This window comes from Drosophila elegans, unplaced genomic scaffold (assembly GCF_018152505.1).
Source record: "Drosophila elegans isolate 14027-0461.03 unplaced genomic scaffold, ASM1815250v1 contig_814, whole genome shotgun sequence".
Taxonomy (NCBI): Eukaryota; Metazoa; Arthropoda; class Insecta; order Diptera; family Drosophilidae; genus Drosophila; species Drosophila elegans.
The window spans coordinates 20,685,471-20,817,772 of NW_024546167.1; the positions used below are offsets into that span (position 1 = coordinate 20,685,471).

The following is a 132,302-nucleotide window of genomic DNA, read 5'->3' on the forward strand; positions in this document are numbered from 1 at the left end:
TTATATCACAATTTTACAAATTTGCTGAGGTCCTCATGTGCCCATATGACAGTCCGGATGTGCACAGAAAAATAAAATGATTTTGTTTACATTTTTAAGACTGTTGTAAAAACGATATCTTCAAAAATACATGATAATATGGTCAAACCAAAACACATAAATAGGATAAAATATCAAGATAGTAAGAAAATTGAATTCACATTAATATGACATGAATAAATAAAATATATATTTGATCGGCGAATCTCAAACTAAAATCGATGCTTTTTTTAGCTGTGTGCACTGAGCGAAAAGCGGGCGACCGCACCAAGAGGAAGTATCTGTTAACCGCGGCGCTGGCAGATAGGCCTTAGTCAGTCGCACTAATCAAACTTTATCTGAGCAAGTTTATGCTTGACTTTGTCTTACCCCCAGCCACCCACTTTCACTCGCTCCGTCTTATTTTCCCGGCTCCTAAAGCCGTAGTCAAACACAAAACACACACAAAATTTTGGCCATGTAATCAAACACATGCGGAAAAGGACCAGAACCAGAACCAGGACCAGGACGAAAACGGAAACGAGGATGCTCCACTCTTATGTAAGAGCGTTTGTGTGTGTGTGTGTGTGTGTGCACTGTACACAAAAACACACAGATATACACAAAACTGGCGCGCTTGCATGTATTTGTTTTAAGATGAGTTAGAAATATTCGTGCTTGGTTTGTTTTATGGCACCATAAATGCTTGTTTCATTGCAAAGTCGCACATTTATTTCCTTTTGGCGTTTTGCGGTTACAGTTTGCGCCAGGCGCATCTTTTCCTTACAGGCCCACCTCACTCCACCCCAAACATTCATGCGCACATTAAAGTCAGAGCGGATTGCTTTAAAGCCGCGTATGCAAGAAATCGAATAACCTTACTTTATGCCCGATACGAGTCGGTATATTGAAGTTTATGTGCCGAGGAGCCGGAGGATGGGAAAGTCAACGCGTTGTGATAATAAACGCAAATGACTGCTACGGGAATTCGGGAACAAGCGACGCCTTTGCCCCTGGACAGAAAACGGAAACAGAACAGGGAGTTGGCAGGAGCAACAAAAGCAAGGGTGTCCTGACGCAGAAGCGAGAAAAAAAAATACGGCACCGCAATGGTAGCCTCAAGTTAAATACAGTCAAAAAAGAGTATCTCTGTTGGATTGTGTCATTTAAAATATCCCAATAAATTAATTATTTCCGAATTATACATTTCGAAATGCCACATATTACTGTCATTCAAAAACTTTCTTAAATACTTTGCAAAAAACATATATTGGTCCTTCGATATCCGTCCTAAGAAAAAAAGGTTTTTAAAGCTATATCTTCTGAAACTGGCTTTTGTTCTGAGCAGTGTAAGTCGCATTCTCGTATTTGGAGCGCGCGGTAAAATGATTTTGAAATTACAAAACAAGAAGAAAGCGAAGGAGAAACCCGAGCCGAGGCTCATTACGCATGCCAGCGTTTTGGGAATACGGCAAGTTCAAAACACGGACACGGACAACTCTCGCACAAGATGATGCCGCCGAGGGTCGTGGGTTGAGGGTCGAGAGGAGGGCGACAAAGCAGGAAGCAGCAGCACCGCAAAAGGACAAGGGCTCCGAGGAGGGCTTCTTGAGAGGCGTTCCCTGTCCGTCCCAGTCGTTTGGCCGTAATGAGCTAAAAATAAGTTGCCTAGACCACGGCAGAAGCTCCGGACTAAGACTAAAAACCCGGACCACCGACGACACCGATGTGATGTGAGCTGCCTGCTGATGTCTGTGCATGGTTTATGCATTAGCAGCAGCAGCAAAGTAAACCTCAATCAAGCGCGAGGGAAGAAAGGACAGGGGGAGCACTAGCACTCGTTGGGCGCCATTAACGTCTTCAACTTCCTGTTAGTGAATATTTCAATTATTAATGCTGCCGCTCGCAGCCACCCACCTTTAGCACCAAGAGCACACACATAAAAATGTAAAGCAGCGTCGACTACCTGAGTCCTGTGCCCTATAGTATGTCCTTTATCCTTCTGCGTCTTCGCCTTTTCTGGCTGCCTAGAAACTTTAAGCTGATGACTATGGGGGCGTTTCGAGGCGACCGAGAGCACTGATGACGTCGTTACAGTTGTCGTTGGGATTCCCCCCTTTCCCTTTGCCCTATTCACCAGTCTCCGTCTAAGCTTTGTGTGTTGATGGCACATTGTGCATTTTTCATAATACGCCTGCAATCGTAAGTGGGAAATGTCGCCGTCGCCCGTGCCCATTAATGCAGCAGGGTCTGAATGGGCAACACAGGAAAGGGAGCGTCTTCGGTGCGTCCGTGGACCACACAAAAGTGGCTTAGCGCAAAGCTGGAAGAATGCGCGCTTTCCGTAGACCCAGCTGAACACTCCACCTTCGTTTCTCCACTATTTCTGACTCCCGGGCTCTGTGTGCTCAGAGCTTTGCGGTCTGAGCGCTTTGTTAACTTATCCGTCGGGATTGAAAACAAGCTGGGCTTCTGGTTATAGCTGAATGACTCACTGAATGACTCACTGACTGACTACAGGACGGACTGGTCTGACTGACTACAGGACGGACTGGTCTGACTGACTGACTAGCTGACAGATAGACAACGTAGCAATCCGCAGCCGGCTGGCATCTTGACTGCCGTTGACATTTGAGGCATGGCCACTGGGAGGAAGAGTGCTACACTAAAAGGAAATATAGACAACTAAGTTCAAGAGGCTTGATTTGTTAAAGCGGTTTTATAAGTACCCAAAAGAAGAGATTTAGATGGTATGTCCTGCCAGCTTAAGCTTTATGTTTTGTTTTAATAGGTGTTAAGCTATTTATCACTACATTTTATGACACCTGAAGCCCCAATTTTTTTTCTCAATGTAACTGAGCAATTTCTTAGGATCGAAGAACTGGGAAACGCCTGGGGATGCAGCTCTTTGAGTTATGCAGATGGGCAGAGACCGAGCCGCCGGTTGAGAATTAAGGGGAGTGCGGCGGCCAAGGAGATTGATGCCCTTTCTCTAAGGATGGACCATTGAAAGTCCCGCAGACGGCAGAAAAGGCAGTCCAGGCAGACCACGTGCTCGGCATCCAGCCGTGGCCTCATCAGTCATTGATACGCCTTCGTAATCGTTGTCATTGCCGCAATCTACGCCCAGTTCGGCAGCTCCGGTCGATTCCGGTCGACTTTGGCATATCCCCGGACTTCATTACGGCGCAGTGTGCACGGCGAATTCATTTACATTGGTCCTCAGGTTAATTTTGACAAATGGCTTCGATCTCCCTAATGTATTGGAGTAATTTAGCAAAATTAATGCCCTAATTAATCAGACGGCGTCTTCGTTGCCATACTAAAACCCATAGCAAACCCATCCAATTCCCCGCCCAAAGACAATCTGTCCGTTATCTCGGCCTTATCGATGTGTATTGGCTGCCTGTCTATTTAGCAATCAGTTGCGCAGCTTGTCTATGTCTTACCGGTACCGGGGGTACTGCGGTACTGGGATTGGGATTGGGAATGGGAATGGGAAAGGGGGTCGTATAATGAGGCTTAGTTTGTAGCTTAACTCGGGTGCATGAGGAGGAGCAAGGAACACGGGACAAGGAACACGGGACTACGTGAGAAGCGTGAAAGGAAGTGTGCGGCCGGAGTGAGCACAATACGCCAATCAGTGTGGCAAATAAATTGGTATAGTTCGAGCCACCGTCCTCCTGATGAGCAACGTATGCTCGTTTGTTTGTGTGTTTGGCCTGATCTAATACGCAAAGTTTCTGATTTAATGCCACCACCGTTGGCGGACAGCTGGATTTGGATTACAGGCCGTAATTTGAGAAACCCCAGCTTCGCGGCTTAGAGTCCCGAATGCCAAATGAGGTTGAAGCAACACTAAGGAACCCCAAACAATAAGTTGAAATAAATACAAAGAATTAAAAATATTGGGAATGTAATATTAAGTTCAGGAAATAGTGCCTGGAATATATGTATATCTGGTAGCCCTAGATAAGCCAATATATGTTATCTTTAAGGCTTCATGCACGGAGTTGTGAAATTTAATAATACTGTAGAATGTCTAAGGATCTAAGCAATGTGCAATTAATTATATTTTGACATTTGAAATTTAATCTGGAATTTGGGGAAATATGTCTTGTACCGGAAACCGGATTCATTGCCTAAACATTAGATTGAATTCAAACAGCGATAGGCCCGGTGTTTTATTGCATAATTATGCCATTAATGTTGGAATCATAACAGACAGACAGACAGCGAGGGGCTGTGTGGCTTCCTCTTCGGGGAGAAAGAAAAAACTCAATTGGTAACAAAGATATTTAGCAATTTCCGGGAGCACCCCTGCTCCGTTCATGTTGATAAATTCGCCTGAAAATAATTTAATTTTGTAATTTTGCCGTTATGACGACGACAACGACGACGACGACGACAACAACGAGCTGAAAGACTTTGCCTCCTCAGCCGCGTAATTTTTCCACTTTCGCTATCGACTTTTCCGATGTCGCGCCGTCGTCGTCGCTGAGAGTTGTCAGCTCGCCAAAACGCAAATTGGCATAAATGTTTGCAGCATTGACAAAACGGTTTTGGCATAAACACGAAGCCCTATCGGTATCCTTGATCTAAATTGTGCACAACCGCAAGCGATCAATAAGGACCTGGACTTGGATGAGTGTATTACACAGGTCTAGGCGCCGTCGACGAGGTCAAGGATGAGTTGGCTTCGTCGTGGGTCGCGCGTCGTGAGAATTTGCATGAACAACAGAACTGGAAGGCCGAAGCCTCTTAGCTTTGGCGCCGATAAAGTTCCGCCTCTGGGCCACTGGCATCTCTTTGTGACACAACCACAAAAAAAAAACTGTATTATGAAATTAACAACTTGTAAAAGCAATTTTAAAAAGCATTTGTGATTATAATTGCCGTTGTCTCCCACTTTTAGCTGCAACTGCACATTCGGGGTGACAAGATAGCAGTAGAGTGCTCTCCGTGGTCGTGCACGTTTTCTGCCGAGCTGGCATATTCTTTTAATTTCGCAATTAAATATTTAATGAGCTGCGCCGGGCGACAGCAGACTCAGCAATGCGGCATTGGTCTCATTAGGAGCAGAGAGTTGAGAGGGGGCAGCTGCACAGATACGAATAATTGTGGCCGGTGACGAGGCATTTGTGCATTTCGGGTCTAGTCTAATTGCCTGCATTTAGCATTTAAGCCAACTTAGACAAAGTTCCTCTCGACTGTGCAGACGCAGGCACAATTCATTGCTTCATTGCAGCAGATCTGATCCGTATCGAAGATTCACCTCGAATTTAATTTGAGATGTGACTATTGCAGAGCAGCTCTCTCATCCGATATGCTAATGAGTAGACTGGAGTTCAACGGCAAGTGCAAGGTGATTACCCGGGCTCTGTATCGATTGTACACAGTAAAAAAAGGATATAATCTTTAATTTATCTGTATAATAGCATACAAGAATTCCTTTTATTTTCGCATGGCTTATTTAACCTCCAGAATAGTCTTAAAAATGAAAATAATTATTATTCATGTTTCATTAACATGTACAACTTAAAATCATCGATTTAACACAGTTACAAAAAACTATATCATATTGTTCCTATCTTTCTTAAAAGTGAATAATATCATACAAAAATTCGTTTTTTTTTAACCTCCTGAAAATCCTTATAAACTGAGGGGATTTAACATATACAATTTAATATTTAAATACATTTTCTTTCTGTGTATTGAGGAGAGATTCGTGGAACTTTGAACTTAGGCCTGGTCAGGCTCCTAATTGTTCCCCTGTGCATATGGAATGTTACTGCGAATTCAGTTGCCATCGTTTTATGTGCACTTCACATGCAATTGCAAAATTAATTGCATACTCCTCTGCTGACTTTAAGGCTCTGTTCGTGCCGGATCCTGACCGCAGAACTCGGCTTTAATCGTTGTATGACCACGCCCCCCACGACGCCACAACGCCCACCACGCCCATCACGCCCACCACCGACATTCGCGTTTGGCGAACGGCAACTGGCGACTGGCGACAGCCAGTGCTATGTGCAATGGTCTTGCAAATCGAATGTCAATTTTCGACTCATTTCACGGAACACTTGAATTGGTTTGCAGAAACCGCCGAGCAGCAGGAGCAATAGCAATAGCAAAGGCAAAGGCGAGCGGAATTGGAAGTGGAAAGGGAAGTGGAAGTGGACCAACCAGCCAACCAACCAAACACTCGTGGAGGACTTGTGTTTGTGCTCTTTTCGTTTGGCTTAATCGTAAAACTTCTGTTTTCGATGGCATCGACGACAAGCCCAGTACACCAGGGTCCTTCGCAATGACCCGCACATCCAGTTTGGATTTCTCTGGCCTTATTATAGCTGCCTAGCTCAGATCGCTATATGTGCGAGTGTATGGTTATATAATGGCGAGGGCGGTTCCCAAATATCCAGTTAAAATTTAATAATCACTTAAATTGTTGTTATAACATTCAATTGTGACATGAAAATAGCCCCAGAAAGTAAGGGTCACATAATAAATGTGGTTATTTGCAAAAGAAATGGGAAAAAGTTTGAGATATTTATTAAATATTGGCAAGTATTTTATTTACGTTTTAAAGATATTAACCACTGTCTAATCACTGTTTACAGATTTTTTTTAAGTTTAGCAGGAAAGCTTAAAATTAGTTTTGGTTTTAAACACATAATTGATTTAGGCAAGTATATTGATATCATTACAAATTGATATTTTCTTTTTAATTTTTTATATATTTTTCGGAAATTTTGAAAATTTTGTACATTTATCAGGAATGATTCAAACCTATATCCTGGTACAATCAATTGACCTCTCCTCGCGTTTAACACGACTACGGATTCCGCAGTCCGCCGTAATTGTGCCGCGGTTCGTTTTGGTTTTCGGTGGTCCATCGTCCGCCGTCCGTCGTCCGCCGTTCGCAGTTCGCTTAATGCTTTCAAGTTTCAATATATCGTCAACGGGCGCCCACATACTTTAGCTGCAGATAGCGCAGTTCAAGGCTCGACGAATGGCCAGTGGTTAAGCCCCCTAATTGCGTGGCCCGTGACGCCAGAATCTCATCCTCGGTGCTCTCTGCTGTTCGGTGTGTGTGTCGAGTGTGTGTGTAAGTGTCCCAAAAGTGTGTCAGATGTGGAGGAATCGGGAAATCAAGGGGGCCGGCGTGTGTTGCAATTTCTGAATCGCTTAAGCTGTTGCTGTTTCTGCGGTCGATTTTCCATTAAATCGAATCGTCCTGGCACTCGTATTGGTTTTGCGGTCATATCACCGCCGTCCGGTGGTCATCTGCACTCCCCATCCAATTGAGAAAACCCCATGCTCATTCCCATTCCCATTCGCATTCCCATTGCCCCACATCATCGGCTGTTGTAATGGCCGTGGTCTTCAGCTATCGAGTGTTTTTCGGTAGTCAGGGAAATGGACTGACTGACCATATTCCGCTTGGGCATTCTGTCCCTCAGTTTTTCGAAAGATATCGAAGCACACAACAAAGTTGCAGGGTAATTCCGTTCGCTGTGCATATTTTCCTTTACGCATTTTGCATGGCGGTTCAATATAAGTGCCAAAGTTCAGAAATAATTCCGCGGAAATGGAAATGAAGTTATGCAACAATGTTTCCTCGTTCATGGCACATAAACTGTAGGAGGGTTGGAGGTTTGCCATAGTTGTATTATGATGTTTAGTGTTTAGTTTTTGTGCTAGACATCCGTCAGAAGGGGGATTACGAATAAGGCACCCATCCAACCGACCAACCCAACCCACTCTCAACCCGTTTTGGTGGCCTTGATGTTTTTGCGGCTGAAGGTTCGCCTCCGCCATGTCCTTTGTGCAGCGAAGTGCAAAACTTTTCAATGGGCAGCCGAGTGGAATTGACTGCACACGTAACCGAACCGAGCCGAAACGCAGGAAAAGTGCTCTTGGCGATGCCAGCAGCTTTTCCCATTCTCTCTCCCTATTTTCCCTACTCCACCATGCTGGCAAGACTTTTAACGAATTTCATTTAACAAACTGCGGCTCCCCGGACACATAAAAGGTGTCGCACCAGAAAAGGCGAAACAACGACCACAAATGCGCCAATTGTGTGTGTTATTTATGGCTTTAGGCGAGTGTGTGTGTGTAACTACAGAGAAAAAATGAAAAGGACCAAGTCAAAAGGATAAATCATTTCACAAATATGAGTGTGCCCTCAGAGTAAGTGAAAGACAAAAATTAAATAAAATATTTTTAAATATTAGTTAAAATATACACGATTTTCGCACAGTGATTCAGTTTCCGTAGAATGCTCGTTGATTATTTATGGGCCACCGAAAACGAGAACATTCATTAAATTTGTATACATTCAACGAGTATGAGGATGTTGGATATTTGTGCTGCGCTTGTGCTGGTAAATTGGTACATTCTATTTAGGTTCGGTCTTACCAAAGAATGGGTTATGAGCGTGCCCTGTTTTTCCCCCATCATCCGGTGTACATACTGGTATACTCATTAGCGCGCGTTGCCCGTTATCATCAATTTGCATTAAATAACGAAACGCTAAAAAAGTTTAACGACTAAACAAATTGCCAACTCCCCAGCACAGTGAAACAACAACAACAGAAGAAGCGTTTGGGGAGGGGATTTCCCCATTTGCCGTTGATTAACAGTTTGTGTGCTGTTGCTCCTCTTTGCCCTTTGCCCTCTGAACTCTCTCCTTTTCCTTTCCTTCCCTTCCCTTTCCCCCGCAAAAAGGATGTGCGTGGGTGGTGCCTCTTGATGTATTTATTTATGCGACACGCGAAATGATAGATTTCTGCCATCCACATATTTATCAAAATGAAAAGCAGAAAAGAAAGTAGAGAAACGAAAACAAAACTCAAGGGAACTGGCATATCCGAATTTGGAATGTCGCTGAAACACTGAGGAAAATGGGAGTAACTAATTTAAAAATACAAATAGTAATACTCAATCTTTAAAAACCATAACTATACTTTAAATAATAATTGTAAAGAAATGTATACACTTGTAGAAATGTAAAAAAGTATAAAAAAGAATGCAATTAATAATTATCCGGCTTGAAGGACTCTGGAAAATTAGGCTTATATGCATTAACAACGTCCAAAACAGAGCCTTAATATTAGTCTACTTACAAACAGTACACATGTCTTTGAAAACTTAAGTCGCTGTGCATTTTCTCATATTTGGTTTGACTGAGTTGGGGCAGACCATGTGGCACTTTGGTGGCACTGCAGGGCAGCGAGAGCAGACATTTTTTGTTTGCCTTTCAGAGCAATGTCGGGACGCGAGCTGAATGCCAAAAATGCGCTGATAAATTATATGACATGGCATCATGTGTCACACGTGGAGCGGGAGATGCTGGCAAGTAGGCAACGAATCGGGATTCGGGAATCGAGAATCGGGAGGACAAACACAAATAGACGTACTAGGTTTTTTTTTTTTTGGAGGAGACGAGAGGTGACTGTGACGTGCTGTCAGATTCAAGAAGTGGGAAATAATTTGAATAATCCCCATTGTTGGGGGAATTTGTCTAGCTTCGGATTCGGGTGCGGATCGCACCTGATTGCTGGCGGGGAATGCGCTGAAATATTTCATCTTTATGACTTTAATATCCTGTGTGGCTGCAAGCAGCTGCCAATATCCTGTCTGCACTTTGCTAAATTTCAAGGGATCAAAGTGGAGTTTCCCATCCCCCACCCAGATCAAACATATTAACTTAATATTTCGCTGCCCTCCCCGACGTTGCCAACAAAAGGGAGCGTTATATGAGCTTGTTTGTATGAGTATGAAATGACATTTTAATGCCACGTTATATTTTCATTGTTGTTGCTGTTTGTCACCGTCGTCTTTGTCGTTGCCGTTGTCGTTGTTGTTACCGTTGTTGTTATTGTTGTTGTTGTCGCCATCATCGTCCTGACGCTGCGCCCTCACGTCCTGTGACGCAAGGATTCAGTCGGCGGGCGAGCATGGAACGCTTTGTGGCAACATGTAAAATCCATTTATTTTGACATGAAGCACATAAATCTATATTTGATCCATTTCTTTCTCTCTCCATTTTTGTGGATGTGGGTGGAAGGTGTGAAGTCATTTCCTTGGCTATAGAAATTCCCATCTCGGCTTTGTCTGCTTTAAAAATATCAAATTTGACGTTTGTTGTAGAAAATGACATTTATGCTTTTCAATTTCACTTTGCGTACACCCGTCCCTAATTGAACTTAGCCGGGGATAAGTCCCTGAGTGCTTCGAATCGAACGGAATGGTTTGGAATGGAATCTAGTTCGGCTGCCATTGATGATGGGCTTCCGACTACTGACAGCTGCATACACAGTGCATCATTGTGGGTGAGCGTCTGGTATCGGTGGAGCCCATCCAGCATAATTGATTGCACACAGTGTTGCAGTTGCAGATACTGGTGCTACATCAGTAGTGCATCTAGCATTGCAACACTGCCGAGTGCCACGCCCTTTTGGGCTACGCCCCCGTGCCAAAAACAAGGGCTTATCATTAATACTCTTCAAATCGGTCAAGATCCGCTATTCGGTTTGTTACAAAGTAAAACCACTAGTATTTCAAACATTTTTTGATAATAATCCGGCTCGAGGGACCATAATAACTGTTTTATTAGATCTATGCAAATTTCTGTTTTATCTCCAGTTCTGGTATCATGCTGTCTCTAGTGGCTTTCAAAACAGATGTAATATCAGCAATAGAGCAACATATACGCGACTCTGCGAACTGTTAATTTGAATTATGTTGTTACGAGTGTTGCATTATTTGCCTCGCAAATGTCATTTCGAGGCTTGCCACGAGGGAGGACTCTAATTCTAGATGTGATCCTGATGCTGGGATGCTGTTTCTCCTTCTCTACTGTTGTTGCTTTAACAGAATGCTGTTTCTGCTTGGCCTGCTCTTCGATGATTAATTATATTGCTTTTGTTCTATTTTTGCTGCGTCTTTTGCAATCCAACTGAGTGTGTGCCACTATTTGTTATTGTACGCGTTTGTGTGGGCATATGGGTGTTACAACTTTGTAAGCCGAACAGCCCGCCCGCCCGTAACTCGTATAATTCATACGTATCTGCGTACTTATGTATGTTATATCCCTGTGCTCGCATTTACAATTTACATTGTTCACCAGCGCTGCATTCAAACAATGCGGTTTAACACTCCACACTCACACGTTTATTGCATTTGACATTGTTTCAAAAGTTAAGTTGGGCTGTGGCCACATCAGCTCACAACTTATATAAGTCTGGAACACCCGTGTGTGTGTGAGTAATGAAATCATAAATCTGGCACGGCAATTGTAATCATGTTCTCCACAACAAGCGGGGGTTAGCGTAAGCAGTTAAATAGTTGTTGCATCTGCCAAAGGCATCAGATCTTCCCAATAAATATTTTACACAGGCAAAAACATTAAAATCAATTCAGCAAAAGAACGAGTTTAATACGCCGTGATTTTTGCGGACTTTAAGCCACATTTGTTTACTACAACTGTTACGTTTAATTGTAAGAAAGAGATTTGTTTGACCCTTTATTAATATTTTGCAATTTAAGCATACAGAAGGCCTTGTGTAAACATTTTATATTTTGAGCAACACAAAAGTTGACATATCGTTTGGAGTCAAACTAAATTGTACAGTCCTTGAAAAATAATTTTAAAAACTAAAAAAAGACAATGCTTTCCGTAAGGCGAGTTAAGGCCAAAACCATTAGCAAAAATAAGAGAATGAAAGCGCCCAAAACGGATCCACAGCAGCAACGTTTTTTGAAGACCTGTTTTAAAAAAAAATCCTCTGTGCCACAAAATCAAAAAGTTTGGAGGCGAACTGTGGTGCAGACCAAACCTAAGCAAAAATCCAAGATTCCCAAGCTATTTCGCATGGATCGGGTGACGGGTCTACCGGTGGACTACGAAATGACCGTTCACCGAGTGATGCACTACGTGAATCCCCATTTGAGCAACCAACAAAGTGCCGAGGAAGTTCTAGAGGAGCTGCTGACCAAAATGTTTGCCAAGGGAATGATCCAGTGTTGCCAGGGTCATCAGCAGGTCAACCAACTTCATTCATTGCTCAAAAACGATTGCAGTTGCCAACAGATAAGCAAGATAGACAAAGACAGTCGGGAAGCAAACGAGAATTTAAGTAATTTTCATAGTGCTTGGTAAGCTTCATGATAAAGCTCTTAAAATAACACTTATTAATCGTATTTCCTCAGCAAACTAGGACCTCGCCGTATCTTAAGCCCCAACCTTGGTCCCACATACATGAGTAGGTTTAACTTCAACCAGTTGAGGATTAAAAGCTTCTAATTTGTCAATAATGTCAAAGCATGTAGTGTTTTGGTTACAGAAAATTGCATAAAGTGAATGGGTTAATAAATATTTTGAACTTTTACAAAGTTATTTTATAATTAATATTTCAGCTCAAACGAACTATGATTAAATGTAATATTAAAGCTTCGCTTGAGCGTCTGAGTAATCTAGTTATAAAGTTGAAGTTCTTAAATTGCACAGGCTGCTTAATGGGCAAATTTATTTGTGCTCCAGCGGTTTCTACCTCTTAATGAAGCACACTTAAATGACCTCAAAGGCAAACATAAGATTTCCGAGCTGAGCCTTAAATTAAATTTGAATCCTGCATTGGAGAACTGTATTCAAGTTTGTGTGTGTGCATGCTGCACACTTTGTGTAGAGACTCTCGTAAAAATAACAACTGGCCGTAAATAAATTCGTTCAAAGTGCAATGTCGAATGGTCAGCTGGGGTCATTCCAGCTCATATCTATGAATTTATTTGCGCTCGCAGTGCAAAAATGAAATGAGATTTATGGCTAGTCTGTGTGGGTGGATGTGGATGGTGGGCGGTAATCCGTCGGGGTCACCAACTATTGGCGGCAGTTCATCCGGTCAGCCAACCAACCGATGACCACAGTTTCAGCTCTGGCAATTATCGCCGCCGACAATGGCACTCGAATGCATTTAACAAATTGAATATAAATTCCTACGTAGCCCTTTTCCTTTGCACATTTTACCTTGGCAAACAACCAATCAGGGGCCAAATCTTTTAATTAAGAAGTTTGCTCGCTCGAGGCGTCTGCTACGTGAGCTTTTCTCCGACCTCTGGTATAATAAAATTCACGCTAATCTTAACTAATTTCGCGCGAACTCGATTGAACGTAAATAAAACCCAAATGAAAATTTCACAGCAAGACGCCTTCATCGTTTTTCCAGGTCTCTTTTCCTTGTTGCCTTTGGCTGAACGCGAATCAATGCGTTTGCGAATAATTCATAAAGGAGCAAAAAAAAAAATAATATCAGTCGAGCGTGCTAACAACTTGGCTGCCACGCCCACGCTCACGCCCACCTCCTGCTCCTCCGCCCACATTACACCTTCATTTCGAATATGAGTAAGTGGAAGGAGAGAATCTGTCGACTTTAGTTATTGATGAGGCTGCTGCTCCTGCTGCTGTGCGTGTGCCGGCAGCAAATGGCAATGGCGCTTTTGCGGCATTACGTATACGTAATATGCAATCAATTTTCGCACAAAGAAATCTGTTCGGTTGTATGCAGATTGCATAAAGGGTTTTTGAGCCTGCTGCTCGGACAGTAAAAGCTGCTTTCAATATGACACGGCATGAATGCTTCCTGTAGAGAAATAAAAATTGTTAAGCTTACGCGTATTCTTTTCCATTAAAAATATATTTATGTTGGGTTTTTCTGATTTTTTTCTCTTTTGTTATGATATGGTAAATATTAACAGATAAACTTTTAATGCACAATTCTTTAAAACACGTGGAAGATAAGAACACAGGAGAAGTGAAGATGGAACTCATCTCTTTGTAAATAATAAGAATATAAATAAAATATATAAAATATATTAAATGATACTAAAAATTGCCGTTACTGCATTCATTGCCTTAAGTTTTATCAGTATATAAACGACAATTAAGTGAACTATTTTGTGAGTTCTTTCCATATCAATATATAATTCTATAAATAACTTTAACATTAAAAAAAATGCAAACAAATCTGGGAAATACTATAAAGTTTACAGGGCGTTATCGCAATTTTACTGGTGCAATAACGCCAGCAGTTCTTCTTGAAACAGTGCTCTAGATGAAAAGGCTATCGATGGCGGGGAGTGGTGCCAAATGTGCGGTAGCCACGCCCATTAGTTATTCGCTGGAAATTATGCCAAAGTGTTTGGCCAACACTACCACCCACTTCACCTCCATTTTTCGCCCTTCGTCGCTACTCATTGCTCCTCATTGGGCGCGACAGCTAAAAAGCCAGCTGCGATGCATTGATGTCAATGATGGCGACAAGTGCACTCCGCTTCCTCATCCGCATCCGCGTTCGCGTCCGCACATCCGCATCCGCATTGTGCCGCTGTCAGTGGCGGTAGTCGATCGAGTGGTTTGACTGGAGGAGGAGTAGCTATTGGCCAGAGAGATTGGGGATTGGGGATTGGGGTTTGGGGACTGGGAACTGGGGCCACTTGAGCCAAGTTGACAGACAGCACACAACGAGCGCGCATTTAACATTGTCTGAACGAGTGCCATTGTGGAGCACTTTTGCCAGCGGAATGGAGTGGAGCAACCGGCACTGCCAATATATTTTTGCCACCCGGAACCAGGAAAGTCCCCTGCGTGCGGAAAGTCGGTTAAGCGCCTGGTAAATACGCCAAGTAGCCAACTCTAGACCTTCCATTCGCCATCCGCCATTTTCCATCCTCTGTGTGCACTAATTTGAAGGGGCAGCTACATTTCGAAGTGGCTGCCTCCTCTCTAGCATAATTTGATGCGTTTTTAAAGGCAATTGCACGCCGTTTTGCGCAATACATTTGCCGGAACATTGCCAGCTAGCAACTGTTGACCCGAGGAAATGTACTCTTCAATAGCTTTGGCTAAAGGCTTGGCCAAGTTGGCCAGAAGGCCATCATAATCGGGAGCAGAACCAAAGCAAAGACGACAGGGTAAATATTCGAGTGGATAATTATGATGACCCTTTGCCTACACTTGGTGAAAAATTGCCACATATTAATATGGACTACTGTAAAAAAAAACAGTCATTATTTAATGTTATTCAGTTGACTAGAAAAATCATATTTTAAAAATATATTACAAAACTATTTTTAACCCCAAGTAAGTGCACTGTCTTTAGAATCTATTAAAAACTATTCGTATCAATCTGCGGGTTTACCTACGCAGTTTCTTTACAACGTATTTTTAGCCCAAGGTAAATGCAACTTAATTTCAGATTCTTGGTTAGATTACTTTTTTTCAAGTGCAGACACTTCAGCTTTCGCTTTTTTTTTGCACTGGGGCGGCCAACTTAAAAATGTATAATTTAATTTTGCGGAAAATAATGTTGCGCGTGGCCGCTGAATATTCATGGCTAATTTATCAGCTGTCCTGTGACGCTTGCTCCGGCTCCTAATTAGCATTTACAAGAGCTAATTGGCATAAATACCCAAGGAGCTGGACAGCAAAAGCACCCTCCAGAGGTTGCTCCATTTGGCGCTGGAGTGTCAAAGTTTTTTCGTCCTCAGATGACCAGATGGATTGCTCAATCTCCCTGGGCCGCGTCGCTTTTCCATCCACTCAAAGTGTGTTTATTTTTGGGGCAAATGCGTGTCCACTTAAAGCTTAGCAGGAATGTCGAAAAGGAATTCTGTTTGCCCAGCGAATGAGTCCTGCTCATTGAGCAGGGCTTACATTCCCGTTCCAGTCCAATCCAGAATCATTCTTATCCCCCAGCGATACGCGCTATTTGTTGAAGTCTTTGCAAGGGGCGTGTTCTGACCCTTGAGAGCTGAAATCTTGTTGCACTGGCTTTTGAGTTTTATTTAAGTTGTTTCAAAGTTCATTTCTTTCCTTGCTTCTTCAAGGAATAAAGAATTGTTGTAACGAAGTAAAACAAACTACATATCTTATACACTTTTTGTGTACACATTAGTGATTAAATCAAATATAGAAAAGGAAAACCATTACTCAGCTAAGAAATTACATAACAAATGTACCCTCCAGAAATCCATCATGTTATAGGTGGCGTCATCTGCCGAACTAAAGAGTCACTAAGAGTTATTTCTTTCTTTTGCTCTCTCAAATATAAAAATGACGTCATAATTTAAAATTCACTTACTAATAACTTTAAAAGTATTGGTTAGATTTGGAAATTTTTTGGTGTATTGATAGGTATTGACCTAGTTTATAAATACCTCCTATTAACTGGACTCTACCTTTTATCTAATGCCTGATGTCTAATAGTCTTCTGTCCTGTTGCTCGACTTGTTTACCTTGATTTTTAAGACCTTTCTTGGGAATGGGAACTATGAACTGGACATGGAGCTGACTAGGAGGCGACAGTTGGTGAGTCCTCCTGGTTTGCCGGCTAAATAAACAAACTAGCTGACCCCCATCGCTTCAGTTAGCGACGACATTGTGTCCTGTTGCTCTCGAAATCCCACCATTCGCCTGATTGCTTTTGTTGCCCTGTTGCTGGCGTGCAACAATATTGAGATATCGTCTCAAGTGTAAATTGTTATTGACACTTTGCGTGGTGCTATGTTCAGCAGAAATATCATCACCACTCGTCCAGTTATTTCTCCATGGCTGGCTGTTGCTGTTGTTTACTTCCTGGCATTTGTTAGCTTTATGCATTTGATCAGCATCAGCGTGGAACAACAGAGCAGATGTCCATGGCTTCGTCTTGGTCTTTGCTGGAAATTTTAATTAAACTGCATAATTTATTTCCTTCTCTTTATGGGAGCATGCAGTTAATTAAAGACGAGACATAACTCTTTAAGCCTTTTGCCGTCGGTTGAATCAGAATGAATAGGGTGTCTTTGTCTCAATCTCAGAACCTTTATTCATGACGACCTTCATCAGTCAATTCTATATTCAAGAGACGGAAGACGAAAATGATTGAATGGAAAATCGTCTGCGGACGCTCTTCTTCCATTCACAAAAGCTGGAAAATTCGCAATAAAGTGAATCGTTTCTTTGAGCTCATTTCAATATTCTGTTTAAGCATTTTATAATATTATCATTGTGCCTTTTATATTAAATTCCGAGCATCGAATGACGACGCACGACCAGCAGATTCATTTTTTATGTGCCTTTCTTGGCACGACGACACTCCTCCGCCTTTCGGTTGAGGAGTATGTACCATATATGTTAATAAAGTGCGTAAACTCGACCAAAATATGTACATTGGAGGCTTGGGAAATATGCATGATTGTGTTACGCCCATAAAGCAAACACACGTACGGCCGGGGCCGGGAAATACTCGCATGCATGCGAAAAGCGACATAAACAAGGCCGAATGACAAGAAAATCGCATAAAACCCGTCCGTTAGTGCCCGCTGGCAGCCGTAAAGTGCAACGCAGTCGCAAAATAAAGAAATATGGAGTCAATAAAGACAAATTTTGCGCCTCCGATCCGATAAGAGAGCAGGCAAATTGCAATTTTCTTAAGATTCCAGAAGGAAGTCGTCGGCGGATGAATTAAAGCGATCCTTTTGTGGGAAATTTCCTACAAAAATAAACAATAATAATGTTTTATATGAGAATTTCAGAATGATGGAAACCACATTTAGCCTAAAGTAGTTAAATTTTTCCAGTGGTAACCAAATTTTAAAGCTAGTAACCCCGCGAATCCCTTCATTCGGCCACAAAAACCAACAGTCCCTCATTGTGAACTAAACCCTAAAACCTTTGCCAATCCAAAAACTTTCTATTAAGCATAATTTGTTTTCATTACACAAAAGTTGTGCTGGCAACTTTCGCTCCATTCCCGTGCCCAATAGAAAATTTAATTGGGTCTATGTAGAGGAGTAGAATGAAATTTATTTACATGGGGGGCAACATCAGCCAACATCAGCACAAAGGCTAAAATCATACAAAAATCAGAAGCCAAAAATCAAAAAATTGCCTTGGGCCCCGTTATTTGTTCTACTAGAGAGAGCGATGGTCTCAACAACCACAACAAACTTGCAATCAAAGTTAAATGTTAAACTTTTACAGGCCGAGGTCGAAACGAAAGTCATTTTCATTACTGTCGCGGCGATTACTCAGCGAGTGATTTGTGTTTGATCTCTGGACCACTTTTTGGGGGGGCGGCGTTGTTAAACAAATGATTTGGCATCGAGACGGGAGTGATGGGACAATGGTAACAGTTCATTTGCCTCGCCCGAGAGTCAACTTCTAGTGCTCTAATGAACGATATCCTGCCAGATATCCTGTCGGGTATCCATCTGGCAACTGGTTTTCGGCCCCAAAAGCGGGGCTAATATGCAAAGGCTCTTATCTGAAGTGTGACGTGGGCAGGCGACGCTCGAAGCTCCATGGTGTTGGTATCGGTATTGGTTGGTGATGGTTCGGTCCAGTCAAAACCAAACCCGCACAAAGCCGGAAAACGTGGCAATTGTGTGTCAGGTCCCAGCATCTCCAAAGCTCTGAAGTCCTACTCCTCTGCACTTAGAGAAAATTTGTTCTGAAATTTTTGTTTGCAAAAATGATTTCTCATCATTTATTTTCATTCGATTTGTTCCAAAGTTTGTATTTAGACGTTTTTTTTTCATATGTCAAAAAGTAAGTATAAAAATTAGTTTATTTTTGTTATTTATAAAAATTTTTGTTTGATTAAAATACTTATTTCGGGCTTAGAGTGAGAAGAAGTAATAAAACGTGTTAAAATATAATATAATTATTGTGATAAACAATGATAATAATTTATGTTTTAAAAACCATGTATCTTTAAGGTTGTTTGGTTTATTTTTATACTTTCTATTATAGTGCACATACATTTTTGAAGGGTTGTTCAAGTTTTTTTAATTGCAATTTTCAGCTGTGTATTTTGTATATTTTTTTTCGCCATGTAATTTTACCAAGGGCAAGTCGAAAATTGCCATTGTCTTCAATTCGTTGCTAGTGTCGTTGCCAAAATACAAATATTCATTTGTGTATAAGCTGCGAAGGTCGTTTTATGAGACCAGCCAAACCGCAACAAGCCACTCCATCGCTTCTTCGTTCCATTCCCATTCCCTTTCCCGAATTTAGCGAAGCGTGTAGTCCAATAGTCCTGTAGTCCTGTGGCCCAAAAACCCAGACTCAAACTCAGGACCCAGGCATTCATTTGGTTCGTTGTGCTCCATTCATTAGCTTGCTTTCCGTTTCCGCTTCATTCAATTCGCCCGATGCCTTCGCCAATGCCTTTTCCACTGACTTAATGCCGTCGACATCTACTCCGACATCGGCTTGGACCCGTAACCGTAGCCATAGCCGTAGCCGTGGTGGTCTATATCCTGCGTTAAATGTTGGCTGATGTTTATTTCTATGCGGCAATTTTCGGCTGACTCCTCGCAGTTTGCCCCTCGTTTCAGTTTCAGCTTCAGCGTTTTCCACTCCCTTCTGCTCCGCAATTCATTTTCAATTTATCTTGCCTAATATCGACATGCTTTTAGGTATATCGCCCTGCCAGGATGCTTGGCTTTGCCCCAAGAAATGAGGCAAAAGGAGTCCTGTGTTGTGTGTTGAGTGTTCGCCCCGCTTGATTTTGTGGCAGCACTCGTGTAGCTTAGCTGCCATTTCACTTCTTGGCTTATCGACTTTTATTCAAGCATTATTTCAGAATTAATAATTCAATTTCAAGTCGCTGAAAGTGGAGCAGTTTGCTAGGGGGGGGGAACAATTTGAAAACTTTTCAATTTGGGCGTTCCTTTGCTTCTGACCCGCATTTCGGCAGCAGCAGCAGAATCTCAAATTCCGATTGATTCATTTGTGTGTCAACTGCACTACACAACGACGACGACCATTTGCTTGTTCCCATTGTGGACGCTGTAAATCTTTTGTTGCACTGGCGTCGTCGCCATCGAAACCCCCACTTTTTGTATTAACAATTCGGGCGAAGTGCTCCTCCAGCCAGCTCAGCCGGCTCTGCCCACTTTCATCTATTTTAATAAAGTTAAAAGCCACCCGAAAATGGCTTGAGCTCTGCTACACAAATAAAAAAAAATAGTAAGTTTCGTTTTGACAAGTGAATAAAATTTAAAATATGTGCATTCTTTCATTCAATTTCCTATTTTTAGTTTTAATTTGCTGCTACCATTATTAAATTGTTTATTATGATTGTTTATTATTGTTTAATGGTTTAATATTATTTCATTGCATACTTTGGAGCACTCTTTTTTAATGTTTTAAATCTAGAGTTGTTTAAAATGTAAATACCAATTTGTATATTATTTTTAGTATACATTTAGTATTACATTTTCATACTATAATACTTTGTAGGCTGGAAAATAATGTTTTTTTATTTTCGCAAATTAAAAGTTTGTTGAAAATAGAGAAGCATGTATTAAATTATTTTCCAGCAGTGCAGTCTGTTAGTCTGCTGGTCTTCTCGGATGCTTGACACATTGCCAGACTCTCTCCATGCAGCGGAGGATTCAAAAATTTAAAACACTTTTTTGGTTATGTTTACCGGTTTAGTATATTAGAGAGTGCTCTGCTCTGCTCGGCAGAATCCTTGCCACAGGGTGAGGAACCCGGACGTAAGCAGAGAAAGCAAAAGGGAAAACAGCACATACTCATCCATAAACATGGAGTTTTCAGCTCCTGGTTTCACCCGCCTTCTGCCAAGTCAGCCAGTTGAGTTTTTCCAGTTGCACTTTTCACTGCTCCTAGTTCACACTGTTTCCTAAACCCATTCCATACCTTCGTCCCTTTCGTCCTGCTGGCAAGTGGAAAGTGCTTACATTTTTCTGGCAGCGGAAATGCATATTGCTTCCGGCCTTTTATTCATTTCCCCTTTGCATTTTTTGCGCATTTGCCTCTGCCTTTGCTCCTGCTTTAGGGCCAACTATTGCAAAAGCCTTGCTAGCGATCCTAGTTTTGTTTTTTTGGGGGGTTTTCGGGGGGCTTCAGGTTTTGGGAGCCCCGTCGAGGGGCTCTTTACAAATTTTTATGCTGCGGTCATGCCAAAATGCATTGTAAATGGAAGGAGCAAATGTATGCGTATGTGTATGTCGGTATGTCTGCCTTTCAGTGTAAATAAGTTTTGAGTTTGTCTCTCGCTGATGTCGACCGCACTCGGTCCTCCCTTTCACTCTCTCCTCTTTTTGGGGGCAGTGCGAAGAATCAGCGGCAAAAAAACTGCAGATTGTTATGGCTGTCAGGACACGGACGGAGCTATACCACACTCAACGAAATATTCTGTGAATTTTCTTAATTTATTAAACTAAGTGAAACTAAGGACCAATGTATTTTATGAAAAGGTGTCTAAAAGTATGCAACAATAAGTTTTTAACCCGGAATTCCGTTAGATATATTAAGGAATAAGCTTATATTTTTCATTGCATACTTTTAGACAACATTATAAAATTTTCTTTTAAGAAACTAATGATTTTTGAGAGTACTACCAAAAAAAAAACAATACTTAATTATTTTGTATTGTCTTAAATTCTTAAAATAAATTATTTATTGCGCAGGCTTTGATATTTAAACCTTTTATGTTTTCCTTTAAACTACTATGACAATGCTCACGTAAAGATACAAATGAGAAATTTCTTTCCAGTCAAACGCATAAGTTCAAACAAAAAAGGGAAATAATCCTGCCTAACTTCAAAGACATTCCAGTGCTTTTGGACGCCCGTTTTAAAATTCCAGCACTTACATTACCAACGCCATATCCAGTTCTTAAACAACATGACCCATACATTTCGTTTAATGGTGGTCTAATTTAAATTTTTCCAGTGCTACACGGTTTCAGTGCCAAATTTCACACACAGATACTGAGCGGTTTTCCTTTGCTGGTTTTTTTTTTTTCGTTTTGCCTCCTTTGCTTTTTTTTGCGACTCGATTTGCTCCTGACTGCTGATGATGTTTTTGTCGTTACGCTTTGTGTGGCGTCGTTGGCTGGAGCTGATGTGTTTCTGCGGGTCATGGGTCAGGGGTCAGCTCCTCAGCAGTCGAGAGCTGTGAGTACGAGAGGGTATCGCCACGAAGCGAGACTGCGAGAAAGCGAGACTGCAGGCCATCATTCGAGAGTGCTACACTAGAATTAATCTTTGTCAAACGGCGTGACTTTCGAGTCCAGATGAGAGCCCCCGCCGCACATGGCAATTGAGATACATTGACTGGTTCTGGTGCTGGTTCTAGTGCTGATGCTGGTCTGGCTTGCACAAATCGAAGAACCAATGCCAGGACCAGCTACGTGCACTATCTGTCGATCGAGTTGGACAGGCCTAAGCCGCCAATTCCGCATGCCTCTTACATGGCCGAAAAGCAACCCTTTTAGCCCGAGCCCATTCCAATCCCATTCTCCACTGGCAGTCAGTCAGCTCATATGCATAACGTTGCCTGAATTTTGCCCTTGCCGGGGAGGCCCAGCAAACAAATTTGCAACCAAAGTGCTTCGCTCCGTGCACATTGGCACATTTTTAATACACTCCAGTCCGGCAGGGTCTGCTTTTCTGCTTTTCTCCTTTCTGAGTGGGCGTGAGCTTGAAAATTATATACACAGGGAAAAATTTGGCACCGTAAAAGTTATAAAAAGTATTGGCTCTGAACTATTGAATTTATTTAATTGTAAATTAAACATTTTAAAGTCTAGAAAACATAAATTCCCAAGAAGCTCTTGATGTTTTCTTAAGTTTTGAGACTTTTTAATGAATATATTTTCAGTTATCATTCAGGGATTTCAATTGTGTCTATGCCAAAACTTTAAAGTGTGCTGCTCTCGGTAAGTAAGTCTAATCTCATTCCCCACACAGACTCGCCTTTGCCTTTTGGTAACACGTGTCTGGTAGTTTTCAAGTGCTTGCAGCTTGATTTGATGTAATTTATTGAAAATTTATACAAATTTGTGCTTGTCTTTGCACAATAGCCCTCGTGCCCGAGTCACAGACTCCCAGACTCCTTCCATCCTTCAGCCTCCATCTGAACTCGTTTGTACTCTGTTATTGGCAAAAACTCGAACAGAGACGAAGAGTCTTGTGCATGTGGGTCACGTAGCCATGTGACTTATACGAAATGCAAATGAAATAGTATATTCGGTGGTGGGTGTATGTGTATCACGGGTGTGCAAGTGGCAAACTGCCCACATTCGCCGAGCCCAGGCGCAAGCCCAAGCCCCAAAAAGAGTCCAAGTTGCCGTGTCCGTGGACACTTTGTGTGCCATGGCCATAGAATTCCAAATCCATGCCAGCAGCTGTAATAGAATTGCTTTTCTGCTCTCTTTCCCGGGATCTGGTGCTTTTTTCTCTGGCTTGCATAAGATAAATGTGCGAATTTGCGCCAAGTGAAAGTGTTTTTGATAAATGTGCGAGGGACTACTATATATGTATATACACAGCTCCAATCGTAAATCGTGGCATCGAAGCGCCTTTGATTATTTAACAACAAATACAGAAGCGGCGGCCTTTAAAGAACTCGAAGCGAGTGTTTTGCTGGCGATTTCTCAGCTTTCCATTGTCCATCCGCTGTTTGATATTTGTGCCATCCACACTTGTCCAGTTTAGTGTTCCATGGTCCTTCGTCCTGCGTCCTCCCACATTCGCCTGCTTTATGATTTCGTTTGATTGTTTGGTTGTTTGCGCTACTTTGTTGCTACTCTGCGTTGCCAGCTGACTGTCTGCAACTTTGCTGATTTCATTGCTTGATTTTCTCTCGTTTGTTCACTTCCAAGGGATCCATAAATTTTTTAAATCCTTTAAAATGTATATATTTTTTGAGAGTCATTTTTCAATTTTAAGCCACCATTTGTGTTCATAATATTGTATATTAGCATTTTGAGATTTGATTTCATTTTGAAAAATTGATTTAAATTTTTTCTTTTATTTTTCTTGTTTGGTTTTTTTTTTATGTTTACTTTTATACATTTTTTTCATTTATTTATATATATAAGAGTATATATTTTTTCCCGATAGCAACCAAATTCCGCTCTTAGTTTCCTGTGTTATTTTCCTTTTATTTTCCATTTCAATTTCGTTAAGTTTGGCGCTTCTGGTGTCTGTCTTGGCTTTTCCTTGGCAGATACGTGTGGGTTTACTCTCGGACTCCATAATAGAATTATTTGTATCAAATTGAGGCAACCGAAAAAAATGAAACGAAATGAAATGAAAGTGGAGCGGCAGCCGCTGAAAGAAGGCCAGTAAGACGGCATCACCGGCAGCAGTGGCAGCGGTAGCAACACCAACGCACTCTAACACAATTGGAAACTTGCACAAAGGCTATGCCCAAGAAAAAGCAACGCCCGGAATTGAATTAAAAGTTGCCTTTTTTTTTTTTGTCCATTCCTTCCTGGCTGGCTGGCTGTTCTGCCTGTTCTGGCTGTTCTGGCTTATCTGGGCCGCAAACATTGTGGGCTCCCCTTTTGGCTTTCATTGGCAAAAAGTGTTGAGCTGTGAAAGTTGGCGTTGGCTTGCTTTCGCAGGGCGAAAGTAATTCTGTAGATTTCCAGGCAACTGCTGGTGCTGCTGCTGCTGCCGCTGCAGTGACAAATGAACTCGGGTCGGGGTCACCAATCCAGAGCATATCTGGAGCATAACTATTCGATTTCGGCATGCGAATGCAATCAGCACCTGGCCGCATTCCCTCGCCGCTCCAGTGTTGCTGTCGTCGTTATGACACGAGCAGCTTTTGTGATCAATATGTTTTCGAGAGGGAGCTCCACCTGCCTCGCCTTGCAATTTGTTACCATCTGGGGGGAAGGATAGATAGCAACTGCTGACAGGAGTCCCTTTTGTCCCTCTGCTCCTACACTTTTTTCCCACACTTCGTATTCTTTTTTTTCCAGCAGCTGCTGACAAAGACGAATGGCAAGTGCGACGTTCGCGCAATCAGCGGCGGAATAATCAAAAATGAAAATAAGCATTGCATACTTCTGTGCGCTGCGCACCAGCAAAGCGGCAAAAAAAGGAGAAACGAGAAGGTAAATCGTGTCCAAGGAAAAAAAGGAGCTCCAACGCTGAAAATATTTGTTCAGGAATTTTGAATAAAGTACATATTTATTAACCTTTTTTGCTTTTAATATTTCGTGTGTTTTGTAAGCACATAATAAACCTTTTGTGAACATCTTTTTTAGTCAACTATTGCTGTTTTAATATCGATTTTTGTTTTGAGAACAAGCAAAAATTAATTGTAAATTCTGGTACACTGCCCAAAGCGCTTTGGGCTTTCTGTTAATTCACTTATTTCATTAGTTTATTAATTTAGAAGAGTACATTTTAATGAGTAATCTATTTTTTTCAGAATCGTTCATGAAATATTATTTTCTGCTACACTAAGGACACTATAAAAAATTGTAGATATTTAATACAAGAGAATTAAACTTAACTTAATAATAATTATAAATTTGTATATGTAGGGGACAATTTTTTGTAAAACACTAATAGTTATATTATATGCAGATCAGTATTAAATTTAAATATGTAATTATACTTTATGCACTTTAATTGCCATACATTTTTAGATCCAAATATATAGGGGTTGTTAATAGCGCCCTGTTTTCCGCTAAGCATCATGCTCAGCCATTCGCTTAAGTTTTCCCCCAACCCACAAGCATCCACAAATGACATTTTGCCCCCATTCGCAGCCGATTGATTTATTGAGAGATTAATGCCAACGATTTCCTTTACTGCTGGCGCGTTAGTTTTTTTGCACTTTGCCATATTGGGGCCATGAAAGCGCTGCCTGTCACTTCAATGTGCGGCTTTCTCGCAGTCCCAGTGAATCTGGAATCGCTGCTCCTTGGAAATCCTCGGTTTGCCGGCAGCGTACACATGAGTTATTGGCTCGATAGTGCAAACACTTGCAAATGCGGGTGAATGCGGGGGTTGGGGGCAAAAGCACATATACTATATATGCATTCCATGCTAAAACACGACTTTGTATTGCACTGAAACATTCATAAGTTTCAGCGAGCGAGCGCTACCTCCTAATCAGCTCCGCGAAACGTCTAACGAAGTTATGCAAATTTTAGCCAACTGTGTCGGCATGAATCTCAATTTTAGGGGCCCGCCTGCCAAAACTTGGGCATCAGCAGCACATCCTTTGATGTTTGCTCAATTAACATAGGCGAGAGAACCTCACAACCGCCGGGCCTGCAACACTTAAGCGGATTATGAATGCGACGGGCGAGGAGCAGCAGATCTGTTCTGCCAGCAGCCGTAAGTCGTGATTTTTTAATAGCTGAACTTCGGCAGCAACGCGAAAAGCGGAAAGCGAAATTTTGCTGCGAAACGTGACTGATTCGCTGAGGAAACTCTCCTAACAATGGCTCTAGCACAATGAGTCTATCTTGGCGGTGCAGCAAAACACAGCTCTATCTTAGAAGTGCAGAGAAAACAAATAAATGACTTTAAAAACGGGTAAGAATAAATTTATAATAAAAATTAAGCAATTAAATCAGGAAGATGCATTTAGACTTAATGCCAAAATAAACCTTGCTCAATTATAGTTCCTTTTAATAATATCGCTCACAAAATAATCAATAAGTAAAACTAAAAGCTTACAAATTGTATTAATTTTGATAGACATTTAAGCCATACCCTTTAAAGAAAATCTTTAACTAATTATTGATTTAAAACTTCGTTTTTTTGGATTCATTGTAATTCCTTTGAATCCAAAGTTTATATATGTTTATGCAATCTATTTTTCCCTGTGGGGTCTAGCACACATCAAAAACTTTTGCAGCTAGTGCTTTTCAAAAGTTTACCAGCTATAGCCACAAAAAGAGACTCTTCCCGCCTCCTGCAGAATAGTGGATTACGCATACATTGAAGTGGTGGGCGCACCGCATCTTGAGCCTTGCCACACCTAACCGCGCACTTGGAAATGCTTAATTTGCTGCCAAATATACATATTCGGCTGACGTGCTACGTTCCTGCCGCTATCTACCGCCTTCCACAGCTAACCAGAAATGAGCTTCGATGAGCCCAAATAGTTTCGTATTTCAGACGAATCTGACGCTGCTAAGTGCTTGTCGCTCCAGGTTCCGTTCCTCCTATTTCTATCGTCTCTGCTCCCCAAACCGCCGCAACTATGCCACGTAACTACATTAACGCTCCTGCCTACACAGTTAAAATCAATTTGATGGTTTTTCATATAATTTTGAAACAGAATCAAGCACACCAATTAAATATATTTAAAAAAAAATTAGATGAATAAAAGACATATACCCGTTAATAAGCTAACCAATTTTAAAATAAAAATGAGCCAAAAAAATTGTGTTTTTTGTGGCGCCATCTGCCGAGCAAAGCGGCTCACTTGAATTTATGAACTCCGCTTTCAAAATGTGCAATGACGTCATAATTAAAAATATTACAATAATTTCCAAAAACGTGGTTTGATTTGGACTATTTTTGTTGTGCAGATAGATATAGACCGAATCAACATATACTTCCCAATAAGTGGCCTCTAGAATGTTTTAGAGCGACATGACAGATTTGTGGTCGTTAGAGTGTTACAAAATTATTTTAAACATTAAATATATATAGAATTTCCTTGTTGTAGCAATAACAAACAAATAAGGTATACATTTTGTTTGCATATCTTATTGATATTCTCCACCCATCAAAATGTTACGAAAATGGTTGTTATCTATTTAGTATTTAAAGCTTTTTACCTGTGTATCTGCTCGTAGAGGGTGTTGCATTTCAGCGTTCCAGGCGCTAAATGCATTTCGGGTGCTTGAGTTCAAGTAGTGAGTGGAGTAGAGTGGGTGGTGTTGGCGGCCTATAGGTAATTTCCTACGCGGCGCCGCCAGCCAAAGCAAAGTTTAATTAATTTTCCTGCGGCTTTTGGCATCGGCGGCATAGTCGTCGTCGTCGACGACGATGGCTCTTAAGTGGTTCTCCTTCTCCTCCGCCAGATGCGGCCGCAGGTTTTATGTCTTTGTCAAAATACTTGGGGTGGGGGGTTCTCGTATTTTCCAATTTTCGCTGCTCTTTATTGCCTGCCTGGGGCCTTTGAGGGAATGGCAGTTTTAATTTAGTCAGGAGCATTGGCAGTTCATTATCTCCAAACAGTTACGTAAATTGACCGCGTTTGCCATACTATAGTTGCAGAAATACATTTACCACAAAATTACACAAATCAAATGCATAATTCTGCTCTAATGCCCGACCGATGAACCTGCACAAAAAGATCAAATGTAGTGACATCATTTGTTTTTAGATTTGCTCACCACAACGCAATCAATTGCATCCAGACATCGGGATTGGGATACGGGGCGAGTTGAGTAGACAGCCATTCAGCAAACCATCCATCCATCCATCCATTCCATTTGTCATGTAGAATCGACCACAATAAAGCATGTAAGTGGATTAAACTCAACCACTCATTAAATTACGAATGCGTTGCTTTGAAGTGGGGACCACAGCAACCGCAAAAACATCCTTTGACTGGGGACCCCGTATTGATATGTCCTAATAACATAAATTGTCAAACAGCTAAAAGATTAGAGCCAGGGAATTCACGCGATGTGATGGCCTTTTATTTGCTGGCACACCATTAGCAAGTCAAAGGCAAAAATATTCCATAAACTCAATGGATTTCCTGGCCATTAATGCGATTGTAGCACTGCCTGCCTGCCTGGAAAGAAAAAACCGCACCGTCAAGCAGCTTAAAGAACTGTCAGCTTTCCTCAAAGGCAATAACGCAGGAGAATCTGAAGAAGGAGCCACTGACGATGCGATTCAGTTATATAGTATGTGGCTTTTCGAGTCAAGTGAATGTGGCAAAGGGCCCGAGTCATCCTAGATGTCAATGGACATATCAGTTAACGGCGCACCGCAAGAAAGTATCGGGCAAAGAAAAAAAAATATATATATACCCACAAAGGCACATCGGACTGCCAGCTGCCACAAATGGGAAAAGTGGGTTTGTGATAGAAGCTTTTGCCCCCTAAAGTTAGAGCTGCACCACTACTGCCCAGCTTGGTATATTGATTTTCCTGTTTTTTTTTTTTTTTCGTTTTTTTCGTTTTGTTTGTATGGCTCCCTCGAGCGTGTTTACCTTAACTATTTGCGTTGACCTGTTGTGCTTGGACGCTCGTTATGAATACATTGTTTGCATATCGGAGACGGTGTATTGAGCAAGGGCCAACTGAGTTTCTCACTTCAATTAAAAGTGGAAAGCCATTTCCTAACACACTCCAGGGCTTTGGTTTTCACCAAACCAGGTGTATTAACTGAGAAAGTAAGACAATTAAAAATAACACGTTCAGAATTTACTTGAAAGTTGAGCGAAATTTTAACCCACTATAAAATGTTTTAGAAATAGTTAGGTGTTAATCTTTTCTAATCAAATCTTAAAGTTTCCTTTAAGTTTCCAATATATTTATGATACAATTTATATTATTAGACAAATCATTTTTATGCTTAAGCAGTATATCAAAAACATAGTTGTAAATACATTGTTTTAAATACATTATCTTTTCGAACAAATACCAATACATTGTGACTAGCATAGATATGTATAAGTTCAATAAACAAACATTTATTCTTGCGTTTTCATAAATATCCACAGCCAATTTGGTTTAGTTTTCTTCCTTGAAATCTATTTTTTTAACAATATTTTCCCAAAAAATAAGTGATTGACCGTTCTGTCCACATCGACATGAAATGCTGCATGCAAAGTGGCCAAACAAAAGGCGAGCAACATTAATTGTCAGCTGCCTTAATTGCCCGTTTTCGCTGCACCAAAATCCGCAGCAGTTGCAGCAGCATAATAAAAAGTATGTACGGCACACGAACGAACGAACGAACGAACCCATGGCTAAGTAGGAATCGCGCTGCAGATTGCTGGGTCAGGTCAGGTCAGGTTGGGGATCTGGGATGGATCTGGGATGGGGATAGTGCGATAGTCGGGTTAAGGCCGTCCGCTTGGCCAGAAGAGCAGGCCTCGGAGCTCTCTTCTATTCGGTGTACTGGTGCTGCAGCGGAGCTGACACGGTGACCTAAAGGCGACAACAGCCGCATGCGGAATGGAGCTTGGAGCAGGGGAGTGTAATACAGATAGAGAAACATAATATTATTTTAAATTTTAGTCTGGAATAAGGTCACAAAATAATGTAGCGCCATCAGATAGTTTTAGGGCAGTATATATTTCATCTGTCAATATCTATAGACACACCAAAAAATGTTTCATATCAAACTATTGGTTTAGAAGTTATTAAGAAAGTTTTAATCATGACGTCACTGCATATTCAATTATATACAACATCGTACAATTTATTATAATCTTATTATTTTAAAACCGTTTTTCTGTGTACTCACAGTAGCGACACAATGGAAGCCCACAAACAACACACTGATATTGTTTGCTTTGTGCCTTTGGCTGGTTGTGGGGAAAAGCCAGCAGTGCTAATAAACAATGGGCCTTGGCTCGGAAAAATGGGTCCACAAACAAGGACAAGGGGGAGGGGTCCGTGGGCAAACGCATCTGAGACTTCCTGGGCGCTGTCGCTACTAGATGTTTTTAGCTGTTTTACGCTTTTAGGGCAATTTGGGGACAACGTGGCGTATGCGTGTCGTGTCTACGATGCCTTTGCAGGTGTCAAGTGCCAAGTGTGTAGTTTACCGCAAAGTGCTGCCCTCTCTCTAGCTTCATACCATACATGTATGTATATGTATGCATGTTTTAGTTTTCATAACCCGGAGCGCTAAAAAATAACAACAAAGGACATTTTCCATTCGGAAGCCACTGCGGCAGCTATAATGGCCACCGCATAACAGGCACAAACACAGCCGAGACAGGGCCTTAAATTGTTCAATTCAAAGGCTTCTCCGGAGCATTTACGAGCGACAACAGGAGCACACAACTCAACACAACACAAGGAAAACGTAAACGAAAACGAATCCTGGGCTAGCACCAAAGGGAAACTCGTTAAATGCCATGGCTGCCTGGCTGCCTGCCTGCCTGCATATATTGTTTGTGGCAGCATGTAAAGATGGGCCTCCTTTCGCCGCCGCCGACTTCGACGGCGACTTCAAAAGGGAGTGAAAGTTTTTCTTTGTCATCTATTAAGGCATTTCCTACGAATGAATTATCCATGCTGAAAACCTTTACTCTCACTTCAAAGAAAGTTTTTGAAGCAAAAATATGTATACGTTTTTCTTTAAGAACGGATAGGAAGTATGCACTCCTTTAATGGAGACTGTAATTGTACAAACACTACAAAATTTAACAAATTTGTTCAAGAAATGAATCCCACTTAATTTAGTAACGAGTACAGAAACAAGATTAAGGTACCCTTCAAATAGACACACTATTTATTTTAAGCTTTATTGTCAACTCAATATTTTCAGTTGAAGTTTTTCTTATTATCTTTGAAACGCGGCTAACTGTTAAAATTTATAAGCTTTCATATTCGTTTTTTAGGGACATAAGTCTTAAATTTCCAGAAATAAAGCAGAGCGTGATGATTTTTTAATTCCACATTTTGTTTTGAAAGTTTTCTTATACTCAGGCAACTTTAAGCGAAAAAAAGGAAGTTTAGTTAAGTTCCCTTAATGAAACTTTAACATCGAGACTGTAATCTTGGCAAACATTTTCCCTATGGCTTGGATTTTCTGTACCCAAGCCAACAAATTAATTAGTTTTCAACACTCGAGTTACTTTAAATGGCAATTCGTATAATTAATTTCGCACACATTGGCACGAGAAGTGCAAAGCAAATCGAAATCAGCAGAGTGGTCGGAAGTGTTTTTGCTAGGCTAGGGCTGAAGTAAAAGGACCTGCTGTTGGCCAGGTCAGGGGTCACATTCAGAGAGAGTAAGAGAAAGAGATAGAGACACACATATCCAGATTTCGATCCATCGAGAGCCATTGAAAGAGCCAAAGGAAGCAATTTTCCTGCCGAATGCGTTTCCACAAAAGCGAAGATATTGCAGAATACACAAATACACAAATACGAGTGGGTGTGTGTGTGGGTGTGCATCATGCAGTGGTTATATTGTGGCTAGTCGACCAGGACAGGAATCCTCTTCTCAGCCACCCATCCTGTGTGCAATCACTCAAACGGCTAAGAAATCAACTGCCAAAGTCATAAATTTTCGGTTTGCAAGCTGCAAATTATTTCACCATCATCCTTTTGGCTCCTTCGCATTCTATCCCTTTTGCTGGCAAAAGTTAAATAATGCAAGGACTACAAGTACAGCATGTGTGTGTGTTTGTATGTGTGGGCGAGAGAGACTGAAGGCCAGTGAAAAATTGTGCAGAAATATTTAAACTGCAATTCCAAAGCGATTTGCTTTATGGCCCAAGCTCACTCGAGCATTGTTTCGTTGGCATCCAGGACTAGGACTAGCAGCTCCGGATGCGGATGCGGATGGGGGTACGAATTTGCTTCCGGCTGCGCGGAAAACTTAACTCGGATTTGATGTGGCCAAGCATCTGTTAATGCTGCATGATTTATACCCCATACCTCATTATATCCCACTAAATCATGGCTGGTAGGAAAAGCTTTGTAGAGTACGTCAATGTTGCTCCGAATTTTTGGCACCGAGAGAGAGAGAGTGTCCGGCGAGAAGGATGTGTGGTCAATGCACTGCCGTTTCCGGTGGTTCCGCCGCTTCCGCTCAGCGGTCGTAAATTTCAGCATGCATTGCAGTGCCGCTTTTGCATGTCCTCCATCCAGCAACCTTCCAGTTTATTATTTTATCGGAGGCGAGTCTTCTGCACTCCGTTGGAGCTGCCAATTGTCATCGCCAGACTTCCAAGTCCGCGCTCGCATTCTGGCCATCCTGATAGACCGACCTTCCTTTGCTTTGTCAGCCCTTGTATCCTTTCAGAAATGATTTGTTTGGCCGCCTGCAGTTGGCTTTCTTTTTTTTTTCCTTGGCCAAAGCGCGATAAATCAACACTTGCCGCAGACACACCCTCGTTCTGGGTGACCCCACCGACCGGCCTGAGCTTGCGGATTACTATGCATTAGTACGAAATTAGAACTATTATATTTATAGCGCAAATAGTCAGCACATCATTTCTACAGCGCCCAGGTAAAAGGCAAAAAGCAAAAGGGGTACAGAAAAAAATAAACCCGCAAAAACCTAAGCTCTTATGTACATCTGAAAAAAATGCATAGTTTCCTAAAATAATTATCTTAAAAAATATAAGATTAATTTAATCAAGAATTTACTTTAATTACTCGAAATTATGATCTTATGTTATTTTAGACACATTTACTTTTTATGACCTTACATTTTTAACATTAGCGATATTATAATAGGGATATTTACGTTTTTAACTAAATTTTCAACTCTTATAACTTTCTATTGGAATAGATATAGAGTTCAGACCTTAACACTTTTCTGTTTGAGAATCAACTACAAACAGTAATTAACTATAAGGATTATTAAGAATGTTGTATACCCAATAGTTTTAATAGTTTGGTTTCTTTGGAAATGTGTGTGTCTACCTACTAATTTAAAGTTTATTTAATGATACATCTTCTATGTTTTTCTCGTGGTGTATCCACCGAGCCATTAGACACGCCTAGCAGTCACTGTCTGGCGTTGGGCTGTAATAAAAACATAAAATGTTGCACATTATGCAAACAAACTCACATGCACAGTGGTCCGCACCCACACACACATTTTAGCTTTGGCGATGGCGCCGCATGTCTAACGGTTTCGTTCGCCATTTACAAACACACACATGCACACGCACACTTGCACACACGAAGGACGAAGGACGAGGACACGCACACAGATACGGATGGATACCTTGTGCTAAGCAAACTTTAGGCCCTGCAGCCTCGGAGCAAAGTGTGTGTATGAGTGTGTGTGTTGGTGTGTGTGTGTGTTCGGAGAACATTAAATTTATTTGAAATTATTATTATGCGCATTTACCTAACATTTGCATAACCGTCAACGGTTTACTGGAGGAGCTTAGGTCTCCTCCTCTGCCGGCCAATTTGCGAGTGAAATGTCGACGGGAAACTGGGAAACTGGCAAACTGGGGAAACTGGGCCAAAGCAAAAGCCAAACAGCTTATAATGTGATTGAAAAGTCCGCGCGGAGTGATCTGGTGCAAAATTATTTTGCCGATTTTAAAGAGCATTAATCACGCCGCAGGACCTGGAATGTTTTGTCAACTGTTTTATGGCAAACAATATTATGCATTCGCTTAATGCGCTAGTTTATGGCTTCAACTGACCGGCATAAATAAGCAGCGGTGAAAAAATGAAAAACAGAGGCCAGCCAGCCAGCCAGCAAAAAAAAAAACAAAAAGGATATATAAAAATAAAAACATGGCGCATAAATTAAAAGCACTGCCACATCGTGCACACAAAGCTGCACACACATCGGAAAATTGTTTTAAATAATTAAATGCTGGCTCGGCACTTATTTACGCCATTTACCAAACTGTGTGCACTAGGTGTGCATGGAAAACAAGCTCAATTGGCAGTGGATTTTAAACTTAAGGATGCCCTATAAACCTAAATATATATATATACCTATAACTAATTAATTCTTGAAAAATAATAATGAACATTCTTAAAGTATATTTGATATTTATCCATATTAAGGATGGATAAATCATGACCTAGAAACTTTTCTAGTTTAGGGTAATAGTTAGTTGCCCAATTCAAAGCCCAACTCTTTTGCAAATGTTTGCGACTGAATGCTAGCATAGAGATGTTTTTATGTACGCCTTCACACAATAAAATTATATAAATATTGCACACGGGCAATGTGGCTCGCTTTTAGTTTATTTTACTGTTCGTTCATTTTATTGTGATCCGTTGATATTTTGTGTGAGTTCTCCCCTTTTTAGACTTCGCCCAGTGTAAGTGGGTTGGAGAGGACAAAGGATTGTTGGCTGGTCACCGCTTTTTCCCTGCCCTCGAAATCCACAAAGATGTCGAACTTCAAGTCGAAGATGCTTTCCTCGCTGGGTTTCATGCTGAACATGCCCTTGATTGACTCGCCCGCTTTCACAAAAAGTGGAGTTTCCAGATAGAAAACAGTTTGATTCCAGTGAGTCCAAGGTGCACAAGGTGATGTACTAAAGCTGATCCCTTGTGGACTCCAGCTAAATCCCACATCGAAGTAGGCAGCCAGGGCATGAACCCAGCCATTTCGGATGACCTTCAGTTCGTAGAAGGACTGAAAGTTGGCGGCATTTCGGGGCACACTGTAAAGGTCCAGCGATTTGATCAGGCACACCTTGCTCATCACCTGATCGCCGGTTACGTGCTCCACGACAGCCTTGGATTCGCATCTTCGCCGGATGGCGGACAGGTCAAAGCCGTGCAAATCGTTCCAGAAACCGAGGTCCTGATCCCGCCCCTTGATGGCCGCCAAATAAAGCTGCGCCGAGTCCGGAAATATGTGACCACCGGCCACCAGCCACTTGTCCCGCGCAAATATCAGCGAGTTCAGCATATTTTCCGAGAAAAGGCAATAACTGTAGCAAAAAGGTCTAAGGTTATCGGTGGGTTTAAGTAAATTACCAGAAAGAATAATAACAATGAATTGGTGGCGGAAAAAAGAGAGTATTTGAATTTAAAGCATGAATTGTGTGCAGGTAGTAGAGGTTAATTAAGTCTAACAAAATAATTAAATTATAGAAATAAAATTTGACTATAAAAATTTGACCCAAAATTTTAAAACTAACAATCACTAATGAAATGCAAGCTGATAAAAAACGTAAGAAATTCAAATATTTTAAACTAAATACATAGTTTTAAAATATCCATAGCATACCCCATCCAGTCGCAAACAATGATGTCCACCTTGTGGATATCGGCAGGCAACTCTATGTCCTCCACTTTTCCCCGCATCACTGTTACAACATCGGCATATCCATTGTCATGGACAATCCGTTCGGCAAAGTCCGTAATACTGGCCGCATCCACAGCTAGGACCCTTTTAGCGCCCGCCTTGGCGGCAAACATCGAAAGGAGGCCCATTCCGCAACCCACCTCCAGAACAGTCTATTTTTTTTTTAGGGTTTAAGGATAACTTTAGTGAAAGAGCTTTTGTTTTTTGGTAATTCTACTCTACCCACCTTATTTTTGAAGGACTCGTTGCAAATGATAGCCTCACGATATGCCTTATTTCGGACAGAATCCTTCAAGAGCCACTCCTGCACTTCAAGGCGGCCATAAAGCGTGAAATAAAGAGCCTCCTGTTGGCGATGATTCTTGAGGCGTTTCAGCGTCAAATCAACAGTACGATCTCCACTGTCACACTCCCCATAATCCTTTTCTGCCTCGTACTCAAACATTTTTTTGGACGCACAAATTATACAAAATTATACTATACGGAAATCGCACAGGTAAATAGATATCTAAGATACGGGCTAAATGGCTTATTTTGCCAGAGCTGGTTTTTCATAATTAATTCCTTAAATTACCGCCCTTCTATCCCTCCGCACGTGCATTAACTAATTAAAAAGCTCATTAGCGTACATAAATCAGCGTTATGCAGACATAAATTTCATTATTACATCCAGCCAGCTCCGCTGACCCACTACTCTGAGGACAATGGACCATGATGAGCTGTGCTGGCTTGGGAGTGGCAAACAAGTTTGTGGAGGATGCTGATGCTGATGCCGAAGCCACCGGACAAGGGATATCATTCACTTCGTCTTAGGCATCTTCTTTATCCGTCGGACACTCAGAAAACAATGTCTTCGTCTAGTCGGGTTCGCAATTATGGCCACACTGCTTCCGGACATTCCCAATTCGATTGTGGGGATGGGAATGGAAATAGGAATTGTGGACCGAGAAAGTGAAAAGTGAAAGATACCCACCCCATGCCCCCCTTGCCTTATTTTTTTTTCGTTGTCCGCCTTCGGCAGTCAGAATTCTTGACTTAAGCAGGGCACAGCAGAGCGTGAAAACATCATAAAGATGAGAAATTATTATCTGCTTCATGTCTAGGGGAGCATTTAGCTGCTCTGTTAGCGGCCCTGAATGAAATATCACATCCTGCAGAGGAATAAAAATCAGCGTCGGTAAAAAATAAACACATAAGAGAAAGAAGTAAGCAGGAAGCATCCGGAGCTCGAGCAGGAAGACAAAAGTATATACATCCACATCCACACCCGCAGACGAACGATATAAGTCGCTCGCAGCGTCAAAAAGACAATGATGAGGCAGGATGCTACCGGAATGGGTTCACAGAAAGAAAAATGTTTTATATATTTCAAATTGTCCACCAAGTGTGTCAAATGTCAATCAAGGTACGGCCAAATCCAGGTCAATAAAACTATTAATGTTTATCCATGACCTACGCACCATCAATCAATTTAACTGACAATAAATAAAAAATTTATTAAAAAAAATGAACAAATTTAACTTGACATTAATTTAAAATATCATCACTATTGCCTTATTACAAATTTAATAAAATAAAAATAGCTAAAGACAGAAACTTTATTTTAACTATAATTTCGTAACTATTGTACTTTGATAAATAATGCCAGAAAAAGTAAATGTCTTTAAAAAATACCTTTTTGTTTAAAAGTTTTTAGGAAAACCCATTTGCTAAGGTTAATCTGGCCCCAGCCTTGACAGCATTCCTTTCTTAAGTTATTCAGCAATTAAAAATACATAAACATCGTAAGTATCTTAAATGATATCTAATCATTTTTTTAACAGTGTATCATGTCTCTTTCCTGAAGCCTAAATCGGTTGAGAAATATGGAAGCTGGCAGCAAGTACAGAAAATAAAGACAGCCTCTGGTCGGCATCAAAAGTGACGAAAAATTGTAAAAATAAAATATAATGGCAACGCAGGACTTCTCTGACTCGTCCTGGACTTGGGCGATAATTTTTTATTTGTATGCCAGCCCCGTAAGCCAAAAGTGAAGGGCACTACTTCCAACCAAAAAAAAAAAGGGTGATGGTGATGGAAAAGTGGGTTGAGCCACATAAACAGGAGATACAGGAGCAAATACAAATACAAACACAAACAGAAGCACAAACACTTTGCGGCCATCGCCGTCAAGCTGCGCGTTATCCTTTGTGTAATTTCTGGTTTAATGAGGCGGCATTGGGATGGACCCGCCCACCTCCTCGCCCTCCTCCTGCCATCCTGCAAGGCCATAGGTAAGCATTTTTACACTCATACATTTTTACGAGCCAAACATTAAGTTAAAATTTGTGTTAAATATTTTATTGTTTTTATGGCCGCATGAACACCTTGCAGCGACACGAGCCGGGCAAATTATGAGATTCAAGGGGAGCTAAAAGAGACAATATTTTCAGGATTTTCTGTCCCTGGCTACACAGAAAAATAAATTGTTAAGAAATGATACTCGTCTTGATGAAATTCCGTATTTATTTGTTCTTGATACTTGAATGCAAAAGAGAGAGCAACCAGTTACCGTTTAATTAAATCTATTTTACATTATTTAATGTTAAAAACGAAAGTAAAGGAAATTGCTGTTACAAAACTTCTAAATATATATACGATTTCAAATTGGGGTGAGAGTAGCTAAATATTTGTTTCACTTCTAATAATAATTTGTATTGAAGTCTGTTTTTTTGAACTTTGGATTTTACGCATGTTTGTTTGATTTTTACTTCTTATCAACGGAATAAGTTAGCTGTCTTATCTCTCATTGCCAGGAAGTTGGTAAATCATTCTAAGATTATTTTCTATTTTAGTAATAGTGCCGCGAACTTTTTATTTTACTTTGGCGAACTATGAGTTTATTTATTAATATTTTTAATTACGCAATTGCACCTGTAACAATCGAATCTGTAGGAGATAAAATAATACTTTAATTCTATATCTTTATTAGCCAATATTTTTCAATCTTAAGAAACAAGTGTTTTTTGTTTAGACAACGGTTAGACGTTCCGGTGACTCTCTAGAGACCCAGAACTCGACACGTGCGTTCATTAATAGTTGCCAACTGTCCACAGATTGTTTCACTTATACTCGATAATCTGCGCACTTCCTGCTGACCCTCTCAGTTCAAACAAATCCAGATTTCGCCCATTATGAAATTGGCAATTAGTTGACTGGGTTGTGACAGCTGCTGAGGGCATGGCTCAGGTAGAATCGACTTCGGGCCAACATATGGCAGCTCAACGCCCTCAACCCTTGAGCGAATCGCACTTGACAGCCGTGAAGCGTCGACTTGTAGACGAATAAAACACTCTGGAAGGCATTCACCTGACGACTGAAGTCACAAATTAGTGATTGCATTGGCTCTCTGGCATATCTGTATATATATATATAGACCTATTAACGGACCAAAGTGAATTATGATTACGGGATAGCATGCATGAGTTTATGGCATGCAGTAGTATAGTAGCCCCCGAGTATTTGGAGATTTATTGCAGCTAAAAATCAACGCTAATATAATGCATAAATCAGAGTGCTTAAGTGAACGTATATTAGGTATTTGCCAGTGCACTAGAAGGAAGTCCTCCAGTAAAGGTCCTGTGAACCAAGTGAAATTCAGCGAAAACGAAACATTTTGGCAAAGTCGTTGGGTGGCAAAAAGTGGGTGGTTTCGGGTGGATTTGGGTGGCAATACAGCGAGAGAGAAAGGTTAGCATATTGAGGGCGTCTCTCTGAAGTTTCTCTCTTAATCTCTTTTGCAGATAAGCGCAGGCGCTTTCATTTTCCACCTTCCAGTCGCGGAGTTTTCCTCTCTCGCACACACCGCCTGCAAAAAGGGAAATATTTGGCAGTCAAACACGGGGAAACTGGGTTTTCTCGGCCACCGCAGCAGATGTTGGCTAATTAAAGCATTACAAAACGTAGGTCAGGCTCGCAAGAACCGTGAGAACTTTATGACTGTCCACAAAGTGACGATGCAAATGGTACATCATGATGCATTCTTCCAAATGCAGGTAGAACCTCAACTCAGAGATCACAAATAATGGACCAAAGCATTCCCAGGCATAATTAAAAACCCATTTAAGAAGGGGGTTCGCTTTGGCTCGGTTTGCTCAAATTATCCAATTATCTGGCCCATGGCAGAGGTTACGGTTCTATGGCTACTCAAACAGAAATGTTTCGGGTGTTTGGCACTTAACACATTTCCACATGGCTTCAGTTTTGGCTTTTTAAGCTGGCCGCGCAGGCCCATTTCGCCCTTTTGCTGAGCGCCAAGCGAGTGTTGAGTTGGGAGTTTGCGGAGAAACTGGTTTTTGGGTCACAAGCGAAGGGCTCGACAGTGTCGAGAACAGGTAAACTCGAGATAATTATTCAATGAAGCCGAGGGAGGCCTACAGATAAAAAAAACTGTTTGTAAGCCAATTAGATTCATTAAAATTTACTTATAAACTAGAATTTTTACGGAACTTGCTATAGTACTTAAAATTCAATAAAATAGCTTTTATTCTGAACCAATTATAGGGGACACCTTAAAAATGTTGTGATGTTAGTATTTAAAAAAAATACATTTCACCAAATAAAGTTTTCAATATATTACTATATTTACTGCCAAAAATGGAAATTCCTAGGTGATGAGATAAATATTTTAAGCCGTAAATATGTTATATAAAATATATTGCATTTGTAAATTTAGTTTTGTTAAAATAAGTGCCAAAGGATTAATTTTTAAAGGTGTCATAAAATCACACATATTATTGTTAGTTATGTTTCTTAGTAAATGTTATTTTTTTTACTAAGCCGACTATAACGATTTAAGCAGTTTGTACTTAAATTAAAACTTGAAAATTTCAACTTCCGTGATAATTTATAAACATTAATATTTATTTTATTCAATATTAATCTTATTTAATAAATATTTTAAGTAACTATTTTTTTGTGCACTCCGCGCTGAGTTCTCGGGCTCTCAGTTCTCTGTGGTCCGGCGGAAAGCGATGTCAAAGGGTTAGAACAGGTTCGCTGGCAAATTCCCTCTCGGCCCAAAAACCGAAACCGAATCGGAAACCGAACCCGATTTGGCCAGCATCAGAGGAATATAAGAGAAATATGCTGCGCACATGCCCTCTCTTTCGCCCCGAAACAACTCTCTCTATCTCTCTCTCGCATTCACTCTCTCTCGCTGTTTCTGGTAAGAGTGCCTCTATTTTACTGACGCAGATTCAGTACTCAATTGTTGTTCTACCACGGCGTACGTGAACGCGGACGAAATCCGTAAACTCCATATAGGCAATCTAAAAAATCTCATTTCAAATCGCAGCGTTTAGTGGCTGTAAGTGCTGTCTCGCTCTCGCCTTTTTACCTCTGTGTGGGTGTGTTTGTGTTTGTGTGCTTAGGAAAATTGTACAAATTATGGATACGAAATTTAATGCAAAATCATAAGTGAAAACAAGAAAGAAAAACAAAAAACGGGCGGCAATCAAGCGGAACATCAAATCACCACCCAGAAAAAAAGGGGTGGTGATGGGAAAAACGCTCTCCCATTTGTGCGTGCGTTTGTGTGTGTGTATTTGTATACAAGTGGAAATGCGCTCGCGTTTTCGGCACTTTTCACGTTCCTTTTGGGCCAGAATCGAAAAACAGGACCACACCCGCGCGGGTGCAAAACTTGAAAATGGGGGAAAAAAAAATGCAGAAAAGCTAAAGAAAAACAGCGCTGCAAGAAAAATTCCAGTTTCCCAAAGGATCGCAAAAAGAGAGAGGCGGCAGGGATTTATAAGAGTGACTCTGAAAACTTGTACTGGCTGAAAATTCTCAAAGAAGGGGGGTTTTTTTGGGGCCAGGACAGTTGCGCAAGTGAGCAGTTCCCGTTATTGGGGACTTTTGGCCAACAAGATAACCGTTACGCATCAGCTGTTAACTTAAAAGGGAAAAAAAGAAGATAAGGTCAATATTAAATAAAACAGGCTCTAAGGAATCTGGAATATTGAACTTATATCAATTATTTTCAGTATTAATCCCTAAATTATTGCCATTAAATCTTAAAACTTCATGAAATCAATTAGAAACTGTCAAGTATGAAACTTTTATTTAAAATTAAGCACTTATTTCATTAAAATTAAGTGTCCTTTTCCTATAAACAATATATGATTAATAAGGTTTATCTTACTTTAGTTGAATACAAGCTTTACAAACTTTTCGACCTCAATGAGAAACTGCCAAATATTAAACCCCTTATTTTCCTGCTCAGCAGTTTTTCCCTGCCGCCTTGGAAAACTGGTTCTCTCTCTCTCTCTTTCTCTCTCTCTGTTTTTTGGCTCTGTGCAGCCGCCACGATTTTCCAGCGAGCCGTTCGACAGACCCGTCAGTCGGAGTTTTCAAAAAACGGCAATTGGTGTGGCGGTAACGGCAACGCACAGCTGTGAGTTTCAGTTTCGGACCTGTGATTTTTGTTGCCCGAACAAAGAAATGGGAAAACAGTAGGAGGATGCTAATATAAAGCACCTCGTCAAGTGACAATTATATAATGTATGGCAGAGAAACAAAGGCGTAACCTCCTTTTTTTGTGAACCAGCGTATATGACTCACGTGTTTCAGTGTGTGTGTGTGTTTGAGTGTGCCAGTGAATTCATAAAAGCCAAAGGACCTTCTCATTTTGTTGACCAGACGCGACAATTACCACATCAAAAGCGAAATACCCATACAATATTCCTATTTTTATGCCGTATTGATTTTATTTGTTGTGCATAAAAGCCGCGCCTGTGTGTTTATGTTCGGTCCTCATATCGCCATTCATTTTACGCCTTATGTCTTATGCTTTTTCCTTCGTTCTGTGCCTCATACCATTCAACATTCACCATTTCCCTCAATCAAATAGGAATAACATAAAAATCCTTTGTGCAGCCCCACGTAAAAAGTCAACGGTTTCAAAGTCCTCCGTCAAAAGGCATCCATACGCCCAGTGTACTCGAAAGAAAGTGTCATAAAGCATGCGATTATCCTGTAAACAAAGTGTAAAACGCGCCCGACTCCAATAAACGCCGAAAAAGAAAGGCAAACAACAAACAACTCCCGGATTTTACGACTTGAGCAATCAATTCCGCTGGTCACTCGGGGATTTGAGGACTCGCAGGACTCGCAGGATTTACAGGACTTGCAGGACTCTAGGATTCCCAAGTACACAACTATAGAATCGAATCCTGAGCACGTCGTATAATGATTGCGCAAGTGAGGTGAGTCACCCATCAAGGCAAACATCGATATTCTGAAATGGGCGGTCAGAAAGCACTCCTCGGGGAAAACTAAAACGTAACTAAAACATAGGCAGGCAGGCACACTACACAATATTCTAGGGAAAAGCCATCATAAACTGCACATACACCACACACACATCGAACAAAACAATCAAATACTCCATAGTCCGCAGGCTAGAATTTAATTAAAATTTATGAAATTTTCAATTACATTGGCAAGTGTAAATAAGTGCGAGTGCGGGCCCAATTCAATTACGAAGTATCTGAAAGGCCAGGAAAAACACTCTCTCTCTCGGCCGAAAAACAAACAACTAAAAACTGGGCCAGAAAGCACAGAAAACAAACGGCAAATGCCAGGCGGGAATTGAAGGGATCGGGATCGGTTTTTGGCGAGAGGGGATTCCGATTGCGATTGCAGTTTGCAGTTTTCAGTTTCCAGTGGTGGTGGAACAAGGCAGCTTGATTGGTTTTGTGGCTTGGTATCATCCACATCTTCCCCAGACTTTCAGACTTTCAGACATTCAGGCTTCAATGGCGACAGAATGGAGGGACAGATGGTCAGTGCGTTGCAAAATAACGAAGCAGCAAACATGTGTAACCGATGACGACCAAGACAAAGGCAAAGATAAGACCAGAAGGGTTATTAGTGGTTCGGGGGTATCAGGAAATTGCAATTCCCATACAGGGAACTGCGTTTTGCGCTTCACTTCATCCGCTTCTTGGCAATCATTTATTCGAATTTCCCCTTCGATTTTGCCCTTTTTTTTGTTGATGCTGATAAATGAAGTCGTTGTTGGGCTAACGCCATTGAAGAAAGGCCCCCATAAAATTTCGGGCCTCTGTGTCTGTCTTTTGGAGTCCCTGAAATGCCAGCAATCATCTTTGGATCGATTGCCCATTATATCGTAGTGCATGGCAGATATTTACATGTACGCAAAGGCTGGAAGTGGGTGCTTGCGTGACTGCCGACTAAGGTCATTCTGTAACCTATTCAAACGAGTTACGACCTCGCTTAGCGGCGATAACGATAACAATAACGATAACGACGATTACTATGCTCTCGCACGAATGCAGTCAAAAAACTGACGCGCAATAAGTGTAAACATAAACAAGAAATTGGGGCCAATAGCTTCGATGATCGAATGTACATATACTCTGTTGCTGAAGATTTCACCGTGCAAGCATATAAATATGTTTTTAAGTTTTTTTTTAAAAGTCAAAATGTTTTTAAAAATGGTAAGCCTTTTAAGTGGTCTTTAAAATTTATTAAACCTAATGCCAAAACTTTTACTAATTTGGATGGTTTAATTAATTAATTAATTTAAGAAAAGCACATCTGTAAATGCAAGAAAAATGTAATTTAAGGTATCAAAAACATTTTTTTATAGAGTTCAACATGCCACAAAACTTTCATTGTTTGTTTTAATATTTTCAACCTAATTAAACCAAAATTAATGTTAACTAATGCAAAGGTAACATTAACAATAACAAATGGAGAGTACCCTTCATTTTGGGTTCCAAAGTAAGGCACCCAATACAAAACAAAAGCAATGATGCGGGGAACGGAAGTTGTGGTCAGTCAGTCAGTGAGTCTGCTTATAGTTTTTTTTTTGTAGTTCAGTTCGCTGGAATTTCTTAGCTTCGGGGTCCGAGTCACAGAGATTATCCAACAAAATGTGAACCAACGTGAGGCGGCCTGAGAACTTTATCAGCGTCTTTTGTGTTTTGAGTATACACACTACACACAACACACAGCACACTCCACATAAAATTCTCTCGATCTCGGACAACTCCAGAGTTGGCGCCCAAAAAAACTGGCGCACATAATGAGACCGAGCGAAACTCGAGCCCAAAACACAAGTCCGAGATGAAGGCGTAGAAGTTTGGGTTTGGGACGGACGACGGGGAATTTGAGATCGGCTTACACTTGGAGTTGTACATACGGGTTATGTTATGTACATCATCGGACTTCAGTTGTATAAGAGAGGAGCTGACTCTGACTCTGACTCTGGCTTTGGCTTTGGCTCTGGCTCGAACTTGTTTTTCTTTTGCTGCGATAGATACACAGAATTTCCTGCAGCAGCCGTTTGTTTGGTTCCTGTATTGACGTCAGATGAAAACACGAAATGCAATTTGCAGTCGACGATCTTGGTGCAATGGCAGCACAACAGCAGACAGGTAGAAAAACACAGGAAAAAAGATTGGTGTGCCATAAAACATTGGAATTTTTTAAGCAGTATTATATCAATTTATATCAAACCAAGGAACTATACAAATTCATTGGACAGCAGAGGCATTTAAATCTTTTTTCCCAACTTTGGTAATAAATGTGTAGTTAATTTCGATTTTTAATTAATTTTTAATGGATAAAACATAAAAATCTACTAAAAGGTTGCCTTTTTTTACTGTGCAGGGAAACCAACTCTTAAACATTCCCACACATTACGCTCAGGTGAAATGGAGTTGGGCGGGATAGTGAGTGGTGGTTCATGGTGGAAGCACCACATGCAGGGCTTCGCCAGAAGGTGCACCACTCATCACACCTCTATGCACCACTCACCCACATCCTGGTGACGCTTTGTTCTTGCCTCTTGTTTTTGGTTTTGTTTTTGTTTGTGTTTTTCTGTAGGGTTTCTACACTTCATTGGCAGTGAAGCGTTAAAATTGACCCAGTTGCTGATTTATTTTTACAGCTCTTCGGGTTTGGGCAGTGCGAGGTGGAGTCGTGGGCACTTCTCCTGAAATTGGATGGCCCGGCAAAAATAATTCAAATTGAAAAGGAGGAAAAAACAGAAACGCAAAAACGTAAAAACAATGCGAATTTGCGTTTCCATTTAAATGCATGAAAAATACGTATTTCTGAATATTCGAGCAGAGCAGTCGGCACGATCTGAACTCCACATTGCATCGAATCGAATCGAATCGCTTTAAGGTCTTCAAGCTCCGTGCACGAATGCATTTTCAATTTGCTTGCTTAAAATTCCCGAGTCGAGATGGCTGAGAGGAACAACGAAATAGCAAGCTTGCAGTTAAAGTTGAAAATTGTTTGCATTTTTGCGCTTGCGATAAAAAAATAAGTACTACACTGGTGGTATATGGAAAGGCCCTCCTTTTCCCAAGCAAAAACTAGAGAAAAAAAACAAAGCGGAGACAACTTTTTGCCGTCCCTCTTTTTGTCTCGTTGTTACTTCTCTTTTAATAACTATGCGGGCTGCTTTTTGTTTTCTTACGTCCAAACTTCTGGCCTAGAAAAAGGGGGTTGTGGAATTGCCAAGCGGAAAGAAGCTAAAAGTTTAAGTGCAAAGCCGGAGAAATTAAAATATTTCCATACTGCAAGTGGGCAGGGGACTTAACTTAAAGTTTCACATTTGAATAAAATGTAACGAAATTGTGTGTGGGTCATAAAATGGTTAACCAATTCAAAGGCCTCCGAAAAGGCAGAACAAAACAGAACAGAGCAGAGCCCTAAACAATTTTCCCAGAAGTGCTGGGTGGTGTTCATTATTTCGTAGCGGCCATTTAAGTAATTTGCCACACTTGTCGCCGGCCATTAGGCCCCATTAAAGCGCAATCAGAAATCGTGTTTCCCCTCTGCCATTTTACCATTTCACTACCATCACCATACCACTCCTTGACCAGCACTCGAGTATCAACGAATGAACAACGAAAAAGTTGCCAAAGTGTTGCCAATGCACGAACCCTTTTTATTAGTTTTGAGATATCGACAAGCAGAGCAGCAGGAGGGCCCAGGCCCAGCTTTTAATAAGGACATTCAGGCCACAGCGGCAAATAGTTCAATGGACTCGTCAAATCGACCGTTTCGATGGTATTGGTGGGTATTTTTCGCCCGCGAATTTTTCCTTTTCGTGTTTGTGTTGGGCATAAGACGCAGCTTAGCCAGGAAAATCAATATCCTTTGTAAGGACCTGACTGCGCTGGCTGAAAAATGTTTGAGTTAAAAAAAAATAAGTGTCCACCCACTCGCTTTTTTACCGTGCACGGTGCAAAGAAATAGAATATATTATACAAATACCAAGGATTTATATTACCAAAGCCAGCAAGGCAGACAACCAAGGACGAATCATCTCCCATTTCTGAATTTATTTAAAGCATTTGTGAGTGCTTTTAGAACCACGTTTTCTTTTCAAGTGTTTATAAATTATTTGGATTTCAATTAAAAATATGAGTTGGTCTTAAAACATTTTATGGAAGCCACATTTAGGTTATATAATACCAAAGTAAAGTATTCGGCTCTTGATAGCATAGGTATATTTCAGTAACATGATTTAAAATTAATGCATCTATGACATTAAAACTAAATAATTTAAAACGACCTAGTACTGAATGAAAAATAAGCATAATAAAAGAATGGAACAGACATCCGAGTTATACAAGATATTTAAATTTTAATTTAATACATCCAATGTTTTGACATATTTAACAAAAGACTTATTCAAGTTTTATATTAACAAAGTAAAATAATCGACCGTTGATAGACTATTTTTTGTGGAAATACAGAAGATTGCTGAGATTGTTTAGATTTCAAATAACACGATTCTTAGATATTTTGTTCTTAAAAAAATACTTTATTAAACCTGCTCAAATAATTTAAAATAAATGTTTCCTTACAAAGTTAGTTAAATATTGTGAATGTTTTTAGGGGCTAATACCAGAGTACCAGAGTAAAGGTATAAGCTTAAAAATCTTAGTTTATTTTCTAGCTTATTATTTTTTGTTGACTCTTTTCGAGTTTAAGACCTCCTTAGTTGGCTCTCTGTAGAAAACAAACATCTGCATCTGGTCAGGCAAGGAGGTTCCTGGCGCCGTTGTTTACTTATTCAATTTGGCGCTGTTTGAACTGCGCTGATATGCCCATTATAAGGTGCCCTGCTTATGCTTCATTCGCTATCGAGTGTACGACCTGCTCCATGACGTATACGTAATTACGTTTGTCGCTCGTTGGCCTCGCCCCGTTGCGATTGCCACTTTAAAGCATGGAAATTTATTTATTGCATAATGGGAAAAGTTAAGCACTTCAGTCATGATTTGCCCCCTTGTCTCCCCATTCATCTCCATCTTGTGCTATTCAACTCGCAGCAGCATTTCATTTGATGCAGAGACCAAAAGACGTGCGTAAACAGGGTGGCCAGGATACTGGGATCCTGGGTGCCTGGGTGACTGGGTGCCTGGCATCCTGCTCCTTTAGCCAAGGAGCTGGGCGTCGAGTGCTAAACTTTTTTGCCCGAATCGCGTTTGGCTTTTTTCTCTCCCCCAAACTCGAAATCAACTTTATGCGAGGCAAAGGCAGCAAAGTTTATGGTCATGTCCGATGGTTGGGGGTCGGGAAAAAAGGGGGGGCTGCACCGATAAAAAAAAAGGTGCTAAAAGAAGTTTAAATAGTGAAAGCAAATAAATATCTATCTATAGTAATGCAAAAATTGATATTACAATTTTTACACTTTTGTGGGCAAAATAGATTTAAAATGGTTTGCTTTAAAAGCAGAATACAACAAATTTGAAATGGTTGTTGTTTTGCAGTGAAAGCCACAAATATTTAAATTGAATATTAATTACTCGAACTTACTACCTTTTTTGTATCAGTGATGCAAAAAGAGGAGTTTCGTGGGGTGGCCGTTCATTAGCGTTGCCATTACATTTATTTATTTTTCTTCATTCCGTTCTGTTTGGCTGTGCGCAGGATGTCTGATATACTGCTGGCATATCAGCAGCAAGGGGAAAACATCCTTCCTCCCCTTACAGTGAGTCCGAAAAGTCTAGAGCGGAGAGAAGCTGACTAAAGTCCTCTTTAGTTAGTGTGAGAGCTTTAGTTTCAACAAGTTTTTAAAAAGTTAAATGAGACAGACACAAACTTCACGTTATAGTGAAGAGGGATTCCAGCAGCTAGGACAGTAATCAGTAAGAAAATTCTATGGCACGCATGTCTGCAGCTATTAGAAGACAGCCCGCACATCTACACTCGAATTTGCGGTGGAAAAGTTCAAGATTTTTTCTCAAGCACTTTGGCAGCTGGATTTATGTGAATTCAGACAGACAGAAAGGAAAATGAATACAAAGCGAAGGGCAGAGGCAGAGGCAGACCAAACCGGGATGGAAAAGTTGGCTAAATTTTCACTTCCGCCTCCGCTTTTCCTTTGCGCCTCCTTTGATATTCCACTTGTCCATTCCATTCCATCCGCCGCCGCCGCCGACTGCATAAATAATAACACAAACTTTTATTATTAATTTTGCTTAATCGAAATGCCGCAATTAAGCATGAAGCATAAAAGTTTTCCCTCCCCATCCTCATTCTTTGTCCGCGGCCTCTCCCTTCTCCTTTTTGCATTGACGCGCAGCTGACCTCCCCCGTCCCCACTTTTTTAAGTTTTGCGGAATAATTTTGCACTTTTACTCCACCGAATATATTTTGCAAGAAAAAGTTGGACGGGCGCTGCTGCGTTTTCTTTGCCACAAAAACAGAGAGCGCGCAAAAGTTTTGTGCACTTTCAGAAATATTATTAAGAATTTAATTGCTTCAAAAAGCAAAGTTTTCTGAGCAGCGCCACGCCCGTTGAGGAAAATTTCTGAAAATTGTAAAACGAATAAAGCGATAATCATTGCGGCCAAGAAGAAATTGTCGAGTCATATGGCCAAATACAATGACCAATAATAAATAAGCCTCACACAAGTGAAACAATCCATTACGAAATTGTTATGGTCACAAAAGGCTGTTGCTGCTGCTGCTGCTGTGTGAATGAAAATTTGTTGCGTAATAGGTGACCGCCCGGTGCCTCCGATAAGAAAGTGAAAACTAAATGGGAGGCACAAATACAAATAAATTGTAAAAAGTATAAAGCGAACGATACACACAAAACCAATGCTCGTCGTCTCATTTCCTGCCCGTTTTCATCGCACAGAGCACACGTCTGCCGGAGTCGGGTGAAATTAAATTTCAAAGGCCCGGGACCATTAGACGGCCCATTACAGCTGCCCCCTCGCCTTTTTGTTCAGCTACTGTCTGTCTGTCCAGTCCAGTCCAGTCCAGTCGTGTCCTGCCCCCAGGAACCCAAGGAACCCATGAACCCAAACCCCAAAACCCGCCCACTTTTAGGGCTGGACACAGGAACCCGCAAACATCCTGTTGATGTCAGCAAATTTTATTTATTTGTGGTTCGTGTTGTATTACAGCATTTTAGAGCAATTAAAATTGTACAATGGCCAGGGCATTTTGCATGGAAGAGTCTGCCCAAAAAAAAGAAAAAAAAACGACTTGGCCACAGTCTATTTGGCCGCATTTTTTAGATCATTTAGCGGCCAAAAGTGCCTAATGATATATTGACTTTACCTGCCCACGCCTCCCGTTTATGTTTCAAACTTTAATGGCTGTTCTTGGTCTAATTGCCCGCGGCGGGAAGGTAAAACTCATTAGATTAAGTGATAGCATTTCTCTTTATGGCCCTATATCTCGCCGCGAATTAGCTGGCCATTGAAAAATGGCCAAGGATGCTGGTTGCCCAGAAAAAAAAAAAGAAAAAGTAAGTAGAAAAGTCCAAGTGGAAGTGGTTTTCCCCCATAATATCTCTAATTCAAATGGCCGAGAATTGTCAATGCAAAAGCTGCTAGGAAATTGCAACTGCTTACCATTGTTATGTCGTTTCTGGCCTACTTCTTCAGAGCCCCTTTTGGTTTTTCTGCTTCGCTAACAAGCTTACGGACGGATGGCCTACAGGCTCATTTCCCAAATGTAAGCCAAAAAGGGGGCCTCGTTCCATTTTATTAAAGTTTCAAGGCTTACTACGCGGCGTATGAGTGATACTAAAAACGAAGCAACAGCAATTCAACGGCAGAAGGACACATTCTAAACACTCGTCGGACTTTGGCACTTACACAGAGAATATTAATTCTGTAACTATTTCTAAAACAGTATTTAAAAATAAAACAACAAATGATGATTTTATAAAAAAAATCAATTGAAACGATTGTGAAAACGAGAAAACGTATCAGTAAAGATATGTACTTTATTGGGTTGCAAATGTTTATTTCTAGATCAAATCAGAGTCAGAGTTTTTGACCATTTTGGTAGTATAAATCATTGGTGATTGTATAAAATACAAAAATGTTAGATAAAAAAATGGAATTAGAACAATTACTTTAAGAATTTTTATTTATAAACCCAAATCATATATATATATGAAATTGGAATATAAATGTTCGTTTTAGTAAGTTGATATATATTTAATTGGTTGTCACAGTTTTTGTTACTTGTTTTTTTTCTCTGCAATAGTAAAAAACACGCATATGGAATGGGATTCTCTTTGCAGTTTTCACCGAACAATGTGCAAAAGTTGTAAAATTTGTTGTTTTGCGCCAAGGGGCGCACACCCAAGATACATACACAACACTCAGACTCAGGGGCGAAAAACGAAACGAAAAACTCGAGGGCCTGTCGAAATGTCTTGGGGTGTGGCAGCGACAAGTCCGTGAAGAAGTCCGGAGTCCAGAGTCCGGAGTCCTTAGTCCGGAGTAGGCACTCGCCTTTATTGGAGTGCAATGAGCTGTGGCCTGGGTCTCTCGTCGTCCTGTGTTCCCAAAGTTGTTGCGCACAACATGCTTAATTAGTTTCTGAAACCAAAAGGGGCCTGTGGTTCTGGGGGTTAGAGGTCATGCCGGCATATCCTGGCCATGTGTGAGCACACCAAGTGAAAATAATTTGCGGCTTCCAGTTTCGGTTGGCCAGCGAGGGTTTTTAATTAAAAGTGCCTGTGCTACCATCCGCCATCCGCAATCCGCCAGCCTCCATCGTCCCATCCATCATCAGCAAGCCCCAGAACGTAATGCAAATGAGCGCCAAGTAGCCGCCGCCGCTTCCATGGACGCAGGAAGATTCGCATTGGAGATGCGGTTGCTGTGTTTACGGCGGAGTCCAGAACCCTGAATCCCGAATCCTGTGCCGTGTGTTCAGCCAACCAAAAAGCACCAGCAAACGGCGGCGGAAGCGGATGCCATAAACTGCTGCCACCGCACGGGTCGAAAATAAAATGGCTGCCGTGCGGGAAGCGGCTTTCAGTGAGTCATACACTCAAAAAAAAAAACCGCAAAACTCTTAAGCATTCTATCTTTGAAACTGGGAAATATTGTGCAAAAATCAACATGTGAGTTACCACGTTATTCAGTTAAGAATCCAAGTAAATATATATTTTTTAATATTTTAAAATCGTTTTCATAGCTTTCGGATTAAGGCCAATTTTAAGTGCTACTAAAATAATTTCTTTTTGTGCATAGAAATGTGCAGCGGGCCCCATGACGAATGCTGGTCCACGGGAAAGGGCTCAAAGTGGAACACACACACATTTTAATGACAACGACGTGGCCGACAATTCAGTTATGGGTCTCATGGCACACCCAGCACAACTCACAAAAACGAAATTGGGCTAGAGGGGTGAACCAATCAACTGATTTAGTGCACAATGGGTGATGGGCTGTCCTCATGCTCATCCTGTTCGTCCTGGGGTATCAGCAAATGCAATTCGTTTGCTGATTTGTCATTGTTTGGTATGCCGGTATGCCGACTGGGCTGTCCCCACAGCTCAACTTGAGCTGATTTACAAATGAAATCATACGCCATGGCGGGCATTTCGGTAATGAAAATTCAGCCATAGGGGAAATCATTTTTCCGGCTTTTGTTCTATTTTGGTTGTGTTTGGTTGTGTGCCTCTGCCTGTGCCTCCGCCCATGCATCCTTTTTTGGCAAACAGGACGAGTGAGCAGGCACCGCACACTTAATGCGATTTTTGCTGCTTGCTTGTTGCCTGGGCTTTTAGTTTTGTTGTGGTTGGAAAGTAGAAGGATGAGGATGTGGATGTGGAGCCCAGTAGCGTTGTGGGATTCGAGTGCGCTCTATAAATAAATTTCGTTTTAATAAACTTGTCATAATGGCGCTGTGCGCTGGCAGCGCAAAAAGTTTTAATAACGCTCCACAAACCTTGACGTTATTAAAATTTTACATGTCATGCCAGAAAGGATTAAATTCAACGCACAAGCACAAGGGCTTCCTGTGCGTGTGTGAACTGTTCTCGTCTCTCAACTCTCCTTTCTCCACTTTCCACTTTCACCGGATGTATTAAGTTATGCATTAAAATGGCACTAATGACGTTTATACAGCTCTGTCAGCCACGAAAAACTTTCCACGCACACAACACATCCTGAGGGAAGCTTTCCTCGAGTTACTTAATTGCAGTGACAACATTGAATGACGAAAAAAGCAAAGGCTTTTCACCCCTTTTGCTTCGCTGGCATCCCTTCAGGAATGAAAATCGCTACAAAAATGCTTTGCCTGCAATTTAAAATGTCTGTGTGGGTGGCACTGCGGCTTTTTACGGCAGCTGCTTATGTTTACGTGGCCATGTAATGACAGAGAAAACGGAAAGTCGGGGACACAGAGTTTCATTTTGTACAAATTGAGCAAATTCCGTTTAAGGCATTCCAAATAATTTAATTAAAAACACATTTCTGGCTTTGTTCTCGCCAGAACGACAGAGAATGACAAGGTATTTCCTGCTCCTTCCCCTTACTCCACCTCTCACCTCTTTTCACTGCATACTTGTGGGTGTGTCATAAAAAACACGCTCGGATGCCATTTCAATTAACTGCAGCGGTCCCAAAAATTGGTCCCTCCGATCACGATCCCTAGATAAATTACCGTGTGGAAAACTATCAAACAATGGCATACAAAATACCCCATGTCTGTGCTCCTTTTTGCCTTGGCTTCGACATCCAACACGAGTTTTACATTAAAACGCAAAGTTTTATTGCCAAACACAGCCAGGAAAAGTTTGCTCTATTTGTATAGGAGCCTTGTAAGTTTCTGGGCCTCATTCTCTTTCGTCGCACCACCCCCACCACCACCCCATCTCAATCTGCTAAGTGGTGTCCTTATCAGTTGTAGCTACAACATATTAGCTGCTTAATTTCACGGACGTGTGTGTGTGCGCGCCCAAGCAGTGTTGAAATGGAAAACTTTTGTTTATTAATTTGTCAATGGTGGCGGTCCAAGATTGTGTCTTGTCGATAAGGCTTACCTGTCTGTCTACTAAAAAACTTTTCTGTTAATATGAAATAAGATTTTGGGGGTGTTGCCTTTGCCTTTGATTTTGGAGAAAGGTTATTTTTAGAAAACTTTTGAAGTTGGGAGTCTTTAATAGTAAAGAACTTTAAAAAGTCAAAGAATAAAGCAAAACAAAACTTCTTAAGAATTATAGTTAGTTCACACATTGTCATAAGTTTCTGTGTTAAACAATAAATAAATATCTGCTTTCAGAGTGGGGTGGATTGACCTAGAAGGTAAAGAAGGAAGGATTAAGCCATGAGTTGGGAATCTTAAATTGTCAAGATCTTTAAGAAGTCCAACAAGCAATAAAGCAAAACAAAAGCTCTTAAGAATCTTAGTTAATTCACACATTGTCATAAGCTTCTGGGTTAAAAAATAAATACAAATCTGCATTGGTATATGGCAGGGTTGACCCAGAAGAGATTTTCCAGCCACTAGGGAGGTGGGTGGTTGTGGAAAGATCTCTCTGTTGACACTTGACGTCTGACACTGACGGCTGTGATGGATGACGACTGAGGGACGTGACAGTTTCATCAAGTGCAGCCAGGTGGTGCGACTGCAAGGCGTTCATTGATGACAACATTTACCGCACCGCAACAATGCATTTTCAATCCCTCTGACAAGCTCTTATCTTTTTTTTTTCTTTTTTGAACCCTTTTCAGATGACGCCACTGCCGGTGAGAAGGATACGTTAGGGGCGGCGGTGAACTATGGGAACAGAGGCATGGGCGTGTGCGCGGACCTTGGGTCTCATCGATGGTGTCGGGCATTGAGCACCCATCACAACAACACCCAGAAATCGAAGGAGCAGCAGCAAATCCAGCAGAGACCCTCCAGGAGTCCTCCAGGATCAGGAGCTATTGACACCACAACGAAGACGATTCCCGCTAGTGATACGCTGACGGCCTCGCCAGCGAAAACGGCTGCTTTCACAGTGAAAACAACGAGGAGAAGACGCCGACGACGGGCAGGCAGCAGCTCCATCTGCGTTCCCATTTGTAGCAGCAGCAGCAGCCAAAGGTCAACGATACAGGTGCTCCACTTTCTGTTGGTCTCGTTGCTGGCAGCCCTTCTAGCGAAAAATGCCCAGGCGCACAACATTCCAGGTGAGTAGTGCAATAAGTTGCTTGATTAAATTGCCACGGCAAATTGCTCAAAAGCCTCTCGACTATTCGCGGCCAAAAAATTTTATTTGAAAACTTTGATAAACTGTGTTGCATTTCATTGTTATTCTTTTTTTGCCTAGCGAATCGGCTAAAAATATCCGCTGATTGCTGCTGAAAACAGTGAAAAGGGCGCATGTGTGGAACTTGATTTTTACGCGGTGCTCGGAAAAATTTAATGGCGCACAATAAGCGGCTTACGTGCGACCAAAGCTGATTACATTTGGCAATTAGTTGACAGTTGGGCGCAGCATCAGCACCGACCAATAAACCATTGGCCAGAAAAGAGAGAGTGGAGCTTTTATTTAGGCCTCTTGAATTTTTTATTCTATGCCCTCGGCGAGCACAAAAGTTGTCCCTAAAAAGAATGAATTTATTTGAATGTTTGATCAAAATCGTTGAAGTGGATGTTTCTGTATTTTAAGTTTTTATGACAGATTTAGATTTAAGCTTATAAAACTCATATTCCAATTTCAATGTGGCGTTTAATTCCCAAATTACTTTTAAAGATTTTGCAAAGATTTTTAAATGTTATTAATTCTAAATTCCGCCTATTGAAGAATCTCTCTTCAATTTCAGACTCCTGCTGAATTCAATGAGTTGATCTTCATTCAATTTTCCGTCCTAGTTCTTGACAAAGTGGCCACTGTCTTCGCTCAATGTACCGAGACGTTTTTCGTTCTGCGCCTGTCGAGTAAATTAATTCAATTTAATTTAGCCGAAAATTGGAAAAACCGCTTGAGATTCCTTTGCCGTGGCAGCGCCAATGGCCACTTTGCAGCACGGTCGAAAGGTCAACGTCAAGTTTAAGGCGTTGCAAGGGCGTTGCCCGGAATTGGGACGTTTTTTTTGGAGGGCTAGCCACAATAAATTCCTTGAAAGCGACTCAACTTGGCTTTAATCAATGCAAACAAAGTGCGAGTCGCTGAATAAGTCAAGCCAAAACTCGTGTCAAGTGCTTGGCGATGGGTGGTTAGTAACAAGGGGGTGGGGTGGTGTGCGGTGCGGTGCGGGGTTAAAACGTCTGCCTTTGGCTGAAGGACATTCTAAATGGAATAATGAAACCACTTTTGCATGTTAACGCCATCAAAAGGCGCGACAGAAGCGAAACACACGCGGGTACTTTGACATCCTGGCTTCCTGACTTCCTGCTACCCTCGAGTACTTTACTTGGCTCTCGGCGACATGTCTGCAACATTATCAAAGGGCAATAGACGAACAAGTGCCTTGACTGTGTACAGAGAGAAATTTTAATGGGTCGTTTAGTAGTCTTTAAGTTATTTTGAGCATATATGTTCACCTAGCACATATCACATATCCTACTGTACCTATCTACTGAGTTTTTAGCATACTTCACTTTTTAGCAAAGAACATATGTGTGTTATTACCCACAATTCATAGTTTCATAATAATTTAAATGGCTAGTTTAGTAAGCTGTAAGGTTGGGTTAGAATTTGTTTACCCTGCACATATAAGCTACTGTCCTTTCTACTCAGTTCGGTCACATGTTTACAAAGAATATATTGTTGTTCTTTAGACACATGAATTAAAGTCATAATTTCGAAATATTTAATCTCAGTGCTTGCTTCTCAGCATAACCACCATTCCCCAGCCCGTCTAAGTCGTTGTCGTCATTGTTTTTGTGTCGCTCCTGATGTTGTTTTCTGTATTTTTTCGGAAGCAGTAAGCGGAGGCTGAGTGGCGATGCAAATAGTCTGCCAAAGCTGGGCCGAGTTAACATAAATTTATGCAAATGCCAAAGTCAACAAGCGAAGAGTGCATAAAGCGAGCTGGTCGACTGGTGAATGAGTGAGTCAGTGGATGAGTGAGTGAGTGAGTGACTGACTGGTTGAGTGCCTAGTGGAGAGCGGGTAACAAAGACGTCATGTAGCTGGAGCCCAAGTCCTTGTCATGCTTTCTTTTTTCCTCTTTTCCTCTGCTCTAGAGAACTGGTGGGGAATTAATGCAAAACGCATTAAGATGATTTTTATCTGCCGGACAACGCCCCAATCAAGAGCGTTGTGCCCAGCCGAACACAATTGCCATCGGACATTGGTAGTTTGCTTAACCCTATTACCGACACAGATACAGTTGGATCTGGTACAAGATACAATGGAAGGCGAAGGGCGAAGGGCTGGCATGTGCAGGCAGGTCAGAAGTTGTTTGTTAACAAGTTTAGGGTCATCATGACAGGGCCAGAGTCCTATTTTGATTCCGACTCTCGGCAGTACCAGCTGCAGCAGCTTCATCGCCATCTTCAAGTGGCATCCACCCTTCCGTGCACACATGTGTTTGTAACAGGATATGCTCCCTTATTGGATTGCCCCCCAGTTTGCTGTTTGTTGTTGTCCTGCTGTTTCCGACAATTCATTTGCATTTCCGTTGCCGCTTGCCGAGCTTTGAGCTCTGCTTCAATTGCAAACGAAATTTTCAGCTTGGTTGACCATGTCAACGGCTTAGGAAAGCTCTCTCACTCCCGTACAATCGTAGCTGTTTTGGGGGCGTTGCATACGTTAATAATGCCCAGGCAGCCCTGCACTGCACAGCACAGAAACGAAGCGTCCGTCAAAGCCAGCCAACAAGGAGCCTAATCAGCGCCTGTCAAGTGCTCACCGCAGACCATCCTGCCATTCTGCACCTGCCTCCTGGCCACAGACAGGTGACAAACGCTAATGAAATGTCACGACTCGTTGTCAAGCAGGAACTTTCAGTTGGTAGAATGGAAGAAAGCAAGTTTTCGTCAACCAGAAAGCTCTCTCTGATTTCTCACTCTGTGTGTGCGTGTGGTCAATAACTTTTATTGAAGCGGTCAACACCTTGCAGAGAAGAAAATGAAAAATGTTTAGAACATTGACATTAATAAGAAAATCAAATGATCAAACGTTTGATTAAGTGTGTTAACTTACATAATTCAAACTGACCCTTTTCCTACTGTCCTTATATACGCAGTTTGGACCAATATGAAGTAGCCCTATGTTCAAAGGTTGAAAAGATTGCAATCGTATTGCCATAAATAGATAACCCTAATGATCAAAAGCTTAATAAAGTAAGCTAAGAATATAAATCATAATTTACCTAACACACGTTTCGAATTGACCCTTTGACCCTACTGTCCCTATCTACGCAGATCAAGTTAATTGCTTTTCTGCAAAGAACTTATACATATACACTTGTACTCTTTTTGCCATGGACTTTTTTAAACAGCATGTAATGTAAAAGTCAACTATTACAATTTTTCTCAGTGACTCATGAGTGCATTCCTCTGCATATGCTAGCCATAGTTTCAGAACCACACACACACACCGACTTTCAATGGGATAACTGATTTGAAAACCAAAATGGAAGCCGGGTCAGCTATTGGTCTCCTGGGAGAAGAGATGGAAGGGCAGCAAAAACATCAGTCAATGACCAGCACTTGACATGTGACCGACATAGCCATCAACAAATCCATTTAAAAGTAACCCCTGGCATGCTGGTTATCCCATTCCTTCCGCCATCAAGGACTGTCAGCGGAGAATGGCGAGTTGGAATGGGAATGGGAATGGCAGACACAGGACATTTGTCGGGCCACGTAAATCGTGCTGAATGTCACGTCTAAATAGAAAGCAATAACGAGAACGGAGCTGCGGCTGCGGAATTGGCCGTATTATGGGCGCATCACGTTGGGGAATCCTTGCTGCGGTGGGATTGCTCAGTCGCCGATCCTTTTGCACATGTGAAACACAAGTAATATGCCTGTATCCTATCCTGACTCTCCGTTTTCTCTTTTTTATGTTGCAGAAGACGCCGTGCACATCACGGCCATTCTCGGCGAGGGCGTCATCTTCAACTGCCATGTGGAGTTCCCCAACGACCATCCCGTGCCATATGTCCTGCAGTGGGACAAGAAGGTGAGCGAAACGGTACGATATCACAGTTAACATTTCTTCTCTAAACTCTCTTTTTTACATTGTTGTTCCGATACGCAAAAACAAAGCAAGAAAAAGTAAGAAACAGTCAGTCAGAACAGACAGACCCCACGCAGTAAACGAATAATTAACTACCAATTACCAACTACCGTACTCCTATATTCAGTGTTTTCTCAACTTATACGTACAAATCTACCATCCAAACAAAACTCGTATGAGCCTTGTCCCCTTGATCAGTTACTCAGCCTGAGTTTGTTTCATTTTTGAGTTTGTTTAAAGCGCTGCAGTAACCAAATTATATACAAGTTGATCCGATAACCGAACTAACCGAACTATTGCCATAATGCTCGTGTTGTTTGTTGATGTCCATGCGATATACAGATAAACTACATATAACTTAAAGCTTGATATTGAGATTAAGATTGATCGTACTCGTGTATGTGTTTATGTGTTTCCATATTGGTAATTTGAATTTGATTTTCCTTGGTTTTCATTGCCATTATTAAACCTATATATCCTCCGGCCTGAAATCGGTGGACTATCCCGCCAAAACTAAAACCTGACCTCTGACCTGCCCCCAAAAATCACCATCTAAACACATCATTTATAATAGGCAGGCTTTTGGCTTTTCAAGCGGCTGCGCTACTGATCAGTTTTATGGATCGGACTTTTTGCGCCTCCTTTAAGTTCGCCCACAAAACGCAGACAAAAAAACACACACAAAATACTTCAACACTTTGAATCGAATTATTTTTGCGGCATTTGAAATTACGAAAGATGAAATTAATCAAATTATTTGTCAATTGAAGGAACGGGCTTCACAGCACCCGGACCAAAGAGAGCGAAAGAGAAGAAAGCAGTCAAAAATTCACATTCCACCAATCAAAAAAAAAAAAAAACCGAAAAAAAAAATCGAAAATGAAATTCCATTTGCAAATCAAATCAAATCGAAATTCGTTCGCAATCGAAAGCATACACAAAAATCTGGCTTAGCTGCTCACTGCAAAACCAAATGAAAACGATTTCCACTTTCCTGTTATTATTCCTCAACCATGCAAATCCCAAACAATTAGCCACACAACCATTCATAGACGAGCAAAAATATTGAAAACAAATTAGTCACATTGCCAAGACTTTAGTTGCGAGTGTTTGGAAAACTCTTTCATGAAATTCTGCACCACCCAAAAATCCCCAAAACTCAGTGGCAGTCAGAGTTTGCAGAAATATGCTAATGTCTGGCAAAGTTGAGCCGCAGATAAACAGTGCAAAGATTCGTTTTGGAATTCCATGACGATAACTGCGCAAACTTTTCAACTCTGCAAATGCCACTCGGACAACCGATTGATGGCAGTGTGTGTGGCATATTTTTGGCATTTTCAACTACTGCCACTGCACATTTCCCCGTAGGATAAGCAAATTTTATTCCAATCGAATAAGCAAAAGGCGCAAATAAAACACCCATCACATAAATACTTTATATATAGAGCACCAGCCACCCACCCAACCAGTCACGTTTTTCTCTTCATTCATCTTTTTCATTTGGCGTTTTGTAATGTAATCCAATTATTTTGCCAACCTTTATTGCATGCTTAGTGTGTAGCACAAACTATTTTTACTCCACTTATTCTGCAGCAAAGTTTGATGAAGCCAACTAACGTGGGCAACCTCTCAGCACACCGACTTGAACTTATAGTAAAACCCCGACCTCAAACAGCTTACTTTCCATAATTTCGAGCGGAGGCGGCGACTAACTTTCTTTGGGGCTTCGTAGCTGCAGCTTGCTGGCAAAAACTAAGAATAACCGCAAGGATAATAAAGTGGAAAATGCCAACGAAGGCTGGATAATTTAATTTATGCGCTCGTATTTCTCTTACTCTCGTATATCTGCCGCTTTCCCTGTAATTACGTTCATTGCTGGCCCATAAAAGCGAAAGAATTTCATCCAGTATTTACTACATTAAAGATTGCCCGCCCTTTAAAAGGGAAAAGTCCCCCCAAAGGACGAAAAAAACGAGGGCGTGAGAGTCTGGCGTTGCCTTAGTTGCAATCTAAATTAATTGCTACTGAATAAATTAAGCGGAAAAATGTTTGCCAAGCCAACTTATGACGCTTCTGCGAGTGCGAATATTAATTTTGGCCCAGGCCAAGGGACCTCCGGCCCTGAATGTCTGCCCTTTTTGTGGCGTCCCTGTGTGCCCTGCCAACCCAAATTATTTCATACGTCAGCCGAGGAAATGATTAAAACGTCTATAAGTTTTAATAAGCGACACAGGCACAGGCACTGACACATACACAGACACTGGCACACAGAACCCATCTCCTAGTGCTCTCTCGTCTAATTAGGGAAATAAATCGATTAGCTCGGCCTGGGATAACATGGCGTATGAGCAATTTGCTTACCAATTATTTATGTATACGCAATTATGTCGCTATCTAACACCCACACACATTTCAGTTATATAGGGGACAAAATCTCTGTGCTCCCCAAGTGTTAATGCTTGGCCAGGTCCTGCTGTTGGTCATGCGAAAGAATTCGAATTCAAAATGCATTCGGTTCAATGCATACAACGGGGCCCACTCTTTCTCTGTGAATAAAATAAACAAAAGGCCAAAGCTGCACATGGATGTGTGAGGACGAGACTTTTGGGGGCGAGTGCAGGTTAACCCCAATTTTTGTTGCCTGCCTCGAAATATATATTTTCCATGCACATTTTTTATCTGCACAAGCTAGAATTTCAAATGTATCTCTTTGGCCCTCGTTGTTTTAGTTGCTGCCACACACATACACACACTGAGACAGATGATTTATTGTTGCCAGCGTGTCCCTGGCACACTACAAAAATACCATACAGTTGCGGTCAAAATAGGAGTAATTTTATAGATTGAGAAAATTTAAAAAACTGTTTTCATATTTTGAGGCAGCTAACAATATAAAATAAATGGAACAAGTATAGGAATTCGGACATAAATATGTATAAAATTTTAAAATATTTATAAAATAGATTGAAAAAATTAGTTTCCAAATAACTGGATACTAAAAATATTTTTATTCCAATAGAAACTGCAGATGAACGAGGACTTGTGGTTGTTTACTTAAATTAATATACAATATTTAGTGCAGTATAGTAAAAATGAATTTATTAAAGGAATTATGGGCAGTTTTTTTTTTTTTTTTTAAAACTAAAACAATATCACAGATGTTTTAATGCCAGTAAGCAACATAATAATTTAAGTGAAAAGTTGTCCTATACCTAAAAGGTATCTATTTGAGAACTTTACATTGTCTCCCTACTTTTATCTTGACCGCAACTGTATGAGTGGGGGGTATGATGGGATTCCCTCTTTTTCCGTTTCTCCACTTTTCCTCCGGCTGTTGATGAGCATGCAAAAAGGACGTGGAAGGGCGGGAATGGACCAAGTGGTGAGCCCAGGATCTGGGGAGTTCGTGTTGACAGTGAAAATGTGTGACCATGTCTGTATATACATATAGTTTGTGTATCTGCGAGAGCAGCGCTTGTTTGTTTGCTGGCATGTTTACCATGCGGCAGCGCAATTTCTCCACGTTAACGTGATGAGTTTTTGTTTTGACTGTTTGTAGATTTTACTTTTCACAGACAGAACGCAGTTATATTCCCCCGTCGCTATGTCGCAACTCAATTTATTTGCGACAGTTGTTAGTTGTTTGCGTTTTCTCAGCGGGTGGGAGTTGGAGTGGTGGTGGGAGTGGGAAGTCGTCGGAAAACTTTTGAGAATTTCCCGTTTAGCGTTAATCCCGTTTTGCACCTGCATGCCACAGCGTAGATTTAAGTGTTCAAAATGTAGCGATTGCATGATCCAAGCACACTGTTCTATGTACATATCCCTCAACAAAATCGCGACTCATAAACCGAATCATAACCCTAGGTTAGATACTGTCTGTACCTGTAAATGTACCTGTTCCAATGTTGAAGCGTACCAGAAACCAGACTCTCTCGTTTGTCGTATGTACAAATGCCATGGCACATTCCATGCATATAACGCATTCCAGACAGACCAAAAAAAAAATCAAAGAATCAACTCTGATCTCACTGGCAAGCTCAGACTAATGACTAATGACCCAATATCATCCTCCTTCTCAAGGGCTCCGATCTGCCCATATACATCTGGTATGAGAGCTATCCGGAGCACATCGAGGAGGGCTACAAAGGACGCGTTTCCCGCGTGTCGCAGGACTCTCCCTTCGGCTCCGCCTCGCTCAACCTGACCAACATCCGGGAATCGGACCAAGGATGGTACGAGTGCAAGGTCGTCTTCCTCAATCGGGACCCCAAGCAGCATAAGAACGGTACATGGTTCCACTTAGACGTACATGCACCGCCGCGCTTTAGTGTTACGCCAGAGGATATTATATACGTTAATTTAGGTGAGTACTATAAGTTTTGTTTACAAATTATATATCGAAACTAAAAGAGCGATATGATATATTGAATAAAAATATCCTGTTCATCAACAAAATATCGATACATTATCAAACAAAATTTCAACATTTGCATTACTAGATTACAGAACTGGATATGTTCCATGTATCATTAAAAAACAAACTTTTAAATATCGATATTACTATCGAACGACCCAAACACTGCCTATTTATTATTTATTTAGTTTATAATGGTAATGTTCAGATAAATCATAAAAAAATATGAAATATATATCGATATAACCTTATCGCTACGATACCTATGCATTAAGACTTTTTGTCATCGCTAACTTAAGTGCAGAAACCCATCCGTTTTGCTTTCTGACAAATAGCAGGGCCATAAATAAGCGCATATTCGGCTGGCCAACTTATTTGGGGGCTGTCATCTCACAAAATTAAGTGGAGTGCGACCCCCGCTCGCTTTTTGGCCCACTTTCGAGTGTGTCAAATGGCCGCCCATTTGTTGCAGCGCCCGAATGAGTTTGTCACCTTGAGAACTTATATTCCCAGGAGTCGTAAAAAGTCGTTCCACACCAGCACCAGCGCCAGCACCAGCCCCCCTTAAAACGAGTTATGGCCGTCCATTTGTCATCTTCCGATTCCAAAAGTGGAAGAGGTTCACGAAAATCGATAAGCTCTTTATGCTCTCACAATCGTATCAAATCAAATTTCCGTCGCTTAATCAATGTTAAAATGTTTACAAGTCCAAGTGGGCGGTGGCAAAACAAAAGGCGGTTGCCGGAAATGCGTTGAGCGAAAATGGCGCTGCAGCGCATAAATCAGACAAACTCAGCGGCCGAAGGAGAACAAAACCGTAGGAAACTGCAACAAAGGACCCTCTGCCATTGTCTGCCGCAAATGTGGGTGGTGCTGGTGGTGATGGTGGTGGTGTCAAAAGGAAGAAGGACTAGAGACAAAAGACAGCAGTCGAGCCGGAAGGACCCGCCTCTCTGAAACCAAAAAGCGTAACAATTGCCACCACTTACCTTATTAATTCCTCGCTCTCGTCGTTCTGTGGGTCGTTCTTTTACTCATTTTGTTCTTGCACCACATTTCCTTGCAGGTGATTCAATTATACTCAATTGCCAGGCCGATGGCACACCCACGCCGGAAATACTCTGGTACAAGGATGCCAATCCCGTCGATCCCTCGCCCACGGTGGGCATCTTCAACGACGGCACCGAGCTGCGGATCTCCACCATTCGGCACGAGGACATCGGAGAGTACACTTGCATTGCACGCAATGGTGAGGGACAAGTCTCCCATACGGCCCGTGTTATAATCGCGGGCGGCGCTGTAATCATGGTAAAAACCTAAATACAAATCACTTAATTTTCGAGATATACGCCGGGGTGTCTCAGAAATCTCTTCCAAAAACCAAAATTCCACAACAAAAAATTAAACATATTAGAGTCTGGAGTGTAGTATATTTTTTGTTGAATTTTAAAGTAGCCGCCCGAAAATCATCAGCGATTTCTGGGACACCCTTGAATAGTACACAAAAACCGATCAAAAAGTGGTGTTTAGGGGGGAAGGTCTGTCCTGGGAGTTCAAGTGGGTGGGTTCAAAAGCTTTGGTCTCGAAAAAATGCCGATCAGGTTGCTAATACGTAGTTTTATTTCTTACCCCTTCGTTAACTGCCCAAAAAATCCAAAATCCAACCCAAAAAAAAAAATAAAAATCATAGGATAAAGCGGCGCCCGACAAACACACACGCACCAAGTCCAAGTCGAATGCCGTGAATGAGAGGCTGACCATACGAGTAAGTCCCAACTGAAAATCGCTCCTTGAATTTTGCATTCGGCATCCTGGCATTCCGCATACTGCATAATCTGTTCAACGCTTTACCATTAACTAAGCCCAACAAGCTGGCTACCGACTCGCCCATTCACAGCAAACCCAATCACTCTGAATGCTCTGGGCTGGAGGATTTTGGAGAGCAGCCGACAAACGGCTTCAGAAATCACCAGACTAAACCATGTCCATATTCCGATTCCGGGGGACGCTGTCTGGCACCCCGAAAAACGAGGAAAAAAAAAAATGCCGTAACAAGCGTGAAACTTTTTGTGCCTCCATGGTGGCCTCCATCCGACCCGTATTTACATGACCCCCACTGCAAAACAGCTAAACAGAACAGAGCAGAACCAGCAGAAGGAGCAAAAGGAACACTCGGTACACTTGACATGGTCATTCGCCTAGTCTCAGGCAGAATCCCTCTATTTACAACCTGCATACAAGCATGCTCACATAGGTACCCCCCCCTCCCACTCACACCCAAGCACGCCCACTTTTCCGACCACCCAACAACCGTCCACTCTTCCGTCCATAATGGGAAACCTTCGTGCATGTGTGGGTGGAACATGGCCGTCGTCGTCGTCGTCTGTATAGCATACTTTTGTGCGCGCACGCTAATGCATTTGCATTTCGGTTATTTACAGTTAGCTGCAACTGCAAGAGAAAAAGGAAGGGGGGTGCACGGGTTCGACTAAGTCTGCACAGTGAGAAAAATATATACAGAATGGTTAGCAAATATATAAATATACAAAAGTGGAAAATGGAAACATAACTAAAGGTGGTAATATCTACATCAATCTGCCTAAGCCTTAAATTTATTTTTAGACGTTACGTTTATTTATTTATGTTAACGTACAACAATCGGTTGTCAAACCATAATTATTGATACTACTTAAAAGAATCTTGGCAAAGACTACTCGCATTTGACTTCTAAATTCAAGACAATCAAAGTAAATGTTTACGTATTCAATTTTTAAACAAAGTTGTCAGGTTATAATTGAACCCGTCACTGGCGTTCCTACATAATTCCAGTAAGAATCTTCAAAGCACTTACAAAAAAATTATTTCTCTGTACCTCACAAACAATTTTGGCTTTTTTAGTCTATATACAAGCTGGCTTAGGGTTTACCGGCCTACATGCACAATTGGCTAGGCGTCTTGAACTTTGACCTTTCGTTGGCTTTTCAGGCAAGCCAAGAAAATCATGCAAAAGCCAAAGTGGGAAATGCACATACCTCGTGTGCTTCAATTACTGCTCAACCATTTTGCAGCAATCTTCACATAAATATTGCAATAACATTTATCTGGCCACAGGCAAAGTGGACATTTTATAGATGACCCTAGGGACATCGAAGGCAGGCAGGCAGGCAGGCAGATCAAGCCAATTCAATTTACGAGCCCATTTTAGGGCACCAGCAGTCAACCCACATCAATTTTGGCCATAACTAAAACTAATTCAAATGAAACAGACTGCCAGCAAATTGCCCGAAAGCAAAGCGGCGGCAAATGTGCCCATTAAATAAACCAAACCAAACCCCACACAAAACAGGCGGGATGCACTCATGCAATTACGAGGATGAAGAGAAGGGGTTTCGTAATGTTTGGCTCCTGACAGTTGACTGACAAGTTGTCAATGGCAGCGAGAGCAGGGAATTTTGAGGGGAACACGGAGCACATTTCATAGCTGTGACAGCAGAAATGTTATTTCTCGGGAGCGAGTGCACACAAAGGATATCGATGACGGCGACAGCCAAAAATTAGCTGTCAAGCTCCAGGCTCCAAAAGGGACCGCCGACCAGGGGCTTGGTTGTTCCTTCCATGGCTCATGATTTGAATTAGTGAACAGTCAACAGTCCACAGTCAACCGTCATAAATTTGCAGTTCGTTACACACTTCGTTACATGCGCAACTTTTCTAAAGGTATTTTTTTTAATCCCTCTGTCTGAACACAGGTGCCACCGACCAACCAAACGAAGAACGAGGGCGAAAAAGTGATATTCTCCTGCGAGGCTAAGGCCATGCCCGGCAACGTCACGGTGCGCTGGTACCGCGAGGGATCGCCCGTCCGGGAGGTGGCCGCTCTGGAGACGCGCGTCACCATCCGCAAGGACGGCTCGCTCATCATCAATCCCATCAAGCCGGACGACTCGGGCCAGTACCTATGCGAGGTGACCAACGGCATCGGAGATCCTCAAAGCGCATCCGCTTACCTCAGCGTCGAATGTAAGTATTAAGCCCTCTCAGAATTAAGTAAAAAACAAGAAGGTTCGCTATAATCAAGTGCCCCGACTATTTGATACCCGTTACTCAGCTTACCAATTTTAAATTAAACAGTCAGGTTTTAGGTCACGCCATCTACCTACCTGAAGGGTCAGCACTTCAATTAAAGAACTCTCACTCCGTTTTTTTAAATATGACGTCATAATTAAAAATTTCCTAATAACTTCTAAAATTATAACTCGATTTGGACAATTTTTGGTGCATGGATAGATATTGAAATTATACACGTCAGTGTAGATTTTCCTCACGATCAAATCGGGTTTTAACATTATTTTTTATCCCACTTCCTTTACAGATCAAGCCAAGGTGACCTTCACGCCCACGGTGCAGTATCTGCCTTTCCGGCTGGCCGGTGTGGTCCAGTGCTACATCAAGTCGAGCCCCCAGCTGCAGTACGTGACCTGGACGAAGGACAAACGCCTGCTGGAGCCATACCAAATGAAAGACATCGTGGTGATGGCCAACGGATCCCTGCTGTTCACGCGAGTGAGCGAGGAGCATCAGGGTCAGTACTCCTGCACGCCGTATAACGTACTGGGCTCAGCTGGAGCCTCCGGGATAATGGACGTACTCGTGCGGAAGCCTCCAGCTTTCACGGTGGAACCGGAGACCCTGTATCAACGCAAAGTGGGCGACAGCGTGGAAATGCATTGCGATGCCATGGAGGCGGAGGGCACCGAACGGCCTTCTATCAAATGGCAACGGCAGGAGGGCGAACAGCTGACCGAATCGCAACGCAATCGTATAAAGATCTCCGGCGGCAATATCACCATTGAGAATTTGAGGAGAGAGGACTTCGGTTACTATCAGTGTGTGGTTTCCAACGAAGTGGCCACTCTGATGGCCGTCACGCAACTGGTGATCGAGGGCACACAGCCACATGCTCCCTACAATATCACAGGCAAGGCCACCGAATCATCAATCACTCTACAATGGCTGCCTGGATATAGCGGTGGATCGGAATACAAGCAGGACTATACAATTTGGTTTCGCGAAGCGGGCGTCAACGACTGGCAAACGATATCCGTAACGCCCTCAGGCAGCACACAGGTTACCATCAATGGTCTCGCTTCGGGAACTACCTATGAATTCCAGGTGGTGGGACGCAATGTCCTTGGGGACGGTATGATGAGCAAAGTGATGACCGTTCGCACACTGGGTAAGTCTTTTCGGTCCACAATTCCTCAAAAACTATCTTTCGTTCGCTTGCTCCTTCTTTATTTTTGGGTTCTTGCTGCAGTCGCTACCCAGCATATAGTCCTGCACATATAATCTCTCATGCAAAAAAAAAACCTCTGCACAACAAAACTGAATCTGGATTGGCTCTAACATAACGCTCTTGTTTTTCTCTCGTTTTCTTCTCTTTTTTCCTCACCGACCTCCATCGAAACAAAAAACCGCTACTCGATCTAACTTTCTCATTACTAATCATGCGCGCAATCAATGCAAACTGTCAAATGCCAAACCGCGACCACGAATTTTTCCTGGGAACCACGGAAAATTCGGGTTCAAATAGAAGACGCTCCGGCAGCGCCACGTAATGTCAAGGCTGCAACACAACCGCCCGACTCATTCTTTCAGCTAATGCCAGACGAAGCTGGTAAGAGAATAAAACTACAAAAAACCCAACCGTAAATCCCTAGTATGCGTAGTTGTAAATAAGAATCGGGAATATAGAACGTCGGCCAGCAAGCAAATTAAGCGCGAAATGCAGCCATCGGCTTACAAGGATCAAATCTCTTTTATTTTAAATAACAAAAGTTGTTGCGCCAGCATTCTTCGCCCTTTTATTACGTAACCTAAGACCGAGTAAAATAATCAATTAAGGGGTCTTGAATTATGAGTTTTTTTTAATCAATAACTAAAACGATATGCATGATTGTGTAGCTGCTACTTCCTTAAGAAATTTAAATGGAGTCGTAACTTAAACTTAGAATTTGAAAAATTTATTTTTATAAGGATTTAGACTTTAGTTTAGGCTTCTAGAAACCCTACATTTAAAGAGGATTGGCGGCTTTCTCAATTAAAACCAAAGTAGGAGGATGTATATATAACTAAAATGAAACCACAAGCACATTACAACCCCTGCTGGTTAGTTTCTTCAATCCCTTCCCTAGTTTGCATGAGGCTTGAATGTAACCTGAACCAAAAAAAAAAAACTGTAAATATCCACTTTTGTTGTTTTAAACATTTCACCAAGTTCTTGGAAAGTCTGAGCTCCAAGTGCTCAACCCATTTTCCAGGCAACCGCAGCCCAATATACCAATTTCCCTCCCCAATGAATTCAATATTCATTTTCGGCTTTCGGGGTCAGAGCATGAAAAAAGCAACAATTAAATATTCAAACCAATTAAACAGGGCTCGCTCCCCATTTATTGGCTGCCAAAGCACGCCCCGAATTCGCGCCATTTCCCACGGGGCATAATTTGCCACATGTGCTGGGGATTCTGGCCTGGATGCGAATATTACATTTCTGGCTCTCACGCACACACACACACTCAGAACGATGAATATCTGGGGCTGATCTCCGTTCGCGTGTGTGCGTAATTAAAACAGTTTGGCCCCACATTTAATTATTTAAATTAATTGAACTGTTTTTACAACTGCTGTTGGTTGTTCTTGTTTTTTGTCCGTCTCTTGCAGGTTGCGTGCGGTCGATATGACAACGCCCACGCCCACGACCAAAAATGCGAGCATAGGGTGGTGGCGTAATTTAAACAACCATATTACCAAATGCCGAGGCACATTTAACAGGCACACGCCCCCTTTAGAACCTTCCCCCGCCCCTCTTTTGCTCGGCTCCGTAGGTGCGGCAATTTGAATGCCTTTGTCGACGTTGCCGCCGCGTGTTTTTCCAACCGCTTTGCGATAATAGTTAATTTTATCCTTGCTCTCTCTCTCTCTCTCTCTCTCTGTCTCTTTTGCTCCTCCACTCGTTGTGTAGTTTTATCCCCCTCCCCCTTGTATATATGTGTACGTACTTCCCCTTCCCCTCCCTCCAACTCACACACACACACACGAATGAATGTTTTCCCCCATTTAGCGCATTTAATTTACTTGCATTAGTCTGTGTGTGTGCGTGTATCACAGTGCGTATACGTGTTGGCGCACGCGTAGGTTAAAAAATAAGGAAAAACGTTACAAAATATAAAAAAAAACAACAACAACAGTAAAAACAACGACGAAAACAACAAAAAAGGCGGTAACTCTGGCGGCAAATGTGCGCCGTGTTGTGTAATGCAACCCTGGATTTCGTGTACGTGTGTACCTTTTTTTGGCGCTTGTAACGTAACACCTACCAACAACAACAACAACAACAACAACAAACCATCCAATGCCACCGCCCATTAAACCACCCACAGACACCACCCACCACTGCCTCATTTCACTTTCAGCAGCCCAGCAACAACAACCACAAAAACTACAGCAACAAGAACAACAACAGTAACTAAAACAATAACAGCAGCTAAAGCAAAAACGCCTCGCAGAAAATTGTATTACCTTTGGCTCTTTTATTTTGCTGCTTTATTTTTCTTATAATATTTCCATCTTTTTTTTAAGTCCTGCATAAAACATCAACGGTAAACCATTTGCCACTGCCCCCACCACCCATCAACTCACTCCCCTCCACACGTGCGATTGTGCATCTGTGTGTGTATGTCCGTGCCGCATTTGTTTATGTCAAGCAATTTTCATACGCCATGTAGTCCCGCTGTTGCTGGCATTTGCTCACATTCACTACAGCACCACCCAACCGCCCAATCACCCAACTAAATGGGTGGTGCAGAGCGGTGCGTGCTGCTTTCCTCGCTGTTTTATCCATACGGCGCAGCGCTTAAAAATTAATAACAACAATGCGAGCAGCAGTCAGTGCGCTACTTCAACATTTGCAATATTTTTGCTCTGACATTCGGAAAAATATAACAATTAAAACTCGAAAGAGGGATACCCTGCAATACCCTATAGCAGGGTTTGATTTTTTTTTTTTTTGTGATGCTGATAAGACCAAGTCAAGCCACCAACAATTATATTAAGTTTTTTTAATGAGATTAGTTTTTCCAATTTAATCGGCATTGACATTCGTTACATTTTTTTTCTGTTAGTAAATGCACTTTGATAAGGCAGGTTAGACCACCCCTTGCCCTAAAGCTTTTAAAATATTTATATTCCTGCCTTGATAATCTTTAAAAGCTGTTTAGCTGTGAAAACTATAACGATACACGGAATTCAAATATATTGGTTATTATTTTCCGCAAGACATTACAAACTCTTATATTTAGTAAAATAAATACAAATTAGTACTTAAAAAATATTGAAGGCACTCGGACTTTAAATATGACTTAAAGAGTGGTAGAAAATAACCAAAAGACAGTTGATTCCTCAGTTCTAGCGCTGAATCCCTATATTATCACAACTTAACATATAAAGATTTCATACAACTAGAAAGCTATATTCAAACCTTCAAATTTCCGAGTCAAGACTATGATTGCTTAATCTTTCTGATCAATTTAGTATCCACCCACTTGGCATACCCACATCAGAAGGAGTAAAATCTAACCATGGAAAATGCATGTCAAGGCTGATTATAAGCGAAAGCCCACCACATGTGCACTTATGAATATTTAATGCATTTTACTGTCATAATTACAGCACGGGTTTTGTTGCCGTGCCGAGTGTTTTTCCCTTCTTGGGGCAGCAGAATTTGCATTCGATCAAGGTAAACTAATCGAGGACTCGATGCCCGATTGAGCTTGAGTTTCCCACTGAGAAAGCGGCTTTGACTTTTGCCAACTGTGACCTCTGTAGTTAGCACAACTTTCGGTACTTGGATTGCACTTTCTTTCTTTGAATTTTCCAACACGCACCACCACATTTCCCTCTGCACACTTTAGCTTTAATTATATACTCGATTTGATATGATTTGAATTTTGTGTTTCGTGTTTTCTGTGTTTCTGATTTATTTGCAGACCTCTTAGCCTATTTTGACATTTACTTTCACACCGACTCGCGTGGCAAGCTTGTTTATTCGCCGCCCAAATTGAGAGTCAAAGGTACTCGTATTAAACATCACTATAGTACAATTTCAGGTTGTTTAGTAAAGTTTGTTAGTAACTTATAACAATAAAGTAAAAAAGTAATTCTACTCTTCAGAATTTTTTTTCTTAGACAATTAATTTGAATTCTTTTTTTTTTTTGTGGAATAGAACTGAATACCAAAAAAACCGATTGTATTTTTTTTTTTGTGACATAAGCATAGATCTACACCCTTCTTTATTGAGTAGATTTTTAAACCATTTCTAAGCTACTGATTATTATAAGCAAGTGCAACAAATTGTCAAAGTGCCACATCATTTGGAATTTACTTAAGCAACGAAAATATGATCCCAAAACATGGATGGTGTTTTTGATGTCCCAGTCATAGACTCAAACCCTTTTTCATTGGGTAATTTGTGGTAATGTTTTCTAAACTATTTAGATTATAATGAATAAATTGAAGCATTTGCAACCTAACTGAACAACCTATTTGAGACCGACCTTGCATTATTTTTTCCCCATTTTTTCCGCTGACAAGTGGCGCTTAAGTAATGTCTCTGTCTTGTGAAACAGCTAGTAATTCCTGCAAGCAAACTGCAGATTTACTGCGGGTCACCCTGAACCCTACCCCTCCCGAAATCCCCACTGCTGCAGTCATAAATAACATTTAACCGTGCGACGGCCGACGCCTCGTTCCTTTTGTATCCCCCCAACCCCCAGGTCTACCCTTGACATTTTTACAGTCCGTCCGTCTGTGTCTACCCATCTCATTTAGGCCTTTTTCCCAGCCGCTTTTCCCGGGCCATTTTGCTTTTTATGTTTGTCACTTGTCTCGTTTATGTTATGTCAAATCTGCGCACATTTTTTATGCGGGACGAGAATTAAAGGGTTGCCGTTGCTACTGCTACCGCTACTGCGACCGCCACTGCTACTGCTACTGCTACTCTTGCTCATTTCTGCCCCATTCGCATAATCAACTTTTGATATATGCGACGAGTTTGCGTTTGCGTTTGCGCTTTCAAATCCCGCAAGGGCTCTTTAAAAGCATTTTTAATTAACATACATACATATATAATGAGCGTGGCATTTTTCGTTAGCGCCATCGTCATAATAAATGGCTTGCACTTATTGCCGCACGTGGGGAATCCCCCTAAAATATCCTCGCATTCGCACCGTCGCACTCATCTAAACTCCACACACACACACACTTCAGATACACACACAACATACCGTACACTTGCCAGCCATACACATCCCATATATCGTTTAATGCTGTTCAAAATTTCATAAGCGCCATTGGGAGCTACGAATTGGGCGCCATTTACATGACATATTGTGTATTTCTCCAAGCAGTTTTAATTTGCATTTGCATGTGCGACAAGCTGAATCCAAAATACAGAATACAGAATACCAAGCGGCCTGAAATCCCAAGGAGACCGGCAGTTAATTGCATCGAGCACGAGTTCTCCAATCAGGAGGTCCTGACAAGCGTACCGAGAATTCAGGTTATCTATGCCTATAATTCGTTTGCATACACTCAGGAGTATCCTTCTCCATCTCCTGTTTGTCAGTCTTCAGTCCTCAGTCCTGTCGTTTTTTTTTTTTTTTGTTTGTAGCACTCTTTCCATTTCCAAACAGCAACGGAAGTTGAGGGGGCCCACAAGAATTCAAATGCGAGATACGAAAATGGAAAGTTTTATGTGTGTATGCTAATTAAAATGTGTTTTTGTCAATCCTCTCACATCCAGTTCTCGTTGTCATGAATAAATGCATGGGTGCAAAAAAGGAAAAGGTTGCAAAGAGTTTGCAAAAAGCCAAATGGAATTTTCATAAAGCTTTTAAGCGTAGCGAAAAAATGAAATAAATAAATTCAACCTAAAACAATGAAGGGCGAAGCTCACACTGGGAAATAGAAATCATTAAACAAAAATTTTTGTTTTATTTGTTGTTTAACTGAATTGGTAAACAAATTCAAATTTAAAATAGGACCCATTTTGTTTTTAAGGATTTGAGAGAAGGTTAACGACAAAAGGTAATAAAAGGGCAGAGGAAAATCCTTCGCGCAAATAAACAAAGCATAAAATGAAATGCAAATAAATCAAAATAATGCAAACGATTTACCCATTATACACTGAACAAAAAATTGCTTCGAAATTGAAAAAAAAATAGTTAAAATCGGAAAGTTAATTCACTGATCCCATTACGGTGAATAAAACAGTGGCACTCTTGAAAAAGATTCAATGATTTATGAAATTTTAATAATGATTCATTGTTACCCATTGAAATTCTTGCTTCAATTGCTTTCAATGTATGTACATTTCGATGTCGGATTTCACCTTTGTGCGTCGTTGGCAATTGAAATTGGCTTGCTACGGGTTTAAATTGCTGACTGGAAAACAAGGCAGGACAAACAGTAACCAAGGCTGCAAAACGAAGATTCTTTTCACTAGGGTTGTGTAAGGATGGGGAAATATTGCGTTCAATAAAATATCGAAAATGTCGAAATATTAAAAATCTTGCTATATTTTTCTTAAATTTAATTTCTGTTAGAAAAGGTCTCTTAAAAAATCTTGAAAAGTGAAATGTAGCTTTCTAATACATCATATATATAAATATCGATAGTGATATCGAAAGACGTTTTAAAAATCGATACTTTATTTATTTTTGTAATAAATACAGTAACATAAGGACATTTAAAGAGTAAACTAATGATTTGTTTTTTCCTCGGTCTGAAAAGTAATAAATAGTAAATTATATAAAAATATCACATTTATTTAGTATCGATATTGACATCGAACAAAGTCTTAAGTATCGCTACGATATTTTGGCCAACCCTAAGATAAAAACCCTGTACTGTAGTTCAATTTTATGTGCATACTAATGATTCATTTTTTCTCTACCACCCTTTCTGGCACCGTTTAAAACAGGTCCCAAGCCCGGACCCCCCAGAAATGTGTCCGTGACAGAGGTGTCCAATGGATTCCTCATCACGTGGCAATCGCCGCTGGAGCGGGCGCACATCGTCAAGTTCTACACCATCAAGTACCGGACAGATGCGCAGTGGAAGACCCTCAACCGGGGACAAATCCGGCCGGAGGAGACGCAATATCTGGTGAAGAACCTGGTGGGCGGAAGGACCTACTACTTCCGGGTGCTGGCCAATTCGGAGAAGTCGTACGAGTCCAGCGACGAGGTGAAATTCCCGGTGCCGGCGCGTGTCAAGCACAAGGCGATTACCGCCGGCGTCGTTGGGGGCATCCTGTTTTTTATTGTTGCGATCATTTTATCGGTTTGTGCCGTAAAAATTTGCAATAAACGTAAACGACGAAAACAGGAAAAAGGTAACACTGAGGCAAAAGCTAACACACACACTTGAAATGGTTTTTGATGACAAAATCACAACAATTGATAACGCCACAAAATGCTAATGACAATGCTAACGATATAGATGTATCGATGATCCGTGCAATACTAATATCAAAATAACTCGTAACAGTAATAATCGATGACGATGTTCTTGTTGTTGGCGAACCCCAAAACCATTAACCCCTTTTTTAAAGACGCAAAACTAACTAACTACTCAAGCAGCCACTAATTTATTATAACATTTCGATATATTGACCTTCGGACGGCACAGGCCACCCAATTATCGATAACTTTTAACTGATTACCGATTACCATTACTTGCCGTGCTATTTATGAGTTTTGCTTGGGCCTTGCAAGCCTTTTCAGTTCTAGTTTTCCTCTTTTCCTGCCACTGGCAATGAAAATCTTCTTCCGTTTGCCATTCAGTTTCGATACATTGGTTTGTTCGACAACAACAGCACATTGAAATTTGCATTTGAAACCGTTTGCTTGCCCAAAGTAAAATATTTGACAAAATTTCTAAGCCGTCGAGGCGTTTGATATGAAATCCTCCATAAATTATGCCTGTCTGAGAGTATGATTTGTACGTTTTTGTTGTAGTTGTGCAAGTAAAATTGAGTTACAATTTGGCAAAAGTTGCTGCAAAATCTCTGTATATAAATATATTTACATACTAATTGGATTTCGGTTTGCTTTTATTTGGTTATCCTTCCTTTCGGTTTATGATTTCATTAGTTCTGAGTTCTTATTTTGAGAGTTTGTCCCTCCAGCTCGACCCCCAACCCCCCTGGTCCCACAATCCACATTTCCGTAGACAAAAAAAAAAGTGACTCCTCAAGATCTTAGTTAAAAATCGGCCAAATAAGACCTTATCAAATTTGTGTTTTGCATTCCATTAATTAAACTTCTGTTCGTATAATTGGGCGATTTTTTTTTTCAATCAACCTGGCTTGATAGCGCTTTGCAGCCTGTTTGTTTTTTTTTTTTGGAATTCAACGCATGAACATATTAATAGTTGTTGCCACTTTAGTTAAGCATTAAGCGAAGATGGAAAAAAGCAATTGATTAAGCTCTAATTACGCCTGTCCCCATCTCCCGGGGAAACTCCTTTCGAAAGCAGTATACAATAAAATACCCGGCTGAGGTTGAGCGGAAATTGAAAATGCCAGGGCCAGAGGACCATTATTCGATGCCTGCTGGCTTTAATGCAATCGAATCAAACCCGGACCGAACCCAGACCGAACAAAACCGACCTGAACCGTGTGCATATGGAACCTCTCCGTCTCTCTGCCTTTTGTTATGGTTTTTGCTTTAAACTGTATTTTAAGTGGATTAATTAATGTTGCGTTGTTTAAATCAATTATTTATGTTTTCTTTCCAAGACCCCCTACCCCCACACACTTACACAACACAGAAAAAAGAAAAAAAACAATGGAACAGGGTAATTGCGAATTTTAAAATCAATGCAGCCCATTAACTATGAAATACGCATATTCTATACAGAACACATTGTTCTATACATTTTCCTCAACAAGTCTTTTTTTGTTTTTTTTTTTTCATTGCTGTGGTTAGCACATTACGATAAATTAACGTAAAAAACCAGTAATGATATGAATGTGACAAGCTGATAGCGCTGATGATAAAAAATACCTTTATCTTCGAACCATTGACAAGCATGTTCTTGGCCAAATCGTCGTTGTTTCTGCCCAGGGCTGAGTTCATGACAGATAAAGGTATTTGCACCGCAGAGGATAAAGAACAGTAGATACGATAATCTATATACATGGCGAGTAATGACCATTTATATAGCACAATACTGGGCAGACGTTTTTTGTAAACAATTCACGCACAAAGATGGTAAAATAAGGCCCACAAACAATGTCGATAGAGCAGAAAACCAAAACCGAATCCGAAGTATAAAATGATCGCGTCGTACATTGATCGGTAATATCCAGTGCATCAAGCTGTCCATCGCCCTTGTCCGCCCAACTTCTGGGACTCCAAAGTGGTAGAATTTCTATCATATTTTGTGTCTCTATTGAAGTCCGAGTTGGGCAGTCAAAAGGTGAAGCGACCGAGCACGCAAGTAAAGCATATAGTAAGACCCCACTAATTAACTAAACAAAAACCCCAACATCGATGCAAGCAAGGGTAAGTTTTTGCAATCATTTTAAGTCGATGTCGTGTGCCACAGATCCTGAGTACTGACAACAAACTAAAGGTTATTTTCAGACGAGTTCCTACCACCACCCCAACAACCAACCAACCAACAAACCAACCAACCAAAAAACCAACCAACTAAACTACTAACCAACACTGACATCACCACAACCAACCACTCGTCTGTGTTTCATCGATTAAGCATCCGCATTCCACTAACAATCCGCAATCCGTCGGTTATAAGTTGTCAGATCGATCAGATTCTGCCCGCCGCAGCCGCACTTTCTCGAGTATCTCAAGAGCACCCCACACTTCACACACTTCACAGATTCCATAATTACCCAAAAAACATGAGCACATATCAAGGCGAAACAAAAAACCAAATACTTCTCAACACTTTTCGTTTTTGTTTCGTGAGAATCACTTGTTCTTCTGCCGGCAAAAGTTTTGTCGCACTATCTTTGGTTTTTCCGCTTTCCACCTCTCAGTTTTGCTTTTTGCATCCTCCACCCATAATACCCATATAATCAACAATATTTGGTTTTCGATTTGCATTAAACTTGAGTTCCATTCGTTCGCTCTCTTTTCCGTTGGCACAATTCGTATTCGTAACTTGACCATTCAAAAGCCATTTCACGTGTCATTGTTTTTTTCCAACCATTCGAAGCCAGATCCTAAATAAAATACTGCGAAGAGCACACGGCTGTGTATATATGCACCTCGGAGCGTTTGTGTATGTTGTATATATATCATACACACACCAAGTTTTCGCATATAGCCGTATATATGTGGGATTTGCAGTCGGTGAATTAGTTTGTCATCCGACAACGCATTAACCGTCAATCGCAGAGCTGGCCGGAGGGAGCATTAAGTTTCGATTTAGTTGGCATTGTTTAACTCCACGTTTCCCGTAGCCATCCGCCGTTCAATTATCCAAACTCTCGGCGAAATTAGCCTCCTGGCTTACTAATTGGCGACTCCCATCTTGCTCCACATGTAATTGCAACCCCAATCAACTGAAACTAACTAACAACATAGTTTAGTCGTAGTCAACTAACTGCTAACTGGTAAATGGCAACTGTTATCTGTTATCTGCTAACTGGCGACTGTTTAATGCTAACTGTCCTTTAGTAATAGCCTAGTTACAGCTAAAATTTAAACAATCTAAGCTTATTAGCGACAACAAAAGTGCGTAATCTGACGTTACTGGCATGCAAATTGGCATAGTCAACGTGTGTCCGGTTGCACAGCGAGAAAGTGTCCACAACTAAACTAGTTTTCAAAGCAATTACAAATTTAATGAAGTAAACACCTTTCTCACTGTGCTTGGGACCTCTGTTTTGCCACGCCCTAAAAAAAAAAAAAAACATCAACAAAGATCAAACTGCCGTATAATGCCAGTTTTTGTCCTTAATCTAAGCAGAATTTCGAAAGAGAGTAATCGCATTTATATACGTCTATATGTAGAGAGCACCGTAGTAGATATGCCATATATGCATATGCATAAACATATATCCGTGAACGTGTGTGTATATATAGAGTGTGTGTGCTTGGTAGCTATACGTACGGTGTACGGGTATTTTATTTACCGGATAGGACGGCTCACGCTGCACGCCAAATTAATTTTAGAAATTATACGTTTGCAGAGTTCAACATGGTAGCTTGCAGGATAACGGACGCTCGTAACATTGCCGCCAATAATCATCATTTGCACAATCGCAGTACGGGCTCAATTTCCTCTGGTCAAGTGCCTTTAAAAAAGTAAGTACGCTTTCTATAGGTTACTTGCTCTCTCCATCTAATCTGATACGAAATTCTAACCGCCAAACTGCAAAAAAACCTTGTAAATGTATTTATATCTGTAACGTTGTCATCTATCTGTCTACCCATTTCACTCTGATTGGCATCCGCCATATGCACGTTCCACACCGATCTACTATCGCTTCATAGCAATACTGAACATTACCGTGATTATGAAAGCGTTTTTATAGTTCCAGGTCCATCCTGTCATAATCAAAATCGTAAGCAAACTTTTCTCAAACTTTAACAAAAAGTTTTCTTTAGTTTGTTTGGCTTCAGTTAAGTGATTTTCTTAGTTTTGCTCCCCTTTTTCGTTTAGTTTTGTGTCCCTTTTGTATTTAAGGGATTTACTTAATTCTCTAAAACAATTGTTTGAGTTTTAAGTAAGAAAGTATTTTTTGTTTTAATTTATTTTCTAGTTGTGAACTAGGATTTACTTTGTTAGTTGCATATTCTAATTACTGACTACTTTGCTTTTATATGAACAGATTAGTTAAGTAGCTTTTAGTTAAGTGAATATCTTAACTACTCCTGTTTCTTTTGTTTGGCATTCCTTCTTTTGGTTTTTTAACAAATAAAGTAAGAACGTTTTTCTTTTTAAATTTGTTTCCTTTAAATTCCCAGTTCTGTATGATGTTTTCGTAGCTGCATATACTTAACTCAGCCTCGTTTCTTTCCACATTTAGGTACAAACAAACCCGAATATCAAGTCTAACAGCCATTCTCATTGCCATACTCCACTGGATCTGGCCGCCTGATCGCTGCACCAACTGCCACTCCATTTATAGTTCACCGAATCTCGAGGATGGCGATGAGGACGGCGCCGGACGAAGGCGTTCCGTAAGTCGCATTCAACGAAGTCTCGATGGGCGATTCGTATTGGATGTGGAGGGGGGAGTCTCGAAACTGGGTTACTCGCAGCAAACCATGGACTCGGCGGCCAATGTGGTGGACGTGGTGGATGGTGGTCTCTTCGAGCGTAGAAACAGCAATGTTTCCCAGAAATCCTCCAGCGATGATGGTGGATTCCTGTCGCGTCGTAACTTTATCACGGCTCGTGCTTCATGGCGTCGTCCCTTGGTGGCCTCCTCCAGTCAATTGAGTCTTCAGTCAGCGGCAGATTCGGCCAGGGGTTTTCTACAGGGTCTGCTAAAGATCGGAGGAAAGCAGCAGCAGCAGCAGCAGCAGATCCCACTCAATCAACAATCGTATTTCGATGAAGCTGTGAGTGGAGCCCGCTATCAGAATGTTTTGCGACCTTACACCAGCCAAAGCAGCAGTAATTTGTATGGCCATGCGGACCGGAGTAGACCGCTGCATATAAACACCATCAGTGGAAGTCTCAGTCAGCAGCAGCAGCAGCAGCTTTACACACCTTCGAGAATCTCCAGGATATTCTCCAGTTCACCGCAGCAATTGCATCCACATCATCAGCAACTCTTGCTCACCAGTGGCTCCTATCCCACACATTTCAGCGATCTGAGCACTGTGTATCCTCCAAATTCCGCTGAACGTTCGTCGTACAACCTGAGCAGTAGATATAGATACTACTCACAGGAGCTGCCTTCCCTGCGAACCATTCAAGAGGAAACTCGCCGACAGCAGCAGCAGCAACAGCAAAAGCCACACCCTCTGGAAGATCACTTTGTGCCACTCCAGCTGCCATCGCCTCCTTCTTGGCGGAGTTACTACCAATCGCAGGCCAGCTATCGGCCCAGAACTCGCTGGTATCCTCGTCATCATTCGCGTCTATTCAGCAATCGGCAGCAGCAGCATGAGATGCTTTCACCTTTGCCACAGCTGAATCTCAACTTGCGCAACTCCATGAATCCTGGAGGCTTAGAGGCCTCACCCGAATCGCGCTCCAGTTCGAGTGGTTTTGGTTCAAAGAATACCTCCAATCATCCGGGAAGTACCAGTGAATGGAGATTATTGCCGCCTTATAGAGCGCCACCATCGCCGCCCAAACATTCGGGTTATTTTGGTGGACAACAGGCGCAGGGACAAACGCCACATGGTTCGTATTCGTATAACAGGGCCACAACACCGCCTTATACGATGGCCCATTGGCTGGAGATGATCTCAAGACTGAATGCGGCCACGGATAGTAATTTGCCCAAATCCTCGTGTCCCGTGGATGTGGGCAGTGTGGATGGACACTATGAATTCGATCCGGCCACGCCCACTCCCAGTGCATCCAGCATGCTGCGCGAAGATCTCAATTTGCATATAGATACGCATCATCATCATCCTTTTCATCATCATACGCTGGGTCCTTTAAGTGGCAGTCTGCTGCACAGCCACGCCCCTTACGGAGGCGGAGGAGGAGGCGGGAGTAGAAAGCCAAGATCTCTACCAATTCACCTGCCTCGTTACGATAATGTTGAGGTTAGACTTCAAGCCATGAAAGAGGAATTCTATGCCTACCGTAAACGACAAGCAATGCATCAAATGGAGAGCGTTTGCTGAGCCAATGAAGCATTTAATTGAGCCACAGCCGCACCTACGCCCACGACCACGCCGAAAAATAGGCCCGATTTTAGAGATACCCCGAACAAAGTTGGACAGCAGCGAATTTCGAGGCAATCAGACGCTATGACGATATGATATTGGATCAGGCCCCCACAATTCAGAGATGAACTTTAAAAGTTTGGCCCCCTGCAAACTCACAAACTCAAAAACAAACAAAAAAAAAAACAAAAAATTATAAGAAAAACACTAAGAAGCCAGAAACAATTAGTAGGTTTAATCGAGAAGAAAGCTGTGTAAATATATATGGGGATCCCCCAGAAGTTTAAGTATAATATTTAACAACTATAGCAATTATAGCAACATATTATTACAAAAATCGATAAACGTAAAATTGACATTTAAAAGCAAGAGAGTAAATGAAGCAAACATTGTTTGATGACATATGCAAAGAACAAATTACAATTACAATTAACTATTATTTACGAGTATATTAGATATTACTACTTAACGTAACACACAGATCGAGATATGTTAAACATTGAGCATTAAACATTAATTAACAATCCACAAGCGTAAGCCTAAATTATGTTACATTACAACTAAACTAAATTAATACGGAATATACTAGCTTTTAAGCATTTAGTTGTTAACAACTAGAGCAGAGATGATGAACGATGAACGATGACGTGAAATAAAAGCGCTAAAAACGTAATTAAATCGACATATAGAGAAATTGTTTCATAATTAAATTATTTAACGACAAAAAACCTACAAAGCAAAAATAAAAGCGAAATGTAAAACAAAACCAGTTTAACGAAAATTAAATGAAATATAACTGCTGCATATATGTTTACTGTTGACCTACACACGATAATTAACTCGAACAAATATTTATTAACCCCAAAAGTAAGAAACAAACACACACAAAAAATAAACAAATTAAATGAAAACAAAAGGAAAAGGAAAACGAGAAAAACGATGCTAATGGGAAACTATTCTTCCTGGTTTGACTCACACAGCCCTAGACTACGTTGATGCAACTAAAAGCTAGGAATGTAGGGCAGAAAATGGGTCCTTATATCCAATCCGAGATCCCAAAAGTTTTCTAGATTCCACAGAGAGCGATCGATGGATGATTTGGTCTTAGGTTATAGGTCAGTTGTGTAAAGGACAGCTCCCCGGATGATGCTGCTTAGTTGAAGTTGAGACGAGGCGTTTCTGTTTCTTAAGTAATTGTTAACGATAAACGATAATTGATTAACGATAATCATGTCTAAAGATCAAATTGTACGGAATGATAGTTTGACACAACTTGACGCCAAAACACTGCCAGAGCGAGAGATGCGAAAAGACCGCGAGTGTGTGTATAACGTATGTAAATTACAGAGCATATAAAAAAATATAATACTTTTACGATTAACGATAACGATAATAACGATTAACGATAACACTATTCAGGGGACGGTTGGAGCGCGAAACAAATCAAGAAATCAACTACGAATCAACCGACTAATATGATCTCAAGCATTTCTTTTTGCCTTTGACTGCAATCAAACTGCAGTTTAGCGAACCGATTTCCCTGGTTTCTCTATTTTCCACCCTAAATATGAGCCCACTGTCTGTCTGTCCGTCTGTCACTTCTTCTAACAAGCGCTGCCTTCAAGTCTTACCCAAAATCAGATAGGTTTATCACAATTTAGTAAGACTTACAGCTATGCGCTTGTTACATTCTTAAGCCACAGAGAATATTGTATTTAAATTGAATAACTAGGATAAAAGTTCAGAGAAGGGAGGAGGGAAACTCGAGTTGTGTTGCATGTATTTTGTAAATGTTGAGGGTATTCAAGTGAATAAGTTGATTTTTGTATTGCATAGGACACCCACACTCTGACACACACACACACACACACATTAAACGTTTAACTAGAATGAAATAAATTAATTAATTAACTGAGCATTAACGGAAAGCGAACGACGTGAGAAAAGCGCAAGCGAATAATTGCGAAATGACAGCATAAATTGAATTTTAATTGAGCGATGGAGCTAAGAGAGATGTTAGGCGCAGGACTTTAAGGCAAATAGATACAAATATGATTATTTATACGAGAACATGTATATGCGGTACGTATATATGCATATAGATACTGGATTACATGGCATGTACATTAAGTAAGACGAATACATTAAAAACTAAGTTAAGTAAATCTAACGCTTTAGTCTGCCACTTTGATTTTTGGACAAGGTGCGCCAGTTAACTTTTCGACTCGACTCGACTCAAATGAAATGAAATGAAATGAACAAACAAATAGGAACTATCAAAGGAAAACAAAATAAGAAATATAAGAAAAGGAAATCTATATTCTTTTGCACCTCCTATCACTTCCTTTACCATTTCGAAGACATTTCCCCGCTCCATACACCACCTTACCGACTTTCGCCACAATTTTCCCTGCCATTTTCCACCTTTTCACACCTTTTCCCCACTGCAATTCCAATTCAGCATATATAAATCGTACAAGGATAAATCAGTTTAGAACGAAATATATTGTAATTAATACAGACACACAATTATAAAGAGAAATTAGCAAAATGAACAAAATTTTTAAACAAATAAAACTTACAAAACAAAGCAAAAAAAAAAAAAAAAACAAACAAACAAACAAAAAAAAACCAAACAAAAAACGAATAAAAATACAAAACTTGAAATTGATCAAATAAAACCATAAACCTGTGTTTTCGTTTTCCCGGAAGCTTGGCTTAATTGGATGCCCCTTTGCTTCCGCAAAAATATCACTCATGCGCCAGCGTGGACAACCTGGAGATGACGCTCTGACATTGGGGCAATTAAAGTAATGAAATTCACATATTCTTCTCTATGAATAACTTACGAATGTGCAGTGTATATGGAGAACTTAAAGGAACAGTGTTTTCCAATGAATGAACTTTAATGGGAATCTATTGCGAAAATTGCTTAATCTTGTGCTGGGATAGTTCAAACTTAAGGCCAAATGCTTTTTGCAACACTTTGGCGATCGCCTAATTATTTAAGTGGATAATCGTCTGCGAAAGCGAATTGTGGGGGAGACGTCGACGTTGGCCAGACAAAGGAGACCTCATCAAAGCAGATGGCGTGGGCGTGTGTCAAATGTCAAATGCAGTCAAACGATTGACAGACGAGAGAAATGAGTAGATCTTTTTGCTCAGCAGCATAGGAAAAGTGATCAACTGGGATCGGGGTTGGTCGGCTTTACAGTGAACTACACAGTAAATAAATTATTATTATTTTGTAAAAAACTCCCCTAAATCAAAAAAAAATTAGTTCAAGAATTATTATCATTATTTGTTGATTTAAGATGTTTTGACAAATTTTGTATACAATGTAGCATGGTTAATACAAATGTATATATTTATTGTTTGATAGTAAAACAGTTGATCAAGTATTATTATGACCCATGATCTAATTATTTTGATAACATAATATAGAACTTATATTTTTGAAAATATATATATATATAGATGTTTCGACAAGCATTTACCATGTTGATATTGTTTTGATGGCAAAACATGTGCTCTGGTATTATTTTCCTCTAATCTTTTAATTTATGTTCTCAAACATAAAGTAAGCTTTATCATCCTATTCAGTAAATATTCACCATATTCTTTCTGTGTAACATTCATCGCCACAAAAGCTCGGCCTCATCTGTCACTCGTTCTGCAGTCTGATCGCGATTCGGTCTCGGTTTTCAGTAGCGCTTCTCCAGCCGCTCTGTTCAGTTCGCGACCCTCGAAAGAGCGCCACAAACATAATATACCCGTCATATACTTAGTACAATATATACCTGAACGGAACTGCGCACAAAGATATACTAGTAGTACCCAACGGATCGGGTTTCGTGCGCCTTAGAAAATCCGAATTCCGCAAGAGAGCTACGCCGCTTCGTTTGGGTCCAATTGACCTGATTTCAGGTTGGGGGTTTTAATTTGATTTTGCGCATTCTGGGCAACGCGGAAACATTATGCAAGAACACCGCGCGTGAGTGACCGAGTGCACAACAAGTGCAGCAGATTTATAATCGTAAGAGTATATATATATCTATTAAAATGCCAACGAAACGCAGCAGAACATTCAGGCAATGCCGATCAACGCTGCTGCAGTTGGCTCTTTTGCTGGCGACTTTCTTAATGAGTATATCCTGTACGAGCGGTGCCCGCGATCACCGAAGGCAGACCAACTTGGAGGCCAAAGTTGGCTCCCACGTGGTCTTCAACTGCTACATCGACTTCCCTTTCGATGCCCCCATACCGTACTTGGTGCACTGGAGCAAGGATGTAAGTCGCAGTTTAATCAGAAAGAAAATAAATATAATATGGTAGTCTTTTTGATTGTTAAATAATCATTTTGGAAAAGAAATCAGTTAAATCCTTGTGTTAAAACTATTTCTTTAAACAATATCAACGAAAAGTCATAAGATTAAAAATTAATTAGAAAAATTTAAATAGCAAACAGTTTTTTGTTGTTTTACATATAATTCCGGAACAGAAAATATTTTTATCCGAAAGCTTTAGAACTATTTCTTCAAAAAAAGAAGTCATTAGATTAAAAATTAAATGATTTGTAACTTTGTTATTTGAGGATTTCACATATAACAAAAATAGATTTTTATTGAAAATGTTGAATGTCAAAGAATATATTTATCCAGAATATTGAGCAATGATTTGAGACATGTAAACAGCAAGCTGATTTTCTTTATCTGTGCAGGCACACTCACTTATTTATGGCTCACGCCGACGCGCACGCAGTTCTTAAATGAAATTGTCGAAATTATTAATTTATCAGACACGTAGGTGGCCTGGACTTCGACTGACTGCCTGACTGACTGCCTGACTGACTGACTGACTGGCCGACGGACTGTGGGAGGCCAGTTACAGGTCCAGTCCGGAATGCTTGGTTAGCCTTAATTGCGTCTGCTGGCCGTTGAGTCTGCTGGTGCAGCGCAGCATGGAACGCGGCTCTCACATTCATTAAAAGGGTCGGATTTTACGACCGCACTGGGAAAATAGCGGTGATCAAAACATATTTTGCAAATCAATAAAGGATATTATAAACCAATCTGTTTAGTGATCAGATCAAAAGTGATTAAAATAAGATAAGACAATATAATCTTGGGTTTTAATTGTTGTAATACGAAATTGAGATGAGTAAATTTCTTTATTAAAACGGATAATCAGAGGTAATGCAAACTCATAAAATTAAATAAATTCCAATGAAATCCTTTTTAAGTCTTTTAAATTGTTACCATCCATTTGTTGAAACAGAAAATATTAATGGCTTAAAAATAAAACACTTAAATCTATTCTGCAATAATTTAAACTGCCAAACCAAGCATCCTTTCAATTATACTGATTAACTATAAATTATTTTTATTTCTATGAAATTGAAAGTTTCTCTGTGTTTTAATTACTCGCTTTCTAAAAATAACAATGCTAAACCAGAATAAAATAAAAAAGGACTTTTTAAAAATATACAGTTTCTTTAATTTATTTCAATAAATAAAGCACCTATTTGCTTTTTAAAATCCGGTCCATTTGACTTTTTTATTCATTATTTTAATTATTAATTTTTTAAGTTAGCAACTCTAAACCATAGTAAAAATTTAAAGATTTTTGAATATCCAATGTTACGGTTTAAGTTGTCATCAATCATGTGTGGCTTAATTTAATCTATTAAAAAGTCCCTTTTTATAATTTGTTATATATAGTGCCAATTTTTTATTTGAGCTTAGTACATTTTTTGACAAGTGCAGTCCGCCATTGCATCGCAGTAAATGCAATCGTCGTGCCAGTGGGGGTGGCTCCCCATGCGGCGAAGGGTGGTCGAGGTGGTGTTGGTTGTGTGTTGTTGGTTGGTGGGTCCCCGCCCTTGGCTACTAATTAAAGCGCAACCACATGCAGTCGATGCAGTCGGGGGGCATCGCATCCTGGCTGCCTCTGCCTGCATTCCAGCCATCCTTCTGCTTCTGCTTTCGCTTCCGCTATGGCATTTAAATTTAATTTGACGCGACGCGACGAGAACTGAACTGAACTGATTTCAGTATCACAAACACTTCAAATTACCAACACATTGCGCGGCGGCAAAAACAAAACGCAAAAAAAAAAAAAAAAATAAAACGCAAACGCCGAAGAGTGTCAGTGTGAAGTGTGACATCAAAGACAGCGGGGTAAGTGAACCAGTTGAAATCAATTTGAATTGGATTCAATCGAATTGAATGGCTGGCATTTTGTTGACAACTGTGAGTAATGCAATTTAATTCAATTGCAAATTCATTGCAATCCTCGCAGCAGACAATCAGAATCAGCATCAGAATCAGCACCAATATCAGAATCAGAATCGACGGACAGCAAATATGCGCGCGTTTGTATTTAAATCAAGTGAATTACTATTCATCGCACATGCTCGTCATCAGTCATCAGTGGATCCCCTTAACCCTTGCTTCCATTCACATTTTCACATCGGTAATTTATGTTTTTTAACTATTTAGATGCTTGCCTAATTTACTTGTGCCACTCTGCTCTTGTTCTGATTTTGTTCCGCTTTTTCTCGGTGGTCACTCCCTTTTTCTAATTGTGTTTTCATGCTTTTTGTCCACTCGGTCAGCGGGTCATGATGTCATTTTGATGGATACACTTTAATTGCGCTTGAAATCGGTTTAGTTTTTCTCTCCGCTATGGAATGGCGGATAATTAAACAAATTCGTAGTCTGCATAATCTGCCTGATTTATGGCATTTCAGTTCATTTTCCATATATATATATACACATACATTTTTTAATGTCTGTCTGCAAGCGAATTCTATATTGTAGAGCAGCGACTGACTTTCACGGCCATTTCGAGGCTGGGTTGCAAATTTTCGCGCCGCAACGACGGCAAAATTACCGGATAAATCAAGTTACGTTTGTAATTTGTTAGATAATGCTGATAAATGTGTGTGCGGCGGCAGACGACACTTGACACACAGTTGGGTGTAGTGTACGTGTACGTGAACGTGAACGTGTACGTGTGCACATAATCATAGTGTTATGGGTTCTCGGATAGGCGGATCTTGAGTGCATCATAATCTACTCAAGGCGGTTGGTTTTGCTTTTCTGCCCTGCCATGCCATAAAACGGCAATGCGATGTGCGATATGCGATGTGGGTGACATTGATGCCAGACGGTGCATCTTGATGACTGTTTCCCGATCTCAATTAAAACACAAACCTAATGTCAATAGATCAACTGACACCCACACTGCATCCGATGCAGAAAACAGCACACAATTAAACGTATCCCATGGCACACAGCTGCTTTTGCGGTCAGAGGCTATCAATAACCGGGAAAACTGAATCCCTAGCATGCGGTTTATGGGGTGTGACAGTCCTAGCCCAGCCAATAGGCAAATAAAATAACATCAGTGTAGTGTGTATAGTGTATAGTTAGACGAAAGTCAAGTGCGCAAACAAAGCGAGCATAAAAATGTGTGTGCCAAAGCAATTAGAGCAACGGCCACCGACCGCAGCCGATTCGATTGCATTTAAATAATTTAAACCTAACGCAGTTTTTTGCGCCTTTTTCGCCATATGTGATGCAGCGCAAACACATTCTGTTTACTCGCATTTCATTATTATTATTATTGCAATTTTTTACGCTCCCTGCATAGATGTATAATTGCCAGGCCATACATTAAACAAATATTGACAAATATATTCACTATTAATTAAAACAAAAATAATTTAATATGCCAGCAGGCAAAAAACCACAAAAAAAAACAGCAAAGAAGGCTAAAAAAAAAGACAACGAATTGAATTATTATCCACCTATAAACAGATAATAAATTGCCCAGGTTCCAAACTTTCTATGCAAAATGAAAAATGTATTTTTTTAGAAAGCTTATGTCTGAAAGCCACAAGCAATGGGTATTTTTAAATAACATAATTTGGATATTGATATAAAAAGAAATTGATTTATTTTTCATATTAACAAAATGTTAATTTGATTATTTGATTAGAACCTCTTGATGATCTAAAACAAAAAAATGTTCAGAGTACCGAATAAACTGATTGCCCACAATCATTGCAATAAGATAACTTGGTCACTTATCAAAATAGACAGTTTAATGCATTTTAAAGCCGTCACATTGACATACAAATCCAAAATCATGGAGTGTCAAAATAATAAATTGAGTCATTATGGCGCTATCAACCTAATTATTTAAGTCACCTTTCAAAATAGACAGTGGAATACGTTCTATTATGACATTTTAAGTTCAGTTTATGAATTGATAATATATTTTTGTTTTATATTGATGTTTATATATTGAATGTACGTCACTGCCTTCTAAAATTTAACTTTAAATATTTAAATTATTTCAGTGAAGTAGGGTCTTTTAAGGCTGAAAGTGTGACATGCAAATCTAAAATCCCTGCATTGTCATTCTAATTATTAAAGTCACCTATCAAACTTGACAATGTAATCAATCTTACAACGACATTTAAAGTTCAGTTTCTGAAATGATTTACTATTTCATTCCATTAAAAAAAGGTCTTACTTAAGTCATTTTTTGGTAAATCTTTGGTTTTTCCTAGTAAGGTGCTTTTGAATTATATTCAAATCATATTTCAGGGGCGAGCTAGCATTGAGCACTTCAAGTGCGCCGCGCCACGTGAGCCCATTTAAATTTGTCAACAAAGTAGCGGCGTGGGTCCCACACCGCCTCCCCCCCTTCCCATCACCCTGATTATTGTTATTCTTGTGGGGTTTTTGGGGGGCCTTTCAAAGCCGTTGGCCACCGCTGCGCCACGTCACAATCATGGTTTTTGGGAGGTAGGGGGGCCCAGAATTGGGGAGTGAGGGGGTTGAGTTGTACTACGGGCTCAGCGGGAGTTTGCGAAAATTATAATGGCGCATGGCGAGAAATGGGCTGAAATCGGGGGGCATAAACAATCGCACACACGTCTGACATTAACTGTTACAGAGTGTGTGTGTGGGCGTGTTCTATATAGATTCCGCATTGCTCGTGATTTACAACTGCAATTGCAGCCGAGATGGCGGAGCCAAAATCATAACCATGCATACAAAATTTGTATCTAGGTATTTCGTACTCAAGAGTTGCAATTCCCATTGTCATTTTATGGTTCAGCTGGCATTTACAACAAATACTCTTATAAATATATTCTTCCGATAAGAGAAATATGTTTCCTTAAGAAATGTTTGCTTAAAGTGTTTAAAATTAATACTATATATACTCTTCGCTTGAGAAAAAAAATATATATTTTTCTTCTTACAAATCAATTTTAATTGAAAAATTTGACTTAAGATATTTATTGAATTGATGACTAATACCGTAAGACACTTAAACTATAATATTCGTTTGGGACAAATTATTTTTCTTTTTAAAAATTCTTTTTTAAATCCACTTTTGTTTAAAAATTGTACATTTGTTGTTAAAATATTTTAAGATAAATATTAACTTAAGTATACATCTATACCGTAAAACTAACACTAAGGTTATATTTTTTTTGGGGCCAACAGAGCAAGAAAATCTTCACCTGGTACGAACAGGAGACCTCCACCAATGAGCTTTTTAATGGCCGACTGCATTTGGTGGAAAACCATCCGGAATTTGGAAGGGCCTCCGTCAATCTGACCGCCATCCGGGAATCGGACCAGGGCTGGTACCACTGCCAAGTTAGCTTCCCCAATCGCTCGCCCTCGGTCCGCAACAATGGAACGGCGTACCATTTGGCGGTCCAGGGTGGCTCCCTTATCCGCATCCCGCCCGTGAATCAGACCATCCAGGAGGGCCAGACCGCCTTCTTTCACTGCGTGATGAAGTATCCGGATAACTCGCTGGCCTCCTGGTACAAGGACGGAGTGCTGCTGCAGGAGGTACAGGATTTGGTCAGGAGATCCTACATGGGTCCCGATGGCAGCCTCAGCATCGATCCCACCATGATGAGCGATCTGGGCGAGTACGAGTGTAAGGTGCGCAACAGCGAGGGCGAACTGCAGACGGCCAAGGCCTTTCTCAACATACAATGTGAGTGGTTGCTGGCCTACTCGATAACTATGTAGCCTTTCGGTAAAGTAAATTGTATTTAAATAAAATTTAAACGAGAATAAACGCTAAGTGCCTTAAATTTTAGATATTAATTTCTAAACAATTATGCAATTACAAAGCAATCGTGCAGGGGGAACACTATTTCCGTTCTCTCAAATATCTGAACTCCATTTTTTCAAATATGACGTCATAATTGATACTTTCCCAATAACTTGTGAAATATTGGTTCGAGTTAAAAAAATGTTTGGTGTGTCTTTAGATATTCCATAACACGTGTTACATAAATATCAAGGAACACAATTTACCCTTTTTTACTTTAAATGCAATGGGTATAAAAATGTTACCAGATGCATTGGTTAATTAAATTGAACCTCAGAATGAAATTAATTATATATTATTTTCAGATAAGGCCAAGGTGATTTACGCCCCGCCGGAGGTTTACCTGCCGTACGGCCAGCCCGCCGTGCTCGACTGCCACTTCCGGGCCAATCCGCCGCTGAAGAATCTGCGCTGGGAGAAGGACGGCCTTCTCTTCGACTCGTACAACGTGCCCGGGGTGTTCTACAAGATGAACGGCAGTCTGTTCTTCGCCAAGGTGGACGAAAACCATGCCGGCAGCTATACGTGCACTCCCTACAACGACCTCGGCACGGACGGACCATCGCCGGTCATCAGCGTGATTGTGCTCCGTCCGCCCATCTTCAGCGTCACGCCCAAGGCCATCTACATCCAGAAGCTGGGCGAGGCGGCCGAGCTGCCCTGCGAAGCCATCGACCGGGACGGAAACAATCGGCCCTCCATTGTCTGGAGCAGGGTGAGTCCGCATTGTCATTTTGCACTCCCTAAAAATGGCCAAAAGGCCGAGGGAAAATGGTAATGGCAAACGGGGAGCGAGCGTGCAGTTTCACTTGATTGCATTTTTAATTATGCATACTCCCACTACTACCTGTCCATGCACAGAAAAGAAAACCAGCTCGATATTAAGTTGATACTTGGAAGTCCATTATTGACTTTAACTTTATATAGTTATTATTACTTTTAATTTTTTGTTATGCTTTTTATTGTAGTTTAATTCATTTTTTTTGTTTATTATAATATAATAAGAAATCAAGTATAATATTAGGTATAATATTAAATTTTTGTTATTAAAATTGTGGTTTCTGACATACCAGATACTATTGACCACAATGATAGGAACAAATGTATAATCATTTAAATTTTCTTTTCTGTGTGGCTGTGATTTTGGCCCCAGATATCTGACTCTCGTTCCGTATCCGACTAATTTGCAGAAAGACGGCCAGCCACTGCCGGCGGACAGGTTCAGTCTCAGCGGTGGCAACCTGACCATCACGGGTCTGGTGGAGGGGGACCGTGGAATGTACGAGTGCTCCGCCACCAATGAGGCGGCCACCATCACGGCAGAGGCCGAGCTCATGATTGAGAACATCGCACCGCGGGCTCCGTACAATCTCACGGCCAACAGCACGGAGACCTGCATCACCATACGCTGGCAGCCAGGTGAGAAAATGTGTGTAATTGGGCGGGGAAATAGGCAGAGGCCTTATGCCACCAGGTAAATTCGAAATTGAGTCGATGGGAATTTGGTTAAAGGGATCCGAGGTGCACGAAACAAAAGTTTAATGGAAAGGCCTATAGCAGGAAAAAGGTCCATATTTCATTTGGCAAACAGGGAAACAACATTCCCCTTAAAACATGAAGCTGTTATATTTAAAAACAACAGGGTTTTAGGTGGCGCCATCTGCCGAACTGCAGATTCAACACTACGAACGGAAGAACGAGCTATTTCAGATAGTGACATCATAATCAAAACTTTTTCAATAACTTCTAAAAGAATGGTTCGATTTTAAAAATTGTTTTTAAGAAATAATAATAAAAAAGAGTTTGACTAATTTCTCCATTATTGTAAGCTTCAGGTTATCTTCGCCCCAACCTAGAGTACACAGTGTGGTATCGACTCATGGAAGCTCCCGAGTGGCGCACACTCCGTGTAATGGATAAAAAAGTTATGGAGGCCACTGTGCAGCATCTGCAGCCGGGCAAGGAATACGAATTCATGGTGCTTAGCCAGGACAAACACGGCGATGGAATGTTTAGCAAACAGTTTCGCTTCCAAACGCAGCGTAAGATTTTTTTCTATCCTCCTTATTTGAATAAAAACTAAAAAGATGTATTCTTAAAGCCTCTCCAATAAGAGCTGAGGACTTCGATGCCCAGCAATTGCAACATGATCTGGGTCAAGTGACTGCACCTGCCGGGGGATTGGGAGCACCTTGGAACCTCACTGCCACAAGCAACCAGCAGGGCTGGCTACTTCATTGGGAACATCCCGTCCAGGGATTGGAAGGATTAAGGCTGTATGCCGTTCGCTGGTGGAAGGAGCCAGAGCACTTTCTAATTGGTCATGCGGAGACCTTTGATAACTTTTATCAATTGCGTCACCTCAAGGAGGATACTCTGTTTAAGGTGCAGGTCTTGGCCGTGGGAACCAACACCCAACTATCGGTGCCCAGCCATGAACTCTTAATAGATGTTCCTTCTCAAAGGAAAGTTCGAGCCTTAATTATCGGCAGTTCGGTGGGTGTGATCTTTCTGCTCTGCGCCCTGTGCGCTTTTTTATACGTGAAGCGGAGCTGCCTAAGGCATCTGTTCGCCAAGGATAGCTCCGCTGGCGAGGATGAGGACACCGCGGAGAGCGGTGATTGCGACAGCGACGAACAGGAGCGGGATCGGGACAGCATTAAGATACGCCAGTCCACCTGAGGATTGCTCCAGATCCGCTGGCAATTTGGCAGCGAACAGGTTGGCCAGTGAAAATTAGAGAGAAGGATGTTATTCATCGCACACCAGTCCGTGGGAATCTGACTTTTAATATACGTCTAGCTGCTATCTGTACCATAAACTCTTTTAATTAAAAAGTTAAACTAACCGAATTCGAGAACAAAATAAATAAACCAGAAACATAACGAATGTCAGTTTTGAAGAGGTTATATTTTGTTTGAGTTTAAATTGGCGATATTCTTACATTAAACACTTTGCAGAGGGGTGGTCTAAAACTGTACTTCTAAAGCTTCTATGTTTTCAAACTATGGGACTATATTTCAACCTAACAATTTTCAAAAAATTGATTCATAACTTTAGTTTTTAATGATATTTTGATAATATTTGATAAACTAAATTGCGATGGTAATTAAGTGCTTAATCTTTTCTTTAATGACCCTTATCTTTTATTATTAAGTTCCTATATTTTGAAAAAAAATTGTTTAAATTGCTTCAAATCAAATAACCCGCTTTATGGGCATCACTTTTCAAAATAAGCTTTTTCGCATTCATGAACTAGACATCTCTTTCTGCCAAGCTTCAAAGCTTACAGGCAATGCTTTTAAATAAGCTTTTTCCGTTGCGGCTGGCCGCATTTAAATATTAGTCACCAATTGGTTTCTGAAACTGAATTCTTAAGCAACCCCTGACCACTTTGTCTGGCGAGTATTCCACCCACTAACGTTGTTCCATTCGTTAAAAACCCATTAACAATTACGTACTTGGGGCAATCCGTTATGCACAATTGTTTTGGGAACTGATCAGGAACCAATGTTCATTGCTATTCCAAACTTTAATAGCTAACAACACCTGAAAGTACTTTGAATGCACTCAAAATGGCTTGATTGCCAAACGTACTTGGTAGGTTTCGCATTAAAGAAAAGTGCAGCTGCACCTGCACCTGAAGCGAAATGAAAAGCAATCCCGCGAACTGATAACACTCGATGACACTCCAGCCTAATAGGGCATTCCCATTGAAATCGAATTAAATTTCAAGTCTGGCTATCGTACAATGGCATTTCAATTTTCCAACTTGAGTTAAATTTGCCTTCCACAAATTAATATTACTTAGCTGTCGGTCAATGCTGGCACACAATTTAAATTGGTAGCTAAAAACAATCTGCGGCTGATATGAAAATAAACTATTATTAAGGTCGCTGCGATTAGACGTCTCCCCGACTGCGCATTTTCCCTGAGAATCACAAATGGAGATGGGGTTGGGGTGACGGAATCGAAGAGTAAAAGGCGGCAGCTCACGTTTTGGCTTTGTTTTCAGATAGGCAGTCAATAAGCGGACATGTGTGGACATTGAGGGGAGGATTACTCATGGCAATATCAGCTCCCCGGCTTCATTTATCCCCCCAACACAGTTCTTCGAAGAAATCGCAATTGTTTTTATTTGGTTTCAATGCTTTGTTCTGCGATCGTGCGGTTCAAAGTTCGCTATCATTCAGACTGCTAATACTGTAAGTGTAGTGGCACAAAACGCTGATTCTCTTCAGGGATATCCACTCATTACAGAGCGAGAAATGATGCCGATAAGAATATAAGGTAAATGGAACAACACATAAACATTCAATAAATCGTTTGTAATTTACTAAAACAATAATTTTTCTGCCGATCATTTTATTCTTTGTTAATAGCCATGAGTTGCAATACCTTAGCTAAATATAACCCGGGGAATCACTAAAATTTATCTTAAAATATTTTAGTCATGTAATTGTCTTATTCCATTTTACTCTAGAATTTAGACTTCCTATTCTGGCCTTAGGTAATATCAATTTTACCTCCTATAAACAACCAAATAGCCTATTTAATTTTCATATGAATCTCCTTTTTTTTCTGTGTACCTTTTCTCTGTCTCTTTTTTCTCTCTGGGGAGTTTTGCTCCATCAAATCCAAGTGCAGCTGAACTTAAATCGCACTAGATTTCCCACTGGGCCTCCGCTCTTTGTGTGTGTTTACAGTCAGCTGTTTTTAGAGCAGCAGAACGCCAACGCACACATTAACGCCATGCGCACCACCGCTCACACACACTTTGGCTTAATTTAAGTGTATGCCAGCGTTTGAATTGAACGTTGGACAAAGCGAGAGAGCCGCACTTCCCCATTGACGAAACCCAAATAGTATCCGAGTGCTGCGAAAGGTATACATTATTTGTACCTAAGTAAGATAATTATAACAAGAAAGGAAGCAAACTTCGGCAAGCCGAAGTTCATATACCCTTGCAGCTATTGCAAAAATTAAATATGTTTTAAAACATTAAAATTATGATTTACTTGCGTATTTGTCTAATAACATTGAAGCTTTGATGATTTGCAGCTCAATTATTATACAGTTATTTTATATATTTTGATTATTTCTATGGGAGCTATATGATATTACGCCTTAGGTACATTTATTTAGGTACTTCCCCAATACTGATAGTATTTGTGTATTGAAAAATATTTGTTTGCTATTTACAAAGTTAAACAAAATGTATTTCCTCAACCATTTTGATAAATATTATAATATAATATAAAAAATAATAATAATGCAAAAATCAGTCCCTCAACAAGTTTTAATTTATATATTTCCAAAACAGAAATGTTTCCAATGTCTCATTTTTAGGTACAATAATTAAGGAACTCCCCCAGCACTGATAGTATCTGCGGGTCTGCTCTGGCTTACACAGATACAGGTACAGGAACGAGCGGGAGCGGAAAGCGCTCTCAGCTGGCAGCTGGTAGCTGGTAGCTTAGCAGCCGTCGCAGCAGCTCCGCAGTTTCATTTTCAGTTCTTCGTCGTTCGCGCTGCCTGAATGTTGTTGTTCTCCTCCTGCGTTCGAGCGGTATTTTTGGTCAGGAATCGAGTCCAATCGGAACGGATCGCAACGCGCTGAATAAAAACACGTTTCGCCCCAAAAAAAATTACATCTTTGGGTATTCCTGGAGCGCGCACATTACCATCTGGTAATTCGTTCTCTTCCGTAAAATCGTAGAATCGCCATCGCCCTCGCCCTTGTGGCGCATGATTTGAATAGCTGGCGTTGTTTGTTTGTTTGTTTGTTGGCTGTTTGCTGCCTCAACCATAACAAAGAAGGCACAAAAGCACGAGCACGCGTATCTCTGTATCTCTAAATATCTAAAAACGCTCCGAGCGGTCCAAGTGTTTATAAAAGTATATAAAAATGTGCGAGGGAGCGGTACTATGAACTATCTCATCTGGCAGTGGCCAAAAAAGATATAATGCTAATAGACCAAAAACACGTTTTATGCCATTTGTGTTTTGCTTTTCTCGAAAAAAACCCTCATCCCAACCGAAATCCAAAGGTGAGCACAAGTTTGAGAAATTTGATTTGAAGTAATTGCGTCGTTTTTTGAGGTTCTCTCTATATTTTTCCTGCAGTCTGCAGTCGCAGTTTTAACACACAACCCACCACCCTGATAAACTTCGCAGCAAGAGTTTACCTCCCCATCATATGTATCTTTAATGTTTTCCTGCCTTTGTATCTGACAAGAGCGCCTGCGCCCTCTCTTGAGTAAGAATTATTTGCAAATATTATCCGGTGGTGGCTGCTGGCTCATGAGTTTTCAAATGTTTATTCCCCGAGCGCTATTTGTTAATAGCATATGACACATATGTAACACACATCTTCCAACACTCGCGCAACCATCCGAAATATGAAAACTAGATCAGGCCAGAGACAGAGAGTGAACTATGAACAGAGTTCATAGATTCGGCGGGAGGAACATACAAACTGACCTACTTTGATTTTGCAGTTAGGGTAGGGCCTATCATCTCGGGTCATCCACCCACAAAATCCACGACGCGAGAGGTATGCGAAATCTAAGTTCTGAGGAACCCCAAATTCGAAACTTCCCATCGTCCGACTGCTCAGATTCTTCAGATTAGACCATCCGCAGCTGTGCGTGGCCAATTTTGAGTGCCGGCATTGAGATAAGAAGTCGATGGCCGACAACAGCTGGCAGTCGAATAGCCGGGCCATATAACCCGTAGTTTGTGCGATTACGCGCCTTACATCTCCGGCGATTAGCGTAAGGAAACCCGCCGCCCAGTAGCAGGAAGCCTATCGGATCGGCCATCTAATCGTGAATCGAACTGCAAGCAAATCTGTAATAAAAACTCGTGTACACTAAGAAAATCCATAGGCCTAAACACAAAGCACGGATACGATAAACATAAACCGCAAAATGTATTTACCGCAAACATAAACAAGAGCCTAACAAAACTTTAAACTAATAAACACTTCGTTTATAAAAGTGTGGAGAAACCATTTCCTACTCCATAAGTTTCTAAAATTGCGGCTTGATAACAAGTCTATGTAATTGAGTATGTATGTATGATTGAAATATTTGAACTTTAGTTTCGTATAGAAAAAGGGTGTACAAATAAATAAATAAAACACTTATATAGAATCATTTGCAAACTTTCTTCACAATGTAGTAAACTGTAAACTTGTAGTGCGAATTTCCTTGCAGTGTAGGAGTAAGTGGGAATTCTCATCGCTGAACGGTAAACGAACAAATCTTATCAGACGGCCACCTGCAAAATTGGTTCCCAGTGCAGGCAAACCCAGCCTCATTTCTCAACTTCCCATTACAGTGGACTTTGCTAGTCTTGCGATGAGCGCTCTTCCAACCACAATTTCTCCGATTCATGTGTATAGGTATAGGGTACAAGTGCACTAAAACAGCAGTTCTTGGCCGGTAAAGCTGTTTATGAAGCCGATTCTGTGAGCCCTCAAGTGTCTGGCATTGAATTCAGTGGCGTACAACGTTTATCGGGTGTTCTTGATGGGTGTCGTCGTCGTTTCTCAACTGGGTCTGGGTCTGGGTCTCTGTGTCTGTGTCTGGGTCTCTGGGCATTGTTCAGTAATTAGAAATTCATGCTGCTAGCTGCCATTGAGCAAGCTACAAGCTAACGCTTTGCGAGACCTTTAGAATCTGGGGGTGGTGGGCTGTACTTCCTGCCCTGTGTGATGTAATATATACCCGTAGTGTGTGGAAAGAGTGTTTAAGAGCACTTAAATATGTGTGCGAGAATGCCAAATCAATAGAGAAATGCCTGTGGCGGGATGCCTCCATTTAAATTATGCTTGATTTGCATCGTTTTCCCATTTCCCTTTCATTACAGAGCTGAACTGAGAGGGAGTCAACCTACATTATTCATGTACTTCCAATGCAGATGCCAATCCTCAGTGAATTCAATTAAATAGAAGCATTCTTCGAGAGTCACAAGTCACTACACATCACAAAACAAGCTGAATAACCGAGCATAAATCAATTGAGCCAAATGCTGATGCCATATGCCAATAGCAATTGCACGAAACAAAACTAAACGGATTCTCAAACGAAACCCCACAAATGAAAGCCATGAATGAGCTACAGGCCTCCAGTGTCCCGCTGGTGGACAAGTGCTCCTCCCACGCCGTCGTACTGCCGGCGGCCAAAAGCCCCAACAAAGTGTCCGATTCGGCGGCCACAACAACACCCAACGCCGTTTTATACACAAGCGGTAACATGTCCCTAACAACGCTCTCCACTGGCAGCAGCATCCCAATTGCGAATCCGAATCCCAAACAGGAGCCAGCGCCGCTCCTCAGCCAGCTGAAGTTGACCAACGACTTGAAGCCGAACACTCACGGGTGAGTCTAGACAATTGAGAAAATGTCAAGTTTACATTGCTTAGCGAAAGTTTAATTTAAAGCCCACGAATAGGGGTCTATATTAATTCGGTCAATATCTATTAAAAAACTAAAAATTTACCAAATCGAACCATAATTTTAGAAGATATTAAGAAAGTTGTAATTATGACGTCACTGCATATTTTGAAAACGAAGGGAGAGCTTGCAGTTCGGCAGATGACGCCACCTAAAACTTGACTGTTTTCCTTAACTTGGAAATTATAGCCTTCCTTTTTGTTCCAAAACTAAAACTTTTCAGTTTGGAATGAAATGGGAACCATAATAAGATGATGAATAGAGTAACTGTCTTCTGTTAATGAGGTTCAGGTTCGAATCTCGCAGCTGTCTATCTTTTTTTCTTAATAACTTTATTACTATTTTCGAGTATCTAGTCAACATAATAAACCTGTTTTTTCTGTGTAGTTCGCCTTTAATTGCATTATGCGGGATTAGACTCGAGCAGAACTGGGTTTTTGGTTACCCAGGGAACTGCCACACTCCAGCTGTGGGGATTATAAGCGGGAATGAATTGAATTATGTCCCTCTGACCCTGAACTGCTGTATAATATTGCATTCGTTGGTGCGGCCACTCGGCAATTTCCGCTTGTGCAAGCCAGGGGCCTTCTGGCTTTCCTGTGGGTGAAATGGGTGGGTGGAAAGATTACCAAGTATCAGCTAACTTATCACACTGTCACAAGTCACTTTTTCGCTGAGGTGACACTTCTATTTTTAGCACATCCTGCGTAAAATCATTAAAAAAGAATCAAAGCAGCGAATGGGAGTGTGGGAATGCGAGTAGGAGCTATTAATAAGACCGTCGAGTCAAAATTAGCACGCATCTGTAATGTTCGTATCTTTTTTCCGTTTGGAACATGCCACCTGCCACGACATTAGGGTGTGTCGGAAAATGGAAACGGAAAAGAAGGAGCTAAAGACCTGGAAAATCGATGACTCCGTCTCACAAATCGCGTGTTGGCATGGAAATGGTACCAACCACGCCCCCTCCAGAAATATGCACAGTTGTAAAAATAATTTTAAAGTGTGTCCTAGTAAGGCAACGGAAACTGTGAAAACTTTGGGTCTAAAGTTGCATTAGAGTTGAAAAACTTTAAGCTCTAAACTTTAAATGGTATCCCATTCAACCTTGAACTGTTTTTCCTAGTTGCTTGATTAAAATGCAAATAGAAAATCTATGGGTAAATGAACACGCCCACGAACAAATCAATGCAGGAGCAATGTAATTAAAATTGTGCTGTGCTGACGGGGTCTTTTAAAGGACATCCTCTGAATGCTGTACAGTAATCAGGTTGTTTGGTCCCCAGGACCAAGGTCTCGATGGGAAACAGGACAGGAAAGCAGCCTTAAATGCCACACTATCCTACATGTCCTTTCGACCCAGTCTGCCTCCCCTTTTCACCCGCTGTCGGCACTGCCATAAATAATAAGCCACAATCAAACGCACAAGTATGCGGAGAGGGAAACAAGAGGAAAAAAACATGTAACAGTGAATGAAACGCCGCCGAACGGCAAAAGCCGTAAAAGCCATAAGACCAAGCAAAACAATACAAAGGAAGGCAGACAAAAGGGGTCCTGGGGGCTCAGAAAATTATAAACGCCGAATCGAGGGTACTCTCGTTGTATGGAAATATAAAACCTATTGAATTGAATAGGTTTTTGACAGACACAAAGAATGCAATATACTGTAGTTGTATATGATTACGATATATTTGTAGTCCAGAATTCTTTTGTGGCCTACTTTCAGACACATTTTTAAATGTTTAGGGACTTTAGGGTAGACTTATACATTATTGTTAAAAAAATAAAAAAATAAAAAATCAATAAGTTTTTGAAATCACTTTTAAAAGTGTCTAAAAGTATGCAACATATTATAATTGTATATACCAACAATATATTTTTAGACCGGAAGTTTTTTGTATTGCATATTTTTAAACACGTTTTGAAATAGTTCCAAAACCGTAGTGTGGCACCCTTGATTACAATTTTTAATTAAAAATATCGGTAGTTTTGCCATTTTCCAAAGTTCCTGGTTAAGTCAAAGGACTTCTTTCCTAGCAGGGTAGCAGGACAGTCGGGGACCTCGCGGCGCCGCGTGCTTGGAAAAATCGAACAAGCCGCCAAGCTGTCCAAAGTCGTGCCGCAGTCAGCAGTTGGACTCCGTTCGGCCTTTTTAGTCCTGCGGCAACATCGCGTCTCTGTGTGCGGCACTCCGTCAGCTCTCGGTTTCTCAGCCTTAAATATTTATGTGCCTATTAGAAAAATGCTCCCACAATAGAGGGGGAGGTAGTTGAAAACTACCCGTGCTCATCCACGTGGCCGCTGTTTTACGTGTGATTTTTGCTTTATTTTTTTTTTTGCATGTGGACAAGTCTACGCTACGTGTACGCCGGTCGGTTATGTAACGCGAAGTTTGCCGCAAACTTAAAAACGCTAAAAAGGCAGAGACTTTGTGGCGCCTTCCTCAAATTTTCCCTTCTGTCGAATGACAACCTGTGCATACTTGAGGCGACTGGACGACCGCAAAAGTCAGCCAGCCAACACTCGAGGCATGTTGACCTTCTGCCCCCGCTTCGAGGGCAAAAGAAAAGCAGCAGCGGTCCTAGACAGGACCTTCTTCGACCCTCGATGTGGCAGGAGTAGTCCACCCACAACCACTCCCTCTCCCACGCCCACACATCCGTTTCCTTATATGATTGGCGGCCTTGCGAGTTTATTTAATAGCTTGAATGGGCCAGGAATTAAAGCCACATGATTGTTCCCATATGTACATATTTTCTTAATCAAAATGACTGAGGCGTATAAAGTAATGTTCTTCTTTAAATAAATTATAAACAATAATAAATTTATAAACTATTTTTGCTCAATTAGAGCCATATAATGGCACACAAATGTGGCATTTGATGTGCAAAACATTAAAATAGTTATACAAATATTTTATAAGGCATCTAGTTCAAGTAGACATATTATACAAATTGGTACAAATTTGTGTAATTAAAAACACATGATGGTTCCCAAACAATTACCATTGTGGCATATTTAATTGAGGTCTCTTTAAAAATGTGTATTATCATACACACTTTTTACTTTACTCTCCTATGTTGGAATTCATCAACTTTAATTGACTCGCCTATGAATAAAGCCTTCTTAAAGGCGAAAGATACCATCGTTTGGCACACTTGCTTTTATTAATACTTTTATTAATCACAATGAACTGCCGCCTGGCATTTTTAAATCGCTTAATTGCCGCTAAGCGGGATGATCTAACGCCAGCTGATATTTCCGGTTGTGCCTAATCAGTGCGAACACAACAATGTAACTGGCCCCGCGACCTCAAGGTTCGGACATTTAGAAATTCTGAACTAGAAACAGTAGCTAAGCAGATAAAAAGTTACTACAGCAGCAGCAGCAGCAGCTGTTTTAAGGCCGGCTATCAATCAATTAATGCCTTCGAACCTGGCAACAATTACCACGCATTAAGATTGATAAGCAATCAAGAAAGAAATGAAGAGAACCCGAAGGGATTGCGTGACTGACTCCATTTGAATCCAATTGAATGGGTAAATTTAAAAAGACAAAAGCAAGGAGTTGCACAGAATATCATTTACAGTCATTTTTTTCCTGTTGTTCTGAGTGCATTTCGCAAGACAAAGTGTAAGTGCAAACTTCGTCGAGTCTTCGTTGAGTTGGGTTCGTTAACATGCACTCTGGGTGCATGCGCACTTGAAATGTACTCGCTCTCGGTGCTCGTGTACCGAGATATTCGCGGGAAATGATTCGCAATACCCAAACACACACACACACACACACACACACACACAGCGGCATATTTATCGTAACTGAAAGAGGCCAAAGCGAAAGGCAAAAAAAGCAAAACAAAGCAAAACAAAACAAATCAAATCCAAGCGGAGCAAAGCTGAAATTGTTTATTAGAGTGTGTTCGTATCCGTACTAGTCTCTCAATTGTATCTGTATTCAGTTAGCATGGCCCGCAGCCAAACAGCTGACTCTTCCCTCTCCACCAATTTTATTTTAATATCTGGCCATTACGCCTCGAGTTGCGGCACGAAATTATAGAAACATATTTGAGCGGAATTCAGACACGGTAATTGGCCTCTCTTTATAAGGAGAATTATACATTAGCTGACCACAATATCCGGACTTTAAAGTGCGTGCAAAGCTTAGTGAATCAAAACTATTTTTATAAATTTATATGCAACTACATATATCTTTAAGTAAAATGACTAACTTAATTGCTATTAAGAAAACTTTGAGTATAGTAGTTTTATGAATTTACAACCAGCTTTATCTTTTTATGCAGTTTATTAAGAAAACTCTGAATGTAATATTTTCAAAATAAATTGCTTAGATTGCGTCTTTGATCCAAAAGCCAACAATTGATAAAAGTTTGGATAGCTTTATCTTTAAATAAAGTATGATATTTAAAAATAAACTGCTTAGCATGCGCTTATGAACCAAAAGCCAACAACTGATAAAATTTTTGATTGCCATGTGGTATTTTAAATAGTCATTCTCCAATTTCCAAGTGTCAAGCTTAACTGTTTTTTTTTACTATTATTCCCGAGTTCTCAGCACACCAGTGATAAGTAGTGCAGCTAGTTACGCTGACCTTTAATCCCCACCTACTTATTACTTGCTCTGTGCACATCGAGGGCTTCCCAATCAATCAATTTCGACCAACAACTAGCTCAACAAATTTGCACCCAAAAAGCTGTAATGTTAATTGGCATTGGTCCGCTGCACTCGTCGGCGTCGGCGGACTTATCAATCGAAGTCCGGTCCGGCATGCGACCAACCATCCAACCGACAAACCGACCACTAATGAAAACGCACTCGGCACTTTGGCCCACACATTTCATGAATGAAACAAAAAGCAGAGCGAACTCTGGCCTTTTCAATGTGGGATTGGGAGGTGGGTGATTGGGTGAATCATTCATTGAGTACTGGAAGCACGAAAGGGGAAATAAACGTTGCTGATTGATCCATTGATTGACAATTCAGGGCGTTATCATGAAGAGCTAACAAGGGGAATAAGGATTAATTATGGAGCTAAAGTTAAGCCGGTGTGTCAGCGTGGATAGTGAGGGCATCCAGAACTCAAGCTTCGAAATCGCTGCATCTGCATCATCATCCCAGTTGGATGTCAATCGCAGGAGATCCGAATATGCCGCGGCCTATGCCGAAATGGAACAGCAGCGCTCCATGTCCTTGGTGCAGACCAAGTTGACCAAGAACGGATGCTGTGTCAGTGCACTGCAGAAGAGGCCCAAGTAGGAATTAACAAAAACCTTCTAAAGATATTAAAATTACTTCAAATAATTAATTACACAATTAAAAATTACTTCTATGATTATTTTCAGGTCCCAGAACAACCTATGCAATGGCGGCTTGGGCAGCAACAACCATGCCTTGGCGCCCAAGGTGGCCAACAATAGTGGCAGTAGTGCCAATGGCCAGAAAAAGGGCACCATCGCCCTGTCACATCTGCCCCAACGACCGCCGGTGGACATCGAGTTCTGTGATATCTCCTACTCGGTCGCCGACGGCCATCGGCGGGGATTCAAGACCATCCTCAAGAGCGTCTCGGGCAAGTTCCGAAATGGCGAGATCACAGCCATTATGGGACCCTCCGGTGCCGGAAAAAGCACGCTGATGAACATCCTGGCGGGCTACAAGTGAGTTCAACATTTAATCTTATTCGGTTTGTGCCCCCCTTTCCGGTTAACAACATAAAAAATGTTTAATGGCAAACCTTCAGCTGTTAAATTAGCTGTTTTGGTCCTTTGAGCCGGATACTCGCTGTCTTGAACAAAATGTGTTATTATTTGTTTACACAGGAGTAAATACTTTTATTTTAAAAGCAATGATCATGTCTTCCAATGGCACAAAAAGCGAAAACAAAAACCGACTTTCCCAATAGTATAGACAACTTTGACTGACAAACTCCTTTTTTTGTCCCTAGGACTGCTCAACTTAGTGGTTCTGTGCTGATCAACAGCAAGGAGCGAAATCTGCGGCGCTTTCGGAAGCTCTCCTGTTACATCATGCAGGACGATGTGCTGATTGGCAATCTAACTGTTCGCGAGGCCATGATGGTGGCCGCCAACCTCAAGCTGGGCAAGAATATGATCAGTTACGCCAAAGTGGTCGTTGTTGAGGAGATCCTCGAGACGATTGGCCTAAAGGAGTCGGTAAACACCCTGACATGCAACCTGTCCGGTGGCCAAAGGAAACGGCTATCGATCGCCCTCGAATTGGTCAACAATCCACCCGTGATGTTCTTCGACGAGCCCACCTCCGGACTGGACAGTTCAACCTGCTTCCAGCTCATTTCGCTGCTGAGATCACTAGCCCGCGGAGGACGCACCATAGTCTGTACAATTCACCAGCCGTCGGCGCGACTTTTCGAGAAGTTCGATCATCTGTATTTGCTGGCCCAGGGACAATGTGTCTACGAGGGCAGAGTGAAGGGCCTGGTGTCGTATCTCTCTTCCTTGGGCTACGAATGCCCTTCGTATCACAATCCTGCCGATTACGTTTTGGAAGTGGCCTCTGGCGAGTACGGAGATGCTGTACCGAAACTGGTGCAGGCAGTGAAAAGTGGAGCTTGCAAAAAGTATGCGCAAAAGGATTATGTACAAACCTTGGCCCAAAAGAGCTGCAACAATGATATCGTCAAGGGCAGTGGAAGTGGGGCGGAGAATACGACAGCTACGTTAACCCTGCAGGATGAGAAGCCGCCACTGGAACGCTCCAGTGCCGAAGATCCCGCGGAGCTAAAACCACCGAAGCTGGAGTCTCAACAGTCTCAAAACTCCGACTGCAGCGTTGTGAATATGCCAACCACTGGTGTGGACGACAGTTGCAGCTTCAGCTCTTCGAAGGGCACCCAAAATGCGGTGGGTTCGGGCTCGGGCGGACCCAGTGCCGTTGTGGGCTGCATGACCTCGCTGCTGGACTCGCACGAGAGCGTCGTCACACTGCCCAACAAGACGGGTTTCCCCACCAGCGGATGGACACAGTTCTGGATCCTGCTCCAGCGCTCATTTCGCACCATTCTACGCGACAAAATGCTGACCCACATGCGGCTCTTCTCACACATCATTGTGGGAGCAATCATCGGAATGATCTACTATGATGTGGGCAACGAGGCCAGCAAAATCATGAGCAATGCCGGTTGCATCTTCTTCGTCTCACTGTTCACCACCTTTACGGCAATGATGCCCACCATTCTGACCTGTGAGTTTATGGATTTCCAAGTTTTTTTGACATTTTACAATAATCTGGAATCTTTAATTCGCAGTTCCCACTGAAATGTCAGTGTTCGTGAGGGAGCATCTCAATTACTGGTACTCACTGAAGGCTTTTTACTTTGCCAAGACCATAGCGGACCTGCCTTTTCAGGTGAATAAAATTATTTCATTTTAAGTAATCAATAAATTCCTTGAAAAAGTTGTATCTTTGTATGGTTGCGGAATTTTTTAAAATTGGTTTATTAGAATCTTCTTTAAGTCACAACTGTTAATCCGGTATATTCTCTTACAGATCGTATTCTCCAGCGTCTATGTTCTAGTGGTGTACTACCTAACATCGCAGCCGATGGAATTGGAGCGGGTGTCAATGTTTGTGCTCATCTGCGTGCTTAACTCACTGGTGGCACAATCGCTGGGACTGCTGATCGGGGCGGGGATGAATATCGAAACGGGCGTATTCCTCGGTCCCGTGACTACTATACCCACGATTTTGTTTTCCGGGTTCTTTGTTACCTTTGACACCATACCTGGCTATCTGCAATGGGTCACGTACGTCAGTTATGTGCGCTATGGGTTCGAAGGTGAGTTTTGATAGCCTCTGCGCTATATTATCATAAACTCATAGAACGATTCTTTTTTCTTAAGGTGCCATGGTGGCGATCTATGGAATGGATCGGGCCAAGATGGAGTGCAACCAAATATATTGCCACTATCGTGTGCCAAAGAAGTTCCTCGAGCAGATGTCCATGGAAAATGCTCTGTTTTGGGTGGATGCCGTTGCCCTGATTGGAATCTTCTTTGCCCTGCGCATCGTGGCATATTTTGTGCTGCGATGGAAACTGCACATGATCCGCTAAACGGACGATTCGCGGGATTTGTTCATAGTCTAGGGTTATCATTAGTATCATACGTTAGAGATCACCTGTACATAGAAAACAAAAAAAGGGCAAGGAAGGTGGGGACAGTAGTTGGAAAGGAGAATGGATATGGATTGTAACCAGGCGTAGCTTTACCGCATTCTTCAACTTTTCGCCCCTCGGGCTTTGTACGTTTATACAGACAAGAGACACTTACAAGAGCAAAAGTATCTAGGAGACGATTCTAAATATATTCCCATGAATACATATATACATATACCCATACAGTAGCTGTTCTGCATACCAAAACAAATGGAATTTACATAGATCTATATATATAAATAGGATTACCCACGTAGAACCCCACATACACATACTCACTTAAATTGAGGAATAATTCTTGTGACCAAGCAGAAAAGAGTCTGAACTTAAGTAGGTTGAAAACATAACAAATTGTAGAGAAGATCCTTCAGTGTGGAATTTAAAAGAAGACGACGACGATGACGACGACTTTCTCCCAACGTTCTTCACTCCGTCCCTATGTTTTACTCTCTCAAATTCCCTTTCTGCAAGAGAAGAAACCACCACTCTCTACTTTTTCGGTATCCTATTTTTAACCCAGAAAGGAACCAGCGTGCAATCGAGCGGAAGTTAAGGCGAATGTGGAAATGCGGAAACGGAAACCATTCCCTTGTGATAGAAATAGCGGTGCAGTTCGGGTTGGGAAATCCATTTCCCGGACAGGGGAGGTAGAAAATAAAAAAAGAGGGGGAACCTGGCCAACTGGTGATATCAAGCAATTACTATTATTACGAGCACGTATGAAGGCGATGGGGATACAACCGGATTTGTGTTAGCTACGCGTATTTGTGATTATAAACTTTTTAATTTAGTACATGTTTAGTTTAATTTTATACGTCTACATTTATCATGCCAAAATAAATGCAATTTTCATTTAAACCGCACTCTTTTTCTTTTCCCAATAAGTTTTTTAGTTTTCTCTTTGTTATGCCAAAGTTAAAGACAAAGTAAATCGAAGATAGGTATTACGGGTGTGATTCTGAGTGATACGCAAAGCAAGTTGAACTCTTTTTGAACAGAAATCGTTGGCAAACATATTCGGACTCCTTTGGGGAGCATATTGTAGCATTATTACTGTCTATTAAGCAATCTATTGAAGACGTCCCCGAATATATCTGTTGTATTTGGTGTATTGTATTGTATATTTCGATAGTTTGTAGCGCATGTTACCCCTGAACACAAAAGTTAAAGAATGGTCATTATTGTACACAAAGACATATTACAGATTACTGTCAAAACCTGGTAGAGTAATTTTAATAAAGAATCCAAAGCATCATCAAGTCAAGAAGAGAATTTGGCTAGTTCAATTCGCAAGTTAAAAAATTTGCTTTAATAGGTTGAATTAATCTTTACAATACGCCACCTATTGAGTAAATTTCGTAGACTAGCCTGGACAAGAACCATATATGATAGCCAATGCAGCAACCATTAAAATCACCCTCTTTTGGAATTTTTTTTGTCAAATGTCTTTTACACCCGTCCTGGTTGGGTTCCATGTTTATAGATATCACTACTGACGGCCGTCCACGTAGTGACAATTGGAAGCATCCATTATTGTTTTTATCAAACATAAACTCCTCTTGGCAAGGTAAGCCTAAAGTGACGATATAACATTTTTACCAAAAAAAATTAAATTAAAATAAAGTTAATTTTTATGGTATAATAAACATTTATCATAACAAGCTTTAGTATCGGACATTTTTCAAGTTAGAAGTGCAATCGTCACTTTAAGTTGACCTCCTAAAGAGGTAAATAAAAATACAAGAAAAGTATAAACAAGATTTATAAAACAAAAAAATAAGTAATAAAATATAAATATAAAAAATTGTGAGTATCAGATTTTGGTCGTCTTGAAATTTTCTCTTCTTCTAATAAGCAATAAATTAAAAAAGTCGTTAAATTGTAGTTTATTGTTAATTTTTTTGTTACTCAAACTACTGAAATTCGAAAGCCACCCCATTTTAAGTTCTAATTAGATTTAGCTTTTTTTTAAGTGTTTAATTATTTAAATATCCATTTTATAATTTTAACCTTATTTACTAAATAATAATGGGTATTTCAGCATTTTATTTCTAATATAAATGGCACTGTCATTTCGTTTTTGACACACATGGGGAGCGTACCCCAAAAAATCACCCTTCCTTGAGAAGGATCAAAGAGCCAGATGAGTCGGTTGCAATGGGAATGGAATGACAGTTGCAACGTCACCGGTCAAACGGAGTGATTTTTATTGGCTTGTTGCTTTTTCGATTCCCTGATAAATTGTTAATGTCCCCATACACAGACACACATGCAGGTCTAGCCATAGAATCACACACTCACACACATGTGTTGCACAAATGCAAACGTTGCAAATTTATTATTTATGTCCCGTTAAGCTTTGTGCGCATAAAGGAAGGGCGCAGGGGGGAAATAGGATGTGCAGGGATACAGGTCTAACATCCTGCGACAATTTCAGCGCTGCAGATGCGCCAGAACGGAAAAACACACAGAAAACGGAATTAATTTCAAACACTAATACTAATTAATGTGAGTTTTCAAATTAAAATAAATATTTATTTTGTACAGTTGATATGTTTTCCTGCCTAAAACCAATATCAATCGTCTACCAAAAACATTAAAAAACATCAAACTGTAACTGATAAAAAAACGAGATTTTTCTTAAAGCAGCTAATTTGCAGGTATGTATAAGCCATGGGTATTTTTATTTATTTTAAACAAATTAATATTTTCCCCAGTTAATAATTCCATGATATATCAAGTATCCTAGAAATTTTCCCAGTACAGGCCCCGTAGGAAAATGATTTTATTTTAGGCTACAATTTTCGGCCCACCGTATAAAATTGCATTTTATGTGTGTGCATAGGAAATTTGTCCATTCCTGAGGGGAAGGGCGGAGAAACCTGACCCTGCAGCAATTTCAATACATCAAACAAATCATTTGGGTATTTGTAGGTTGGTATGGATAGGAAGGGAAAAGCTTATCAAAGACAGACGCTAAACATGTTTGCTTAGGGTTGGTAAAACATCGATAGTTTTATCGGTAGCTTTTTCTATATATGGTAGCCACTATCGATATTATCGATAGTATTGAGAGCTGTTTAGCCTCTGAAAAAATTATGTAATTTCAATAAAACAAATCCAAGTTTTTAATTTTTTGCTGATTAACAAAGCAAATTATAATAAATTTGAATTTAAATCATTTAAAAAACTTAATTTAACTTCATAGTCTACCTCAAACCTTTTGGATATGCAGTATGCCCTGAAAGTTTCTAGAAATATACTGCAATATACTCTAAATATTCTTCTAATAACCATAATAAAAAAATATTTTTAAATAACGATGGTATCGATGGCGAACCAAACCATCGATGTTTGCTAAATTGTTCGACTATCGATATTATCGATAAGGCTATCGATTTTTTTACCAACCCTATTTTTACTGCTATGTGCCCGGCAATTAATGACCGCTGCCAAATCGAGCCCAACAACGAGCAAAGTGCAGTTCGCACTTTAATTAATTAGACATTCATTTGCAGCATTCCCCCAGGCCTCTATATCTGACTCCCCCCTTCTGTCTTCTGTCGTTTCAGTCGTTATCCCAAGCTGTGCTGTGTGTCTCTGTTTGCCGATTTGTAATGTGGCAGCGGCAGCAGCATCCCATCGGCACCGAATTTCAGGTGCATTATGCTTCGCAGGCGTAATAAATTAGCACAAACATGCCACTAAAATGGCACCACGCCCACCTGCTGGCCCCGAAGGCACTGGCGAGTGACCCACTCTAAAATGCTGTCAATGCAGTTCGCATGCCTATGCAATCCCCACACTTAAAAAAAAAATAAAATGTCATAAACATCGAAATAAAACTTTTTATTCTGATAAAGTATCAAAATATTAAGAATTCCGAATTCGAATGCTTTAAATAAAAGTTATAGACTTAAAAGTTCAGGTTTTTTGTCACTTTTCTAAAAAGTTATTTTTCGGAAATTAATTTTGGAGTTATATCGTTAAAACGAACGACTCACAATTTCAAAGCAAAATTTAAAAGCATATTTTTAGAAGCTTAAGGCACAAGACTTTAAAGATATGCCACTTTGAAATCGGTTGGCGGAAAGAAAAGTTATGGAATTAAAACTGCAGGTTTTGCTCACTTTTCTGCAAAGACGATTTTTTCTGTTTATAGAATTAACAGTGTAGGTTTTTGGTCACTTTTCTGCAAAGCTATTTTTCGGAAATTAAATTTGAAGATTATCGTTAAAAAAAAAACCAACTCTCAATTTCAAATAAAAATTAAAATTTATATTTTTGAAATTGCATCTGTATGATATTATTTTTTAGCAACAAATTTTCATTAACGAGCAATGGAAGATCAAACTATTTTGGATATGTTTTTTTATCTGTGCATTCTCATCCTCATTCGCATCGCTCGCATCCATTCCAATTCAGCCCAGCAGGTACAACAGCACGCCTGGGATTTGGCCTGGGATTTGCGCACAATGTGTTTAGTGGCAGCAACACCAGTTTGATGGTTCCAGGATGCAGATGCAGCACCTGGAGGAGGAGGAGGAGGAGGGGCAGGTGACACTCCATCGGTGACGAGGACAACTAAATCAAATGAAATGTATTCAATGCATAGCCAAGTAACCGGGGCTAGTTGCTTTTGTTACTCGGGGACCAGGGCATTAATTGCAAATGCAACTTTAAATTCGCCCCATTGCATTTGTTCAGGTTAACTGCCGCATGAAGTTTGTGGACATTTCAACTGAAGCAAAGACTGCCAACAAAATCGATATTTATAACAAATATAAATAATATTTCAAGGAATAAAGAGCAATAAAACAAAAAAAATTTCAAATATAGCCCAATAAAGTAGGCAAAACATAATGTTTTATGTGACTTTTATTTGTACCATATTTATTTCATAAGTTCTTTAGTTTGGTCCTAATATTTTGTAATAAAGTATTTATTTCCATTTAATTTTTAATCCATTAATGATTTATCCCAGCACCATTTAAAAATAATGGCAAGTCTTAAACTTGGCCTGGAATTTTTTATAGGAACTTTCGAATGATCAGCATTGGAAAATAGTTGGAAATTTCTTCGTGCTGCCTTGTCCTCTGAGATGCAGTTTGGACTCAAGTTTTCCCCGCTCCCCCTTCTGACTTCACGCTGCATTCGAAATTTATGGGTTTTATTGTGTGATTTATGCATCGTTCACCCAATGTCCGAATGGCGAAATGGCGAAATGGCCATTCGGCCAGCGCACGCAACTTGGCAAAAGAGAAAAGCGTGGAGATTTTTACGCCAGAAATGCGCCCATCGACTGCGTGTTAAGTCTCGCACACACACGCACTGTCAGTCATGGGGTGAAAAAGAGAGGGGGAGAAAGTTTTTTATTGCCGTCAGTTTTTATTGCCGGCCAGTGCACTGCCGCTCGTGTTTTACTTATTTAATTTCTCAGCTCAGTTTTCAGTGTTCAGTGTTCAGCCCGGCGTGTCCATGTCCGTGTCCATGTCGCGGGGTGTTTGGCCAGGAGAAGGGCGGACCACGACGGCGACGACCCAGCCCGGTAATTGACAGCGGAAGGAGCACGTGTGAGGTCATTGATATGGCGCTCTGGCCCGCTAATGTGTCTGCAAAACCCTCAACCCTCGATCCCCGATCCCCGACCCGGACCGCATTATGCCCAACACACAATGGCAATGCCAGGGAGACGAGAACGTGCCATAAATCCCAATCAGGAAGGTGGCAGTGCAGGCGCTGCCATTCCAGTCAACAATCAGGCACATTACGCATACGCCCCGTTTGCAAGTCACAGATCACAATCCATCACTACGAACCGCTGAGCTCGCGAAAGGGCACTTTTCAATATAAGAATTTGGCATTATGTGTATTGAAATGTTTCTAAAGCACTTTCCTTCCTACAAACAGTCATCATTGAAAAAAGCAATATATATAATACATATATAATAAGAGATGTTTTGTACATAATTTAAACAATTTAAAATATATTGTATTACTAAAATAAAAAAAAAAAGATTTCAACTTATTAGATATGCAGTCCTTAATGAATTTTTGGTCTTTGGGCATAACAAATTTATTTTATGATAACAAAACTGGGTTATTCACAGATGGTAAAGATATATTTAATTTACTGCCTTATGGCTCATTAAAATCGACCCAGGTGCAGGGGGGTGGGTGATTGAACGGTGAAATACAATACACTTGACCCAGGCCCACGGCCTAGTCGCATTTTATTGCCTCCAACTTTGAGTTTAAAGCCAGAAATAAAAGAAAATTTATTGCACTCGTGCAATTATTGCAAACCAAAGCAATAACCTCAGTCCCATGTGCTTGACATTGCCTCCGGGCAGGCGTTTCACGCCTCGCCAACTTGTTGGCCTGCCTCTTTGAACCTCGAGCCTCGAGCCTGACTAAAATTCCATTTTTATTGTGCTCGACACTTAACTTTATTAATTTTCCAACCAATGACGATTGCGGGGTGCGTATGGTGTGGAGAGCCCGTGCTTTGGTAATCCATTACCGCAGGTGCCGTAAAAATGCTTAGTTTACGATTTGCGATTAACGAGAAACAAGTGCGCCATAAAACTCACGGAGTCACAGGACTTTCTTTCCTTCTTTTGTTTAGACCTCCTCTTCGATTCTCTGGCTGGCATCTGGCCATTATTCGATTAATTTCAATAAAACAAATCGAAATTTTAACAGCCAGGCACACAGTTGACAGTCCTCTGCAGCTTAGCAGCGGACATAAAAATCCATGTAGCAGCAACAAATTCCAGCTGCGAAAGTGACACTAAATCTCTTCGAGTTTCGTTCGTTTAATTAAAACTTGCGACTCGTGAGTCAACTTTTACGAGTTCCCGCTCAGGTTCTGTCGCCGCCAGGGAAATTCTCTCTAACTTCCCTCTAACAAAAATTAGGCTGACAAATTATGCAAAAAGCATAAGTGCAAAAACGCGGCCCACTTAATCACTCAACTTCCACTTCCTGGGCCATCTTTTCGTGTTCCTGCGTAGCGTCAGCCAAAAGAAATTAAAGTGAAGTATGCCCAAAAACTTTGGCTGCCTTTCAAATGGCTCTCGGTTGGTGTCTCCAGTTCAGTTGCTACACCGGATGGCGGCCAAGAACTAGACGACATCGTTGAATGCCTATGCCAGCTTCGAAAGCACATAAATTTTAATAATTTATCCCATATTATTCCACTTAAGTCGTTTAGATTTTCATAATAAATTAATAACGACAAGCGTTGTGACCTTGCCGGAAACCCAAGTTATGCCCCTGATTTATACAGGCTAAGAAAATGGAGTTTGAGTTGGAAAACAACACAAAGTTTTTGAGGCATAGGACCACTTTTAATAAATAGTAATATTTATCTATATCTGTTCTGTTTTTAGATGTTAAATTCCTTTTTTTTTGATAAGTTTGTTTTATAAATATATTTCTATATACTATTTTGACCCCAGTTAAAGATTGATTCATGAAAACAAACACTCCCCGCTTTAAAATAAATATTTGTGTTGGTCTTACTATAAAAACGTCTAAATATTTCTCGCAGTGCCCTTCAGGGGTCCATTTCTATGCCCATTTGAGTCACATCAATGGCCAAAGCACAAAGTTCCAAGATTTCGACGGGGCGGAGCGACTATTAAAATGCCATGGCAACAACGGCGGCGGTGCAGACCAAAAAACAGAAATGATGCCGATGATGAGCGAAAGGCCTTGTCGCAGGAAATCCTGGGATTCAGGGCAACCACTGGGCCGCCGGATGTGCGTCTTCCCCTTCCGTTGCCACGCCCCCTGCCCACACTCTATGACCACGTGCGTTGGGCGATGTTCGTGGCTTATTTATACGCTTAATTTGCGCCACAATTTTATTTACAAATTGTTGTTGTGGGCCGCACCCAGCGAGCGGCAAGGCCAAAAGTTGTCTTGTGGTCTTGGTCTCTGGGCTGTTGGTTGTTGGATTTTTGCCTGTGTTTGCTGCGTTGGCCCGACTGAGATTTGCGGCATTTCGGTTTATGAGACAAAGGCGAAAATTTATTGTTGCGAGGGGGTTGCGGTTGGAATTTATTGGCCACCACCGCCCAGCGACAATAACACCCGGCTCAAGTGGCTCCCGTTTGGAGGTGCAACGCCTCGTTGATTAGCCTAAAGATTTCTTACTTAAAGCGGAAACAAAAATTGAGAGGCTGCACCGGAAAAGTCAACTATTAACAGCTCGTCAAAAGCGATTACTTTCCACAAAGCTTTTTATACCCTTATTATAATTTCACTCAAAAGATGGTAACGCATTGAAGGAAGAATTTTTGACCCTATAATGGATTCATTGTTTTTAAACATTAACGCATGAAAATTCAATACAATTTGGGTAGTAACTGCAAGGGTTTATAAACTTATTTGTATTTTTTACTATTTTTGCCCAATTCTATATTTTTTTATTGCAACTATCATTTCTGTTTATCAAATTCCGGCTGTTACAGCTAAAATTGAAGTCGAAATTGAGGAACTGGGAAAACACACACGGCAATCACGAAACGTTTTAATATAAAAGATGTGTGTGTGGGTGTGTGGTGTGTGTTGGCCACTCGAATTGGATCGTCCTGGCCCATTCTCCGCTTGCATATTTACAACATTTATCAGGTTGCCTCCAGCTTCGGACTTGACTCAAGTGGTCAACTGGCTGCTTGACATGCCTCCCACCTCCCACCGCCCCCTTTTCCCCTGTGGTGTTTTTCCAGAAGGATAAAGCCATCGAAGCTGTCATTATAGATTTTGCTATGATGGAAGGCCCGAACAAAAGTTGTTGATGTGCGTCTGTCTGGTTTTGTCTGTTCTGATGGCTGAGGAATACCATTTTATAGCATTCCTTGTGCTGCAGTGCCTCAGTGCTGGACATGAAAACAGAGCGCTTAGATCTGGTATGTGTGTGTGTGGTTTCCACCTGACATCTCTCCACCTTTCTCTACCCCGTTCTGTCATGCACTAAATATTGTGGTTGCCTGTGTGTCTTCCCCTTTTCATTACGTGCTCTTATTGTATGTGTTCACTTTGCTTCTCTTAAATTTGAATGGCTGCAAGTTGCCTGGCATGTTGCTGCCACTGTGTGTCGCTATCTCGGTATCTGTATCTTCAGCAACGCATCACCATGCATCTGTATCTGCGGAGCGTGTGCGTGTGTGTGAGTGTGTGTGTGTGCCTGGTTTCAAGTACCATTGAATTGATTGATGTTTGATGCACTCAACCACAACGATATGCAGCAAACCGCAACGCAGCTGCGGCAGCTTCTTGCACAGCCTCCCCTGAAAGTCCGCCTCCGCCCCTTGTCAATGCGCATTTGAGTTGCATACTTTTTGGAGTGCCGCTGGCTGACAAGAGCACAGATAAAAAACCAGATCATATCTAGGCGATGTGTAAATAATATCAAAAGCATATGCAATTTAAACTTATCTCTCCTATCGCTCTTCTTTGTCACATTGGGAATAAAACAAGTCATTATTAATGTTATATTTTATGAAAGAAAAAAAAAATTAAATTAAATTTAAAAAAATTAAAAAAAAAACTGCCTTCTAAGGTTTTTTTGTTTTAATTATTTTTGCTACCTTAATTTGGAATACTATGGTTATTACCATTATATTATTATAAACTGTCAGTTACATAAATACTCTCGAAAATTTGGTCCAACAGTTTGGAAATATATATGCCGTAATAGGCTGAAGTAAAAAAGGTCCATGTTCGAATTCCTCTGCCTTTTTAAGTTATTTTGATTTTTCCGCTACAAATATCTAAAAAAGTCTGAATATAGCCATTGAAGAATAATAAATTAATCCCAAAAAAAGAAAGGTTTTAAAATATAGAAATCATTAAAATTGATCATGATATGATCTAAATTTCTTTCTGTGCAGGTCCTGCTCTTTCCGCAAATGCGAATGCGAATGAATTTTTGAAGTTGAAGTAACACAGCGGTCCTGTGAACCGATATTCCGAGTGCAGTAATCTGACCGCACATAAATTCTCGCACAGTTTCCTATACACAATTCGCACATACTACTTTATATTTTGCAGAAGGGAAGAAGGAGAAAGCTGTATCGAATAATAAATGTGCAAAAACGTTTTGATTTACACCACGACTACGCTTTTTTAATCATATTTAAATAAATTAAACATTTATTATAGAAATGCAGTCATAAATAAATTGAGTAAATACACGGAAAAGCGAGAAAAACATAAAGCTGGAGCAGTGTTCTGCGTTCTCTGGCCAAGTTGTTTGTTATGGATATAAAATTGCCCATCAGTGGCCGCTTAGCCGCAGATGCCATGAAATTGAATTGGCGGCAAATAAAAGCGCAGAACAACCACATGCGGAATGCTCTACAACAGACCCAATTTATCATTAAATATTTGAAAGTGTGGCACACAGATTTAAATCGCGGGCTCATACTTTTTAGCTCACTTTCTAGGGTATTCAAAATGTATCACTAATGGTCCGCTTTTTATACACTTTTTTAGTTCGGTTTATTTAAATGACATTTGGTTAAGCATTAAATTGATTTCCATGACTTGTTTACTCAAGGCTTAACCAGGACGTTTCCCAACCACCCATTTCATTTGCATAATTGCCACCTAGCTGTTGAAATTAACCGCATTTATCACAAATCGCAATGGAGCGTTGAGGGAAAAAAATATGCCAATGTCGCTGGGCACTCAGCGATGCCACTTCCAAGTTGGCAACTTTTTGCCGCCTTTCTGCCGAGTGCAATGTGCACAACTATTTTCACATTTTGCACTTCCGCTATAAATTCAGGAATTTATGGTGCGTATCACTCGCTTGAATGTTTTACATGCGATTCTTGGCCCGCTCCGTAACGACTTAACTTACAAGAAGGCAGACATGGAACACTCTACAAAACTAAGACCTTTGTGACGAAAAAAAAACTTAGAAATTTTAAGAGTGATCGCCCTTTGGTAAAGAGGACGGATAGATCCCACATCGTTTTAAAATGTTGCACAATATAGTCTCAATTAAACTATCATAAATAAACTGATACAAAATATAATTTAGATATTTTTGTTTTGAATTCAAACTTATACGAATATTATCAAATCATTTAATATTTTCATTAGATTTACATAATGTAATAAGAGCATTTTATATTATTTTCTTGTATACTCTTATACGAGTTTTATAATTATAAATCTAATTATTACTATTTTTAGCCCTTAGAGTGGTAAAAGTCCCTTTAGATTTGGGTTAGGGCAGCTCAAGAGTTATGCGTCTCCAACTGAAGCTGAAAAACTTCACAACTTGAAGTTTTTGGCCACAAGTAGAGAGAGAAAAATCGCAAGAAAAAGGACTCAGAACCGTCTGCCTCTCATTGGCCGGTAGTTTTGCCTGGATAAAATATGAAAGCCTTGCTTGGCATGTTGGCTCCGTTTAATGAGCTCTACGCAGTAGAAGTTGCTTTAGAAATGGGGGGAAGTCCCGCCCGAATCGCAGTTGGGACAAGTTTAAGCCACAGATGGCTTGGCGACGCGTCGCTGCAGCTGACTGCTCCTCAATTCGCTACTGCATTGCGATTTGCGCTAATTCACGTGTTTCCGCTTGCTCGACTTCGGATTGCACTGCCCTTCAAAGTCTGGATCCTTTTGGCCTTTTCCTATTCTTTATTGCCACATTATTACACAGAAAGAAACTAGACTAGAATAATCCAGTCAAAAGAAACTAATTAAACAAGTCAGTTTTATTAATGTCAACTGTACCTCAAAATCAAAAGTTAAGAAATCTTTGGTACTGTTTTTATGTAGCTATTTAAGAATTGTATATATTTGGGAAATATTTATTAAATCTTTTTCAAAATGAGGAACAAAATTCTATCTAAGAAATACTTATTAAACCTTTATTTATTCAAAGTTCAGGAATAAAATAGGTAAGCTCAAGAGAGATTTCTACCAAATATCAAAATCTTTTTTCCCTGTGTAAAGGTTCTTTCGCTGATTTTGTGGCTGGTCAAGGACTCACTTGCAGAGATGCTGCGGCATACGCTGAAATTGTAGTAGCGGTCGCGGCTTAGCGCTTAGTAACTCCCCTTCAGTTACCGCATTTCCCCTTCTCTGTTTTCTGTTCACCTGGGCAGGTGGAAAAGTTTAGAGCTGTTGCCACGGTTGTGATTTCAGCCAAGTTGCAATGAATTACCCCAACTCGCCAGCGGATTGAAGTACGCAATGCAGCAGAAGATGGAACAGCAGTTGTCGGCCCTGAATCCCCAGTTTATTGTTCCCAACATTTCAAACACAATTGCGAAAACTTTGTGGATTTGCACTGGATCTATGCGAAGGACATTTAACGAGCTGTCTCTGGATTTTGAGTAGCGTATCAATGGCTGTCCGAGTTGCAAAACTTTTCCAGCAGATCGAATTTGCCTCAACTGTACTATGAACTCTTCGAACACAAAATGGTTGGGACCCCTCTTATTTTCCCAAAGAGCCCATTCAGCTGCTTCCACCTCATTTCCAACTGCATATGCATTTGCAACTTCTTCGGCATCATTATTTATCCGAAATTTGCTTACAAGGTGCTTACAATTTTTCCAAATATGCCAGCCAGAACAGACAGAAATAGCCACACTCAAAGTGTTATTAGTTGGCCAGAAGGAAGGCAACGGGAGGGGAACTCTGACAGCCAATGCATCGATAACAACACGAAAAAGGGGATAAGATGCACTGAGATGAAATTTTCATGTCTTGCCATTTACTGTCTTATTTCTCAATGGGTTGGAAATTAAAAAAAAAACTACATTTGATTAAAATTCAAATAATCAACGGTATACTAATAATTTGGCGAAGTAGTAAAAAAAATGTACTATAAAGGTTTTCGACTTAGTTGTTATAAGTAAAAAAGGTTGAAACTCAAAATAAAGTTTTAAATAGACTATTATTTATTATATATTTTCAAGAAGATATTAGCTTTGTTTTTCGGAATTTAAGAAAACAAATATCAAAAAGCAAACAAACAAGGCAATTTTTTTAAATTATTTTAGTTCCTACTAATGTTTTGAATTAACTATATTCTATATAAAGACTTTATATATTTTTCAGTGCACCCAAGCAAAAGCATTTGCATGGCAGCATTTGAATCATATAAAAAATGAATTGCCATTGCCTTGGCGGGTCGAGCAGTATCCATTTGATTTCATTTGCTTGCGGTTCTGGCACCTGGTTGGCCATCGATTTGAGTGCTTCGTGCTGCTCCCCGATCCCCGATCCCCGATCATCTCCCCGATTTTATTCACCGCGCCAAGTGGACGCTAGACACTTTAAAGTGGCTTAAAGTCTCCGAGGCGTTAGCAATCAGCTCCTGATGAATTGCCAGGCGATTGCGATGCGGGAAATGTCGATACAGCTGCAGCTGCGAATACAGATGCGCAATCGGATGTCGATGCAGCGATATATTGAAATTCCGGCGCGGTTGGAGCTGTCGAGTCCTGCGGTTCAACAACACTGAAGGATGCGCACATCCACTTTGCCAAAAAAAAAGGGAAGAAAATAAACAAAATTAACGGCGTCTGCCGCTGCTCCTTTTCCTGCGCCAGTGTGCCAGTGCGTTTTTGGTCCCGGCCAGGGCTTTTGGTCATTAGAAGTGACAGTGCCGCAAAGCCACGCATTGGGCCCCTCCTATTTCCACTTCAGCCGTGTCACAGTGAATGGTCAGCGGCCCGTGGTCCTCCATCGGTCATTTGTCGTGCTTCAGTTTTTGGCCTGAGTTCAATTTTCTGGTCATGCACATGGCAGCCGTTGCACAGGCTCCGTCGAAATTTGTTCATTAGGCACGCACACATACATGGCTGCCTGGCTGCCTGCCTTTCCGCCCCTCTGCCACGCCCCCTTGCAGCAGGCTGACCTGGCCATGGTGACTAGAATTGTTCCACAGAGAGGCAGACGCGCACAGCCGGGATCCGCAATGTAATCAACGAAATCGCTCGAATCGCCAAAAATCGGCGTTTTGTCTAGGAGGCAGCAGCAGCGGCGGCAGCAGAAACAATAGAAAAACGAGCAGGCAGCGGTTCCGGAATCCGGAATCCGGGACCAGGTCCGTACCCGAATCCGTGCCCGCTTGAGGCAACACGAGTGGAAAAGCAGGAGAGGAGGGTTAAGTTCGTAGAATCGACTCGGGCAATACCCTTAGTTATTTTTAAAGTCTGTTATAAACGATGAAACGGTCGGTTTTCTTAATGTCTATTTAGGATAACACTTATTTAAATATTTTAAAGATTTTCAAAAGTAGTAAAGCTAGTAAAAAACAAAAAGTATATTTGGGATAATACTTTATTAAATATTTTAAAGATTTTTTAGGGCATAAAGCTGGCTATAAACGATGCAACCGCCACTTCGAAACTTTTTTAGCATAATACTTTGTTAAACGATGAAGCGGCCAGTATGCTTCTTGTTTACGGGTGCAACATAAGCTCTTAATGTCCCAATATTATTAATATAAATGTATTATTATCTATTAAATAATTGTGGACATTCAATGGCAAGACTGCCAATCCACAAATATATTTTCCTAAATTAAAATCATAATACCTTGAACAAGGGTATAAACAATCAGGGCGGTTGCTACTGTTGCCCTTGCAACTGCAACTGCGGCCATTAACGGTAATTCCGGCAGCGCTTTTAATTGCGCATACAAAGAGGCAATAGCATGGAAAATGAGTTGCGGCCCTGGATTTTGAACCAGCGATTTTGCACCAGGACCCGAAATCAACAGATTATGATTGCCGGCCAAAGATGGAGGTTCTTCAGCTTCAAGTGCTGACATGGCAAAGTAGGAAATACTTTTAAACGAATGTTTAACAATATCCACAGTCCATATAATAGATTTTATTTAAATCTACTATAATAATTTTTCAATAAAACACAAATTAATTTATTTGTTCGTTTGATTTTGTTATGACGCAAACTTAAAACCAAATAATGCGTATGCATTAGAACCACTAAATATGTATGTTTAAAATGAAATTTGTAGCCCCATTTAAGCTAGTCACGTTTGCAATACATCATGCTAAATTAAAACATTATTGACTTTATAATTTCCTTTTAATCTTCCATATATCATATGCAACAGTCTGAGCACGAATTGTTCAGTCTGTTCATCAAGGCAGACACTTTCAATAAACTGCAGACTAATTCGTGCAATTACGATTTTGGTGGCCTGCCAAGGGACCCAGAACTAAACAAAAGTCGCATAAAAAGAAATGTGAGATGGTACGGATCGAGGTGTGTGTGTGTGTGCTGTGTGTGTGTGTGTGTGCATGGCAATGTAATGAAAAACTCATAACCTGTGGCTTTTTGTCATGCGGTCACACGCACAGACAGACAGAAATCCATGGCACGACACGCAATCCTGCCAAGGATGTGGATAAGAAGCCAAAGCATACGGAGAACTTTTCCTTTGGCCTTTTGCCTTCGGCTTCAGTTCATGTTTCCCCGCCCCGCTGTTCGTTACTGTTTCTGTTTCACATTTCATTGCCAACTTTGAGAGGTCCCCAAACGAGTTCAGGCGAAATTGAAACCCAAAACCCAACCAAACCCAACCAAACCAACCAAGCCGCCCACCAAGATTCCACTTTGACATAGTGAAAACGCAACGAAAACTTCTGTGCGGCGCTGACAACTAAATTCGATATCGATTTGATTTAGTTAAACGCTGAAACATCTCCTCAACGGCCCGTCGACGGGAAAAGGAGCACACACTTTTCCCCCATAACGCCTTAAGCAATGAAATTCCGCATGATTGTCGCCTTATGCTGTGAAAATAAACAAACAAAACGGACGCAGGCCTAAAGCAAATAGCAGGACACTCCGATAAGCAACTGCGATTGAAATTGGAACAGGGTTTCGGCTGCCGAAACACTGGCGGGAAAAAAGTATGGGAACGTACATTGTAAATTAATATTCTTAAAAAGATTTAATTGTCTTTTTACTTTTTCTCGTTTTTTATTTTATTTAAATAATGTTTATGTTAAAGAAAATGATTAAAAATAGCAAATGGTGATAGACTTTGCTTTGGTAAAGTTTTAGGAAAGCACCTCCTTAACTTTAAATTGTAAAAGATATATTTATTGGAAACAAACAGATCAAAGATTTCATAACCGAATTTTCTTATATTGTCTTTGTAAATCGGTCTTTCAAGACGTTTTCCAAGTGTAGCGTCGATAACTGACATTGGTTGTGGGGTGTTGGACTAGTAGACCACCAGCTTAGGCGCGCGAAAATGACTCGAGGGTTGAATGGAGTGGAGTGGAAAGGAGTGGAGTGTATCGGGCCAAAGAGAAGGTGAAGCTCCTTTGATGACCCGCCCGATAGTCGCAGAGTTGAGATGGCAGGCGTGGCCGCAGAAGAGGCGTGTTTCTGATTCTGAAGCTGTCTGCTAACACACTCTGCGGGTGTGTCTGTGTCTGTGTATGTGCGTGTGTGTGGCAGTGGTCGTATGCAAATTAGTGCAGCTCCTGCATGTGGCCACAGGCATTACCCCGTTGGCTCATGTGAATTTCAAATGTGCGCCATGTTCCCACACGAGACCGCTTCTACTACACACTACTTCTTGGACTGGCTTCTGCCTTTACTTCTGAGGCAGAATGGATTAAGTTGCTGGCCGCAAAGATGCGGGGAATATGGGGTCAACTCCTGGACTAGAGAGAGATCCCTTTATCTGGCATTTTTATCTACATTTCTTTCACATTTTCAACGACTGCATCATAAACAACGAGTTGTGCGGCAACAAAGCGAACATGAAAACAGAGCCAAAAATTAACATAGAACAGTTGCACACATGGGCAGTACTCCCACAGGACGAACATGTGGCCGCAAACGTTTTGGCCAGAAAACAGCAGGAGAAGGCAGAAGGGAGAAAGCCAACAGACGCCATCAAGCGAATTAAAACCAAATCACTTACAAGCGGCCAAAAGTGTTAACGTGTAAATTTCCATTTACCAAGATCGAAGCACTCTGATACCAGGCAGACACTATAAACATGCTGAGGGCGGGGCAGGTAGCAAAACAGGGGAGGAAAAGGGGAAGGGGCTTACCCTCTTAGTGGGAGTTAAAAATAAAACTAGTGGCCAGGCTCAAAGCGCTTGGCCAAATGGATATTTAGAGGTGGAAGTAAACGTTTTGGACAGAGGAAACAAATTATATGATGATTAAATTAATGAATTGAGGATATACAATCAATTGGATATAAATATACTATATAAATATTAAAATTATATAATTGACGATAAAATATTAACAAAATATAATCATAATCAATTTGTAAGCATTTTGGTTTTAAATATAATTCTGTTCCAAAATGTAAAACTGATTTTTTCAAGGATATAATATCAATAAGATAATATCAATATAATATCAAAACAAAGTTGGTTTAGATTGTAAGAGTTTAAGGTTTTTTAGCTTTTCTATATGAAATGTCTTTTAAACCTCACAAATATTGATTTTATTACCCCATTAATACGTAAATATTTAACCTGTCTATATTAAATAGTTTTTTTTGTTTTCTGTGTATTTGTGTTTCTCAGAAGGTAAAAGGCAAAGGGGCGGGGCAGAATAAGGGGAACAGTTAAGGCGCACACATACATTTACATGCATAAGTAAGGAGCCCAGGACTTCTTAACTCAATGAATTCTCCTGCAATTTCGTAAATTAACACTTTGGACGTGGGCGAAGGATTCGAGCTGTGAAAATCACACAGGTCGGTGGCAAAAAGGAAGGGGAGGAATTGGGTAGCATAGACACTCTCGCACTTACTTCCGAGTCATTGGAGCTATCTCGCTGTGTGTGTGTGTGTGTGTGTGTGTGAGTTGCTCCGTTGCCAAAAAGTCTACAACAGCGGAAACAATCTGTTCACTGCGCGTCGAGGCAGCAGCCATAAACAGTAAGCCACCCCCTTGGAAAATCCCCAAACTCACCCACTTCCACCCTCTTTGGCAATTCTTTCCGTTTTGAATTTGCATTTTCTGTGAAACTGATATTTTTATACTAGCTTTCATGCCACTGTATATATCGGGTACCCAAAAGGGGCATTTTCGAAAAGTTATGGGCGACTAGAAAAATCGTGGGGCGAAAAGAGTTGCTAGTTTATATGGACTAGTTCCCGATCAGATATGAAAAGCACCAATCTTCGTCCCAAGTTAGGCGTCAAAAACTTAGCTCATTGTTATTAATTTCAAGAAAAATTTCTTAATTCAAGGACTAGGGGACTACAAATGTCCTTATGGCTAAGCAAACCATATATATTTAGGAAAAATGACCTAAACATAACTAAAGTTTAATGCGTTAAAAGTATACTATGAACATTTGAGCTGCGAACATACAGAGACGGTTTCCCGTTTAAAAGTGACGAATCCTGCTCATATTGGCACTTCGATGCGGCCCCACATCCTTCTCCTCTGCCCTTGGCATCTGCAGGGATTCGCATTGAATCGCATCAATGTCCTGGCCCAGAACCCCTTTTATCCTCCACTTCGCTCCTGTCGCCTGATATCGAAATCTGTTTTATCAGCCCGTCGTTATTGCTTTTGTTGCTTTGTGACTGCTGTGAATCGGGGGCATACCACGCCCCCCCTCACTCGTACATAAATTTATTCGCGATTTCGTAATTCCCTTTTTGGTTATAAATTTCGCTACTGTTTCGGTTGAATGCATTGCATGCCCCACCACCCCTTAAGCCCACCTACCCCTGTCACATCCCCGTGTGGTTGCAATCAGTTTATCACTTTATTTGTACACTGGTGTGGGTGAGTGTGTGTTTATTTGTTATATGCAAATAGGGGCAGGCGTAAAAGGGTGGTGTTGGCTGCATATCGGCGGCACCTCTGAACCGGTAGCCCCAAAATAGGAAGGGGTTGGGAAAGCATCCCCGGCCATTGTGTGCGTCAAAAATTACGCCAGTCTAAGTCAATTTCGATTTTGAGATGTAACTTGCAGAGGGAAAGTCAAAGTCAATAAATGTGCGGTAAGGGAATATTATTCTGTATTATTCCTATCAAATTTCAATAATTAGAAAATTGTTTAAAAGTGTTGGTGTCATAAATATGAGTTCATAAGTGCCATGGTTCGGTTTTAGGTCATTTAGTCTAAAATTTTAGGACATTTTTGGTTTATCTTTTAAAAACCAAAGAATCATTGGTTCAATCATCGTTTACAGCACTAACTGCACTAAAAGTATTTTATTTTAACTCTTATTATTCTTTAAAAAAAAAGTCTGAGAAATCCAGAGCCAATACGATATGCAATGCATATAAAGCCGCTGGCCTGAGACCAATTTTCAGCGACAATTTATTAAGGTCCTCCACCTTCCGGTTTTCTTTTTGCTTAAGCGACCTCCCGCCCACTACTCCACTGCCCTCCTTCACTTTCGCTCAACTCACTCGAGAAATCTCGACGGGCTGCAAGATATTGTGTTAATTTGCTGCAGTCATGAGCCTTTGAGGTCGCGACTAGCAGCAACACAAATTTGTTGCCGTTTTAATTTTTCTGTCAGCTTGCGCTCGAGCGCCTTCTTCGCACCGCCGCCCCGCCACCACCCTTCTGACCCCTGACCTCCTCAACTTTGCATGCCACATGCGAGGACTTTTAATTGTTGCCGAGCTGCAAAGTGAAGGCAGCGGGCACAACTTAACAAGAACGCGTCCAGTTGAGGAGTCAGTGCATAAATTAGAAATTGGCGACCTGCACGGGCGCCCCTAAAGAGTTTTCCCCAACATCCTTCCCCTTACCCACAATTTTCCGTTACACCCTTTTCGAGTGCCTCTTCACATGTGTTGTTGCGTTTTGCCACTCGGCGGGTTTTGTGTACACACAAATTACTGAAAACACAGCAACAAACACAGAAGGCTCCTCCCCCAAAATTTTCCACCCGTTTGCATGTCCTGCGCTGGGTTAACCGAAGAGTAAGCATTGTTAACAGGACTAGGCATAAATGGCACACCGGGAAAAATAATAAAATATAATTATAGATCAAATTTACGGGAAAGAACTGTTTACAAAATCTCTATATACTGTATTATATTGAGAAAATGGTTCAGAAAAAAATTAATAATTATTTTTTTACTGTACTGAACATAATAAGAAAGTTTCTGTTACTATTAAAATTGTTTAATTTGTACAAAATGCTTGATTCTTGATTATTATAATTATACTAAATAGATACAAGATAATTCATAGTTCAAGTCAGCACTGCATTTAGTTAAAAAATAATAAGATAAAACATTAAACAGAATTTTCAAACTGGAACATGAATTTTTGTGCCGTGTAAGGCTGAACTTAAACCCATCTCTCATTTTCCCTCTTTGGGGAACGGTTTACCTAGTTGGTTTAATTAATAAACACATTTTGATTAGCGTGTCAGCACCCGCCCTCTTCCGACCAAGCTTCATCCTCCCCCTTTTCGCTTACTTTTCCATCCCCCCATTTTGACCCATTCCAATCAGACATGACTTGACCTTCGACCTGACTTACTAACCCGATTCGCTATCCCCTATTATTTTGTTCCGTTTTATTTGCCATCATCATTAGTCACTCTCTTTTCTGCTCCTCTTCTCACTCACTCACACTTGTGCGTATCCGTCTCCTCTTCCAATAGGAATCCCCGTTATTTGTTTTGCTGTCAGATTAGAGTCACTTGTTGATGTGCCCTCTTATTTATACATGAATGTACTTATATGTATATGTACATTCCAATAGAAATCACTTTTAGTCTTTCTATTTTTTCGCATTTGTTTTGCACTCACCTTCTTTTTCTTCATTTTCATCTCAGGCGTCAGCGGTCATTTTAATATTGCCTTACATATATTATATACACACATACATACATGTAAAGTAGTGAATGGAGCTTCATTTGTTGTTTTTCTTCGATTAAAAGGCAAATTATCACATCAAATTGGCAGATAATACCTTTAGGCAATGTTTGAAGTTACTCGTTGTGTTTTTTTAATTATTTTTGGGCCAGTAAATAACAATTAATTGCCTTTTTCACAGAGCTCAAATTTTTGCGTCCGAAATAAAGTACGCGTCGTAGCAGAAAAGAAAGGAGAAGAGACAACCGGTAAAGCGAAGCGAGAGATCAAGACATGTTGCTGAAGTTCTAGCAACATTCGAACTCGAAAATAATGGAAGCATTAAAAATGTCGTTAGAATTTTGAAAAAAAAATGGTTGCAAAAATGGCCTATTGCATATTGGTTGCCTTAATTGTATGACGTAGTCCTAGCTCACACGGAAGAATTTCTAATTAGTGGCGCTTGTTTCGCTTCATAAATAAGCCTCATTTTGCACTCCTGATTTAGCAAAATTCTTTGCCCTGCACCACATGTGCGAGCGAACTATTGTAATTGAAATTCCTGCCACATTTTTGGCTTGTAATTTGATTTTAATGTGGGTCAAAGGTTGCAAGAACACGCCTTAATACAAAGAAAAAAACACATTAAAAAAATAGAGGCACACAAATGCACCGCAAAAAAAATGTATCAAATAAGATTTTTTGTTATTAAATTAAATATTATATTTATTTATTAGTTTAAAATTTTCTTTATTTATTTTTTGAGTACCATTAATTAATAAACAATGACTATTAAGAATAACATTAAAAACAAATTGATAGGCACGTTTTAAAACACATTTAAAAGATTAGTAATGCTGAAACATCAAAAGGATCAGTTAAATTCTAAGGCTTGGGAACTCTTAATTTAATTATGTGATAATCCTTTAAGTATTCATCAAATAACATAGCTTTTAATTGGTTTTTCTATCTTTATTTTCCAGTGCCACCCCTGTGAAAAGCCGTAACATGTGCCAAACTAGCTAATGGTCCTACAAGCCGCATCCAGTTGATTGTAGGGGCGTAGAGGTAGGGGAACACAAAGGGGGGAGGCTCAAACACTTTGTGCAATTTAGCTTTTGGCCAAAGTCATTAAGTCTGTGATGTTAAAGCCACTGCTTTGCCGAATCCAATGCTGCCAGGCTCCTGATTCTTTTCCTGCATCCTGAATCCTGGATCCTTCTTTTCGAGTCCTGAGTCCTTCGTCTCTCTACCGGTTGGCATGTCAACTGTGCTGCTCTGCTTCAGGCAGATTTACAGTCAGTTGCTTTTTCACTCCGTCCGTCAGTTATTCCGTAGAACAGTCCGTCCGTCCGTCCGTCAATCCGTCCGTCTTTTCGTCCGTTTGTCCATCCGTCGGTCTGCCGAAAGCGGATGCATTACAAAGGACATCAAGTCGGGATATTGAGTTTTGTGTGCAACAAAGAAAAGCGCATACAAAGCCGGGCGCAAAATAAATGCTTCTTTGTTGGATTGTTTCGAAGGAGGCGGAGGCGGCGGAGGAGGGCATGACAGCAGCGGGAAAAAAATTGAATTACATGCGAGCCACCAGCTTCTATGCCCCCCTTTTTCCACCGCCTTTGAATCCGTATCCGTTCGAGTCTACCGCAGGCGCAAAACTACTGTGATTGCGTGGCGAACACTGGGAAAAATTTCATCAACAAAAGGAAATTTACGCACTTCATTTCAAGCCCAATTTAAATATAAGCTTGTCAAATTTGCGTTTTATTTAATCATATTTATTTAAAAGTAAATATAAATTTAAGTATATATAAACAGGTTTTAAAAAACATTTATAACTTTAAAAATTCAAAGACATCAATAGTTAACAATACAAATTTCGTATTTTATATTAAACAATAATTTAACAATAATTACTGTCAAGAAGCTGAAAAACTCACTTTATAATTTTAATAAATTAAGTTTTATAAATGTTATTGCAAGCGATATACAAA

At 40.8% G+C, this 132,302-nt stretch overlaps 5 protein-coding genes across 7 annotated transcripts; 4 read left to right on the top strand and 1 right to left on the bottom strand.

Annotated features, from left to right (window-relative positions):
* Nucleotides 1-11,604: 11,604 nt before the first annotated feature.
* On the top strand, nucleotides 11,605-12,413 carry LOC108149190. The gene is made up of 2 exons (XM_017276617.2): nucleotides 11,605-12,180; nucleotides 12,235-12,413. Exons 1-2 carry the CDS (start codon nucleotides 11,693-11,695, stop codon nucleotides 12,326-12,328), a joined length of 582 nt encoding a protein of 193 aa, XP_017132106.1. The 5' UTR covers nucleotides 11,605-11,692; the 3' UTR covers nucleotides 12,329-12,413.
* Nucleotides 12,414-34,708: 22,295 nt separating this feature from the next.
* On the bottom strand, nucleotides 34,709-36,336 carry LOC108149320 (protein arginine N-methyltransferase 8). Its single transcript, XM_017276783.2, has 3 exons — nucleotides 36,035-36,336; nucleotides 35,731-35,960; nucleotides 34,709-35,431 (listed from the first exon to the last, which is right to left on the bottom strand). The coding sequence occupies exons 1-3, from the start codon at nucleotides 36,251-36,253 to the stop codon at nucleotides 34,795-34,797; spliced, it is 1,086 nt and encodes a 361-aa protein (XP_017132272.1). The 5' UTR covers nucleotides 36,254-36,336; the 3' UTR covers nucleotides 34,709-34,794.
* Nucleotides 36,337-41,053: 4,717 nt separating this feature from the next.
* Nucleotides 41,054-84,909, top strand: LOC108149313 (protein turtle). Its single transcript, XM_041710589.1, is given in 15 exon segments — nucleotides 41,054-41,155; nucleotides 42,701-43,055; nucleotides 54,843-55,286; nucleotides 59,124-59,245; nucleotides 63,371-63,653; nucleotides 64,771-65,012; nucleotides 67,454-67,724; nucleotides 68,077-68,940; nucleotides 69,298-69,381; nucleotides 75,743-76,156; nucleotides 79,988-80,102; nucleotides 80,292-80,340; nucleotides 80,342-80,362; nucleotides 80,828-80,875; nucleotides 80,877-84,909. Coding segments are annotated over 13 exon segments (4,629 nt in total). The 5' UTR covers nucleotides 41,054-41,155; nucleotides 42,701-43,055; nucleotides 54,843-54,904; the 3' UTR covers nucleotides 82,611-84,909.
* Nucleotides 84,910-86,358: 1,449 nt separating this feature from the next.
* On the top strand, nucleotides 86,359-95,692 carry LOC108149488 (protein borderless). 2 transcript variants are annotated; one of them, XM_017277111.2, is made up of 6 exons: nucleotides 86,359-86,942; nucleotides 92,180-92,687; nucleotides 93,113-93,522; nucleotides 93,998-94,226; nucleotides 94,637-94,849; nucleotides 94,909-95,692. In XM_017277111.2, the coding sequence occupies exons 1-6, from the start codon at nucleotides 86,715-86,717 to the stop codon at nucleotides 95,487-95,489; spliced, it is 2,169 nt and encodes a 722-aa protein (XP_017132600.1). In that variant the 5' UTR covers nucleotides 86,359-86,714; the 3' UTR covers nucleotides 95,490-95,692. The 2 variants fall into 2 exon arrangements, with proteins under 2 accessions (XP_017132600.1, XP_017132608.1); XM_017277119.2 differs by having other exon boundaries at nucleotides 94,643-94,849.
* A 2,635-nt stretch (nucleotides 95,693-98,327) lies between these two features.
* Nucleotides 98,328-109,483, top strand: LOC108149399 (ATP-binding cassette sub-family G member 4). 2 transcript variants are annotated; one of them, XM_017276937.2, is made up of 7 exons: nucleotides 98,328-98,857; nucleotides 100,683-101,193; nucleotides 106,629-106,943; nucleotides 107,231-108,507; nucleotides 108,572-108,672; nucleotides 108,814-109,102; nucleotides 109,167-109,483. In XM_017276937.2, the coding sequence occupies exons 2-7, from the start codon at nucleotides 100,913-100,915 to the stop codon at nucleotides 109,376-109,378; spliced, it is 2,475 nt and encodes an 824-aa protein (XP_017132426.1). In that variant the 5' UTR covers nucleotides 98,328-98,857; nucleotides 100,683-100,912; the 3' UTR covers nucleotides 109,379-109,483. The 2 variants fall into 2 exon arrangements, with proteins under 2 accessions (XP_017132426.1, XP_017132445.1); XM_017276956.2 differs by lacking the exons at nucleotides 98,328-98,857; nucleotides 100,683-101,193 and adding an exon at nucleotides 106,297-106,538.
* The last annotated feature ends 22,819 nt before the right edge of the window (nucleotides 109,484-132,302 follow it).

Coding starts and splice junctions, on each gene's coding strand:
- LOC108149190 (XM_017276617.2), top strand. CDS start 11,693: ATGCTTTCCGTAAGGCGAGTTAAGGCCAAAACCATTAGCAAAAATAAG. Junction 12,181..12,234: donor AGTAATTTTCATAGTGCTTG/GTAAGCTTCATG, acceptor GTATTTCCTCAG/CAAACTAGGACCTCGCCGTA.
- LOC108149320 (XM_017276783.2), bottom strand. CDS start 36,253: ATGTTTGAGTACGAGGCAGAAAAGGATTATGGGGAGTGTGACAGTGGA. Junction 35,961..36,034: donor ACGAGTCCTTCAAAAATAAG/GTGGGTAGAGTA, acceptor AAAAAAAAATAG/ACTGTTCTGGAGGTGGGTTG. Junction 35,432..35,730: donor ATTGTTTGCGACTGGATGGG/GTATGCTATGGA, acceptor TTTTTGCTACAG/TTATTGCCTTTTCTCGGAAA.
- LOC108149488 (XM_017277111.2), top strand. CDS start 86,715: ATGCCAACGAAACGCAGCAGAACATTCAGGCAATGCCGATCAACGCTG. Junction 92,688..93,112: donor GGCCTTTCTCAACATACAAT/GTGAGTGGTTGC, acceptor TATTATTTTCAG/ATAAGGCCAAGGTGATTTAC. Junction 94,227..94,636: donor CACCATACGCTGGCAGCCAG/GTGAGAAAATGT, acceptor CATTATTGTAAG/CTTCAGGTTATCTTCGCCCC.
- LOC108149399 (XM_017276937.2), top strand. CDS start 100,913: ATGAAAGCCATGAATGAGCTACAGGCCTCCAGTGTCCCGCTGGTGGAC. Junction 106,944..107,230: donor AACATCCTGGCGGGCTACAA/GTGAGTTCAACA, acceptor TTTTGTCCCTAG/GACTGCTCAACTTAGTGGTT. Junction 108,673..108,813: donor TAGCGGACCTGCCTTTTCAG/GTGAATAAAATT, acceptor ATTCTCTTACAG/ATCGTATTCTCCAGCGTCTA.